Below are 144,179 nucleotides of genomic sequence, written 5' to 3'. Positions count from 1 at the left end.
TCCTTAACTGTGCTCCTTCTCTGTGCTCCTTCACTGTGCCCCTTCACTGTGCTCCTTCACAGTGCTCCTACACAGTGCACCTTCACAACATTCCTACACATTTCTTCTTCACTGCGCTCCTTCAGTGTGCTCCATCACTGTGCTCCTTCACTGCACTCCTTCACTGCACTCCTTCACTGTGCTCCTTCCCAGTGATCCTTCACAGTGCTCCTTCACTGTGCTCCTTCACAGTGCTTCTTCAAAGCGATCCTACACAGTGCACCTTCATTGCGCTCCTTCAAGGCGCTCCTTCTCAGTGCTCCTTCACTTTGCTCCTTCACTGTGCTCCTTCACTGTGCTCCGTCACTGTGTTCTTACACAGTACTCCTTCACTGCGCTCCTTCATCGTGCTCCATTAATGTGCTCCTTCACTGGGCTGCTTCACTGTGCTCCTTCACAGTGATCCTACACAGTGCACCTACACTGCACTCCTACACATCATTCCTTCACAGTGCTCCTTCACTGCTCTCCTTCACTGTGCTCCATCTCAGTGCTACTTCACAGTGCTCATTCACTGTGTTACTTCACTGTGCTCCTTCAGAGTGCTCCTTTACTGCGCTCCTTCACAGTGCTCCTACACTGCGCTCCTTCACTGCACTCTATCTCAGTGCTACTTCACAGTGCTCATTCACTGTGTTCCTTCGCAGTGCTCCAACACTGCGCTCCTTCACAGTGCTCCTTCACAGTGCTCCTTCACTGTGCTCCATCACTGTGTTCCTACAGAGTACTCCTTCACTGCGCTCCTTCACCGTGCTCCCACACTGTGCTCATTCACTGCGCTCCTTCAATGCGCTCCTTCACAGTGCTCTTCCACAGTGCTCATTCACTGTGTTCCTTCACTGTGCTGCTTCACAGTGCTCCTTCAGAGTGCTCCATCACTGTTTTCCTTCACTGCGCTCCTTCACTGCGCTCCTTCATAGTGCTCCTTCACAGTGCTCCTACACGATGCTCCTTCACTGTGCTCCTTCACAGTGCACCTTCAAAGCGATCCTACACAGTGCACATTCATAGCACTCCTGCACTGCGCTCCTTCACTGTTCTCCTTCACTGTGCTCCTTCACAGTGCTCCTTCACTGTGCTCCTTCAAAGTGCTCCTTAACTGTGCTCCTTCTCTGTGCTCCTTCACTGTGCCCCTTCACTGTGCTCCTTCACAGTGCTCCTACACAGTGCACCTTCACAACATTCCTACACATTTCTTCTTCACTGCGCTCCTTCAGTGTGCTCCATCACTGTGCTCCTTCACTGCACTCCTTCACTGCACTCCTTCACTGTGCTCCTTCCCAGTGATCCTTCACAGTGCTCCTTCACTGTGCTCCTTCACAGTGCTTCTTCAAAGCGATCCTACACAGTGCACCTTCATTGCGCTCCTTCAAGGCGCTCCTTCTCAGTGCTCCTTCACTTTGCTCCTTCACTGTGCTCCTTCACTGTGCTCCGTCACTGTGTTCTTACACAGTACTCCTTCACTGCGCTCCTTCACCGTGCTCCATTAATGTGCTCCTTCACTGGGCTGCTTCACTGTGCTCCTTCACAGTGATCCTACACAGTGCACCTACACTGCACTCCTACACATCATTCCTTCACAGTGCTCCTTCACTGCTCTCCTTCACTGTGCTCCATCTCAGTGCTACTTCACAGTGCTCATTCACTGTGTTACTTCACTGTGCTCCTTCAGAGTGCTCCTTTACTGCGCTCCTTCACAGTGCTCCTACACTGCGCTCCTTCACTGCACTCTATCTCAGTGCTACTTCACAGTGCTCATTCACTGTGTTCCTTCGCAGTGCTCCAACACTGCGCTCCTTCACAGTGCTCCTTCACAGTGCTCCTTCACTGTGCTCCATCACTGTGTTCCTACATAGTACTCCTTCACTGCGCTCCTTCACCGTGCTCCCACACTGTGCTCATTCACTGCGCTCCTTCAATGCGCTCCTTCACAGTGCTCTTCCACAGTGCTCATTCACTGTGTTCCTTCACTGTGCTGCTTCACAGTGCTCCTTCAGAGTGCTCCATCACTGTTTTCCTTCACTGCGCTCCTTCACTGCGCTCCTTCATAGTGCTCCTTCACAGTGCTCCTACACGATGCTCCTTCACTGTGCTCCTTCACAGTGCACCTTCAAAGCGATCCTACACAGTGCACATTCATAGCACTCCTGCACTGCGCTCCTTCACTGTTCTCCTTCACTGTGCTCCTTCACAGTGCTCCTTCACAGTGCTCATACACTGTGGTCCTTCACTGTGCTCCTTCAAAGTGCTCCTCAACTGTGCTCCTTCAATGTGCCCCTTCACTGTGCTCCTTCACAGTGCTCCTACACAGTGCACCTTCAAAACATTTCTACACAGTGCTTCTTCACTGCGCTCCTTCAGTGTGCTCCATCACTGTGCTTCTTCACTGCACTCCTTCACTGCACTCCTTCACTGCGCTCCTTCACTGTGTTCCTGCACAGTGATCCTTCACAGTGCTCCTACACTGCGCTCCTTCACTGTGCTCCATCTCAGTGCTACTTCACAGTGCTCATTCACTGTGTTACTTCACTGTGCTCCTTCAGAGTGCTCCTTTACTGCGCTCCTTCACAGTGCTCCTACACTGCGCTCCTTCACTGCACTCTATCTCAGTGCTACTTCACAGTGCTCATTCACTGTGTTCCTTCGCAGTGCTCCAACACTGCGCTCCTTCACAGTGCTCCTTCACAGTGCTCCTTCACTGTGCTCCATCACTGTGTTCCTACATAGTACTCCTTCACTGCGCTCCTTCACCGTGCTCCCACACTGTGCTCATTCACTGCGCTCCTTCAATGCGCTCCTTCACAGTGCTCTTCCACAGTGCTCATTCACTGTGTTCCTTCACTGTGCTGCTTCACAGTGCTCCTTCAGAGTGCTCCATCACTGTTTTCCTTCACTGCGCTCCTTCACTGCGCTCCTTCATAGTGCTCCTTCACAGTGCTCCTACACGGTGCTCCTTCACTGTGCTCCTTCACAGTGCACCTTCAAAGCGATCCTACACAGTGCACATTCATAGCACTCCTGCACTGCGCTCCTTCACTGTTCTCCTTCACTGCGCTCCTTCACAGTGCTCCTTCACAGTGCTCATACACTGTGCTCCTTCACTGTGCTCCTTCAAAGTGCTCCTCAACTGTGCTCCTTCACTGTGCCCCTTCACTGTGCTCCTTCACAGTGCTCCTACACAGTGCACCTTCACAACATTTCTACACAGTGCTTCTTCACTGCGCTCCTTCAGTGTGCTCCATCACTGTGCTTCTTCACTGCACTCCTTCACTGCACTCCTTCACTGCGCTCCTTCACTGTGTTCCTACACAGTGATCCTTCGCAGTGCTCCTTCACTGTGCTCCTTCAAAGTGCTCCTTAACTGTGCTCCTTCTCTGTGCTCCTTCACTGTGCCCCTTCACTGTGCTCCTTCACAGTGCTCCTACACAGTGCACCTTCACAACATTCCTACACATTTCTTCTTCACTGCGCTCCTTCAGTGTGCTCCATCACTGTGCTCCTTCAATGCACTCCTTCACTGCACTCCTTCACTGTGCTCCTTCACAGTGATCCTTCACAGTGCTCCTTCACTGTGCTCCTTCACAGTGCTTCTTCAAAGCGATCCTACACAGTGCACCTTCACCGCGCTCCTTCACGGCGCTCCTTCTCAGTGCTCCTTCACTTTGCTCCTTCACTGTGCTCCTTCACTGTGCTCCGTCACTGTGTTCTTACACAGTACTCCTTCACTGCGCTCCTTCACCGTGCTCCATTAATGTGCTCCTTCACTGGGCTGCTTCACTGTGCTCCTTCACAGTGATCCTACACAGTGCACCTACACTGCACTCCTACACATCATTCCTTCACAGTGCTCCTTCACTGCTCTCCTTCACAGAGCTCCTTCAATGCATTCCTTGACAGTGCTCCTACACTGCGCTCCTTCACTGTGCTCCATCTCAGTGCTACTTCACAGTGCTCATTCACTGTGTTACTTCACTGTGCTCCTTCAGAGTGCTCCTTCACAGTGCTCCTTCACTGTGCTCCATCACTGTGTTCCTAGAAAGTACTCCATCACTGCGCTCCTTCAAAATGCTCCTTCACAGTGCTCCCTCACTGTGCTCCGTCACTGTGTTCCTACACAATACTCCTTCACACCGCTCCTACAATGTGCTCTTTCGCAGTGCTCCTCGCTCTTCTCCTTAACTGTGCTCCTACACTGCACTCCTTCATTGCAGTCCTTCACTGTGCTCCTTCACTGTGCTCCTTCACAGTTCTCCTTCACTGCACTCCTTCACAGTACTCCTACACTGCGCTCCTTCACTGTGCTCCTTCACAGTGCTCCTTCACTGTGCTCCGTCACTGTGTTCCGACCCAGTAATTCTTCAGTGCTCTCCTTCACCGTGCTCCCTCACTGTGCGCCTTCACTACGCTCCTTTACTTTTCTCCTACAATGCGCTCCTTTACTGTGCTTCTTCACAGTGTTCCTACACAGTGCTCCTTCACTGCACTCCTTAACTGTGCTCCTTCACAGCGATCCTGCACAGTGCACCTACACTGCACTCCTACACTTCACAGTGTTCCTTCACTTCTCTCCTTCACAGAGCTCCTTCAATTCATTCCTTCACTGTGATCCATCACAATGTTCCTACACAGTGCTCCTTCACAGTGCTCCTTCACAGAACTCCTACACTGCAGTCCTTCACAGTTTTCCTACACTGTACACATTCACAGTGCCTCTTCAATGAGCTCCTTCAATGTTCTCCATCAAAGCATTCCCACGCAGTGCTCCTTCACACCACTCCTACAATGTGCTCCTTCACAGTGCTCCTTTACTGCGCTCCTTCACTGTGCTCCTTCACAGTGCTCCTTCACAATGCTCCTTCACAGTGCTCCTTCACAGTGCTCCTTCACTGCACTCCTTAACTGTGCTCCTTCACAGCGATCCTACACAGTGCGCCTACACTGCACTCCTACACTTCACAGTGTTCCTTCACTTCTTTCCTTCACAGAGCTCCTTCAATTCATTCCTTCACTGTGATCCTTCACAATGTTCGTACACAGTGCTCCTTCACTGTGCTCCTTCACAGAACTCCTACACTGCACTCCTTCACCGTACTCCTACACTGCACACATTCACAGTGCCTCTTCAATGAGCTCTTTCACTCTTCTCCTTCAAAGCGTTCCTACGCAGTGCTCCTTCACACCACTCCTACAATGTGCTCCTTCACAGTTCTCCTTCACTGCGCTCCTACACTGTGCTCCTTCACAGTGCTCCTGCACATCGCTCCTTCACAGTGCTCCTTCACAGTGCTCCTTCACAGTTCTCCTTCACTGCGCGCCTTCACAGTGCTGCTTCAATGTGCTCCATCACTTTGTTCCTACACAGTACTCCTTCACTGCGCTCCTTCACCGTGCTCCCTCAATGTGCGCCTTCACTACGCTCGTTTACTTTGCTCCTACAATGTGGTCCTTTACTGTACTCCTTCACAGTGTTCCTTCACAGTGCTGCTTCGCAGTGCTCCTTCACAATGCTTATTCACGGTGCTCCTTCACAGTGCTCCTTCACAATGCTCCTTCACAGTGCTCCTTAACTGTGCACCTTCACTTTGATCCTTCACAGCGTTCCTACACAGTGCTCCTTCAAAGCGTTCCTACACAGTGCTACTACAGTGCTCTCCTTCACTGTGCTCCATCACTGTGCTCCTACACTGCACTCCTTCATTGCGCTCCTTCACAGTGCATCTTCAGTGCTCTCCTTCACCGTGCTCCATCAATGTGCTCCTTCACTGCGCTGTTTCACTGTGCTCCTTCACAGTGATCCTACACAGTGCACCTACACTGCGGTCCTGCACTTCATTCCTTCACAGTGCTCCTTCACTGCTCTCCTTCAAAGAGCTCCTTCAATGCATTCCTTCACTGTGCTCCTTCACAACGTTCATACACAGTGCTCCTTCACAGTGTTCCTTCACAGAACTCCTACACTGCACTCCTTCACAGTATCTCTTCAATGAGCTCCTTCACTGTGCTCCTTCGCTTTTCTCCTTCACTGTGCTCCTACACTGCACCCCTTCATTGCGCTCCTTCAATGTGCTCCTTCACTGTGCTCCTTCACAGTGCTCCTTCACTGCGCTCCTTCACAGTGCTCCTACACGGCTCTCCTTCACTGCACTCCATCTCAGTGCTACTTCACAGTGCTCATTCACTGTGTTCCTTCACTGTGCTCCTTTACAGTGCTTCATCACAGTTCTCCTTCACTGTGCTGCGTCACTGTTTTCCTACACAGTACTCAGACACTGCGCTCCTTTACAGTGCTCCTTCACAGTGCTCCGTCACTGTGCTCCGTCACTGTGTTCCTACACAGTACTCCTTCACACCGCTTCTACAATGTGCTCTTTCACAGTACTCCTCGCTCTTCTCATTCACTGTGCTCCTGCACTGCACTCCTTCATTGCACTCCTTCACTGTGCTCCTTCACTGTGCTCCTTCACTGTGCTCCTTCACAGTGCTCCTTCACTGCGCTCCTTCACAGTGCTCCTACACTGCGCTCCTTCACAGTGCTCCTTCACAGTGCTCATTCACTGTGCTCCGTCACTGTGTTCCTACACAGTAATCCTTCAGTGCTCTCCTTCACCGTACTCCCTCACTGTGCGCCTTCACTACGCTCCTTTACTTTGCTCCTACAATGCGCTCCTTACTGTGCTTCTTCACAGTGTTCCTTCACAGCGCTGCTTCACAGTGCTCCTTCACAATGCTTATTCACTGTGCTCCTTCACAGTGTTCCTTCACAGCGCTGCTTCACAGTGCTCCTTCACAATGCTTATTCACTGTGCTCCTTCACAATGTTCCTTCACAGTGCTCCTTCACTGCACTCCTTAACTGTGCTCCTTCACAGCGATACTACACAGTGCACCTGCACTGCGCTCCTGCACTTCATTCCTTCACAGTGCTCCTTCACTGGTCTCCTTCACAGAGCTCCTTCAATGCATTCCTTCACTGTGCTCCTTCACAACGTTCATACACAGTGCTCCTTCACAGTGTTCCTTCACAGAACTCCTACACTGCACTCCTTCACAGTGCCTCTTCAATGAGCTCCTTCACTGTGCTCCATCACAGCGTTCCTATGCAGTGCTCCTTCACACAGCTCATACAATGTGCTCCTTCACTGTGCTCCTTCGCTTTTCTCCTTCACTGTGCTCCTACACTGCACCCCTTCATTGCGCTCCTTCAATGTGCTCCTTAACTGTGCTCCTTCACAGTGCTCCTTCACTGCGCTCCTTCACAGTGCTCCTACACATCGCTCCTTCTCTGCGCTCCATCTAAGTGCTACTTCACAGTGCTCATTCACTGTGTTCCTTCACAGTGCTCCTTTACAGTGCTTCATCACAGTTCTCCTTCACTGTGCTGCGTCACTGTTTTCCTACACAGTACTCAGATACTGCGCTCCTTCACAGTGCTCCTTCACAGTGCTCCTTCACTGCGCTCCTTCACTGTGTTCCTACACAGTACTCCTTCACACCGCTTCTACAATGTGCTCTTTCACAGTGCTCCTTGCTCTTCTCATTCACTGTGCTCCTGCACTGTGCTCCTTCACTGTGCTCCTTCACAGTGCTCCTTCACTGCGCTCCTTCACAGTGCTCCTACACTGCGCTCCTTCACAGTGCTCCTACACGGCTCTCCTTCACTGCACTCCATCTCAGTGCTACTTCACAGTGCTCATTCACTGTGTTCCTTCACTGTGCTCCTTTACAGTGCTTCATCACAGTTCTCCTTCACTGTGCTGCGTCACTGTTTTCCTACACAGTACTCAGACACTGCGCTCCTTTACAGTGCTCCTTCACAGTGCTCCGTCACTGTGCTCCGTCACTGTGTTCCTACACAGTACTCCTTCACACCGCTTCTACAATGTGCTCTTTCACAGTACTCCTCGCTCTTCTCATTCACTGTGCTCCTGCACTGCACTCCTTCATTGCACTCCTTCACTGTGCTCCTTCACTGTGCTCCTTCACTGTGCTCCTTCACAGTGCTCCTTCACTGCGCTCCTTCACAGTGCTCCTACACTGCGCTCCTTCACAGTGCTCCTTCACAGTGCTCATTCACTGTGCTCCGTCACTGTGTTCCTACACAGTAATCCTTCAGTGCTCTCCTTCACCGTACTCCCTCACTGTGCGCCTTCACTACGCTCCTTTACTTTGCTCCTACAATGCGCTCCTTACTGTGCTTCTTCACAGTGTTCCTTCACAGCGCTCCTTCACAGTGCTCCTTCACAATGCTTATTCACTGTGCTCCTTCACAATGTTCCTTCACAGTGCTCCTTCACTGCACTCCTTAACTGTGCTCCTTCACAGCGATACTACACAGTGCACCTGCACTGCGCTCCTGCACTTCATTCCTTCACAGTGCTCCTTCACTGGTCTCCTTCACAGAGCTCCTTCAATGCATTCCTTCACTGTGCTCCTTCACAACGTTCATACACAGTGCTCCTTCACAGTGTTCCTTCACAGAACTCCTACACTGCACTCCTTCACAGTGCCTCTTCAATGAGCTCCTTCACTGTGCTCCATCACAGCGTTCCTATGCAGTGCTCCTTCACACCGCTCATACAATGTGCTCCTTCACTGTGCTCCTTCGCTTTTCTCCTTCACTGTGCTCCTACACTGCACCCCTTCATTGCGCTCCTTCAATGTGCTCCTTCACTGTGCTCCTTCACAGTGCTCCTTCACTGCGCTCCTTCACAGTGCTCCTACACATCGCTCCTTCTCTGCGCTCCATCTAAGTGCTACTTCACAGTGCTCATTCACTGTGTTCCTTCACAGTGCTCCTTTACAGTGCTTCATCACAGTTCTCCTTCACTGTGCTGCGTCACTCTTTTCCTACACAGTACTCAGATACTGCGCTCCTTCACAGTGCTCATTCACAGTGCTCCTTCACTGCGCTCCTTCACTGTGTTCCTACACAGTACTCCTTCACACCGCTTCTACAATGTGCTCTTTCACAGTGCTCCTTGCTCTTCTCATTCACTGTGCTCCTACACTGTGCTCCTTCATTGTGCTCCTTCACAGTGCTCCTTCACTGCGCTCCTTCACAGTGCTCCTACACTGCGCTCCTTCACTGTGCTCCTTTTCAGTGCTCATTCACTGTGCTCCATCACTGTGTTCCTACACAGTAATCCTTCAGTGCTCTCCTTCACCGTACTCCCTCACTGTGCGCCTTCACTACGCTCCTTTACTTTGCTCCTACAATGCGCTCCTTACTGTGCTTCTTCACAGTGTTCCTTCACAACGCTCCTTCACAGTGCTCCTTCACAGTGCTCCTTCACAGTTCTCCTTCACTGCGCTCCTTCACAGTGCTCCTACACTGCTCTGCTTCACTGTGCTCCTTCACAGTGCTCCTTCAATGTGCTCCATCACTTTGTTCCAACACAGTACTCCTTCACTGGGCTCCTTCACCGTGCTCCCTCAATGTGCGCCTTCACTACGCTCGTTTACTTTGCTCCTACAATGCGGTCCTTTACTGTACTCCTTCACAGTGTTCCTTCACAGTGCTGCTTCGCAGTGCTCCTTCACAATGCTTATTCACGGTGCTCCTTCACAGTGCTCCTTCACAATGCTCCTTCACAGTGCTCCTTAACTGTGCACCTTCACTTTGATCCTTCACAGCGTTCCTACACAGTGCTCCTTCAAAGCGTTCCTACACAGTGCTACTACAGTGCTCTCCTTCACTGTGCTCCATCACTGTGCTCCTACACTGCACTCCTTCATTGCGCTCCTTCACAGTGCACCTTCACAGTGCTCCTTCAGAGTGCTGCTTCTTTGAGCTCCTTCACAATGCTCCTTCACAGTGCTCCTTCACTGTGCACCTTCACTGTGCTCCTTCACAGCCTTCCTACACCGTGCTTCTTCAGTGCTCTCCTTCACCGTGCTCCATCAATGTGCTCCTTCACTGCGCTGTTTCACTGTGCTCCTTCACAGTGATCCTACACAGTGCACCTACACTGCGGTCCTGCACTTCATTCCTTCACAGTGCTCCTTCACTGCACTCCTTCACAGAGCTCCATCAATGCATTCCTTCACTGTGCTCCTTCACAACGTTCATACACAGTGCTCCTTCACAGTGTTCCTTCACAGAACTCCTACACTGCACTCCTTCACAGTGCCTCTTCAATGAGCTCCTTCACTGTGATCCATCACAGCATTCCTACGCAGTGCTCCTTCACACCGCTCATACAATGTGCTCCTTCACTGTGCTCCTTCGCTTTTCTCCTTCACTGTGCTCCTACACTTAACCCCTTCATTGCTCTCCTTCAATGTGCTCCTTCACTGTGCTCCTTCACAGTGCTCCTTCACTGCGCTCCTTCACAGTGCTCCTACACATCGCTCCTTCACTGCGCTCCATCTAAGTGCTACTTCACAATGCTCATTCACTGTGTTCCTTCACCGTGCTCCTTCACAGTGCTTCATCACAGTTCTCCTTCACTGTGTTGCGTCACTGTTTTCCTACACAGTACTCAGACACTGCGCTCCTTCACAGTGCTCCTTCACAGTGCTCCTTCACTGCGCTCCTTCACTGTGTTCCTACACAGTACTCCTTCACACCGCTTCTACAATGTGCTCTTTCACAGTGCTCCTTGCTCTTCTCATTCACTGTGCTCCTGCACTGCACTCCTTCATTGCACTCCTTCACTGTGCTCCTTCACTGTGCTCCTTCACTGTGCTCCTTCACAGTGCTCCTTCACTGCGCTCCTTCACAGTGCTCCTACACTGCGCTCCTTCACTGTGCTCCTTTTCAGTGCTCATTCACTGTGCTCCATCACTGTGTTCCTACACAGTAATCCTTCAGTGCTCTCCTTCACCGTACTCCCTCACTGTGCGCCTTCACTACGATCCTTTACTTTGCTCCTACAATGCGCTCCTTACTGTGCTTCTTCACAGTGTTCCTTCACAGAGCTGCTTCACAGTGCTCCTTCACAATGCTTATTCACTGTGCTCCTTCACAATGTTCCTTCACAGTGCTCCTTCACTGCACTCCTTAACTGTGCTCCTTCACAGCGATGCTACACAGTGCACCTACACTGCGCTCCTGCACTTCATTCCTTCACAGTGCTCCTTCACTGCTCTCCTTCACTGAGCTCCTTCAATGCATTCCTTCACTGTGCTCCTTCACAACGTTCATACACCGTGCTCCTTCACAGTGTTCCTTCACAGAACTCCTACACTGCACTCCTTCACAGTGCCTCTTCAATGAGCTCCTTCACTGTGCTCCATCACAGCGTTCCTATGCAGTGCTCCTTCACACCGCTCATACAATCTGCTCCTTCACTGTGCTCCTTCGCTTTTCTCCTTCACTGTGCTCCTACACTGCACCCCTTCACTGCAGTCCTTCAATGTGCTCCTTCACTGTGCTCCTTCACAGTGCTCCTTCACTGCGCTCCTTCACAGTGCTCCTACACATCGCTCCTTCTCTGCGCTCCATCTCAGTGCTACTTCACAGTGCTCATTCACTGTATTCCTTCACTGTGCTCCTTTACAGTGTTTCATCACAGTTCTCCTTCACTGTGCCGCGTCACGGTTTTCCTACACAGTACTCAGACACTGCGCTCCTTCACAGTGCTCCTTCACAGTGCTCCTTCACTGCGCTCCTTCACCGTGCTCCCACACTGTGCTCATTCACTGCGCTCCTTCAATGCGCTCCTTCACAGTGCTCTTCCACAGTGCTCATTCACTGTGTTCCTTCACTGTGCTGCTTCACAGTGCTCCTTCAGAGTGCTCCATCACTGTTTTCCTTCACTGCGCTCCTTCATAGTGCTCCTTCACAGTGCTCCTACACGATGCTCCTTCACTGTGCTCCTTCACAGTGCACCTTCAAAGCGATCCTACACAGTGCACATTCATAGCACTCCTGCACTGCGCTCCTTCACTGTTCTCCTTCACTGTGCTCCTTCACAGTGCTCCTTCACAGTGCTCATACACTGTGGTCCTTCACTGTGCTCCTTCAAAGTGCTCCTCAACTGTGCTCCTTCAATGTGCCCCTTCACTGTGCTCCTTCACAGTGCTCCTACACAGTGCACCTTCAAAACATTTCTACACAGTGCTTCTTCACTGCGCTCCTTCAGTGTGCTCCATCACTGTGCTTCTTCACTGCACTCCTTCACTGCACTCCTTCACTGCGCTCCTTCACTGTGTTCCTGCACAGTGATCCTTCACAGTGCTCCTACACTGCGCTCCTTCACTGTGCTCCATCTCAGTGCTACTTCACAGTGCTCATTCACTGTGTTACTTCACTGTGCTCCTTCAGAGTGCTCCTTTACTGCGCTCCTTCACAGTGCTCCTACACTGCGCTCCTTCACTGCACTCTATCTCAGTGCTACTTCACAGTGCTCATTCACTGTGTTCCTTCGCAGTGCTCCAACACTGCGCTCCTTCACAGTGCTCCTTCACAGTGCTCCTTCACTGTGCTCCATCACTGTGTTCCTACATAGTACTCCTTCACTGCGCTCCTTCACCGTGCTCCCACACTGTGCTCATTCACTACGCTCCTTCAATGCGCTCCTTCACAGTGCTCTTCCACAGTGCTCATTCACTGTGTTCCTTCACTGTGCTGCTTCACAGTGCTCCTTCAGAGTGCTCCATCACTGTTTTCCTTCACTGCGCTCCTTCACTGCGCTCCTTCATAGTGCTCCTTCACAGTGCTCCTACACGGTGCTCCTTCACTGTGCTCCTTCACAGTGCACCTTCAAAGCGATCCTACACAGTGCACATTCATAGCACTCCTGCACTGCGCTCCTTCACTGTTCTCCTTCACTGCGCTCCTTCACAGTGCTCCTTCACAGTGCTCATACACTGTGCTCCTTCACTGTGCTCCTTCAAAGTGCTCCTCAACTGTGCTCCTTCACTGTGCCCCTTCACTGTGCTCCTTCACAGTGCTCCTACACAGTGCACCTTCACAACATTTCTACACAGTGCTTCTTCACTGCGCTCCTTCAGTGTGCTCCATCACTGTGCTTCTTCACTGCACTCCTTCACTGCACTCCTTCACTGCGCTCCTTCACTGTGTTCCTACACAGTGATCCTTCGCAGTGCTCCTTCACTGTGCTCCTTCAAAGTGCTCCTTAACTGTGCTCCTTCTCTGTGCTCCTTCACTGTGCCCCTTCACTGTGCTCCTTCACAGTGCTCCTACACAGTGCACCTTCACAACATTCCTACACATTTCTTCTTCACTGCGCTCCTTCAGTGTGCTCCATCACTGTGCTCCTTCAATGCACTCCTTCACTGCACTCCTTCACTGTGCTCCTTCACAGTGATCCTTCACAGTGCTCCTTCACTGTGCTCCTTCACAGTGCTTCTTCAAAGCGATCCTACACAGTGCACCTTCACTGCGCTCCTTCACGGCGCTCCTTCTCAGTGCTCCTTCACTTTGCTCCTTCACTGTGCTCCTTCACTGTGCTCCGTCACTGTGTTCTTACACAGTACTCCTTCACTGCGCTCCTTCACCGTGCTCCATTAATGTGCTCCTTCACTGGGCTGCTTCACTGTGCTCCTTCACAGTGATCCTACACAGTGCACCTACACTGCACTCCTACACATCATTCCTTCACAGTGCTCCTTCACTGCTCTCCTTCACAGAGCTCCTTCAATGCATTCCTTGACAGTGCTCCTACACTGCGCTCCTTCACTGTGCTCCATCTCAGTGCTACTTCACAGTGCTCATTCACTGTGTTACTTCACTGTGCTCCTTCAGAGTGCTCCTTCACAGTGCTCCTTCACTGTGCTCCATCACTGTGTTCCTAGAAAGTACTCCATCACTGCGCTCCTTCAAAATGCTCCTTCACAGTGCTCCCTCACTGTGCTCCGTCACTGTGTTCCTACACAATACTCCTTCACACCGCTCCTACAATGTGCTCTTTCGCAGTGCTCCTCGCTCTTCTCCTTAACTGTGCTCCTACACTGCACTCCTTCATTGCAGTCCTTCACTGTGCTCCTTCACTGTGCTCCTTCACAGTTCTCCTTCACTGCACTCCTTCACAGTACTCCTACACTGCGCTCCTTCACTGTGCTCCTTCACAGTGCTCCTTCACTGTGCTCCGTCACTGTGTTCCGACCCAGTAATTCTTCAGTGCTCTCCTTCACCGTGCTCCCTCACTGTGCGCCTTCACTACGCTCCTTTACTTTTCTCCTACAATGCGCTCCTTTACTGTGCTTCTTCACAGTGTTCCTACACAGTGCTCCTTCACTGCACTCCTTAACTGTGCTCCTTCACAGCGATCCTGCACAGTGCACCTACACTGCACTCCTACACTTCACAGTGTTCCTTCACTTCTCTCCTTCACAGAGCTCCTTCAATTCATTCCTTCACTGTGATCCATCACAATGTTCCTACACAGTGCTCCTTCACAGTGCTCCTTCACAGAACTCCTACACTGCAGTCCTTCACAGTTTTCCTACACTGTACACATTCACAGTGCCTCTTCAATGAGCTCCTTCAATGTTCTCCATCAAAGCATTCCCACGCAGTGCTCCTTCACACCACTCCTACAATGTGCTCCTTCACAGTGCTCCTTTACTGCGCTCCTTCACTGTGCTCCTTCACAGTGCTCCTTCACAATGCTCCTTCACAGTGCTCCTTCACAGTGCTCCTTCACTGCACTCCTTAACTGTGCTCCTTCACAGCGATCCTACACAGTGCGCCTACACTGCACTCCTACACTTCACAGTGTTCCTTCACTTCTTTCCTTCACAGAGCTCCTTCAATTCATTCCTTCACTGTGATCCTTCACAATGTTCGTACACAGTGCTCCTTCACTGTGCTCCTTCACAGAACTCCTACACTGCACTCCTTCACCGTACTCCTACACTGCACACATTCACAGTGCCTCTTCAATGAGCTCTTTCACTCTTCTCCTTCAAAGCGTTCCTACGCAGTGCTCCTTCACACCACTCCTACAATGTGCTCCTTCACAGTTCTCCTTCACTGCGCTCCTACACTGTGCTCCTTCACAGTGCTCCTGCACATCGCTCCTTCACAGTGCTCCTTCACAGTGCTCCTTCACAGTTCTCCTTCACTGCGCGCCTTCACAGTGCTGCTTCAATGTGCTCCATCACTTTGTTCCTACACAGTACTCCTTCACTGCGCTCCTTCACCGTGCTCCCTCAATGTGCGCCTTCACTACGCTCGTTTACTTTGCTCCTACAATGTGGTCCTTTACTGTACTCCTTCACAGTGTTCCTTCACAGTGCTGCTTCGCAGTGCTCCTTCACAATGCTTATTCACGGTGCTCCTTCACAGTGCTCCTTCACAATGCTCCTTCACAGTGCTCCTTAACTGTGCACCTTCACTTTGATCCTTCACAGCGTTCCTACACAGTGCTCCTTCAAAGCGTTCCTACACAGTGCTACTACAGTGCTCTCCTTCACTGTGCTCCATCACTGTGCTCCTACACTGCACTCCTTCATTGCGCTCCTTCACAGTGCATCTTCAGTGCTCTCCTTCACCGTGCTCCATCAATGTGCTCCTTCACTGCGCTGTTTCACTGTGCTCCTTCACAGTGATCCTACACAGTGCACCTACACTGCGGTCCTGCACTTCATTCCTTCACAGTGCTCCTTCACTGCTCTCCTTCAAAGAGCTCCTTCAATGCATTCCTTCACTGTGCTCCTTCACAACGTTCATACACAGTGCTCCTTCACAGTGTTCCTTCACAGAACTCCTACACTGCACTCCTTCACAGTATCTCTTCAATGAGCTCCTTCACTGTGCTCCTTCGCTTTTCTCCTTCACTGTGCTCCTACACTGCACCCCTTCATTGCGCTCCTTCAATGTGCTCCTTCACTGTGCTCCTTCACAGTGCTCCTTCACTGCGCTCCTTCACAGTGCTCCTACACGGCTCTCCTTCACTGCACTCCATCTCAGTGCTACTTCACAGTGCTCATTCACTGTGTTCCTTCACTGTGCTCCTTTACAGTGCTTCATCACAGTTCTCCTTCACTGTGCTGCGTCACTCTTTTCCTACACAGTACTCAGACACTGCGCTCCTTTACAGTGCTCCTTCACAGTGCTCCGTCACTGTGCTCCGTCACTGTGTTCCTACACAGTACTCCTTCACACCGCTTCTACAATGTGCTCTTTCACAGTACTCCTCGCTCTTCTCATTCACTGTGCTCCTGCACTGCACTCCTTCATTGCACTCCTTCACTGTGCTCCTTCACTGTGCTCCTTCACTGTGCTCCTTCACAGTGCTCCTTCACTGCGCTCCTTCACAGTGCTCCTACACTGCGCTCCTTCACAGTGCTCCTTCACAGTGCTCATTCACTGTGCTCCGTCACTGTGTTCCTACACAGTAATCCTTCAGTGCTCTCCTTCACCGTACTCCCTCACTGTGCGCCTTCACTACGCTCCTTTACTTTGCTCCTACAATGCGCTCCTTACTGTGCTTCTTCACAGTGTTCCTTCACAGCGCTGCTTCACAGTGCTCCTTCACAATGCTTATTCACTGTGCTCCTTCACAGTGTTCCTTCACAGCGCTGCTTCACAGTGCTCCTTCACAATGCTTATTCACTGTGCTCCTTCACAATGTTCCTTCACAGTGCTCCTTCACTGCACTCCTTAACTGTGCTCCTTCACAGCGATACTACACAGTGCACCTGCACTGCGCTCCTGCACTTCATTCCTTCACAGTGCTCCTTCACTGGTCTCCTTCACAGAGCTCCTTCAATGCATTCCTTCACTGTGCTCCTTCACAACGTTCATACACAGTGCTCCTTCACAGTGTTCCTTCACAGAACTCCTACACTGCACTCCTTCACAGTGCCTCTTCAATGAGCTCCTTCACTGTGCTCCATCACAGCGTTCCTATGCAGTGCTCCTTCACACAGCTCATACAATGTGCTCCTTCACTGTGCTCCTTCGCTTTTCTCCTTCACTGTGCTCCTACACTGCACCCCTTCATTGCGCTCCTTCAATGTGCTCCTTAACTGTGCTCCTTCACAGTGCTCCTTCACTGCGCTCCTTCACAGTGCTCCTACACATCGCTCCTTCTCTGCGCTCCATCTAAGTGCTACTTCACAGTGCTCATTCACTGTGTTCCTTCACAGTGCTCCTTTACAGTGCTTCATCACAGTTCTCCTTCACTGTGCTGCGTCACTGTTTTCCTACACAGTACTCAGATACTGCGCTCCTTCACAGTGCTCCTTCACAGTGCTCCTTCACTGCGCTCCTTCACTGTGTTCCTACACAGTACTCCTTCACACCGCTTCTACAATGTGCTCTTTCACAGTGCTCCTTGCTCTTCTCATTCACTGTGCTCCTGCACTGTGCTCCTTCACTGTGCTCCTTCACAGTGCTCCTTCACTGCGCTCCTTCACAGTGCTCCTACACTGCGCTCCTTCACAGTGCTCCTACACGGCTCTCCTTCACTGCACTCCATCTCAGTGCTACTTCACAGTGCTCATTCACTGTGTTCCTTCACTGTGCTCCTTTACAGTGCTTCATCACAGTTCTCCTTCACTGTGCTGCGTCACTGTTTTCCTACACAGTACTCAGACACTGCGCTCCTTTACAGTGCTCCTTCACAGTGCTCCGTCACTGTGCTCCGTCACTGTGTTCCTACACAGTACTCCTTCACACCGCTTCTACAATGTGCTCTTTCACAGTACTCCTCGCTCTTCTCATTCACTGTGCTCCTGCACTGCACTCCTTCATTGCACTCCTTCACTGTGCACCTTCACTGTGCTCCTTCACTGTGCTCCTTCACAGTGCTCCTTCACTGCGCTCCTTCACAGTGCTCCTACACTGCGCTCCTTCACAGTGCTCCTTCACAGTGCTCATTCACTGTGCTCCGTCACTGTGTTCCTACACAGTAATCCTTCAGTGCTCTCCTTCACCGTACTCCCTCACTGTGCGCCTTCACTACGCTCCTTTACTTTGCTCCTACAATGCGCTCCTTACTGTGCTTCTTCACAGTGTTCCTTCACAGCGCTCCTTCACAGTGCTCCTTCACAATGCTTATTCACTGTGCTCCTTCACAATGTTCCTTCACAGTGCTCCTTCACTGCACTCCTTAACTGTGCTCCTTCACAGCGATACTACACAGTGCACCTGCACTGCGCTCCTGCACTTCATTCCTTCACAGTGCTCCTTCACTGGTCTCCTTCACAGAGCTCCTTCAATGCATTCCTTCACTGTGCTCCTTCACAACGTTCATACACAGTGCTCCTTCACAGTGTTCCTTCACAGAACTCCTACACTGCACTCCTTCACAGTGCCTCTTCAATGAGCTCCTTCACTGTGCTCCATCACAGCGTTCCTATGCAGTGCTCCTTCACACCGCTCATACAATGTGCTCCTTCACTGTGCTCCTTCGCTTTTCTCCTTCACTGTGCTCCTACACTGCACCCCTTCATTGCGCTCCTTCAATGTGCTCCTTCACTGTGCTCCTTCACAGTGCTCCTTCACTGCGCTCCTTCACAGTGCTCCTACACATCGCTCCTTCTCTGCGCTCCATCTAAGTGCTACTTCACAGTGCTCATTCACTGTGTTCCTTCACAGTGCTCCTTTACAGTGCTTCATCACAGTTCTCCTTCACTGTGCTGCGTCACTCTTTTCCTACACAGTACTCAGATACTGCGCTCCTTCACAGTGCTCATTCACAGTGCTCCTTCACTGCGCTCCTTCACTGTGTTCCTACACAGTACTCCTTCACACCGCTTCTACAATGTGCTCTTTCACAGTGCTCCTTGCTCTTCTCATTCACTGTGCTCCTACACTGTGCTCCTTCATTGTGCTCCTTCACAGTGCTCCTTCACTGCGCTCCTTCACAGTGCTCCTACACTGCGCTCCTTCACTGTGCTCCTTTTCAGTGCTCATTCACTGTGCTCCATCACTGTGTTCCTACACAGTAATCCTTCAGTGCTCTCCTTCACCGTACTCCCTCACTGTGCGCCTTCACTACGCTCCTTTACTTTGCTCCTACAATGCGCTCCTTACTGTGCTTCTTCACAGTGTTCCTTCACAACGCTCCTTCACAGTGCTCCTTCACAGTGCTCCTTCACAGTTCTCCTTCACTGCGCTCCTTCACAGTGCTCCTACACTGCTCTGCTTCACTGTGCTCCTTCACAGTGCTCCTTCAATGTGCTCCATCACTTTGTTCCAACACAGTACTCCTTCACTGGGCTCCTTCACCGTGCTCCCTCAATGTGCGCCTTCACTACGCTCGTTTACTTTGCTCCTACAATGCGGTCCTTTACTGTACTCCTTCACAGTGTTCCTTCACAGTGCTGCTTCGCAGTGCTCCTTCACAATGCTTATTCACGGTGCTCCTTCACAGTGCTCCTTCACAATGCTCCTTCACAGTGCTCCTTAACTGTGCACCTTCACTTTGATCCTTCACAGCGTTCCTACACAGTGCTCCTTCAAAGCGTTCCTACACAGTGCTACTACAGTGCTCTCCTTCACTGTGCTCCATCACTGTGCTCCTACACTGCACTCCTTCATTGCGCTCCTTCACAGTGCACCTTCACAGTGCTCCTTCAGAGTGCTGCTTCTTTGAGCTCCTTCACAATGCTCCTTCACAGTGCTCCTTCACTGTGCACCTTCACTGTGCTCCTTCACAGCCTTCCTACACAGTGCTTCTTCAGTGCTCTCCTTCACCGTGCTCCATCAATGTGCTCCTTCACTGCGCTGTTTCACTGTGCTCCTTCACAGTGATCCTACACAGTGCACCTACACTGCGGTCCTGCACTTCATTCCTTCACAGTGCTCCTTCACTGCACTCCTTCACAGAGCTCCATCAATGCATTCCTTCACTGTGCTCCTTCACAACGTTCATACACAGTGCTCCTTCACAGTGTTCCTTCACAGAACTCCTACACTGCACTCCTTCACAGTGCCTCTTCAATGAGCTCCTTCACTGTGATCCATCACAGCATTCCTACGCAGTGCTCCTTCACACCGCTCATACAGTGTGCTCCTTCACTGTGCTCCTTCGCTTTTCTCCTTCACTGTGCTCCTACACTTAACCCCTTCATTGCTCTCCTTCAATGTGCTCCTTCACTGTGCTCCTTCACAGTGCTCCTTCACTGCGCTCCTTCACAGTGCTCCTACACATCGCTCCTTCACTGCGCTCCATCTAAGTGCTACTTCACAATGCTCATTCACTGTGTTCCTTCACCGTGCTCCTTCACAGTGCTTCATCACAGTTCTCCTTCACTGTGTTGCGTCACTGTTTTCCTACACAGTACTCAGACACTGCGCTCCTTCACAGTGCTCCTTCACAGTGCTCCTTCACTGCGCTCCTTCACTGTGTTCCTACACAGTACTCCTTCACACCGCTTCTACAATGTGCTCTTTCACAGTGCTCCTTGCTCTTCTCATTCACTGTGCTCCTGCACTGCACTCCTTCATTGCACTCCTTCACTGTGCTCCTTCACTGTGCTCCTTCACTGTGCTCCTTCACAGTGCTCCTTCACTGCGCTCCTTCACAGTGCTCCTACACTGCGCTCCTTCACTGTGCTCCTTTTCAGTGCTCATTCACTGTGCTCCATCACTGTGTTCCTACACAGTAATCCTTCAGTGCTCTCCTTCACCGTACTCCCTCACTGTGCGCCTTCACTACGATCCTTTACTTTGCTCCTACAATGCGCTCCTTACTGTGCTTCTTCACAGTGTTCCTTCACAGAGCTGCTTCACAGTGCTCCTTCACAATGCTTATTCACTGTGCTCCTTCACAATGTTCCTTCACAGTGCTCCTTCACTGCACTCCTTAACTGTGCTCCTTCACAGCGATGCTACACAGTGCACCTACACTGCGCTCCTGCACTTCATTCCTTCACAGTGCTCCTTCACTGCTCTCCTTCACTGAGCTCCTTCAATGCATTCCTTCACTGTGCTCCTTCACAACGTTCATACACCGTGCTCCTTCACAGTGTTCCTTCACAGAACTCCTACACTGCACTCCTTCACAGTGCCTCTTCAATGAGCTCCTTCACTGTGCTCCATCACAGCGTTCCTATGCAGTGCTCCTTCACACCGCTCATACAATCTGCTCCTTCACTGTGCTCCTTCGCTTTTCTCCTTCACTGTGCTCCTACACTGCACCCCTTCACTGCAGTCCTTCAATGTGCTCCTTCACTGTGCTCCTTCACAGTGCTCCTTCACTGCGCTCCTTCACAGTGCTCCTACACATCGCTCCTTCTCTGCGCTCCATCTCAGTGCTACTTCACAGTGCTCATTCACTGTATTCCTTCACTGTGCTCCTTTACAGTGTTTCATCACAGTTCTCCTTCACTGTGCCGCGTCACGGTTTTCCTACACAGTACTCAGACACTGCGCTCCTTCACAGTGCTCCTTCACAGTGCTCCTTCACTGCGCTCCTTCACCGTGCTCCCACACTGTGCTCATTCACTGCGCTCCTTCAATGCGCTCCTTCACAGTGCTCTTCCACAGTGCTCATTCACTGTGTTCCTTCACTGTGCTGCTTCACAGTGCTCCTTCAGAGTGCTCCATCACTGTTTTCCTTCACTGCGCTCCTTCACTGCGCTCCTTCATAGTGCTCCTTCACAGTGCTCCTACACGATGCTCCTTCACTGTGCTCCTTCACAGTGCACCTTCAAAGCGATCCTACACAGTGCACATTCATAGCACTCCTGCACTGCGCTCCTTCACTGTTCTCCTTCACTGTGCTCCTTCACAGTGCTCCTTCACAGTGCTCATACACTGTGGTCCTTCACTGTGCTCCTTCAAAGTGCTCCTCAACTGTGCTCCTTCAATGTGCCCCTTCACTGTGCTCCTTCACAGTGCTCCTACACAGTGCACCTTCAAAACATTTCTACACAGTGCTTCTTCACTGCGCTCCTTCAGTGTGCTCCATCACTGTGCTTCTTCACTGCACTCCTTCACTGCACTCCTTCACTGCGCTCCTTCACTGTGTTCCTGCACAGTGATCCTTCACAGTGCTCCTACACTGCGCTCCTTCACTGTGCTCCATCTCAGTGCTACTTCACAGTGCTCATTCACTGTGTTACTTCACTGTGCTCCTTCAGAGTGCTCCTTTACTGCGCTCCTTCACAGTGCTCCTACACTGCGCTCCTTCACTGCACTCTATCTCAGTGCTACTTCACAGTGCTCATTCACTGTGTTCCTTCGCAGTGCTCCAACACTGCGCTCCTTCACAGTGCTCCTTCACAGTGCTCCTTCACTGTGCTCCATCACTGTGTTCCTACATAGGACTCCTTCACTGCGCTCCTTCACCGTGCTCCCACACTGTGCTCATTCACTGCGCTCCTTCAATGCGCTCCTTCACAGTGCTCTTCCACAGTGCTCATTCACTGTGTTCCTTCACTGTGCTGCTTCACAGTGCTCCTTCAGAGTGCTCCATCACTGTTTCCTTCACTGCGCTCCTTCACTGCGCTCCTTCATAGTGCTCCTTCACAGTGCTCCTACACGGTGCTCCTTCACTGTGCTCCTTCACAGTGCACCTTCAAAGCGATCCTACACAGTGCACATTCATAGCACTCCTGCACTGCGCTCCTTCACTGTTCTCCTTCACTGCGCTCCTTCACAGTGCTCCTTCACAGTGCTCATACACTGTGCTCCTTCACTGTGCTCCTTCAAAGTGCTCCTCAACTGTGCTCCTTCACTGTGCCCCTTCACTGTGCTCCTTCACAGTGCTCCTACACAGTGCACCTTCACAACATTTCTACACAGTGCTTCTTCACTGCGCTCCTTCAGTGTGCTCCATCACTGTGCTTCTTCACTGCACTCCTTCACTGCACTCCTTCACTGCGCTCCTTCACTGTGTTCCTACACAGTGATCCTTCGCAGTGCTCCTTCACTGTGCTCCTTCAAAGTGCTCCTTAACTGTGCTCCTTCTCTGTGCTCCTTCACTGTGCCCCTTCACTGTGCTCCTTCACAGTGCTCCTACACAGTGCACCTTCACAACATTCCTACACATTTCTTCTTCACTGCGCTCCTTCAGTGTGCTCCATCACTGTGCTCCTTCAATGCACTCCTTCACTGCACTCCTTCACTGTGCTCCTTCACAGTGATCCTTCACAGTGCTCCTTCACTGTGCTCCTTCACAGTGCTTCTTCAAAGCGATCCTACACAGTGCACCTTCACTGCGCTCCTTCACGGCGCTCCTTCTCAGTGCTCCTTCACTTTGCTCCTTCACTGTGCTCCTTCACTGTGCTCCGTCACTGTGTTCTTACACAGTACTCCTTCACTGCGCTCCTTCACCGTGCTCCATTAATGTGCTCCTTCACTGGGCTGCTTCACTGTGCTCCTTCACAGTGATCCTACACAGTGCACCTACACTGCACTCCTACACATCATTCCTTCACAGTGCTCCTTCACTGCTCTCCTTCACAGAGCTCCTTCAATGCATTCCTTGACAGTGCTCCTACACTGCGCTCCTTCACTGTGCTCCATCTCAGTGCTACTTCACAGTGCTCATTCACTGTGTTACTTCACTGTGCTCCTTCAGAGTGCTCCTTCACAGTGCTCCTTCACTGTGCTCCATCACTGTGTTCCTAGAAAGTACTCCATCACTGCGCTCCTTCAAAATGCTCCTTCACAGTGCTCCCTCACTGTGCTCCGTCACTGTGTTCCTACACAATACTCCTTCACACCGCTCCTACAATGTGCTCTTTCGCAGTGCTCCTCGCTCTTCTCCTTAACTGTGCTCCTACACTGCACTCCTTCATTGCAGTCCTTCACTGTGCTCCTTCACTGTGCTCCTTCACAGTTCTCCTTCACTGCACTCCTTCACAGTACTCCTACACTGCGCTCCTTCACTGTGCTCCTTCACAGTGCTCCTTCACTGTGCTCCGTCACTGTGTTCCGACCCAGTAATTCTTCAGTGCTCTCCTTCACCGTGCTCCCTCACTGTGCGCCTTCACTACGCTCCTTTACTTTTCTCCTACAATGCGCTCCTTTACTGTGCTTCTTCACAGTGTTCCTACACAGTGCTCCTTCACTGCACTCCTTAACTGTGCTCCTTCACAGCGATCCTGCACAGTGCACCTACACTGCACTCCTACACTTCACAGTGTTCCTTCACTTCTCTCCTTCACAGAGCTCCTTCAATTCATTCCTTCACTGTGATCCATCACAATGTTCCTACACAGTGCTCCTTCACAGTGCTCCTTCACAGAACTCCTACACTGCAGTCCTTCACAGTTTTCCTACACTGTACACATTCACAGTGCCTCTTCAATGAGCTCCTTCAATGTTCTCCATCAAAGCATTCCCACGCAGTGCTCCTTCACACCACTCCTACAATGTGCTCCTTCACAGTGCTCCTTTACTGCGCTCCTTCACTGTGCTCCTTCACAGTGCTCCTTCACAATGCTCCTTCACAGTGCTCCTTCACAGTGCTCCTTCACTGCACTCCTTAACTGTGCTCCTTCACAGCGATCCTACACAGTGCGCCTACACTGCACTCCTACACTTCACAGTGTTCCTTCACTTCTTTCCTTCACAGAGCTCCTTCAATTCATTCCTTCACTGTGATCCTTCACAATGTTCGTACACAGTGCTCCTTCACTGTGCTCCTTCACAGAACTCCTACACTGCACTCCTTCACCGTACTCCTACACTGCACACATTCACAGTGCCTCTTCAATGAGCTCTTTCACTCTTCTCCTTCAAAGCGTTCCTACGCAGTGCTCCTTCACACCACTCCTACAATGTGCTCCTTCACAGTTCTCCTTCACTGCGCTCCTACACTGTGCTCCTTCACAGTGCTCCTGCACATCGCTCCTTCACAGTGCTCCTTCACAGTGCTCCTTCACAGTTCTCCTTCACTGCGCGCCTTCACAGTGCTGCTTCAATGTGCTCCATCACTTTGTTCCTACACAGTACTCCTTCACTGCGCTCCTTCACCGTGCTCCCTCAATGTGCGCCTTCACTACGCTCGTTTACTTTGCTCCTACAATGTGGTCCTTTACTGTACTCCTTCACAGTGTTCCTTCACAGTGCTGCTTCGCAGTGCTCCTTCACAATGCTTATTCACGGTGCTCCTTCACAGTGCTCCTTCACAATGCTCCTTCACAGTGCTCCTTAACTGTGCACCTTCACTTTGATCCTTCACAGCGTTCCTACACAGTGCTCCTTCAAAGCGTTCCTACACAGTGCTACTACAGTGCTCTCCTTCACTGTGCTCCATCACTGTGCTCCTACACTGCACTCCTTCATTGCGCTCCTTCACAGTGCATCTTCAGTGCTCTCCTTCACCGTGCTCCATCAATGTGCTCCTTCACTGCGCTGTTTCACTGTGCTCCTTCACAGTGATCCTACACAGTGCACCTACACTGCGGTCCTGCACTTCATTCCTTCACAGTGCTCCTTCACTGCTCTCCTTCAAAGAGCTCCTTCAATGCATTCCTTCACTGTGCTCCTTCACAACGTTCATACACAGTGCTCCTTCACAGTGTTCCTTCACAGAACTCCTACACTGCACTCCTTCACAGTATCTCTTCAATGAGCTCCTTCACTGTGCTCCTTCGCTTTTCTCCTTCACTGTGCTCCTACACTGCACCCCTTCATTGCGCTCCTTCAATGTGCTCCTTCACTGTGCTCCTTCACAGTGCTCCTTCACTGCGCTCCTTCACAGTGCTCCTACACGGCTCTCCTTCACTGCACTCCATCTCAGTGCTACTTCACAGTGCTCATTCACTGTGTTCCTTCACTGTGCTCCTTTACAGTGCTACATCACAGTTCTCCTTCACTGTGCTGCGTCACTGTTTTCCTACACAGTACTCAGACACTGCGCTCCTTAACAGTGCTCCTTCACAGTGCTCCGTCACTGTGCTCCGTCACTGTGTTCCTACACAGTACTCCTTCACACCGCTTCTACAATGTGCTCTTTCACAGTACTCCTCGCTCTTCTCATTCACTGTGCTCCTGCACTGCACTCCTTCATTGCACTCCTTCACTGTGCTCCTTCACTGTGCTCCTTCACTGTGCTCCTTCACAGTGCTCCTTCACTGCGCTCCTTCACAGTGCTCCTACACTGCGCTCCTTCACAGTGCTCCTTCACAGTGCTCATTCACTGTGCTCCGTCACTGTGTTCCTACACAGTAATCCTTCAGTGCTCTCCTTCACCGTACTCCCTCACTGTGCGCCTTCACTACGATCCTTTACTTTGCTCCTACAATGCGCTCCTTACTGTGCTTCTTCACAGTGTTCCTTCACAGAGCTGCTTCACAGTGCTCCTTCACAATGCTTATTCACTGTGCTCCTTCACAATGTTCCTTCACAGTGCTCCTTCACTGCACTCCTTAACTGTGCTCCTTCACAGCGATGCTACACAGTGCACCTACACTGCGCTCCTGCACTTCATTCCTTCACAGTGCTCCTTCACTGCTCTCCTTCACTGAGCTCCTTCAATGCATTCCTTCACTGTGCTCCTTCACAACGTTCATACACCGTGCTCCTTCACAGTGTTCCTTCACAGAACTCCTACACTGCACTCCTTCACAGTGCCTCTTCAATGAGCTCCTTCACTGTGCTCCATCACAGCGTTCCTATGCAGTGCTCCTTCACACCGCTCATACAATCTGCTCCTTCACTGTGCTCCTTCGCTTTTCTCCTTCACTGTGCTCCTACACTGCACCCCTTCACTGCAGTCCTTCAATGTGCTCCTTCACTGTGCTCCTTCACAGTGCTCCTTCACTGCGCTCCTTCACAGTGCTCCTACACATCGCTCCTTCTCTGCGCTCCATCTCAGTGCTACTTCACAGTGCTCATTCACTGTATTCCTTCACTGTGCTCCTTTACAGTGTTTCATCACAGTTCTCCTTCACTGTGCCGCGTCACGGTTTTCCTACACAGTACTCAGACACTGCGCTCCTTCACAGTGCTCCTTCACAGTGCTCCTTCACTGCGCTCCTTCACCGTGCTCCCACACTGTGCTCATTCACTGCGCTCCTTCAATGCGCTCCTTCACAGTGCTCTTCCACAGTGCTCATTCACTGTGTTCCTTCACTGTGCTGCTTCACAGTGCTCCTTCAGAGTGCTCCATCACTGTTTTCCTTCACTGCGCTCCTTCACTGCGCTCCTTCATAGTGCTCCTTCACAGTGCTCCTACACGATGCTCCTTCACTGTGCTCCTTCACAGTGCACCTTCAAAGCGATCCTACACAGTGCACATTCATAGCACTCCTGCACTGCGCTCCTTCACTGTTCTCCTTCACTGTGCTCCTTCACAGTGCTCCTTCACAGTGCTCATACACTGTGGTCCTTCACTGTGCTCCTTCAAAGTGCTCCTCAACTGTGCTCCTTCAATGTGCCCCTTCACTGTGCTCCTTCACAGTGCTCCTACACAGTGCACCTTCAAAACATTTCTACACAGTGCTTCTTCACTGCGCTCCTTCAGTGTGCTCCATCACTGTGCTTCTTCACTGCACTCCTTCACTGCACTCCTTCACTGCGCTCCTTCACTGTGTTCCTGCACAGTGATCCTTCACAGTGCTCCTACACTGCGCCCCTTCACTGTGCTCCTACACTGCGCTCCTTCACTGCACTCTATCTCAGTGCTACTTCACAGTGCTCATTCACTGTGTTCCTTCGCAGTGCTCCAACACTGCGCTCCTTCACAGTGCTCCTTCACAGTGCTCCTTCACTGTGCTCCATCACTGTGTTCCTACATAGTACTCCTTCACTGCGCTCCTTCACCGTGCTCCCACACTGTGCTCATTCACTGCGCTCCTTCAATGCGCTCCTTCACAGTGCTCTTCCACAGTGCTCATTCACTGTGTTCCTTCACTGTGCTGCTTCACAGTGCTCCTTCAGAGTGCTCCATCACTGTTTTCCTTCACTGCGCTCCTTCACTGCGCTCCTTCATAGTGCTCCTTCACAGTGCTCCTACACGGTGCTCCTTCACTGTGCTCCTTCACAGTGCACCTTCAAAGCGATCCTACACAGTGCACATTCATAGCACTCCTGCACTGCGCTCCTTCACTGTTCTCCTTCACTGCGCTCCTTCACAGTGCTCCTTCACAGTGCTCATACACTGTGCTCCTTCACTGTGCTCCTTCAAAGTGCTCCTCAACTGTGCTCCTTCACTGTGCCCCTTCACTGTGCTCCTTCACAGTGCTCCTACACAGTGCACCTTCACAACATTTCTACACAGTGCTTCTTCACTGCGCTCCTTCAGTGTGCTCCATCACTGTGCTTCTTCACTGCACTCCTTCACTGCACTCCTTCACTGCGCTCCTTCACTGTGTTCCTACACAGTGATCCTTCGCAGTGCTCCTTCACTGTGCTCCTTCAAAGTGCTCCTTAACTGTGCTCCTTCTCTGTGCTCCTTCACTGTGCCCCTTCACTGTGCTCCTTCACAGTGCTCCTACACAGTGCACCTTCACAACATTCCTACACATTTCTTCTTCACTGCGCTCCTTCAGTGTGCTCCATCACTGTGCTCCTTCAATGCACTCCTTCACTGCACTCCTTCACTGTGCTCCTTCACAGTGATCCTTCACAGTGCTCCTTCACTGTGCTCCTTCACAGTGCTTCTTCAAAGCGATCCTACACAGTGCACCTTCACTGCGCTCCTTCACGGCGCTCCTTCTCAGTGCTCCTTCACTTTGCTCCTTCACTGTGCTCCTTCACTGTGCTCCGTCACTGTGTTCTTACACAGTACTCCTTCAGTGCTCTCCTTCACTGTGCTCCATCAATGTGGTCCTTCACTGCGCTGCTTCACTGTGCTCCTTCACAGCGATCCTACACAGTGCACCTACACTGCACTCCTACACTTCATTCCTTCACATTGCTCCTTCACTGCTCTCCTTCACAGAGCTCCTTCAATGCATTCCTTCACTATGCTTCTTCACTGCTCTCCTTCACAGAGCTCCTTCAATGCATTCCTTCAAAGTGCTCCTTCACAACGTTCGTACACAGTGCTCCTTCACACTGTTCCTTCACAGAATTCCTACACTGCACTCCTTCACAGTGCCTCTTCAATGAGCTCCTTCACTGTTCTCCATCACAGTGTTCCTATGCAGTGGTCCTTCACACCGCTCCTACAATGTGCTCCTTCACTGTGCTCCTTCGCTGTTCTCCTTTACTGTGCTCCTACACTGCACTCCTTCATTGCCCTCCTTCACTGTGCTCCTTCACAGTGCTCCTTCACTGCTTTCCTTCACAGTGCTCCTACACTGCGCTCCTTCACTGCGTTCCATCACAGTGCTCCTTCACTGTGCTCCTTCATTGTGCTCCTTCACAGTGCTCGTTCCCAGTGCTTCTTCACATTGATCCTTCACTGTGCTCCATCACTGTGTTCCTACACAGTACTCCTTCACTGCGCTCCTTCACAGTGCTCCTTCACAGTGCTCCGTCACTGTGCTCCATCACTGGGTTCCTACACAGTACTCCTTCACACCGCTCCTACAATGTGTTCCTTCACAGTGCTCCTTGCTGTTCTCCTTCACTGCGCTCCTACACTGCACTCCTTCATTGCGCTCCTTCACAGTGCACCTTCACAGTGCTCCTTCACAGTCCTCCTTCACTGTGCTCATTCACAATGCTCCTTCACAGTGCTCCTTCACTGTGCTCCTTCACTGTGCTCCTTCAAAGCATTCCTACGCAGTGCTCCTTCACAGCGTTCCTACACAGTGCTTCTTCAGTGCTCTCCTACACTTTGCACCATCAATGTGCTCCTTCACTGCTCTGCTTCACTGTGCACCTTCAAAGCAATCCTACACATTGCTTCTACACTGCACTCCTACACTTCATTCCTTCACAGTGCTCCTTCATTGCTCTCCTTCACAGAGCTCCTTCAATGCATTCCTTCACTGTGCTCCTTCACTGCTCTCCTTCACAGAGCTCCTTCAATGCATTCCTTCACTGTTCTCCTTCACAACGTTCCTACACAGTGCTCCTTCACAGTGTTACTTCACAGAACTCCTACACTGCATTCCTTCACAGTGCCTCTTCAATGAGCTCCTTCACTGTGCTCCATCACAGCGTTCCTACGAAGTGCTCCTTGACACTGCTCCTACAATGTTCTCCTTCACTGTGCTCCTTCGCTGTTCACCTTCACTGTGCTCCTACACTGCACTCCTTCATTGTGCTCCTTCAATGTGCTCATTCACTGTGCTCCTTCACAGTGCTCCTACACTGCGCTCCTTCACTGCGCTCCATCTCAGTGCTACTTCACAGTGCTCATTAACTGTGTTCCTTCACAGTGGTCCTACACTGCGCTCCTTCACAGTGCTCCTTCACAGTGCTCCTTCACTGTGCTCCATCACTGTGTAGCTACATAGTACTCCTTCACTGCGCTCCTTCACAGTGCTCCTTCACAGTGCTCCGTCACTGTGCTCCATCACTGGGTTCCTACACAGTACTCCTTCACACCGCTCCTACAATGTGTTCCTTCACAGTGCTCCTTGCTGTTCTCCTTCACTGCGCTCCTACAGTGCACTCCGTCATTGCGCTCCTTCACAGTGCACCTTCACAGTGCTCCTTCACAGTCCTCCTTCACTGTGCTCATTCACAATGCTCCTTCACAGTGCTCCTTCACTGTGCACCTTCACTGTGCTCCTTCAAAGCATTCCTACGCAGTGCTCCTTCACAGCGTTCCTACACAGTGCTTCTTCAGTGCTCTCCTACACTTTGCACCATCAATGTGCTCCTTCACTGCTCTGCTTCACTGTGCACCTTCAAAGCAATCCTACACATTGCATCTACACTGCACTCCTACACTTCATTCCTTCACAGTGCTCCTTCATTGCTCTCCTTCACAGAGCTCCTTCAATGCATTCCTTCACTGTGTTCCTTCACTGCTCTCCTTCACAGAGCTCCTTCAATGCATTCCTTCACTGTGCTCCTTCACAACGTTCCTACACAGTGCTCCTTCACAGTGTTACTTCACAGAACTCCTACACTGCATTCCTTCACAGTGCCTCTTCAATGAGCTCCTTCACTGTGCTCCATCACAGCGTTCCTACGAAGTGCTCCTTGACACTGCTCCTACAATGTTCTCCTTCACTGTGCTCCTTCGCTGTTCACCTTCACTGTGCTCCTACACTGCACTCCTTCATTGTGCTCCTTCAATGTGCTCATTCACTGTGCTCCTTCACAGTGCTCCTACACTGCGCTCCTTCACTGCGCTCCATCTCAGTGCTACTTCACAGTGCTCATTCACTGTGTTCCTTCACAGTGGTCCTATACTGCGCTCCTTCACAGTGCTCCTTCACTGTGCTCCATCACTGTGTAGCTACATAGTACTCCTTCACTGCGCTCCTTCACCGTGCTCCCACACTGTGGTCATTCACTGCGCTCCTTCAATGCGCTCCTTCACAGTGCTCTTTCACAGTGCTCATTCACTGTGCTCCTTCACTGTGCACCTTCACAGTGCTCCTTCACAGTGCTCCATCACTGTGCACCTTCACTGTGCTCCTTCACAGTGCTCCTTCTCAGTGCTCCTACACGGCGCTCCTTCACTGCGCTCCTTCCCTGTTCTCCTTCACTGCGCTCCTTCACAGTGCTCCTTCACAGTGCTCATACACTGTGCTCCTTCACTGTGCTCCTTCAAAGTGCTCCTTAACTATGCTCCTTCACTGTGCTCCTTCACTGTGCCCCTGCACTGTGCTCCTTCACAGTGCTCCTACACAGTGCACCTTCACAACATTCCTACACAGTGCTTCTTCACTGCGCTCCTTCAGTGTGCTCCATCACTGTGCTCCTTCACTGCACTCCTTCACTGCGCTCCTTCACTGCGCTCCTTCACTGTGCTCCTTCACAGAGATCCTTCACTGTGCTCCTACACTGTGCTCATTCACAGTGCTCCTTCACAGTGATCCTTCAATGTGCACCATCACTCTGTTCCTACACAGTGCTTCTTCAGTGCTCTCCTTCACTGTGCTCCATCAATGTGGTCCTTCACTGCGCTGGTTCACTGTGCTCCTTCACAGCGATCCTACACAGTGCACCTACACTGCACTCCTACACTTCATTCCTTCACATTGCTCCTTCACTGCTCTCCTTCACAGAGCTCCTTCAATGCATTCCTTCACTGTGCTTCTTCACTGCTCTCCTTCACAGAGCTCCTTCAATGCATTCCTTCAAAGTGCTCCTTCACAACGTTCGTACACAGTGCTCCTACACACTGTTCCTTCACAGAATTCCTACACTGCACTCCTTCACAGTGCCTCTTCAATGAGCTCCTTCACTGTTCTCCATCACAGTGTTCCTACGCAGTGGTCCTTCACACCGCTCCTACAATGTGCTCCTTCACTGTGCTCCTTCGCTGTTCTCCTTTACTGTGCTCCTACACTGCACTCCTTCATTGCGCTCCTTCACTGTGCTCCTTCACAGTGCTCCTTCACTGCTTTCCTTCACAGTGCTCCTACACTGCGCTCCTTCACTGCGTTCCATCACAGTGCTCCTTCACTGTGCTCCTTCATTGTGCTCCTTCACAGTGCTCGTTCCCAGTGCTTCTTCACATTGATCCTTCACTGTGCTCCATCACTGTGTTCCTACACAGTACTCCTTCACTGCGCTCCTTCACAGTGCTCCTTCACAGTGCTCCGTCACTGTGCTCCATCACTGGGTTCCTACACAGTACACCTTCACACCGCTCCTACAATGTGTTCCTTCACAGTGCTCCTTGCTGTTCTCCTTCACTGCGCTCCTACACTGCACTCCTTCATTGCGCTCCTTCACAGTGCACCTTCACAGTGCTCCTTCACAGTCCTCCTTCACTGTGCTCATTCACAATGCTCCTTCACAGTGCTCCTTCACTGTGCTCCTTCACTGTGCTCCTTCAAAGAATTCCTACGCAGTGCTCCTTCACAGCGTTCCTACACAGTGCTTCTTCAGTGCTCTCCTACACTTTGCACCATCAATGTGCTCCTTCACTGCTCTGCTTCACTGTGCACCTTCAAAGCAATCCTACACATTGCATCTACACTGCACTCCTACACTTCATTCCTTCACAGTGCTCCTTCATTGCTCTCCTTCACAGAGCTCCTTCAATGCATTCCTTCACTGTGCTCCTTCACTGCTCTCCTTCACAGAGCTCCTTCAATGCATTCCTTCACTGTTCTCCTTCACAACGGTCCTACACAGTGCTCCTTCACAGTGTTACTTCACAGAACTCCTACACTGCATTCCTTCACAGTGCCTCTTCAATGAGCTCCTTCACAGTGCTCCATCACAGCGTTCCTACGAAGTGCTCCTTGACACTGCTCCTACAATGTTCTCCTTCACTGTGCTCCTTCGCTGTTCACCTTCACTGTGCTCCTACACTGCACTCCTTCATTGTGCTCCTTCAATGTGCTCATTCACTGTGCTCCTTCACAGTGCTCCTACACTGCGCTCCTTCACTGCGCTCCATCTCAGTGCTACTTCACAGTGCTCATTCACTGTGTTCCTTCACAGTGGTCCTACACTGCGCTCCTTCACAGTGCTCCTTCACAGTGCTCCTTCACTGTGCTCCATCACTGTGTAGCTACATAGTACTCCTTCACTGCGCTCCTTCACAGTGCTCCTTCACAGTGCTCCGTCACTGTGCTCCATCACTGGGTTCCTACACAGTACTCCTTCACACCGCTCCTACAATGTGTTCCTTCACAGTGCTCCTTGCTGTTCTCCTTCACTGCGCTCCTACAGTGCACTCCGTCATTGCGCTCCTTCACAGTGCACCTTCACAGTGCTCCTTCACAGTCCTCCTTCACTGTGCCCATTCACAATGCTCCTTCACAGTGCTCCTTCACTGTGCACCTTCACTGTGCTCCTTCAAAGCATTCCTACGCAGTGCTCCTTCACAGCGTTCCTACACAGTGCTTCTTCAGTGCTCTCCTACACTTTGCACCATCAATGTGCTCCTTCACTGCTCTGCTTCACTGTGCACCTTCAAAGCAATCCTACACATTGCATCTACTCTGCACTCCTACACTTCATTCCTTCACTGTGCTCCTTCATTGCTCTCCTTCACAGAGCTCCTTCAATGCATTCCTTCACTGTGCTCCTTCACTGCTCTCCTTCACAGAGCTCCTTCAATGCATTCCTTCACTGTGCTCCTTCACAACGTTCCTACACAGTGCTCCTTCACAGTGCTACTTCACAGAACTCCTACACTGCATTCCTTCACAGTGCCTCTTCAATGAGCTCCTTCACTGTGCTCCATCACAGCGTTCCTACGAAGTGCTCCTTGACACTGCTCCTACAATGTTCTCCTTCACTGTGCTCCTTCGCTGTTCACCTTCACTGTGCTCCTACACTTCACTCCTTCATTGTGCTCCTTCAATGTGCTCCTTCACAGTGCTCCTACACTGCGCTCCTTCACTGCGCTCCATCTCAGTGCTACTTCACAGTGCTCATTCACTGTGTTCCTTCACAGTGCTCCTACACTGCGCTCCTTCACAGTGCTCCTTCACAGTGCTCCTTCACTGTGCTCCATCACTGTGTAGCTACAAAGTACTCCTTCACTGCGCTCCTTCACCGTGCTCCCACACTGTGCTCATTCACTGCGCTCCTTCAATGCGCTCCTTCACAGTGCTCTTTCACAGTGCTTATTCACTGTGCTCCTTCACTGTGCACCTTCACAGTGCTCCTTCACAGTGCTGATACACAGTGCACCTTCACAGCATCCCTACACAGTGCTTCTACACTGTGCTCCTTCACTGTGCTCCATCACTGTTTTCCTTCACTTCGCTCCTTCACTGCGCTCCTTCACTGCGCTCCTTCACTGTGCTCCTTCACAGTGCTCCTTCTCAGTGCTCCTTCACTGTGCTCCATCACTGTGTAGCTACATAGTACTCCTTCACTGCGCTCCTTCACAGTGCTCCTTCACAGTGCTCCGTCACTGTGCTCCATCACTGTGTTCCTACACAGTACTCCTTCACACCGCTCCTACAATGTGTTCCTTCACAGTGCTCCTTGCTGTTCTCCTTCACTGCGCTCCTACAGTGCACTCCGTCATTGCGCTCCTTCACAGTGCACCTTCACAGTGCTCCTTCACAGTCCTCCTTCACTGTGCTCATTCACAATGCTCCTTCACAGTGCTCCTTCACTGTGCACCTTCACTGTGCTCCTTCAAAGCATTCCTACGCAGTGCTCCTTCACAGCGTTCCTACACAGTGCTTCTTCAGTGCTCTCCTACACTTTGCACCATCAATGTGCTCCTTCACTGCTCTGCTTCACTGTGCACCTTCAAAGCAATCCTACACAAAGCATCTACACTGCACTCCTACGCTTCATTCCTTCACAGTGCTCCTTCATTGCTCTCCTTCACAGAGCTCCTTCAATGCATTCCTTCACTGTGCTCCTTCACTGCTCTCCTTCACAGAGCTCCTTCAATGCATTCCTTCACACTGTGCTCCTTCACAACGTTCCTACTCAGTGCTCCTTCACAGTGTTACTTCACAGAACTCCTACACTGCATTCCTTCACAGTGCCTCTTCAATGAGCTCCTTCACTGTGCTCCATCACAGCGTTCCTACGAAGTGCTCCTTGACACTGCTCCTACAATGTTCTCCTTCACTGTGCTCCTTCGCTGTTCACCTTCACTGTGCTCCTTCACTGCGCTCCATCTCAGTGCTACTTCACAGTGCTCATTCACTGTGTTCCTTCACAGTGGTCCTATACTGCGCTCCTTCACAGTGCTCCTTCACTGTGCTCCATCACTGTGTAGCTACATAGTACTCCTTCACTGCGCTCCTTCACCGTGCTCCCACACTGTGGTCATTCACTGCGCTCCTTCAATGCGCTCCTTCACAGTGCTCTTTCACAGTGCTCATTCACTGTGCTCCTTCACTGTGCACCTTCACAGTGCTCCTTCACAGTGCTCCATCACTGTGCACCTTCACTGTGCTCCTTCACAGTGCTCCTTCTCAGTGCTCCTACACGGCGCTCCTTCACTGCGCTCCTTCCCTGTTCTCCTTCACTGCGCTCCTTCACAGTGCTCCTTCACAGTGCTCATACACTGTGCTCCTTCACTGTGCTCCTTCAAAGTGCTCCTTAACTATGCTCCTTCACTGTGCTCCTTCACTGTGCCCCTGCACTGTGCTCCTTCACAGTGCTCCTACACAGTGCACCTTCACAACATTCCTACACAGTGCTTCTTCACTGCGCTCCTTCAGTGTGCTCCATCACTGTGCTCCTTCACTGCACTCCTTCACTGCGCTCCTTCACTGCGCTCCTTCACTGTGCTCCTTCACAGAGATCCTTCACTGTGCTCCTACACTGTGCTCATTCACAGTGCTCCTTCACAGTGATCCTTCAATGTGCACCATCACTCTGTTCCTACACAGTGCTTCTTCAGTGCTCTCCTTCACTGTGCTCCATCAATGTGGTCCTTCACTGCGCTGGTTCACTGTGCTCCTTCACAGCGATCCTACACAGTGCACCTACACTGCACTCCTACACTTCATTCCTTCACATTGCTCCTTCACTGCTCTCCTTCACAGAGCTCCTTCAATGCATTCCTTCACTGTGCTTCTTCACTGCTCTCCTTCACAGAGCTCCTTCAATGCATTCCTTCAAAGTGCTCCTTCACAACGTTCGTACACAGTGCTCCTACACACTGTTCCTTCACAGAATTCCTACACTGCACTCCTTCACAGTGCCTCTTCAATGAGCTCCTTCACTGTTCTCCATCACAGTGTTCCTACGCAGTGGTCCTTCACACCGCTCCTACAATGTGCTCCTTCACTGTGCTCCTTCGCTGTTCTCCTTTACTGTGCTCCTACACTGCACTCCTTCATTGCGCTCCTTCACTGTGCTCCTTCACAGTGCTCCTTCACTGCTTTCCTTCACAGTGCTCCTACACTGCGCTCCTTCACTGCGTTCCATCACAGTGCTCCTTCACTGTGCTCCTTCATTGTGCTCCTTCACAGTGCTCGTTCCCAGTGCTTCTTCACATTGATCCTTCACTGTGCTCCATCACTGTGTTCCTACACAGTACTCCTTCACTGCGCTCCTTCACAGTGCTCCTTCACAGTGCTCCGTCACTGTGCTCCATCACTGGGTTCCTACACAGTACACCTTCACACCGCTCCTACAATGTGTTCCTTCACAGTGCTCCTTGCTGTTCTCCTTCACTGCGCTCCTACACTGCACTCCTTCATTGCGCTCCTTCACAGTGCACCTTCACAGTGCTCCTTCACAGTCCTCCTTCACTGTGCTCATTCACAATGCTCCTTCACAGTGCTTCTTCACTGTGCTCCTTCACTGTGCTCCTTCAAAGAATTCCTACGCAGTGCTCCTTCACAGCGTTCCTACACAGTGCTTCTTCAGTGCTCTCCTACACTTTGCACCATCAATGTGCTCCTTCACTGCTCTGCTTCACTGTGCACCTTCAAAGCAATCCTACACATTGCATCTACACTGCACTCCTACACTTCATTCCTTCACAGTGCTCCTTCATTGCTCTCCTTCACAGAGCTCCTTCAATGCATTCCTTCACTGTGCTCCTTCACTGCTCTCCTTCACAGAGCTCCTTCAATGCATTCCTTCACTGTTCTCCTTCACAACGGTCCTACACAGTGCTCCTTCACAGTGTTACTTCACAGAACTCCTACACTGCATTCCTTCACAGTGCCTCTTCAATGAGCTCCTTCACAGTGCTCCATCACAGCGTTCCTACGAAGTGCTCCTTGACACTGCTCCTACAATGTTCTCCTTCACTGTGCTCCTTCGCTGTTCACCTTCACTGTGCTCCTACACTGCACTCCTTCATTGTGCTCCTTCAATGTGCTCATTCACTGTGCTCCTTCACAGTGCTCCTACACTGCGCTCCTTCACTGCGCTCCATCTCAGTGCTACTTCACAGTGCTCATTCACTGTGTTCCTTCACAGTGGTCCTACACTGCGCTCCTTCACAGTGCTCCTTCACAGTGCTCCTTCACTGTGCTCCATCACTGTGTAGCTACATAGTACTCCTTCACTGCGCTCCTTCACAGTGCTCCTTCACAGTGCTCCGTCACTGTGCTCCATCACTGGGTTCCTACACAGTACTCCTTCACACCGCTCCTACAATGTGTTCCTTCACAGTGCTCCTTGCTGTTCTCCTTCACTGCGCTCCTACAGTGCACTCCGTCATTGCGCTCCTTCACAGTGCACCTTCACAGTGCTCCTTCACAGTCCTCCTTCACTGTGCCCATTCACAATGCTCCTTCACAGTGCTCCTTCACTGTGCACCTTCACTGTGCTCCTTCAAAGCATTCCTACGCAGTGCTCCTTCACAGCGTTCCTACACAGTGCTTCTTCAGTGCTCTCCTACACTTTGCACCATCAATGTGCTCCTTCACTGCTCTGCTTCACTGTGCACCTTCAAAGCAATCCTACACATTGCATCTACTCTGCACTCCTACACTTCATTCCTTCACTGTGCTCCTTCATTGCTCTCCTTCACAGAGCTCCTTCAATGCATTCCTTCACTGTGCTCCTTCACTGCTCTCCTTCACAGAGCTCCTTCAATGCATTCCTTCACTGTGCTCCTTCACAACGTTCCTACACAGTGCTCCTTCACAGTGCTACTTCACAGAACTCCTACACTGCATTCCTTCACAGTGCCTCTTCAATGAGCTCCTTCACTGTGCTCCATCACAGCGTTCCTACGAAGTGCTCCTTGACACTGCTCCTACAATGTTCTCCTTCACTGTGCTCCTTCGCTGTTCACCTTCACTGTGCTCCTACACTTCACTCCTTCATTGTGCTCCTTCAATGTGCTCCTTCACAGTGCTCCTACACTGCGCTCCTTCACTGCGCTCCATCTCAGTGCTACTTCACAGTGCTCATTCACTGTGTTCCTTCACAGTGCTCCTACACTGCGCTCCTTCACAGTGCTCCTTCACAGTGCTCCTTCACTGTGCTCCATCACTGTGTAGCTACAAAGTACTCCTTCACTGCGCTCCTTCACCGTGCTCCCACACTGTGCTCATTCACTGCGCTCCTTCAATGCGCTCCTTCACAGTGCTCTTTCACAGTGCTTATTCACTGTGCTCCTTCACTGTGCACCTTCACAGTGCTCCTTCACAGTGCTGATACACAGTGCACCTTCACAGCATCCCTACACAGTGCTTCTACACTGTGCTCCTTCACTGTGCTCCATCACTGTTTTCCTTCACTTCGCTCCTTCACTGCGCTCCTTCACTGCGCTCCTTCACTGTGCTCCTTCACAGTGCTCCTTCTCAGTGCTCCTTCACTGTGCTCCATCACTGTGTAGCTACATAGTACTCCTTCACTGCGCTCCTTCACAGTGCTCCTTCACAGTGCTCCGTCACTGTGCTCCATCACTGTGTTCCTACACAGTACTCCTTCACACCGCTCCTACAATGTGTTCCTTCACAGTGCTCCTTGCTGTTCTCCTTCACTGCGCTCCTACAGTGCACTCCGTCATTGCGCTCCTTCACAGTGCACCTTCACAGTGCTCCTTCACAGTCCTCCTTCACTGTGCTCATTCACAATGCTCCTTCACAGTGCTCCTTCACTGTGCACCTTCACTGTGCTCCTTCAAAGCATTCCTACGCAGTGCTCCTTCACAGCGTTCCTACACAGTGCTTCTTCAGTGCTCTCCTACACTTTGCACCATCAATGTGCTCCTTCACTGCTCTGCTTCACTGTGCACCTTCAAAGCAATCCTACACAAAGCATCTACACTGCACTCCTACGCTTCATTCCTTCACAGTGCTCCTTCATTGCTCTCCTTCACAGAGCTCCTTCAATGCATTCCTTCACTGTGCTCCTTCACTGCTCTCCTTCACAGAGCTCCTTCAATGCATTCCTTCACACTGTGCTCCTTCACAACGTTCCTACTCAGTGCTCCTTCACAGTGTTACTTCACAGAACTCCTACACTGCATTCCTTCACAGTGCCTCTTCAATGAGCTCCTTCACTGTGCTCCATCACAGCGTTCCTACGAAGTGCTCCTTGACACTGCTCCTACAATGTTCTCCTTCACTGTGCTCCTTCGCTGTTCACCTTCACTGTGCTCCTTCACTGCGCTCCATCTCAGTGCTACTTCACAGTGCTCATTCACTGTGTTCCTTCACAGTGGTCCTATACTGCGCTCCTTCACAGTGCTCCTTCACTGTGCTCCATCACTGTGTAGCTACATAGTACTCCTTCACTGCGCTCCTTCACCGTGCTCCCACACTGTGGTCATTCACTGCGCTCCTTCAATGCGCTCCTTCACAGTGCTCTTTCACAGTGCTCATTCACTGTGCTCCTTCACTGTGCACCTTCACAGTGCTCCTTCACAGTGCTCCATCACTGTGCACCTTCACTGTGCTCCTTCACAGTGCTGATACACAGTGCACCTTCACAGCATCCCTACACAGTGCTTCTACACTGTGCTCCTTCACTGTGCTCCATCACTGTTTTCCTTCACTGCGCTCCTTCACTGCGCTCCTTCACTGCGCTCCTTCACTGTGCTCCTTCACAGTGCTCCTTCTCAGTGCTCCTACACGGCGCTCCTTCACTGCGCTCCTTCCCTGTTCTCCTTCACTGCGCTCCTTCACAGTGCTCCTTCACAGTGCTCATACACTGTGCTCCTTCACTGTGCTCCTTCAAAGTGCTCCTTAACTATGCTCCTTCACTGTGCTCCTTCACTGTGCCCCTGCACTGTGCTCCTTCACAGTGCTCCTACACAGTGCACCTTCACAACATTCCTACACAGTGCTTCTTCACTGTGCTCCTTCAGTGTGCTCCATCACTGTGCTACTTCACTGCACTCCTTCACTGCGCTCCTTCACTGCGCTCCTTCACTGTGCTCCTTCACAGAGATCCTTCACAGTGCTCCTTCACTGTGCTCCTTCACAGTGCTCCTTCAAAGCGATCCTACACAGTGCACCTTCTTTGCGCTCCTTCACGGCGCTCCTTCTCAGTGCTCCTTCACGGTGCTCTTTCACTGTGCTCCTTCACTGTGCTCCTTCACTGTGCTCCTTCAAAGCATTCCTACGCAGTGCTCCTTCACAGCGTTCCTACACAGTGCTTCTTCAGTGCTCTCCTACACTTTGCACCATCAATGTGCTCCTTCACTGCTCTGCTTCACTGTGCACCTTCAAAGCAATCCTACACAAAGCATCTACACTGCACTCCTACGCTTCATTCCTTCACAGTGCTCCTTCATTGCTCTCCTTCACAGAGCTCCTTCAATGCATTCCTTCACTGTGCTCCTTCACTGCTCTCCTTCACAGAGCTCCTTCAATGCATTCCTTCACACTGTGCTCCTTCACAACGTTCCTACTCAGTGCTCCTTCACAGTGTTACTTCACAGAACTCCTACACTGCATTCCTTCACAGTGCCTCTTCAATGAGCTCCTTCACTGTGCTCCATCACAGCGTTCCTACGAAGTGCTCCTTGACACTGCTCCTACAATGTTCTCCTTCACTGTGCTCCTTCGCTGTTCACCTTCACTGTGCTCCTTCACTGCGCTCCATCTCAGTGCTACTTCACAGTGCTCATTCACTGTGTTCCTTCACAGTGGTCCTATACTGCGCTCCTTCACAGTGCTCCTTCACTGTGCTCCATCACTGTGTAGCTACATAGTACTCCTTCACTGCGCTCCTTCACCGTGCTCCCACACTGTGGTCATTCACTGCGCTCCTTCAATGCGCTCCTTCACAGTGCTCTTTCACAGTGCTCATTCACTGTGCTCCTTCACTGTGCACCTTCACAGTGCTCCTTCACAGTGCTCCATCACTGTGCACCTTCACTGTGCTCCTTCACAGTGCTGATACACAGTGCACCTTCACAGCATCCCTACACAGTGCTTCTACACTGTGCTCCTTCACTGTGCTCCATCACTGTTTTCCTTCACTGCGCTCCTTCACTGCGCTCCTTCACTGCGCTCCTTCACTGTGCTCCTTCACAGTGCTCCTTCTCAGTGCTCCTACACGGCGCTCCTTCACTGCGCTCCTTCCCTGTTCTCCTTCACTGCGCTCCTTCACAGTGCTCCTTCACAGTGCTCATACACTGTGCTCCTTCACTGTGCTCCTTCAAAGTGCTCCTTAACTATGCTCCTTCACTGTGCTCCTTCACTGTGCCCCTGCACTGTGCTCCTTCACAGTGCTCCTACACAGTGCACCTTCACAACATTCCTACACAGTGCTTCTTCACTGTGCTCCTTCAGTGTGCTCCATCACTGTGCTACTTCACTGCACTCCTTCACTGCGCTCCTTCACTGCGCTCCTTCACTGTGCTCCTTCACAGAGATCCTTCACAGTGCTCCTTCACTGTGCTCCTTCACAGTGCTCCTTCAAAGCGATCCTACACAGTGCACCTTCTTTGCGCTCCTTCACGGCGCTCCTTCTCAGTGCTCCTTCACGGTGCTCTTTCACTGTGCTCCTTCACTGTGCTCCTTCACTGTGCTCCTTCACTGTGCTCCGTCACTGTGTTCCTACACAGTACTCCTTCACTGCGCTCCTTCACCGTGCTCCATCAATGTGCTCCTTCACTGTGCTGCTTCATTGTGCTCCTTCACAGTGATTCTACACAGTGCTCCTACACTGCACTCCTACACTTCATTCCTTCACAGTGCTCCTTCACTGCTCTCCTTCACAAAGCTCCTTCAATGCATTCCTTCACTGTGCTCCTTCACAATGTTCGTACACATTGCTCCTTCACAGTGTTCCTTCACAGAAGTCCTACACTGCACTCCTTCACAGTGCCTCTTAAATGAGCTCCTTCACTGTTCTCCATCACAGCGTTCCTACGCAGTGCTCCTTCACAACGCTCCTACAATGTGCTCCTTCACTGTGCTCCTTCGCTGTTCTCCTCACTGTGCTCCTACACTGCACTCCTTCATTGCGCTCCTTCAGTGTGCTCCTTCACTGTGCTCCTTCACTGCGCTCCTTCACAGTGCTCCTACACTGCAGTCCTTCATTGCGCTCCTTCAATGTGCTCCTTCACTGTGCTCCTTCACAGTGCTCCTTCACTGCTTTCCTTCACAGTGCTCCTACACTGCGCTCCTTCACTGCGTTCCATCACAGTGCTCCTTCACTGTGCTCCTTCACAGAGCTCCTTCACAGTGCTTGTTTACAGTGCTCCGTCACTGTGCTCCATCACTGTGTTCCTACACAGTACTCCTTCACACCACTCCTACAATGTGCTCCTTCACAGTGCTCCTTGCTGTTCTCCTTCACTGCACTCCTACACTGCACTCCTTCATTACGCTACTTCACAGTGTACATTCACAGTGCTCCTTCACAGTGCTCCTTCACTGTGCTCATTCACAATGCTCCTTCACAGTGCTCCTTCACTGTGCACCTTCACTGTGCTCCTTCACAGCATTCCTACGCAGTGCTCCTTCACAGCGTTCCTACACAGTGCTTCTTCAGTGCTCTCCTTCACTTTGCTCCATCAATGTGCTCCTTCACTGTGCTCCTTCACAGTGCTCCTTTACAGTGCTCCGTCACTGTGCTCCATCACTGTGTTCCTACACAGTACTCCTTCACACCACTCCTACAATGTGCTCCTTCACAGTGCTCCTTGCTGTTCTCCTTCACTGCACTCCTGCACTGCACTCCTTCATTGCGCTACTTCACAGTGCACCTTCACAGTGCTCCTTCACAGTGCTCCATCACTGTGCTCATTCACCATGCTCCTTCACAGTGCTCCTTCACTGTGCACCTTCACTGTGCTCCTTCTCAGCATTCCTACGCAGTGCTCCTTCACAGCGTTCCTACACAGTGCTTCTTCAGTGCTCTCCTTCACTTTGCTCCATCAATGTGCTCCTTCACTACGCAGCTTCACTGTGCTCCTTCAAAGCGATCCTACACAGTGCACCTACACTGCACTCCTACAATTCATTCCTTCACAGCGCTCCTTCACTGGTCTCCTTCACAGAGCTCCTTCAATGCATTCCTTCACTGTGCTCCTTCGCAACGTTGGTACACAGTGCTCCTTCACAGTGTTCCATCATAGATTTGCTACACTGCACTCCTTCACAGTGCCTCTTCAATGAGCTCCTTCACTGTGCTCCATCACAGCTTTCCCACGCAGTGCTCGTTCACACCGCTCCTACAATGTGCTCCTTCACTGTGCTCCTTCGCTGTTCTCCTTCACTGTGCTCCTACACTGCACTCCTTCATTGCGCTCCTTCAATATGCTCCTTCACTGTGCTCCTTCACAGTGCTCCTTCACTGCATTCCTTCACAGTGCTCCTACACTGCACTCCTTCACTGCGCTCGATCATCAGTGCTACTTCACTGTGCTCATTCACTGTGTTAATTCACTGTGCTCCTTAACAGTGCTCCTTCACTGTGCTCCATCACTGTGTTCCTACACAGTACTCCTTCACACCGCTCCTACAATGTGCTCTTTCACAGTGCTCCTCGCTCTTCTCCTTCACTGTGTTCCTACACTGCACTCCTTCACACCGCTCCTTCACTGTGCTCCTTCACTGTGATCCTTCACTCTGCTCCTTCACGGTTCTCCTTCACTGCGCTACTTCACAGTGCTCCTACACTGCGCTCCTCTACTGTGCTCCTTCACAGTGCACCTTCACTGTGTTCCATCACTGTGTTCCTACAGAGTAATCCTTCAATGCTCTCCTTCACCGTGCTCCCTCACTGTGCGCCTTCACTACGCTCCTTTACTTTGCTCCTACAATGCGCTCCTTTACTGTGCTTCTTCACAGTGTTCCTTCACAGCGCTGCTTCACAGTGCTCCTTCACAATGCTTATTCACTGTGCTCCTTCACAGTGCTCCTTCACAGCGATCCTGCACAGTGCACCTAAACTGCACTCCTACACTTCATTCCTTCACAGTGCTCTTTCACTTCTCTCCTTCACAGAGCTCCTTCAATTCATTCCTTCACTGTGATCCTTCACAATGTTCGTACACAGTGCTCCTTCACAGTGCTCCTCCACAGAACTCCTACACTGTACTCCTTCACAATACTCCTTCACAGTACTCCTGCACTGCACTCATTCACAGTGCCTCTTCAATGAGCTCCTTCACTGTGCTCCATCAAAGCGTTCCTATGCAGTGCTCCTTCACACCACTCCTACAATGTGCTCCTTCACAGTGCTCCTTCACTGCGCTCCTTCACAGAGCTCCTACACTGCGCTCCTTCACAACGCTCCTTCACAGTGCTCCTTCACAGTGCTCATTCACTGTGCTCCTTCACTGTGCTCCTTCACAATGCTCCTTCACAGTGCTCCTTCACTGTGCTCAGTCACTGTGTTCCTATACATTATTCCTTCACACCGCTCCTACAACGTGCAACCTTCACAGTGCTCCTCACTGTTCTCCTTCACTGTGCTCCTACATTGCAATCCTTCATTGCGCTCCTTCACGGTGGTCCTTCACTGTGCTCCTTCATGGTGCTCCTTCACAGTACTCCTTCACTGAGCTCCTTCACAGTGCTCCTACACTGCGCTCCTTCACAGTGCTCCTTCACAGTTCTCCTTCACTGCGCTCCTTCACAGTGCTCCTACACTGCTCTGCTTCACTGTGCTCCTTCACAGTATTCCTTCAATGTGCTCCATCACTTTGTTCCTACACAGTACTCCTTCACTGCGCTACTTCACCGTGCCCCCTCAATGTGCGCCTTCACTACGCTTGTTTACTTTGCTTCAACAATGCGGTCCTTTACTGTACTCCTTCAAAGTGTTGCTTCACAGTGCTGCTTCACAGTGCTCCTTCACAATGCTTATTCATGGTGCTCCTTCACAGTGCTCCTTCACAATGCTCCTTCACAGTGCTCCTTAACTGTGCACCTTCACTTTGATCCTTCACAGCGTTCCTACACAGTGCCCCTTCACAGCGTTCCTACACAGTGCTACTACAGTGCTCTCCTTCATTGTGCTCCATCACTGTGCTCCTACACTGCAATCCTTCATTGCGCTCCTTCACAGTGCACCTTCACAGTGCTCCTTCACAGTGCTGCTTCTTTGTGCTCCTTCACAATGCTCCTTCACAGTGCTCCTTCACTGTGCTCCTTCACTGTGCTCCTTCACTGTGGTCCGTCACTGTGTTCCTACACAGTACTCCTTCACTGCGCTCCTTCACCGTGCTCCATCAATGTGCTCCATCACTGCGCTGCTTCACTGTGCTCCTTCACAGTGATCCTACACAGTGGACCTACACTGCACTCCTACACTTCATTCCTTCACAGTGCTCCTTCACTGCTCTCCTTCACAGAGCGCCTAAAATGCATTCCTTCACTGTGCTGCTTCACAACGTTCGTACACAGTGCTCCTTCACACTGTTCCTTCACAGAATTCCTACACTGCACTCCTTCACAGTGCCTCTTCAATGAGCTCCTTCACTGTTCTCCATCACAGTGTTCCTACGCAGTGGTCCTTCACACCGCTCCTACAATGTCCTCCTTCACTGTGCTCCTTCGCTGTTCTCCTTTACTGTGCTCCTACACTGCACTCCTTCATTGCGCTCCTTCACTGTGCTCCTTCACAGTGCTCCTTCACTGCTTTCCTTCACAGTGCTCCTACACTGCGCTCCTTCACTGCGTTCCATCACAGTGCTCCTTCACTGTGCTCCTTCACTGTGCTCGTTCCCAGTGCTTCTTCACATTGATCCTTCACTGTGCTCCATCACTGTGTTCCTACACAGTACTCCTTCACACCGCTCCTACAATGTGTTCCTTCACAGTGCTCCTCGCTGTTCTCCTTCACTGCGCTCCTACACTGCACTCCTTCATTGCGCTCCTTCACAGTGCACCTTCACAGTGCTCCTTCACAGTGCTCCTTCACTGTGCTCATTCACAATGCTCCTTCACAGTGCTCCTTCACTGTGCACCTTAACTGTGCTCCTTCAAAGCATTCCTACGCAGTGCTCCTTCACAGCGTTCCTACACAGTGCTTCTTCAGTGCTCTCCTACACTTTGCACCATCAATGTGCTCCTTCACTGCGCTGCTTCACTGTGCACCTTCAAAGCGATCCTACACATTGCATCTACACTGCACTCCTACACTTCATTCCTTCACAGTGCTCCTTCATTGCTCTCCTTCACAGAGCTCCTTCAATGCATTCCTTCACTGTGCTCCTTCACAACGTTCCTACACAGTGCTCCTTCACAGTGTTACTTCACAGAACTCCTACACTGCATTCCTTCACAGTGCCTCTTCAATGAGCTCCTTCACTGTGCTCCATCACAGCGTTCCTACGAAGTGCTCCTTGACACTGCTCCTACAATGTTCTCCTTCTCTGTGCTCCTTCGCTGTTCACCTTCACTGTGCTCCTAAACTGCACTCCTTCATTGTGCTCCTTCAATGTGCTCATTCACTGTGCTCCTTCACAGTGCTCCTACACTGCGCTCCTTCACTGCGCTCCATCTCAGTGGTACTTCACAGTGCTCATTCACTGTGTTCCTTCACAGTGCTCCTACACTGCGCTCCTTCACAGTGCTCCTTCACATTGCTCCTTCACTGTGCTCCATCACTGTGTTGCTACATAGTACTCCTTCACTGCACTCCTTCACCGTGCTCCCACACTTTGCTCATTCACTGCGCTCCTTCAATGCGCTCCTTCACAGTGCTCTTTCACAGTGCTCATTCACTGTGCTCCTTCACTGTGCACCTTCACAGTGCTCCTTCACAGTGCTCCATCACTGTGCACCTTCACTGTGCTCCTTCACAGTGCTGATACACAGTGCACCTTCACAGCATCCCTACACAGTGCTTCTACACTGTGCTCCTTCACTGTGCTCCATCACTGTTTTCCTTCACTGCGCTCCTTCACTGTGCTCCTTCACTGCGCTCCTTCACTGTGCTCCTTCACAGTGTTCCTTCACAGTGCTCCTACACGGTGCTCCTTCACTGTGCTCCTTCACAGTGCACCTTCAAAGCGATCCTACACAGTGCACATTCATTGCGCTCCTTCACTGCGCTCCTTCCCTGTTCTCCTTCACTGCGCTCCTTCACAGTGCTCCTTCACAGTGCTCATACACTGTGCTCCTTCACTGTGCTCCTTCAAAGTGCTCCTTAACTATGCTCCTTCACTGTGCTCCTTCACTGTGCCCCTGCACTGTGCTCCTTCACAGTGCTCCTACACAGTGCACCTTCACAACATTCCTACACAGTGCTTCTTCACTGCGCTCCTTCAGTGTGCTCCATCACTGTGCTCCTTCACTGCACTCCTTCCCTGCGCTCCTTCACAGCGCTCCTTCACTGCGCTCCTTCACAGTGCTCCTACACTGCACTCCTTCACTGTGCTCCTTCACTGTGCTCCTTCACAGTGCTCCTACACCGCACTCCTATACAGCCTTCCTACACAGTGCTCCTTCACAGTGCTCCTACTCAGTGCTCCTTCACTGTGCTCCTTCACTGTGCTCCTTCACTGTGCTCCTTCACTGCACTCCTTCACTGCGCTCCTTCGCAGTGCTCCTTCACAGTGCTCCTACACTGTGCTCCTTCACTGTGCTCCTTCACAGTGCTCCTACATAGCGCTCCTTCACAGTGCTCCTGCACAGCACTCCTTCACAGCGTTCCATCACAGCGCTCCTTCATAGTGCTCGTTCACAGAGCTCCTACACATTGCTCCTTCTCAATGCTCCTACAATGCATTCCTTCACTGCACTCCTTCATTGTGTTCCTTCACTGCATTCATTCACTGAGCTCATTCTCAGCACTTGTTTACATACTCCGACACTGTGCTCCTTCACACGCTCCTACACAGCACTCCTACATATCGCTTCCACAAAGTACTCCATGACAGTACTCTTTCACAGTGCTCATTCACTGCTTTCCCTCACTGCACTCATACCTGGTGGTCCTTCAAAGTGCTCCTACACTGCGTTAGTTCACAGCGTTCCTACACAGCATTCCTATACAGCGCTCCTTCACAGTGCTCCTACAGGGCGTTCCTTCACAGCGTCCCTATATTGTGCTCCTTCTCAGAGCCCCTTCACAGCGCTCCTTGACTGCGCATCTTCACAATGCTCCTTCGCAGTGCTCCTTCACAGCACTCCTTCACAGAGCTGCTTCAGAATGCTCTTACTCCGAGCTCCTGCACAGTTCTCCATCACAGAGCCCTACCACAGTGCTCCTTGACTGCACTCCTTCTCAGTGCTCCTTGACAGTGCTCCTTGACAGTACTCTGACACAGTGCTCCTTCTCAGTGCTCCTCCACAGAGCTGCTCCACATTGCTCCATCATAGCACTCCTTCACAGTGCACCTTCTCAGTGCACCTTCTCAGTGGTCCTTTACAGCACTCATTCACAGTCTTCCATCTCAGTGCTCCTTCACAGAAATTCTTCACATCGCTCCTACACAGTGCTCCGACACATCGCTCCTACACAATGCTCCTTCACTGCGCTCATTCACTGTGCTCCTTCACAGCATTCCTACACAATGCTCCTTCATTGCGCTCCTTTCAGTGCTCCTACACAGTGCTCCTTCACAGTGCACCTACCCTGTACTCATTCACTGTGCTCCTTCTTAATGTTCCTTCACTGCGCTCCTACAACAGCGCTCCTTCTCAGTGTTCCTTCTTAGTTATCCTTCTCAGCACTCCTTCTCAGTTATCCTTCTCAGTGCTCCTTCTCAGTACTTCTGCACATTATTTCTTCACATCACTCCTACACAGCACTCCTACACAATGCTCCTTCTCAGTGCTCTTAAACAGCGTTCCTTCACAATGCTCCAACACAGTGCTCCTTCACTGTGGTCCTTCACACTGCTGCTTCACAGCACTCCTTCACTGCACTCCTTCACTGCACTTCTTCACTGCGCACCTTCACAGTGCTCCTTCACAGTGCTCTTACACTGCACTCCTTCACTGCGCTCCTTCACAGTGCTCCTTCACTGCACTCATTCACAGTGTTCCTTCACTGTGCTCCTTCACAGTGCTCCTTCACTGTGGTACATCACTCTGCTCCTTAATTGCACTCCTTCACTGTGCTCCTTCACAGTGCTCCTTCACAGTGCTCCTTCACTGCAATCCTTCACAGTGCTCCTTCACAGCGCTCATTCACAGTGCTCCTTCACTGCGCTCCTTCACTGCACTCCTTCACAGTGCTCCTTCACAGTGCTCCTACACTGCACTCCTTCACTGCGCTCCTTCACTGTGTTCCTTCACAGCGCTCCTACACTGCACTCCTATACAGCGGTCCTACACAGTGCTCCTACATAGCGCTCCTACACAACGCTCCTTCTCTGTGCTCCATCACTGTGCTCCTTCACTGCACTCCTTCACTTCGCAACTTCACTGTGCTTCTTCACAGCACTCATTCACTGCTCTCATTCACTGTGCTCCTTCACTGCGCTACTTCACTGCACTCCTTCTCTCTGCTCCTATACAATGCTCCTACAAAGTGCTCCCACACAATGGACCTTCACTGTGCTCCTTCACTGCACTCATTCACAGTGCTCCTTTACAGTGCTCCTAGAAAGTGCTCCTACACAGAGGTCCTTCACTGTGATCCTTCACTGTGCTCCTTCACTGTGTGACTTCACTGCGCTCCTTCATTGTGCTCCTTCACAGTGCTCCTTCACTGTGTAACTTCACTGCGCTCCTTCATTGTGCTCCTTCACAGTGCTCCTTCACTGTGCTCCTTCACAGTGCTCCTTCACTGTGCTCCTTCACTGTGCTCCTACACTGCACTCGTTCGCTGCTCTCCTTCACTGTGCTCCTTCACAGCTATCCGACACAGTGCTCCTTCACTGCGCACCCTCATTGCGCGCCTTCTCAGTGCTCCTTCACAGTGCTCTTACACTGCACTACTTCACTGTGCTCCTTCACTGCGCTCCTTCACAGCGCTACTTCACTTTGCTCCTTCACTGCGCTCCTTCACAGTGCTCCTTCACTGTACTCCTTCACTGTGCTCCTTCAAGTTTTCCTTCAGTGCGCTCCTAAACAGAGCTCATTCTCAGTGCTCCTTCTTAGTTATCCTTCACAGTTTTTGTTCACAGTGCTCCTTCTCAGTGCTCCTAAACTGAGCTCCTACACAGTGCTCCTTCTCAGTGCTCCTTCTCAGTACTTCTGCACATTAATTCTTCACATCACTCCCACACAGGATTCCTTCACAATGCTCCTTCTCAGTGCTCTTACACAGTGCTCATTCACAATGCTCTTACACAGTGCTCCTTCACTGCACTCTTTCACTTGGCTCCTTCATTGTGCTCCTTCACTGCGCTCCTTCTCTGTTCTCCTTCACAATGCTCCTACACTGCATTCGTTCACTGCTCTCCTTCACTGCACTCCTTCACTGCGCTCCTTCACAGTGATCCGACACAGTGCTCCTTCACTGCGATCCTTCACAATGCTCTTCACAGCGCTCCTTCACTGCACTCCTTCACTTCACTCCTTCACAGTGCTCCTTCATAGTGCTCCTACACTGCACTCCTTCACTGCGATCCTTCACAGTGTTCCTACACTGCACTCCTATACAGCGCTCCTACACAGTGCTGCTACACAGCGCTCCTACACAACGGTCCTTCACTGTGCTCCATCACTGTGCTCCCTCACTGCGCTCCTTCACTGCGCTACTTCACTGTGCTTCTTCACAGCACCCATTCACTGCGCTCCTTCACTGTGCTCCTTCACTGCGCTCCCACACTACGCTCCTTCACTGCGCTCCTTCACTGCCCTCCTTCACTATAATCCGTTACAGTGCCCCTACACAGGGATCCTACACAGCGGTCCTTCACTGTGCTTCTTCACTGTGTTACTTCACTGCACTCCTTCACTGTGCTACATCACTGTGCTCCTTCAATGTGCTCCTTCACTGCGTTCCTTCATTTGGCACCTTCACTGCACTCCTACTCTGCGCTCCTTTACTGAGCTCCTTCTTTGTGCTCCTTTACTGCGCTCTTTCACTGCGCTCCTTCACTGCACTCCTTCTCAGTGCTCCTTCAATGTGCTCTTACACTGCACTACTTCACGGTCCTCTTTCACTGTGTTCCTTCACTGCGCTCCTTCACTTTGCTCCTTCACTGTGCACCTTCACAGTGCTCCTTTACTGTGCTCCTTCACTGCACTCCTTCACAGTGCTCCTTCACAGTGATCCTTCACTCTGCTCCTTCACTGTGATCCTTCACAGTGTTCTTCACAGCGCTCCTTCACTGCGCTCCTTCACAGTGTTCTTCATAGTGCTCCTTTACAGTGCTCCTTCACAGTGCTCCTTCACTGTGCTCCTTCACTGCACTCCTTCACTTCACTCCTTCACAGTGCTCCTTCATAGTGCTCCTACACTGCACTCCTTCACTGCGATCCTTCACAGTGCTCCTACACTGCACTCCTATACAGCAAACCTACACAGTGCTTCTACACTGCGCTCCTACACAACGCTCCTTCTCTGTGCTCCATCACTGTGCTCCCTCACTGCGCTCCTTCACTGCGCTACTTCACTGTGCTCCTTCACTGCACTTCTTCACTGCTCTCCTTCATTTTAATCCTTTACAGTGCTCCTACACATGGCTCCTACACAGCGGTCCTTCACTGTGCTCCTTCACTGTGCTCCTTCACTGCACTCATTCACTGCATTCCTTCACTATACAAGTTCACTACGCTCCTTCAATGTGCTCCTTCACTGCGCTCCTACACTACGCTCCTTCACTGCGCTCCTTCACTGCACTCCTTCACTATAAACCTTTACAGTGCTTCTACACAGTGCTCCTACACAGCGGTCCTTCACTGTGCTCCTTCACTGTGCTCCATCACTGCACTCCATCACTGTGCTACATCACTGCGCTCCTTCACTGTGCTCCTTCACTGCGCTCCTTCACTTTGCTCCTTCACTGTGCTCCTTCAAACTGCTCCTTCACAGTGCTCCTTCACTGCGCTCCTTCATTGTGCTCCTTCACAGTGATCCTTCACTGTGCTCCTTCACTGAGATCCTTCACAGTGTTCCTCACAGTGCTCCTTCACTGTGCTCCTTCACAGTGTTCTTCACAGCGCTCCTTCACTGTGCTCCTTTACAGTGCTAATTCACAGTGCTCCTTCACTGTGCTCCTTCACTGCACTCCTTCACTTCACTCCTTCACAGTGCTCCTTCACAGTGCTCCTACACTGCACTGCTATACAGCACTCCTACACAGTGCTTCTACACAGCGCTCCTACACAACGCTCCTTCTCGATGCTCCACCACTGTGCTCCCTCACTGCGCTCCTACAATGCGCTACTTCACTGTGCTTTTTCACAGCACTCATTCACTACATTCCTTCACTGTACTCCTTCACTGCTCTCCTGCACTACGCTTCTTCAATGTGCTCCTTCACTGCGCTGCTACACTACGCTCCTTCACTGCGCTCCTTCACTGCACTCCTTCACTATAATCCTTTACAGTGCTCCTACACAGCGCTCCTACACAGCGGTCCTTCACTGTGCTCCTTCACTGTGCTCCTTCACTGCACTCCTTCACTGTGCTACATCACTGCGCTCCTTCACTGTGCTCCTTCCCTGCGCTCCTACTCTGCGCTCCTTTACTGCGCTCCTTCAGGGTGCTCCTTTACTGTGTTCCTTCACTGCACTCCTTAACTGTGCTCCTTCACAGTGCTCCTTCACTGTGGTCCTTCACTCTGCTCCTTCATTGCATTCTTTCACTGTGCTCCTTCAAAGTGCTCATTCACTGTGCTCCTTCACTGCGATCCTTCACAATGCTCTTCACAGCGCTCCTTCACTGTTCTCCTTCACTGCGCTCGTACACAGTGCTCTTTCACTGCGCTCCTTCACTGCACTCCTTCACTATAATCCTTTAGGGTGCTCCTACACAGTGCTTCTGCACAGCGGTCCTTCACTGTGCTTCTTCACTGTGCTACTTCACTGCACTCATTCACTGTGCTACATCACTGTGCTCCTTCACTGTTCTCCTTCACTGCGGTCCTTCATTTGGTGCCTTCACTGCACTCCTACTCTGCGCTCCTTTACTGCGCTCCTTCATTGTGCTCCTTTACTGCGCTCTTTCACTGCGCTCCTTCACTGCACTCCTTCTCAGTGCTCCGTCACAGTGCTCTTACACAGCACAACTTCACTGTCCTCCATCACTGTGCTCCTTCACTGTGCTCCTTCAAATTGCTCCTTCACTGTGCTCCTTCAAAGTGCTCCTTCACTGTGCTCCTTCACTGCGCTCCTTCACAGTGCTCTTCACAGCGATCCTTCACTGCGCTCCTTTACAGTGCTCCTTCACAGTGCTCCTTCACTGTGCTCCTTCACTGCACTCCTTCACTTCACTCCTTCACAGTGCTCCTTCACAGTCCTCCTACACTACACTCCTTCACTGCAATCCTTCACAGCACTCCTACACTGCACTCCTATACAGCACTCCTACACAGTGCTTCTACACAGCGCTCCTACACAACGCTCTTTCTCAGTGCTCCATCACTGTTCTCCCTCACTGCGCTCCTACAATGCGCTACTTCACTATGCTTCTTCACAGCACTCATTCACTACATTCCTTCACTGTACTCCTTCACTGCACTCCTGCACTACGCTTCTTCAATGTGCTCCTTCACTGCGCTGCTACACTACGCTCCTTCACTGCGCTCCTTCACTGCACTCCTTCACTATAATCCTTTACAGTGCTCCTACACAGCGCTCCAACACAGCGGTCCTTCACTGTGCTCCTTCACTGTGCTCCTTCACTGCACTCCTTCACTGTGCTACATCACTGCGCTCCTTCACTGTGCTCCTTCCCTGCGCTCCTACTCTGCGCTCCTTTACAGCGCTCCTTCAGGGTGCTCCTTTACTGTGCTCCTTCACTGCACTCCTTAACTGTGCTCCTTCACAGTGCTCCTTCACTGTGGTCCTTCACTCTGCTCCTTCATTGCATTCCTTCACTGTGCTCCTTCAAAGTGCTCCTTCACTGTGCTCCTTCACTGCGATCCTTCACAATGCTCTTCACAGCGCTCCTTCACTGCGCTCCTTCACAGTGCTCCTTCACAGTGCTCCTTCACTGTGCTCCTTCACTGCACTCCTTCACTTCACTCCTTCACAGTGCTCCTTCACAGTGCTCCTACACTGCACTCCTTCACTGCGATCCTTCACAGTGCTCCTACACTGCACACCTACACAGCGCTCCTACACAGTGCTGCTACACAGCGCTCCTACACAACGCTCCTTCACTGTGCTCCATCACTGTGCTCCCTCACTGCGCTCCTTCACAATGCTCCTCACAGCACTCCTTCACTGCACTCCTTCACACTGCTCCTTCACTGTGCTCCTTCACTGCACTCCTTCACTTCACTCCTTCACCGTGCTCCTTCACTGTTCTCCTACACTGCACTCCTTCACTGTGATCCTTCACAGTGCTCCTACACTACACTCCTATACAGCGCTCCTACACAGTGCTGCTACACAGCGCTCCTACACAACGCTCCTTCACTGTGCTCCATCACTGTGCTCCCTCACTGCGCTCCTTCACTGCGCTACTTCACTAGGCTTCTTAACAGCACTCCTTCACTGTGCTACTTCACTGTGCTCCTTCACTGCAGTCCTTCACTGCACTCCTACACAGTGCTCCTTCACAGTGCTCCTACACTGCGCTCCTTCACTGTGTTCCTTCACAGTGCTCCTACACTGCACTCCTATACAGCGTTCCTACACTTTGCTGCTACAAAGCACTCCGACACAACAATCCATCTCTGTGCTCCATCACTGTGCTGCCTCACTGTGATCCTTCACTCTGCTACTTCACTATGCTTCTTCACAGCGCTCATTCATTGCGCTCCTTCACTGTGCTCCTTCACTGCGCTCCTACAATACGCTCCTTCACTGCGCTCCTTCACTGCACTCCTTCACTATAATCCTTTACAGTGCTCCTACACACTGCTCCTACAAGGCGGTCCTTCATTGTGCTCCTTCACTGTGCTCCTTCACTGCACTCATTCACTGTGCTACATCACTGCGCTCCATCACTGTGCTCCTTCACTGCGCTCCTTCACTGCACTCCTTCACTATAATCCTTTACAGTGCTCCTACACAGCGCTCCTACACAGTGGTCCTTCACTGTGCTCCTTCACTGTGCTCCTTCACTGCACTCCTTCACTGTGCTACATCACTGCGCTCCTTCACTGTGCTCCTTCCCTGCGCTCCTACTCTGCGCTCCTTTACTGCGCTCCTTCAGGGTGCTCCTTTACTGTGCTCCTTCACTGCACTCCTTAACTGTGCTCCTTCACAGTGCTCCTTCACTGTGGTCCTTCACTCTGCTCCTTCATTGCATTCCTTCACTGTGCTCCTTCAAAGTGCTCCTTCACTGTGCTCCTTCACTGTGCTCCTTCACAGTGCTCCTTCACTGTGGTCCTTCACTCTGCTCCTTCATTGCATTCCTTCACTGTGCTCCTTCAAAGTGCTCCTTCACTGTGCTCCTTCACTGCGATCCTTCACAATGCTCTTCACAGCGCTCCTTCACTGCGCTCCTTCACAGTGCTCCTTCACAGTGCTCCTTCACTGTGCTCCTTCACTGCACTCCTTCACTTCACTCCTTCACAGTGCTCCTTCACAGTGCTCCTACACTGCACTCCTTCACTGCGATCCTTTACAGTGATCTTCACAGCGCTCCTTCACTGCACTCCTTCACAGTGCTCCTTCACTGTGGTCCTTCACTGTGGTCCTTCACTCTGCTCCTTCATTGCATTCCTTCACTGTGCTCCTTCAAAGTGCTCCTTCACTGTGCTCCTTCACTGCGATCCTTCACAATGCTCTTCACAGCACTCCTTCACTGCGCTCATTCACAGTGCTCCATCACAGTGCTCCTTCACTGTGCTCCTTCACTGCACTCCTTCACTTCACTCCTTCACAGTGCTCCTTCACAGTGCTCCTACACTGCACTCCTTCACTGCGATCCTTCACAGTGCTCCCACACGGCACACCTATACAGCGCTCCTACACAGTGCTGCTACACAGCGCTCCTACACAATGCTCCTTCACTTTGCTCCATCACTGTGCTCCCTCAGTGGGCACCTTCACTGCGCTACTTCACTGTGCTGCTTCACAGCACTCATTCACTGCGCTCCTTCACTGGGCTCCTTCATTGCATTCTTTCACTGTGCTCCTTCAAAGTGCTCCTTCACTGTGCTCCTTCACTGCGATCCTTCACAATGCTCTTCACAGCGCTCCTTCACTGCGCTCCTTCACTGTGCTCCTTCAATGCACTCCTTCACTTCACTCCTTCACAGTGTTCCTTCACAGTGCTCCTACACTGCACTCCTTCACTGCGATCCTACACAGTGCTCCTACACTGCACTCCTATACAGCGCTACTACACAGTGCTGCTACACAGCGCTCCTACACAACGCTCCTTCACTGTGCTCCATCACTGTTCTCCCTCACTGCGCTCCTTCACTGCGCTACTTCACTGGGCTTCTTAACAGCACTCCTTCACTGTGCTACTTCACTGTGCTCCTTCACTGCAGTCCTTCACTGCACTCCTACACAGTGCTCCTTCACAGTGCTCCTATACTGCGCTCCTTCACTGTGTTATTTCACAGTGCTCCTACACTGCACTCCTATACAGCGTTCCTACACTTTGCTGTTACAAAGCGCTCCGACACAACAATCCTTCACTGTGCTCCATCACTGTGCTCCCTCACTGCGCTCCTTCACAATGCTCCTCACAGCACTCCTTCACTGCACTCCTTCACACTGCTCCTTCACTGTGCTCCTTCACTGCACTCCTTCACTTCACTCCTTCACAGTGCTCCTTCACTGTTCTCCTACACTGCACTCATTCACTGGGATCCTTCACAGTGCTCCTACACTGCACTCCTATACAGCGCTCCTACACAGTGCTGCTACACAGCGTTCCTACACAATGCTCCTTCACTGTGCTCCATCACTGTGCTCCCTCACTGCGCTCCTTCACTGCGCTACTTCACTGGGCTTCTTAACAGCACTCCTTCACTGTGCTACTTCACTGTGCTCCTTCACTGCAGTCCTTCACTGCACTCCTACACAGTGCTCCTTCACAGTGCTCCTACACTTCGCTCCTTCACTGTGTTCCTTCAGAGTGCTCCTACACTGCACTCCTATACAGCGTTCCTACACTTTGCTGCTACAAAGCACTCCGACACAACAATCCATCTCTGTGCTCCATCACTGTGCTGCCTCACTGCGATCCTTCACTCTGCTACTTCACTATGCTTCTTCACAGCGCTCATTCATTGCGCTCCTTCACTGTGCTCCTTCACTGCGCTCCTACACTACGCTCCTTCACTGCGCTCCTTCACTGCACTCCTTCACTATAATCCTTTACAGTGCTCCTACACACTGCTCCTACAAGGCGGTCCTTCATTGTGCTCCTTCACTGTGCTCCTTCACTGCACTCATTCACTGTGCTACATCACTGCGCTCCATCACTGTGCTCCTTCACTGCGCTCCTTCACTGCACTCCTTCACTATAATCCTTTACAGTGCTCCTACACAGCGCTCCTACACAGCGGTCCTTCACTGTGCTCCTTCACTGTGCTCCTTCACTGCACTCCTTCACTGTGCTACATCACTGCGCTCCTTCACTGTGCTCCTTCCCTGCGCTCCTACTCTGCGCTCCTTTACTGCGCTCCTTCAGGGTGCTCCTTTACTGTGCTCCTTCACTGCACTCCTTCACTGTGCTCCTTCACAGTGCTCCTTCACTGTGGTCCTTCACTCTGCTCCTTCATTGCATTCCTTCACTGTGCTCCTTCAAAGTGCTCCTTCACTGTGCTCCTTCACTGCGATCCTTCACAATGCTCTTCACAGCGCTCCTTCACTGCGCTCCTTCACAGTGCTCCTTCACAGTGCTCCTTCACTGTGCTCCTTCACTGCACTCCTTCACTTCACTCCTTCACAGTGCTCCTTCACAGTGCTCCTACACTGCACTCCTTCACTGCGATCCTTCACAGTGATCTTCACAGCGCTCCTTCACTGCACTCCTTCACAGTGCTCCTTCACTGTGGTCCTTCACTGTGGTCCTTCACTCTGCTCCTTCATTGCATTCCTTCACTGTGCTCCTTCAAAGTGCTCCTTCACTGTGCTCCTTCACTGCGATCCTTCACAATGCTCTTCACAGCACTCCTTCACTGCGCTCCTTCACAGTGCTCCTTCACAGTGCTCCTTCACTCTGCTCCTTCACTGCACTCCTTCACTTCACTCCTTCACAGTGCTCCTTCACAGTGCTCCTACACTGCACTCCTTCACTGCGATCCTTCACAGTGCTCCTACACTGCACACCTATACAGCGCTCCTACACAGTGCTGCTACACAGCGCTCCTATACAACGCTCCTTCACTTTGCTCCATCACTGTGCTCCCTCAGTGGGCACCTTCACTGCGCTACTTCACTGTGCTGCTTCACAGCACTCATTCACTGCGCTCCTTCACTGGGCTCCTTCATGCATTCTTTCACTGTGCTCCTTCAAAGTGCTCCTTCACTGTGCTCCTTCACTGCGATCCTTCACAATGCTCTTCACAGCGCTCCTTCACTGCGCTCCTTCACTGTGCTCCTTCACTGCACTCCTTCACTTCACTCCTTCACATTGTTCCTTCACAGTGCTCCTACACTGCACTCCTTCACTGCGATCCTTCACAGTGCTCCTACACTGCACTCCTATACAGCGCTCCTACACAGTGCTGCTACACAGCGCTCCTACACAACGCTCCTTCACTGTGCTCCATCACTGTGCTCCCTCACTGCGCTCCTTCACTGCGCTACTTCACTGGGCTTCTTAACAGCACTCCTTCACTGTGCTACTTCACTGTGCTCCTTCACTGCAGTCCTTCACTGCACTCCTACACAGTGCTCCTTCACAGTGCTCCTATACTGCGCTCCTTCACTGTGTTATTTCACAGTGCTCCTACACTGCATTCCTATACAGCGTTCCTACACTTTGCTGCTACAAAGCGCTCCGACACAACAATCCTTCTCTGTGCTCCATCACTGTGCTGCCTCACTGCGATCCTTCACTGTGCTACTTCACTATGCTTCTTCACAGCACTCATTCATTGCGCTCCTTCACTGTGCTCCTTCACTGCGCTCCTACACTACGCTCCTTCACTGCGCTCCTTCACTGCACTCCTTCACTATAATCCTTTACAGTGCTCCTACACAGTGCTCCTACAAAGCAGTCCTTCATTGTGCTCCTTCACTGTGCTCCTTCACTGCACTCATTCACTGTGCTACATCACTGCGCTCCTTCACTGTGCTCCTTCACTGCGCTACTTCACTGCACTCCTTCACTATGCTCCTTTACAATGCTCCTACACAGTGCTCCAACACAGTGCTCCTAAACAATGGAACTTCACTGTGCTCCTTCACTGCACTCATTCACAGTGCTCCTTTACAGTGCTCCTACACAGTGCTCCTACACAGCGGTCCTTCACTGTGATCTTTCACTGTGCTCCTTCACTGTACTCGTTCACTGTGCTACTTCACTGCGCTGCTTCACTGTGCTCCTTCACTGAGCTCCTTCACAGTGCTCCTTCACTGCGCTCCTTCACTGTGCTCCTTCACAATGCTCCTACACTGCATTCGTTCACTGCTCTCCTTCACTGCACTCCTTCACTGCGCTCCTTCACAGCGATCCGACACAGTGCTCCTTCACTGAGATCCTTCACAATGCTCTTCACAGCGCTCCTTCACTGCGCTCCTTCACAGTGCTCCTTCACTGTGCTCCTACACTGCACTCCTTCACTGCGATCCTTCACAGTGTTCCTACACTGCACTCCTATACAGCGCTCCTACACAGTGCTGCTACACAGCGCTCCTACACAACGCTCCTTCACTGTGCTCCATCACTGTGCTCCCTCACTGCGCTCCTTAACAATGCTCCTCACAGCGCTCCTTCACTGCACTCCTTCACACTGCTCCTTCACTGTGCTCCTTCACTGCACTCCTTCACTTCACTCCTTCACAGTGCTCCTTCACTGTTCTCCTACACTGCACTCCTTCACTGCGATCCTTCACAGTGCTCCTACACTGCACTCCTATACAGCGCTCCTACACAGTGCTGCTACACAGCGCTCCTACTCAATGCTCCTTCACTGTGCTCCATCACTGTGATCCCTCACTGCGCTCCTCCACTGCGCTACTTCACTGTGCTTCTTCACAGCACCCATTCATTGCGCTCCTTCACTGTGCTCCTTCACTGCGCTCCTACACTACGCTCCTTCACTGCGCTCCTTCACTGACCTCCTTCACTATAATCCATTACAGTGCCCCTACACAGGGCTCCTACACAGCGGACCTTCACTGTGCTTCTTCACTGTGCTACTTCACTGCACTCCTTCACTGTGCTACATCACTGTGCTCCTTCGCTGCGCTCCTTCATTGTGCTCCTTCACTGCGCTCCTACTCTGCGCTCCTTTACTGCGCTCCTTCAGTGTGCTCCTTTTCTGTGCTCCTTCACTGCACTCCTTCACTGTGCTCCTTCACAGTGCTCCTTCACTGTGTTCCTTCACTCTGCTCCTTCATTGCATTCCTTCACTGTGCTCCTTCAAAGTGCTCCTTCACTGTGCTCCTTCACTGCACTCCTTCACTTCACTCCTTCACAGTGCTCCTTCACAGTGCTCCTACACTGCACTCCTTCACTGCGATCCTTCACAGTGATCTTCACAGCGCTCCTTCACTGCACTCCTTCACAGTGCTCCTTCACTGTGGTCCTTCACTGTGGTCCTTCACTCTGCTCCTTCATTGCATTCCTTCACTGTGCTCCTTGAAAGGGCTCCTTCACTGTGCTCCTTCACTGTGATCCTTCACAATGCTCTTCACAGCACTCCTTCACTGCGCTCCTTCACAGTGCTCCTTCACAGTGCTCCTTCACTCTGCTCCTTCACTGCACTCCTTCACTTCACTCCTTCACAGTGCTCCTTCACAGTGCTCCTACACTGCACTCCTTCACTGCGATCCTTCACAGTGCTCCTACACTGCACACCTATACAGCGCTCCTACACAGTGCTGCTACACAGCGCTCCTACACAACGCTCCTTCACTTTGCTCCATCACTGTGCTCCCTCAGTGGGCACCTTCACTGCGCTACTTCACTGTGCTGCTTCACAGCACTCATTCACTGCGCTCCTTCACTGGGCTCCTTCATTGCATTCTTTCATTGTGCTCCTTCAAAGTGCTCCTTCACTGTGCTCCTTCACTGCGATCCTTCACAATGCTCTTCACAGCGCTCCTTCACTGCGCTCATTCACTGTGCTCCTTCATTGTGCTCCTTCACTTCACTCCTTCACAGTGTTCCTTCACAGTGCTCCTACACTGCACTCCTTCACTGCGATCCTTCACAGTGCTCCTACACTACACTCCTATACAGCGCTCCTACACAGTGCTGCTACACAGCGCTCCTACACAACGCTCCTTCACTGTGCTCCAACACTGTGCTCCCTCACTGCGCTCCTTCACTGCGCTACTTCACTGGGCTTCTTAACAGCACTGCTTCACTGTGCTACTTCACTGTGCTCCTTCACTGCAGTCCTTCACTGCACTCCTACACAGTGCTCCTTCACAGTGCTCCTACACTGCGCTCCTTCACTGTGTTCCTTCACAGTGCTCCTACACTGCACTCCTATACAGCGTTCCTACACTTTGCTGCTACAAAGCGCTCCTACACAACGCTCCTTCTCTGTGCTCCATCACTGTGCTGCCTCACTGCGATCCTTCACTGTTCTACTTCACTATGCTTCTTCACAGCGCTAATTCATTGCGCTCCTTCACTGTGCTCCTTCACTGCGCTCCTACACTACGCTCCTTCACTGCGCTCCTTCACTGCATTCCTTCACTATAATCCTTTACAGTGCTCCTACACAGTGCTCCTACAAGGCGGTCCTTCATTGTGCTCCCTCACTGTGCTCCTTCACTGCACTCATTCACTGTGCTACATCACTGCGCTCCTTCACTGTGCTCCTTCACTGCGCTACTTCACTGCACTCCTTCACTATGCTCCTTTACAATGCTCATACACAGTGCTCCAACACAGTGCTCCTAAACAATGGAACTGCACTGTGCTCCTTCAATGCACTCATTCACAGTGCTCCTTTACAGTGCTCCTACACAGTGCTCCTACACAGCGGTCCTTCACTGTGATCTTTCACTGTGCTCCTTCACTGCACTCGTTCACTGTGCTACTTCACTGCGCTGCTTCACTGTGCTACTTCACTGAGCTCCTTCACAGTGATCCTTCACTGCGCTCCTTCACTGTGCTCCTTCACAATGCTCCTACACTGCATTCGTTCACTGCTCTCCTTCAATGCACTCCTTCACTGCGCTCCTTCACAGCGATCCGACACAGTGCTCCTTCACTGCGATCCTTCACAATGCTCTTCACAGCGCTCCTTCACTGCGCTCCTTCACAGTGCTCCTTCACTGCGCTCCTACACTGCACTCCTTCACTGCGATCCTTCACAGTGTTCCTACACTGCACTCCTATACAGCGCTCCTACACAGTGCTGCTACACAGCGCTCCTACACAACGCTCCTTCACTGTGCTCCATCACTGTGCTCCCTCACTGCGCTCCTTAACAATGCTCCTCACAGCGCTCCTTCACTGCACTCCTTCACACTGCTCCTTCACTGTGCTCCTTCACTGCACTCCTTCACTTCACTCCTTCACAGTGCTCCTTCACTGTTCTCCTACACTGCACTCCTTCACTGTGCTCCTTCACTGTGCTCCTTCACTGCACTCATTCACTGTGCTACATCACTGAGCTCCTTCACTGTGCTCCTTCACTGCGCTACTTCACTGCACTCCTTCACTATGCTCCTTTACAATGCTCATACACAGTGCTCCAACACAGTGCTCCTAAACAATGGAACTGCACTGTGCTCCTTCAATGCACTCATTCACAGTGCTCCTTTACAGTGCTCCTACACAGTGCTCCTACACAGCGGTCCTTCACTGTGATCTTTCACTGTGCTCCTTCACTGCACTCGTTCACTGTGCTACTTCACTGCGCTGCTTCACTGTGCTACTTCACTGAGCTCCTTCACAGTGCTCCTTCACTGCGCTCCTTCACTGTGCTCCTTCACAATGCTCCTACACTGCATTCGTTCACTGCTCTCATTCAATGCACTCCTTCACTGCGCTCCTTCACAGCGATCCGACACAGTGCTCCTTCACTGCGATCCTTCACAATGCTCTTCACAGCGCTCCTTCACTGCGCTCCTTCACAGTGCTCCTTCACTGCGCTCCTACACTGCACTCCTTCACTGCGATCCTTCACAGTGTTCCTACACTGCACTCCTATACAGCGCTCCTACACAGTGCTGCTACACAGCGCTCCTACACAACGCTCCTTCACTGTGCTCCATCACTGTGCTCCCTCACTGCGCTCCTTAACAATGCTCCTCACAGCGCTCCTTCACTGCACTCCTTCACACTGCTCCTTCACTGTGCTCCTTCACTGCACTCCTTCACTTCACTCCTTCACAGTGCTCCTTCACTGTTCTCCTACACTGCACTCCTTCACTGTGTTCCTTCACAGTGCTCCTACACTGCACTCCTATACAGCGCTCCTACACAGTGCTGCTACACAGCGCTCCTACTCAACACTCCTTCACTGTGCTCCATCACTGTGATCCCTCACAGCGCTCCTCCACTGCGCTACTTCACTGTGCTTCTTCACAGCACCCATTCACTGCGCTCCTTCACTGAGCTCCTTCACTGCGATCCTACACTACGCTCCTTCACTGCGCTCCTTCACTGACCTCCTTCACTATAATCCATTACAGTGCCCCTACACAGGGCTCCTACACAGCGGTCCTTCACTGTGCTTCTTCACTGTGCTACTTCACTGCACTCCTTCACTGTGCTACATCACTGTGCTCCTTCACTGCGCTCCTTCATTGTGCTCCTTCACTGCGCTCCTACTCTGCGCTCCTTTACTGCGCTCCTTCAGTGTGCTCCTTTTCTGTGCTCCTTCACTGCACTCCTTCACTGTGCTCCTTCACAGTGCTCCTTCACAGTGTTCCTTCACTCTGCTCCTTCATTGCATTCCTTCACTGTGCTCCTTCAAAGTGCTCCTTCACTGTGCTCCTTCACTGCGATCCTTCACAATGCTCTTCACAGCGCTCCTTCACTGCGCTCCTTCACAGTGTTCCTTCACAGTGCTCCTTCACTGTGCTCCTTCACTGCACTCCTTCACTTCACTCCTTCACAGTACTCCTTCACAGTGCTCCTACACTGCACTCCTTCACTGCGATCCTTCACAGTGATCTTCACAGCGCTCCTTCACTGCACTCCTTCACAGTGCTCCTTCACTGTGGTCCTTCACTGTGGTCCTTCACTCTGCTCCTTCATTGCATTCCTTCACTGTGCTCCTTCAAAGTGCTCCTTCACTGTGCTCCTTCACTGCGATCCTTCACAATGCTCTTCACAGCACTCCTTCACTTCGCTCCTTCACAGTGCTCCTTCACAATGCTCCTTCACTGTGCTCCTTCACTGCACTCCTTCACTTCACTCCTTCACAGTGCTCCTTCACAGTGCTCCTACACTGCACTCCTTCACTGCAATCCTTCACAGTGCTCCTACACTGCACACCTATACAGCGCTCCTACACAGTGCTGCTACACAGCGCTCCTACACAACGCTCCTTCACTTTGCTCCATCACTGTGCACCCTCAGTGGGCACCTTCACTGCGCTACTTCACTGTGCTGCTTCACAGCACTCATTCACTGCTCTCCTTCACTGGGCTCCTTCATTGCATTCTTTCACAGTGCTCCTTCAAAGTGCTCCTTCACTGTGCTCCTTCACTGCGATCCTTCACAATGCTCTTCACAGCGATCCTTCACTGCGCTCCTTCACTGTGCTCCTTCACTGCACTCCTTCACTTCACTCCTTCACAGTGTTCCTTCACAGTGCTCCTACACTGCACTCCTTCACTGCGATCCTTGACAGTGCTCCTACACTGCACACCTATACAGCGCTCCTACACAGTGCTGCTACACAGCGCTCCTACACAACGCTCCTTCACTTTGCTCCATCACTGTGCTCCCTCAGTGGGCACCTTCACTGCGCTACTTCACTGTGCTGCTTCACAGCACTCATTCACTGCGCTCCTTCACTGGGCTCATTCATTGCACTCCTTCACTTCACTCCTTCAAAGTGCTCCTTCACTGTGCTCTTCACTGCGATCCTTCGCAATGCTCTTCACAGCACTCCTTCACTGCGAAACCTTCACAGTGCTCCTTCACAGTGCTCCTTCACTGTGCTCCTTCACTGCACTCCTTCACTTCACTCCTTCACAGTGCTCCTTCACAGTGCTCCTACACTGCACTCCTTCACTGCGATCCTTCACAGTGCTGCTACACTGCACACCTATACAGCGCTCCTACACAGTGCTGCTACACAGCGCTCCTACACAACGCTCCTTCACTTTGCTCCATCACTGTGCTCCCTCAGTGGGCACCTTCACTGTGCTACTTCACTGCGCTGCTTCACTGTGCTCCTTCACTGAGCTCCTTCACAGTTCTCCTTCACTGCGCTCCTTCACTGTGCTCCTTCACAATGCTCCTACACTGCATTCGTTCACTGCTCTCCTTCACTGCACTCCTTCACTGCGCTCCTTCACAGCGATCCGACACAGTGCTCCTTCACTGCGATCCTTCACAATGCTCTTCACAGCGCTCCTTCACTGCGCTCCTTCACAGTGCTCCTTCACTGTGCTCCTACACTGCACTCCTTCACTGCGATCCTTCACAGTGTTCCTACACTGCACTCCTATACAGCGCTCCTACACAGTGCTGCTACACAGCGCTCCTACACAACGCTCCTTCACTGTGCTCCATCACTGTGCTCCCTCACTGCGCTCCTTAACAATGCTCCTCACAGCACTCCTTCACTGCACTCCTTCACACTGCTCCTTCACTGTGCTCCTTCACTGCACTCCTTCACTTCACTCCTTCACAGTGCTCCTTCACTGTTCTCCTACACTGCACTCCTTCACTGTGTTCCTTCACAGTGCTCCTACACTGCACTCCTATACAGCGCTCCTACACAGTGCTGCTACACAGCGCTCCTACTCAACACTCCTTCACTGTTCTCCATCACTGTGATCCCTCACTGCGCTCCTCCACTTCGCTACTTCAATGTGCTTCTTCACAGCACCCATTCACTGCGCTCCTTCACTGAGCTCCTTCATTTTGCTCCTTCACTGCGCTCCTACTATGCGCTCCTTTACTGCGCTCCTTCAGTGTGCTCCTTTTCTGTGCTCCTTCACTGCACTCCTTCACTGTGCTCCTTCACAGTGCTCCTTCACTGTGTTCCTTCACTCTGCTCCTTCATTGCATTCCTTCACTGTGCTCCTTCAAAGTGCTCCTTCACTGTGCTCCTTCACTGCGATCCTTCACAATGCTCTTCACAGCGCTCCTTCACTGCGCTCCTTCACAGTGCTCCTTCACAGTGCTCCTTCACTGTGCTCCTTCACTGCACTCCTTCACTTCACTCCTTCACAGTGCTCCTTCACAGTGCTCCTACACTGCACTCCTTCACTGCGATCCTTCACAGTGATCTTCACAGCGCTCCTTCACTGCACTCCTTCACAGTGCTCCTTCACTGTGGTCCTTCACTGTGGTCCTTCACTCTGCTCCTTCATTGCATTCCTTCACTGTGCTCCTTCAAAGTGCTCCTTCACTGTGCTCCTTCACTGCGATCCTTCACAATGCTCTTCACAGCACTCCTTCACTTCGCTCCTTCACAGTGCTCCTTCACAATGCTCCTTCACTGTGCTCCTTCACTGCACTCCTTCACTTCACTCCTTCACAGTGCTCCTTCACAGTGCTCCTACACTGCACTCCTTCACTGCGATCCTTCACAGTGCTCTTACACTGCACACCTATACAGCGCTCCTACACAGTGCTGCTACACAGCGCTCCTACACAACACTCCTTCACTTTGCTCCATCACTGTGCACCCTCAGTGGGCACCTTCACTGCGCTACTTCACTGTGCTGCTTCACAGCACTCGTTCACTGCGCTACTTCACTGGGCTCCTTCATTGCATTCTTTCACTGTGCTCCTTCAAAGTGCTCCTTCACTGTGCTCCTTCACTGCGATCCTTCACAATGCTCTTCACAGCGCTCCTTCACTGCGCTCCTTCTCTGTGCTCCTTCAGTGCACTCCTTCACTTCACTCCTTCACAGTGTTCCTTCACAGTGCTCCTACACTGCACTCCTTCACTGCGATCCTTGACAGTGCTCCTACACTGCACACCTATACAGCGCTCCTACACAGTGCTGCTACACAGCGCTCCTACACAACGCTCCTTCACTTTGCTCCATCACTGTGCTCCCTCAGTGGGCACCTTCACTGCTTTACTTCACTGTGCTGCTTCACAGCACTCATTCACTGCGCTCCTTCACTGGGCTCATTCATTGCATTCTTTCACTGTGCTCCTTCAAAGTGCTCCTTCACTGTGCTCCTTCACTGCGATCCTTCGCAATGCTCTTCACAGCACTCCTTCACTGCGCTCCTTCACAGTGCTCCTTCACAGTGCTCCTTCACTGTGCTCCTTCACTGCACTCCTTCACTTCACTCCTTCACAGTGCTCCTTCACAGTGCTCCTACACTGCACTCCTTCACTGCGATCCTTCACAGTGCTGCTACACTGCACACCTATACAGCGCTCCTACACAGTGCTGCTACACAGCGCTCCTACACAACGCTCCTTCACTTTGCTCCATCACTGTGCTCCCTCAGTGGGCACCTTCACTGCGCTACTTCACTGTGCTGCTTCACAGCACTCATTCACTGCGCTCCTTCACTGGGCTCCTTCATTGCATTCTTTCACTGTGCTCCTTCAAAGTGCTCCTTCACTGTGCTCCTTCACTATGATCCTTCACAATGCTCTTCACAGCGCTCCTTCACTGCGCTCCTTCACTGTGCTACTTCACTGCACTCCTTCACTTCACTCCTTCACAGTGTTCCTTCACAGTGCTCCTACACTGCACTCCTTCACTGCGATCCTTCACAGTGCTCCTACACTGCACTCCTATACAGCGCTCCTACACAGTGCTGCTACACAGCGCTCCTACACAACGCTCCTTCACTGTGCTCAATCACTGTGCTCCCTCACTGCGCTCCTTCACTGCGCTACTTCACTGGGCTTCTTAACAGCACTCCTTCACTGTGCTACTTCACTGTGCTCCTTCACTGCAGTCCTTCACTGCACTCCTACACAGTGCTCCTTTACAGTGCTCCTACACTGCGCTCCTTCACCGTGTTCCTTCACAGTGCTCCTACACTGCACTCCTATACAGCATTCCTATACTTTGCTGCTACAAAGCGCTCCGACACAACAATCCTTCTCTGTGCTCCATCACTGTGCTGCCTCACTGCGATCCTTCACTGTGCTACTTCACTATGCTTCTTCACAGCGCTCATTCATTGCGCTCCTTCACTGTGTTCCTTCACTGCGCTCCTACACTACGCTCCTTCACTGTGCTCCTTCACTGCGCTCCTACACTACGCTCCGTCACTGCGCTGCTTCACTGAACTCCTTCACTATAATCCTTTACAGTGCTCCTACACACTGCTCCTACAAGGCGGTCCTTCATTGTGCTCCTTCACTGTGCTCCTTCACTGCACTCATTCACTGTGCTACATCACTGCGCTCCATAACTGTGCTCCTTCACTGCGCTCCTTCACTGCACTCCTTCACTATAATCCTTTACAGTGCTCCTACACAGCGCTCCTACACAGCGGTCCTTCACTGTGCTCCTTCACTGTGCTCCTTCACTGCACTCCTTCACTGTGCTACATCACTGCGCTCCTTCACTGTGCTCCTTCCCTGCGCTCCTACTCTGCGCTCCTTTACTGCGCTCCTTCAGGGTGCTCCTTTACTGTGCTCCTTCACTGCACTCCTTAACTGTGCTCCTTCACAGTGCTCCTTCACTGTGGTCCTTCACTCTGCTCCTTCATTGCATTCCTTCACTGTGCTCCTTCAAAGTGCTCCTTCACTGTGCTCCTTCACTGCGATCCTTCACAATGCTCTTCACAGCGCTCCTTCACTGCGCTCCTTCACAGTGCTCCTTCACAGTGCTCCTTCACTGTGCTCCTTCACTGCACTCCTTCAAATTGCTCCTTCACTGTGCTCCTTCAAAGTGCTCCTTCACTGTGCTCCTTCACTGTGCTCCTTCACAGTGCTCCTTCACCGTGATCCTTCACTGAGCTCCTTCACAGAGTTCCTCACAGTGCTCATTCACTGCGCTCCTTCACAGTGTTCTTCACAGCGCTCCTTCACTGCGCTCCTTTACATTGCTCCTTCACAGTGCTCCTTCAATGTGCTCCTTCATTGCACTCCTTCACTTCACTCCTTCACAGTGCTCCTTCACAGTCCTCCTACACTACACTCCTTCACTGTAATCCTTCACAGCTCTCCTACACTGCACTCCTATACAGCACTCCTACACAGTGCTTCTACACAGCGCTCCTACACAACGCTCCTTCTCGGTGCTCCATCACTGTGCTCCCTCACTGCGCTCCTACAATGCGCTACTTCACTGTGCTTCTTCACAGCACTCATTCACTACATTCCTTCACTGTACTCCTTCACTGCACTGCTGCACTACGCTTCTTCAATGTGCTACATCACTGCGCTGCTACACTACGCTCCTTCACTGCGCTCCTTCACTGCACTCCATCACTATAATCCTTTACAGTGCTCCTACACAGCGCTCCTACACAGCGGTCCTTCACTGTGCTCCTTCACTGTACTCCTTCACTGCACTCCTTCACTGTGCTACATCACTGCGCTCCTTCACTGTGCTCCTTCCCTGCGCTCCTACTCTGCGCTCCTTTACTGCGCTCCTTCAGGGTGCTCCTTTACTGTGCTCCTTCACTGCACTCCTTAACTGTGCTCCTTCACAGTGCTCCTTCACTGTGGTCCTTCAATCTGCTCCTTCATTGCATTCCTTCACTGTGCTCCTTCAAAGTGCTCCTTCACTGTGCTCCTTCACTGCGATCCTTCACAATGCTCTTCACAGCGCTCCTTCACTGCGCTCCTTCACTTCACTCCTTCACAGTGCTCCTTCACAGTGCTCCTACACTGCACTCCTTCACTGCGATCCTTGACAGTGCTCCTACACGGCACACCTATACAGCGCTCCTACACAGTACTGCTACACAGCGCTCTGACACAACGCTCCTTCAATTTTCTCCATCACTGTGCTCCCTCAGTGGGCATCTTCACTGCGCTACTTCACTGTGCTGCTTCACAGCACTCATTCACTGCGCTCCTTCACTGGGCTCCTTCATTGCATTCTTTCACTGTGCTCCTTCAAAGTGCTCCTTCACTGTGCTCCTTCACTGCGATCCTTCACAATGCTCTTCACAGCGCTCCTTCACTGCGCTCCTTCACTGTGCTCCTTCATTGTGCTCCTTCACTTCACTCCTTCACAGTGTTCCTTCACAGTGATCCTACACTGCACTCCTTCACTGCGATCCTTCACAGTGCTCCTACACTACACTCCTATACAGCGCTCCTACACAGTGCTGCTACACAGCGCTCCTACACAACGCTCCTTCACTGTGCTCCATCACTGTGCTCCCTCACTGCGCTCCTTCACTGCGCTACTTCACTGTGCTTCTTAACAGCACTCCTTCACTGTGCTACTTCACTGTGCTCCTTCACTGCAGTCCTTCACTGCACTCCTACACAGTGCTCCTTCACAGTGCTCCTACACTGCGCTCCTTCACTGTGTTCCTTCACAGTGCTCCTACACTGCACTCCTATACAGCGTTCCTACACTTTGCTGCTACAAAGCGCTCCTACACAACGCTCCTTCTCTGTGCTCCATCACTGTGCTGCCTCACTGCGATCCTTCACTGTGCTACTTCACTATGCTTCTTCACAGCGCTCATTCATTGCGCTCCTTCACTGTGTTCCTTCACTGAACTCCTTCACTATAATCCTTTACAGTGCTCCTACACAGTGCTCCTACAAGGCGGTCCTTCATTGTGCTCCTTCACTGTGCTCCTTCACTGCACTCATTCACTGTGCTACATCACTGCGCTCCTTCACTGTGCTCCTTCACTGCGCTACTTCACTGCACTCCTTCACTATGCTCCTTTACAATGCTCCTACACAGTGCTCCTACACAGTGCTCCTAAACAATGGAACTTCACTGTGCTCATTCACTGCACTCATTCACAGTGCTCCTTTACAGTGCTCCTACACAGTGCTCCTACACAGCGGTCCTTCACTGTGATCTTTCACTGTGCTCCTTCACTGCACTTGTTCACTGTGCTACTTCACTCCGCTGCTTCACTGTGCTACTTCACTGAGCTCCTTCACAGTTCTCCTTCACTGCGCTCCTTCACTGTTCTCCTTCACAATGCTCCTACACTGCATTCGTTCACTGCTCTCCTTCACTGCACTCCTTCACTGCGCTCCTTCACAGCGATCCGACACAGTGCTCCTTCACTGCGATCCTTCACAATGCTCTTCACAGCGCTCTTTCACTGCGCTCCTTCACAGTACTCCTTCAATGTGCTCCTACACTGCACTCCTTCACTGCGATCCTTCACAGTGTTCCTACACTGCACTCCTATACAGCGCTCCTACACAGTGCTGCTACACAGCGCTCCTACACAACGCTCCTTCACTGTGCTCCATCACTGTGCTCCCTCACTGCGCTCCTTAACAATGCTCCTCACAGCGCTCCTTCACTGCACTCCTTCACACTGCTCCTTCACTGTGCTCCTTCACTGCACTCCTTCACTTCACTCCTTCACAGTGCTCCTTCACTGTTCTCCTACACTGCACTCCTTCACTGTGTTCCTTCACAGTGCTCCTACACTGCACTCCTATACAGCGCTCCTACACAGTGCTGCTACACAGCGCTCCTACTCAACACTCCTTCACTGTGCTCCATCACTGTGATCCCTCACTGCGCTCCTCCACTGCGCTACTTCACTGTGCTTCTTCACAGCACCCATTCACTGCGCTCCTTCACTGCGCTCCTTCATTGTGCTCCTTCACTGCACTCCTACTCTGCGCTCCTTTACTGCGCTCCTTCAGTGTGCTCCTTTTCTGTGCTCCTTCACTGCACTCCTTCACTGTGCTCCTTCACAGCGCTCCTTCACTGTGTTCCTTCACTCTGCTCCTTCATTGCATTCCTTCACTGTGCTCCTTCAAAGTGCTCCTTCACTGTGCTCCTTCACTGCGATCCTTCACAATGCTCTTCACAGCGCTCCTTCACTGCGCTCCTTCACAGTGCTCCTTCACAGTGCTCCTTCACTGTGCTCCTTCACTGCACTCCTTCACTTCACTCCTTCACAGTGCTCCTTCACAATGCTCCTACACTGCACTCCTTCACTGCGATCCTTCACAGTGATCTTCACAGCGCTCCTTCACTGCACTCCTTCACAGTGCCTCTTCACTGTGGTCCTTCACTGTGGTCCTTCACTCTGCTCCTTCATTGCATTCCTTCACTGTGCTCCTTCAAAGTGCTCCTTCACTGTGCTCCTTCACTGCGATCCTTCACAATGCTCTTCACAGCACTCCTTCACTGCGCTCCTTCACAGTGCTCCTTCACAATGCTCCTTCACTGTGCTCCTTCACTGCACTCCTTCACTTCACTCCTTCACAGTGCTCCTTCACAGTGCTCCTACAATGCACTCCTTCACTGCGATCCTTCACAGTGCTCCTACACTGAACACCTATACAGCGCTCCTACACAGTGCTGCTACACAGCACTCCTACACAACACTCCTTCACTTTGCTCCATCACTGTGCTCCCTCAGTGGGCACCTTCACTGCGCTACTTCACTGTGCTGCTTCACAGCACTCATTCACTGCGCTCCTTCACTGGGCTCCTTCATTGCATTATTTCACTGTGCTCCTTCAAAGTGCTCCTTCACTGTGCTCCTTCACTGCGATCCTTCACAATGCTCTTCACAGCGCTCCTTCACTGCGCTCCTTCACTGTGCTCCTTCACTGCACTCTTTCACTTCACTCCTTCACAGTGTTCCTTCACAGTGCTCCTACACTGCACTCCTTCACTGCGATCCTTCACAGTGCTCATACACTGCACTCCTATACAGCGTTCCTACACTTTGCTGCTACAAAGCGCTCCTACACAGCGCTCCTTCTCTGTGCTCCATCACTGTGCTCCCTCACTGCGATCCTTCACTGTGCTACTTCACTATGCTTCTTCACAGCGCTCATTCATTGCGCTCCTTCACTGTGCTCCTTCACTGCGCTCCTACACTACGCTCCTTCACTGCGCTCCTTCACTGCTCTCCTTCACTATAATCCTTTACAGTGCTCCTACACAATGCTCCTACAAGGCGGTCCTTCACTGTGCTCCTTCACTGTGCTCCTTCACTGCACTCATTCACTTTGCTACATCACTGCGTTCCTTCACTGTGCTCCTTCACTGCGCTACTTCACTGCACTCCTTCACTATGCTCCTTTACAATGCTCCTACACAGTGCTCCTACACAGTGCTCCTAAACAATGGAACTTCACTGTGCTCCTTCACTGCACTCAGTCACAGTGCTCCTTTACAGTGCTCCTACACAGTGCTCCTACACAGCGGTCCTTCACTGTGATCTTTCACTGTGCTCCTTCACTGCACTCTTTCACTGTGCTACTTCACTGAGCTCCTTCACAGTGCTCCTTCACTGCGCTCTTTCATTGTGCTCCTTCACTGTGCTCCTACTCTGCACTCCTTTACTGCGCTCCTTCACTGTGCTCCTTCACTGTGCTCCTTCACTGCGCTCCTTCATTGTGCTCCTTCACAATGCTCCTACACTGCATTCGTTCACTGCTCTCCTTCAATGCACTCCTTTACTGTGCTCCTTCACAGCGATCCGACACAGTGCCCCTTCACTGCGATCCTTCACAATGCTCTTCACAGCGCTCCTTCACTGCACTCCTTCACTTCACTCCTTCAGAGTGCTCCTTCATAGTGCTCCTACACTGCACTCCTTCACTGCGATCCTTCACAGTGTTCCTACACTGCACTCCTATACAGCGCTCCTACACAGTGCTGCTACACAGCGCTCCTACACAACGCTCCTTCACTGTGCTCCATCACTGTGCTCCCTCACTGCGCTCCTTCACAATGCTCCTCACAGCACTCCTTCACTGCACTCCTTCACACTGCTCCTTCACTGTGCTCCTTCACTGCACTCCTTCACTTCACTCCTTCACAGTGCTCCTTCACTGTTCTACACTGCACTCCTTCACTGTGATCCTTCACAGTGCTCCTACACTGCACTCCTATACAGCGCTCCTACACAGTGCTGCTACACAGCGCTCCTACACAACGCTCCTTCACTGTGCTCCATCACTGTGCTCCCTCACTGCGCTCCTTCACTGCGCTACTTCACTGTGCTTCTTCACAGCACCCATTCACTGCGCTCCTTCACTGTGCTCCTTCACTGCGCTCCTACACTACGCTCCTTCACTGCGCTCCTTCACTGCCCTCCTTCACTATAATCCATTACAGTGCCCCTACACAGGGATCCTACACAGCGGTCCTTCACTGTGCTTCTTCACTGTGCTACTTCACTGCACTCCTTCACTGTGCTACATCACTGTGCTCCTTCAATGTGCTCAATCACTGCGCTCCTTCATTTGGCACCTTCACTGCACTCCTACTCTGCGCTCCTTTACTGAGCTCCTTCAGTGTGCTCCTTTACAGCGCTCTTTCACTGCGCTCCTTCACTGCACTCCTTCGCAGTGCTCCTTCAATGTGCTCTTACACTGCACTACTTCACGGTCCTCTTTCACCTTGTTCCTTCACTGCGCTCCTTCACTTTGCTCCTTCACTGGGCACCTTCACAGTGCTCCTTTACTGTGCTCCTTCACTGCACTCCTTCACAGTGCTCCTTCACAGTGATCCTTCACTGTGCTCCTTCACTGAGATCCTTCACAGTGTTCTTCACAGCGCTCCTTCACTGCGCTCCTTCACAGTGTTCTTCATAACGCTCCTTTACAGTGCTCCTTCACAGTGCTCCTTCACTGTGCTCCTTCACTGCACTCCTTCACTTCACTCCTTCACAGTGCTCCTTCATAGTGCTCCTACACTGCACTCCTTCACTGCGATCCTTCACAGTGCTCCTACACTGCACTCCTATACAGCACTCCTACACAGTGCTTCTACACTGCGCTCCTACACAACGCTCCTTCTCTGTGCTCCATCACTGTGCTCCTTCACTGCACTTCTTCACTGCACTCCTTCATTTTAATCCTTTACAGTGCTCCTACACATGGCTCCTACACAGCGGTCCTTCACTGTGCTCCTTCCCTGTGCTCCTTCACTGCACTCATTCACTGCATTCCTTCACTATACTAGTTCACTACGCTCCTTCAATGTGCTCCTTCACTGCGCTCCTACACTACACTCCTTCACTGCGCTCCTTCACTGCACTCCTTCACTATAATCCTTTACATTGCCTCTACACACTGCTCCTACACAGCGGTCCTTCACTGTGCTCCTTCACTGTGCTCCATCACTGCACTCCTTCACTGTGCTACATCACAGCGCTCCTTCACTGTGCTCCTTCACTGCGCTCCTTCACATTGCTCCTTCACTGTGCTCCTTCAAAGTGCTCCTTCACTGTGCTCCTTCACTGCGCTCCTTCACTGTGCTCCTTCACAGTGATCCTTCACTGTGCTCCTTCACTGAGATCCTTCACAGTGTTCCTCACAGTGCTCCTTCACTGCGCTCCTTCACAGTGTTCTTCACAGCGCTCCTTCACTGTGCTCCTTTACAGTGCTAATTCACAGTGCTCCTTCACTGTGCTCCTTCACTGCACTCCTTCACTTCACTCCTTCACAGTGCTCCTTCACAGTGCTCCTACACTGCACTCCTTCACTGCAATCCTTCACAGCGCTCCTACACTGCACTGCTATACAGCACTCCTACACAGTGCTTCTACACAGCGCTCCTACACAACGCTCCTTCTCGGTGCTCCATCACTGTGCTCCCTCACTGCGCTCCTACAATGCGCTACTTCACTGTGCTTCTTCACAGCACTCATTCACTACATTCCTTCACTGTACACCTTCACTGCACTCCTGCACTACGCTTCTTCAATGTGCTCCTTCACTGCGCTGCTACACTACGCTCCTTCACTGCGCTCCTTCACTGCACTCCTTCACTATAATCCTTTACAGTGCTCCTACACAGCACTCCTACACAGCGGTCCTTCACTGTGCTCCTTCACTGTGCTCCTTCACTGCACTTCTTCACTGTGCTACATCACTGCGCTCCTTCACTGTGCTCCTTCCCTGCGCTCCTACTCTGCGCTCCTTAACTGCACTCCTTCAGGGTGCTCCTTTACTGTGCTCCTTCACTGCACTCCTTAACTGTGCTCCTTCACAGTGCTCCTTCACTGTGGTCCTTCACTCTGCTCCGTCATTGAATTCCTTCACTGTGCTCCTTCAAAGTGCTTCTTCACTGTGCTCCTTCACTGCGATCCTTCACAATGTTCTTCACAGCGCTCCTTCACTGCGCTCCTTCACAGTGCTCCTTCACAGTGCTCCTTCACTGTGCTCCTTCACTGCGATCCTTCACTTCACTCCTTCACAGTGCTCCTTCACAGTGCTCCTACACTGCACTCCTTCACTGCGATCCTTCACAGTGCTCCTACACTGCACACCTATACAGCGCTCCTACACAGTGCTACTACACAGCGCTCCTACACAACGCTCCTTCACTTTGCTCCATCACTGTGCTCCCTCAGTGGGCACCTTCACTGCGCTACTTCACTGTGCTGCTTCACAGCACTCATTCACTGCGCTCCTTCACTGGGCTCCTTCATTGCATTCTTTCACTGTGCTCCTTCAAAGTGCTCCTTCACTGTGCTCCTTCACTGCGATCCTTCACAATGCTCTTTACAGCGCTCCTTCACTGCGCTCCTTCACTGTGCTCCTTCACTGCACTCCTTCACTTCACTCCTTCACAGTGTTCCTTCACAGTGCTCCTACACTGCACTCCTTCACTGCGATCCTTCACAGTGCTCCTACACTGCGCTCCTATACAGCGCTCCTACACAGTGCTGCTACACAGCGCTCCTACGCAACGCTCCTTCACTGCACTCCTATACAGCGTTCCAACACTTTGCTGCTACACAGCGCTCCTACACAACGCTCCTTCACTGTGCTCCATCACTGTGCTCCCTCACTGCGCTCCTTCACTGCGCTACTTCACTGTGCTTGTTAACAGCACTCCTTCACTGTGCTCCTTCACTGTGCTCCTTCACTGCACTCCTTCACTGCACTCCTACACAGTGCTCCTTCACAGTGCTCCTACACTGCGCTCCTTCACTGTGTTCCTTCACAGAGCTCCTACACTGCACTCCTATACAGCGTTCCTACACTTTGCTGCTAAAAAGCGCTCCTACACAACGCTCCTTCTCTGTGCTCCATCACTGTGCTGCCTCACTGCGATCCTTCACTGTGCTACTTCACTATGCTTCTTCACAGCGCTCATTCATTGCGCTCCTTCACTGTGCTCCTTCACTGCGCTCCTACACTTCGCTCCTTCACTGCGCTCCTTCACTGCACTCCTTCACTATAGTCGTTTACAGTTCTCCTTCACAGTGCTCCTACACTGCACTCCTTCACTGCGATCCTTCACAGTGCTCTTACACTGCACACCTATACAGCGCTCCTACACAGTGCTGCTACACAGCGCTTCTACACAACGCTCCTTCACTTTGCTCCATCACTGTGCTCCCTCAGTGGGCACCTTCACTGCGCTACTTCACTGTGCTGCTTCACAGCACTCATTCACTGCGCTCCTTCACTGGGCTCCTTCATTGCATTCTTTCACTGTGCTCCTTCAAAGTGCTCCTTCACTGTGCTCCTTCACTGCGATCCTTCACAATGCTCTTCACAGCGCTCCTTCACTGCGCTCATTCACTGTGCTCCTTCACTGCACTCCTTCACTTCACTCCTTCACTGTGTTCCTTCACAGTGCTCCTACACTGCACTCATTCACTGCGATCCTTCACAGTGCTCCTACACTGCTCTCCTATACAGCGCTCCTACACAGTGCTGCTACACAGCGCTCCTACACAGCGCTCCTTCACTGTGCTCCATCACTGTGCTCCCTCACTGCGCTCCTTCACTGCGCTACTTCACTGTGCTTCTTAACAGCACTCCTTCACTGTGCTCCTTCACTGTGCTCCTTCACTGCAGTCCTTCACTGCACTCCTACACTGTGCTCCTTCACAGTGCTCCTACACTGCGCTCCTTCACTGTTTTCCTTCACAGTGCTCCTATATTGCACTCCTATACAGCGTTCCTACACTTTGCTGCTACAAAGCGCTCCTACACAACGCTCCTTCTCTGTGCTCCAAAACTGTGCTGCCTCACTGCGATCCTTCACACTGCTACTTCACTATGCTTCTTCACAGCGCTCATTCATTGCGCTCCTTCACTGTGCTCCTTCACTGCGCTCCTAAACTACGCTCCTTCACTGCGCTCCTTCACTGCACTCCTTCACTATAGTCCTTTACAGTGCTCCTACACAGTGCTCCTACAAGGCGGTCCTTCACTGTGCTCCTTCACTGTGCTCCTTCACTGCACTCATTCACTGTGCTACATCACTGCGCTCCTTCACTGTGCTCCTTCAATGCGCTACTTCACTGCACTTCTTCACTATGCTCCTTTACATTGCTCCTACACAGTGCTCCTACACAGTGCTCCTAAACAATGGAACTTCACTGTGCTCCTTCACTGCACTCATTCACAGTGCTCCTTTACAGTGCTCCTACACAGTGCTCCTACACAGCGGTCCTTCACTCTGATCTTTCACTGTGCTCCTTCACTGCTCTCCTTCACTGTGCTACTTCACTGCGCTCCTTCACTGTGCTCCTTCACTGAGCTACTTCACAATGCTCCTACACTGCATTCGTTCACTGCTCTCCTTCACTGCACTCCTTTACTGCGCTCCTTCACAGCGATCCGACACAGTGCTCCTTCACTGCCCTCCTTCACAATGCTCTTCACAGCGCTCCTTCACTGCGCTCCTTCACAGTGCTCCTTCACTGTGCTCCTACACTGCACTCCTTCACTGCGATCCTTCACAGTATTCCTACACTGCACTCCTATACAGCGCTCCTACACAGTGCTGCTACACAGCGCTCCTACACAACGCTCCTTCACTGTGCTCCATCACTGTGCTCCCTCACTGCGCTCCTTCACAATGCTCCTCACAGCGCTCCTTCACTGCACTCCTTCACAGTGCTCCTTCACTGTGCTCCTTCACTGCACTCCTTCACTTCACTCCTTCACAGTGCTCCTTCACTGTTCTCCTACACTGCACTCCTTCACTGCGATCCTTCACAATGCTCCTTCACTGTGCTCCATCACTGTGCTCCCTCACTGCGCTCCTTTGCTGCGCTACTTCACTGTGCTTCTTCACAGCACCCATTCACTGCGCTCCTTCACTGTGCTCCTTCACTGCGCTCCTACACTACGCTCCTTCACGGCGCTCCTTCACTGCCCTCCTTCACTATAATCCATTACACTGCCCCTACACAGGGCTCCTACTCAGCGGTCCTTCACTGTGCTTCTTCACTGTGCTAGTTTACTGCACCCCTTCACTGTGCTACATCACTGTGCTCCTTCACTGTGCTCCTTCCCTGCGCTCCTATACAGTGCTTCTTCATTGCGCTCCTTCATTGTGCTCCTTCACTGCGCTCCTTTTCTGCGCTCCTTTACTGCGCTCCTTCACTGCACTCCTTCTCAGTGCTCCTTCACTGCAATCCTTCACTGTGCTCCTTCACAGTGCTCCTTCACTGTGGTCCTTCACTTTGCTCCTTCATTGCATTCCTTCACTGTGCTCCTTCAAAGTGCTCCTTCACTGTGCTCCTTCACTGCGATCCTTCAAAATGCTCTTCACAGTGCTCCTTCACAGCGCTCCTTCACAGTGCTCCTTCACAGTGCTCCTTCACTGTGCTCCTTCACTGCACTCCTTCACTTCACTCCTTCACAGTGCTCCTTCACAGTGCTCCTACACTGCACTCCTTCACTGCGATCCTTCACAGTGCTCCTACACTGCACACCTATACAGCGCTCCTACACATTGCTGCTACACAGCGCTTCTACACAACGCTCCTTCACTTTGCTCCATCACTGTGCTCCCTCAGTGGGCACCTTCAATGCGCTACTTCACTGTGCTGCTTTACAGCACTCATTCACTGCGCTCCTTCACTGGGTTCCTTCATTGCATTCTTTCACTGTGCTCCTTCAAAGTGCTCCTTCACTGTGCTCCTTCACTGCGATCCTTCACAATGCTCTTCACAGCGCTCCTTCACTGCGCTCCTTCACTGTGCTCCTTCACTGCTCTCCTTCACTTCACTCCTTCACTATGCTCCTTTACAATGCTCCTACACAGTGCTCCTACACAGTGCTCCTAAACAATGGAACTTCACTGTGCTCCTTCACTGCACTCATTCACAGTGCTCCTTTACAGTGCTCCTACACAATGCTCCAACACAGCGGTCCTTCACTCTGATCTTTCACTGTGCTCCTTCACTGCGCTCCTTCACTGTGCTCCTTCACTGAGCTCCTTCACAGTTCTCCTTCACTGCGCTCCTTCACTGTGCTCCTTCACTGCACTCCTTCACTGCGCTCCTTCACAGCGATCCGACACAGTGCTCCTTCACTGCCCTCCTTCACAATGCTCTTCACAGCGCTCCTTCACTGCGCTCCTTCACAGTGCTCCTTCACTGTGCTCCTACACTGCACTCCTTCACTGCGATCCTTCACAGTGTTCCTACACTGCACTCCTATACAGCGCTCCTACACAGTGCTGCTACACAGAGCTCCTACACAACGCTCCTTCACTGTGCTCCATCACTGTGCTCCCTCACTGCGCTCCTTCACAATGCTCCTCACAGCGCTCCTTCACTGCACTCCTTCACAGTGCTCCTTCACTGTGCTCCTTCACTGCACTCCTTCACTTCACTCCTTCACAGTGCTCCTTCACTGTTCTCCTACACTGCACTCCTTCACTGCGATCCTTCACAGTGCTCCTACACTGCACTCCTATAGAGCGCTCCTACACAGTGCTGCTACACAGCGCTCCTACACAACGCTCCTTCACTGTGCTCCATCACTGTGCTCCCTCACTGCGCTCCTTCACTGCGCTCCTTCACTGCGCTACTTCACTGTGCTTCTTCACAGCACCCATTCACTGCGCTCCTTCACTGTGCTCCTTCACTGCGCTCCTACACTACGCTCCTTCACGGCGCTCCTTCACTGCCCTCCTTCACTATAATCCATTACACTGCCCCTACACAGGGCTCCTACTCAGCGGTCCTTCACTGTGCTTCTTCTCTGTGCTACTTTACTGCACTCCTTCACTGTGCTACATCACTGTGCTCCTTCACTGTGCTCCTTCCCTGCGCTCCTATACAGTGCTCCTTCATTGCGCTCCTACATTGTGCTCCTTCACCGCGCTCCTTTTCTGCGCTCCTTTACTGCGCTCCTTCACTGCACTCCTTCTCAGTGCTCCTTCACTGCACTCCTTCACTGTGCTCCTTCACAGTGCTCCTTCACTGTGGTCCTTCACTTTGGTCCTTCATTGCATTCCTTCACTGTGCTCCTTCAAAGTTCTCCTTCAGTGTGCTCCTTCACTGCGATCCTTCACAATGCTCTTCACAGCGCTCCTTCACTGCGCTCCTTCACAGTGCTCCTTCACAGTGCTCCTTCACTGTGCTACTTCACTGCACTCCTTCACTTCACTCCTTCACAGTGCTCCTTCACAGTGCTCCTACACTGCACTCCTTCACTGCGATCCTTCACAGTGCTCCTTCACTGCGCTACTTCACTGCACTCCTTCACTATGCTCCTTTACAATGCTCCTACACAGTGCTCCTACACAGTGCTCCTAAACAATGGAACTTCACTGTGCTCCTTCACTGCACTCATTCACAGTGCTCCTTTACAGTGCTCCTACACAGTGCTCCTACACAGCGGTCCTTCACTCTGATCTTTCACTGTGCTCCTTCACTGCACTCCTTCACTGTGCTACTTCACTGAGCTCCTTCACAGTGCTCCTTCACTGTGCTCCTACTCTGCACTCCTTCACTGCGATCCTTCACTGTGCTCCTTCACTGTGCTCCTTCACTGCGCTCCTTCACTGTGCTCCTTCACTTTGCTCCTTCACTGTGCTCCTTCACTGCGCTCCTTCACAGTGCACCTTCACAGTGCTCCTTCACAGTGCTCCTTCACTGTGCTACTTCACTGCACTCCTTCACTTCACTCCTTCACAGTGCTCCTTCACAGTGCTCCTACACTGCACTCCTTCACTGCGATCCTTCACAGTGCTCCTACACTGCACACCTATACAGCACTCCTACACAGTGCTGCTACACAGCGCTCCTACACAACGCTCCTTCACTTTGCTCCATCACTGTGCACCCTCAGTGGGCACCTTCACTGCGCTACTTCACTGTGCTGCTTCACAGCACTCATTCACTGCGCTCCTTCACTGGGCTCCTTCATTGCATTCTTTCACTGTGCTCCTTCAAAGTGCTCCTTCACTGTGCTCCTTCACTGCGATCCTTCACAATGCTCTTCACAGCGCTCCTTCACTGCTCTCCTTCACTGTGCTCCTTCACTGCACTCCTTCACTTCACTCCTTCACTGCGATCCTTCACAGTGCTCCTACACTGCACTCCTATACAGCGCTCCTACACAGTGCTGCTACACAGCGCTCCTACACAGCGCTCCTTCACTGTGCTCCATCACTGTGCTTCCTCACTGCGCTCCTTCACTGCGCTACTTCACTGTGCTTCTTAACAGCACTCCTTCACTGTGCTACTTCACTGTGCTCCTTCACTGCAGTCCTTCACTGCACTCCTACACAGTGCTCCTTCACAGTGCTCCTACACTGCGCTCCTTCACTGTGTTCCTTCACAGTGCTCCTACACTGCACTCCTATACAGCGTTCCTACACTTTGCTGCTACAAAGCGCTCCTACACTACGCTCCTTCTCTGTGCTCCATCACTGTGCTGCCTCACTGCGATCCTTCACTCTGCTACTTCACTATGCTTCTTCACAGTGCTCATTCATTGCGCTCCTTCACTGTGCTCCTTCACTGCGCTCCTACACTACGCTCCTTCACTGCGCTCCTTCACTGCAATCCTTCACTATAGTCCTTTACAGTGCTCCTACACAGTGCTCCTACAAGGCGGTCCTTCACTGTGCTCCTTCACTGTGCTCCTTCACTGCACTCATTCACTGTGCTACATCACTGCGCTCCTTCACTGTGCTCCTTCAATGCGCTACTTCACTGCACTCCTTCACTATACTCCTTTACAATGCTCCTACACAGTGCTCCTACACAGTGCTCCTAAACAATGGAACTTCACAGTGCTCCTTCACTGCACTCATTCACAGTGCTCCTTTACATTGCTCCTACACAGTGCTCCTACACAGTGGTCCTTCACTGTGATCTTTCACTGTGCTCCTTCACTGCTCTCCTTCACTGTGCTACTTCACTGCGCTCCTTCACTGTGCTCCTTCACTGAGCTCCTTCACAGTGCTCCTTCACTGCGCTCCTTCACTGTGCTCCTTCACTGTGCTCCTTCACTGCGCTCCTTCAATGTGCTCCTTCACAATGCTCCTAAACACTGCATTCGTTCACTGCTCTCCTTCACTATAATCCTTCACTGCGCTCCTTCACAGCGATCCGACACAGTGCTCCTTCACTGCGATACTTCACAATGCTCTTCACAGCGCTCCTTCACTGCGCTCCTTCACAGTGCTCCTTCACTGTGCTCCTACACTGCACTCTTTCACTGCGATCCTTCACAGTTTTCCTACATTGCACTCCTATACAGCGCTCCTACACAGTGCTGCTACACAGCGCTCCTACACAACGCTCATTCACTGTGCTCCATCACTGTGCTCCCTCACTGCGCTCCTTCACAATGCTCCTCACAGTGCTCCTTCACTGTGCTCCTTCACTGCACTCCTTCAACTTCACTCCTTCACAGTGCTCCTTCAATGTTCTCCTACACTGCAATCCTTCACTGCGATCCTTCACAGTGCTCCTACACTGCACTCCTATACAGCGCTCCTACACAGTGCTTCTACACAGCGCTCCTACACAACGCTCCTTCACTGTGCTCCATCATTGTGCTCCCTCACTGCGCTCCTTCACTGCGCTACTTCACTGTGCTTCTTCACAGCACCCATTCACTGAGCTCCTTCACTGTGCTCCTTCACTGCGCTCCTACACTACGCTCCTTCACTGCGCTCCATCACTGCCCTGCTTCACTATAATCCATTACAGTGCCCCTACACAGGGCTCCTACTCAGCGGTCCTTCAATGTGCTTCTTCACTGTGCTACTTTACTGCACTCCTTCAAGGTGCTACATCACTGTGCTCCTTCACTGTGCTCCTTCCCTGCGCTCGTATACAGTGCTCCTTCATTGCGCTCCGTCATTGTGCTCCTTCACTGCGCTCCTTTTCTGCTTCCTTTACTGCGCTCCTTCACTGCACTCCTTCTCAGTGCTCCTTCAATGCACTCCTTCACTTTGCTCCTTCACATTTCTCCTTCACTGTGCTCCTTCACTTTGCTCCTTCATTGCATTCCTTCACTGTGCTCCTTCAAAGTGCTCCTTCACTGTGCTCCTTCACTGCGATCCTTCACAATGCTCTTCACAGCGCTCCTTCACTGCGCTCCTTCACAGTGCTCCTTCACAGTGCTCCTTCACTGTGCTCCTTCACTGCACTCCTTCACTTCACTCCTTCACAAGTCTCCTTCACAGTGCTCCTACACTGCACTCCTTCACTGCGATCCTTGACAGTGCTCCTACACTGCACACCTATACAGCGCTCCTACACAGTGCTGCTACACAGCGCTCCTACACAATGCTCCTTCAATTTGCTCCATCACTGTGCTCCCTCAGTGGGCACCTTCACTGCACTACTGCACTGTGCTGCTTCACAGCACGCATTCACTGCGCTCCTTCACTGGGCTCCTTCATTGCATTCTTTCACTGTGCTCCTTCAAAGTGCTCCTTCACTGTGCTCCTTCACTGCGATCCTTCACAATGCTCTTCACGGCGCTCCTTCACTGCGCTCCTTCACTGTGCTCCTTCACTGCACTCCTTCACTTCACTCCTTCACAGTGTTCCTTCACAGTGCTCCTAAACTGCACTCCTTCACTGCGATCCTTCCCTGTGCTCCTACACTGCACTCCTATAAAGCGCTCCTACACAGTGCTGCTACACAGCGCTCCTACACAACGCTCCTTCACTGTGCTCCATCACTGTGCTCCCTCACTGCGCTCCTTCACTGCGCTACTTCACTGTGCTTCTTAACAGCAATCCTTCACTGTGCTACATCACTGTTTTCCTTCACTGCAGTCCTTCACTGCACTCCTACACAGTGCTCCTTCACAGTGCTCCTACACTGCGCTCCTTCACTGTGTTCCTTCACAGTGCTCCTACACTGCACTCCTATACAGCGTTCCTACACTTTGCTGCTACAAAGCGCTCCTACACAACACTCCTCCTCTGTGCTCCATCACTGTGCTCCCTCACTGCGTTCCTTCACTTTGCTATTTCACTATGCTTCTTCACAGCGCTCATTCATTGCGCTCCTTCACTGTGTTCCTTCACTGCGCTCCTAAACTACGCTCCTTCACTGCACTCCTTCACTGCTCTCCTTCACTATAATCCTTTACAGTGCTCCTACACAGTGCTCCTACAAGGCGGTCCTTCACTGTGCTCCTTCACTGTGCTCCTTCACTGCACTCATTCACTGTGCTACATCACTGCGCTCCTTCACTGTGCTCCTTCACTGCGCTACTTCACTGCACTCCTTCACTATGCTCCTTTACAATGCTCCTACACAGTGCTCCTACACAGTGCTCCTAAACAATGGAACTTCACTGTGCTCCTTCACTGCACTCATTCACAGTGCTCCTTTACAGTGCTCCTACACAGTGCTCCTACACAGCGGTCCTTCACTCTGATCTTTCACTGTGCTCCTTCACTGCACTCCTTCACTGTGCTACTTCACTGAGCTCCTTCACAGTGCTCCTTCACTGTGCTCCTACTCTGCACTCCTTCACTGCGATCCTTCACTGTGCTCCTTCACTGTGCTCCTTCACTGCGCTCCTTCACTGTGCTCCTTCACTTTGCTCCTTCACTGTGCTCCTTCACTGCGCTCCTTCACAGTGCACCTTCACAGTGCTCCTTCACAGTGCTCCTTCACTGTGCTACTTCACTGCACTCCTTCACTTCACTCCTTCACAGTGCTCCTTCACAGTGCTCCTACACTGCACTCCTTCACTGCGATCCTTCACAGTGCTCCTACACTGCACACCTATACAGCACTCCTACACAGTGCTGCTACACAGCGCTCCTACACAACGCTCCTTCACTTTGCTCCATCACTGTGCACCCTCAGTGGGCACCTTCACTGCGCTACTTCACTGGGCTCCTTCATTGCATTCTTTCACTGTGCTCCTTCAAAGTGCTCCTTCACTGTGCTCCTTCACTGCGATCCTTCACAATGCTCTTCACAGCGCTCCTTCACTGCTCTCCTTCACTGTGCTCCTTCACTGCACTCCTTCACTTCACTCCTTCACAGTGTTCCTTCACAGTGCTCCTACACTGCACTCCTTCACTGCGATCCTTCACAGTGCTCCTACACTGCACTCCTATACAGCGCTCCTACACAGTGCTGCTACACAGCGCTCCTACACAGCGCTCCTTCACTGTGCTCCATCACTGTGCTTCCTCACTGCGCTCCTTCACTGCGCTACTTCACTGTGCTTCTTAACAGCACTCCTTCACTGTGCTACTTCACTGTGCTCCTTCACTGCAGTCCTTCACTGCACTCCTACACAGTGCTCCTTCACTGTGCTCCTTCACTGCACTCATTCACTGTGCTACATCACTGCGCTCCTTCACTGTGCTCCTTCACTGCGCTACTTCACTGCACTCCTTCACTATGCTCCTTTACAATGCTCCTACACAGTGCTCCTACACAGTGCTCCTAAACAATGGAACTTCACTGTGCTCCTTCACTGCACTCATTCACAGTGCTCCTTTACAGTGCTCCTACACAGTGCTCCTACACAGCGGTCCTTCACTCTGATCTTTCACTGTGCTCCTTCACTGCACTCCTTCACTGTGCTACTTCACTGAGCTCCTTCACAGTGCTCCTTCACTGTGCTCCTACTCTGCACTCCTTCACTGCGATCCTTCACTGTGCTCCTTCACTGTGCTCCTTCACTGCGCTCCTTCACTGTGCTCCTTCACTTTGCTCCTTCACTGTGCTCCTTCACTGCGCTCCTTCACAGTGCACCTTCACAGTGCTCCTTCACAGTGCTCCTTCACTGCGATCCTTCACAATGCTCTTCACAGCGCTCCTTCACTGCGCTCCTTCACAGTGCTCCTTCACAGTGCTCCTTCACTGTGCTCCTTCACTGTGCTCCTTCACTTCACTCCTTCACAATGCTCCTTCACTGTTCTCCTACACTGCACTCCTTCACTGCGATCCTTCACAGTGCTCCTACACTGCACTCCTATACAGCGCTCCTACACAGTGCTGCTACACAGCGCTCCTACACAACGCTCCTTCACTGTGCTCCATCACTGTGCTCCCTCACTGCGCTCCTTCACTGCGCTACTTCACTGTGCTTCTTCACAGCACCCATTCACTGCGCTCCTTCACTGTGCTCCTTCACTGCACTCCTACACTACGCTCCTTCACTGTGCTCCTTCACTGCCCTCCTTCACTATAATCCATTACAGTGCCCCTACACAGGGATCCTACACAGCGGTCCTTCACTGTGCTTCTTCACTGTGCTACTTCACTGCACTCCTTCACTGTGCTACATCACTGTGCTCCTTCAATGCGCTCCTTCACTGCGCTCCTTCATTTGGCACCGTCACTGCACTCCTACTCTGCGCTCCTTTACTGAGCTCCTTCAGTGTGCTCCTTTACTGTGCCCTTTCACTGCGCTCCTTCACGGCACTCCTTCTCAGTGCTCCTTCATACTGTTCTTACACTGCACTACTTCACGGTCCTCTTTCACTGTGTTCCTTCACTGCGCTCCTTCACTTTGCTCCTTCACTGTGCACATTCACAGTGCTCCTTTACTGTGCTCCTTCACTGCACTCCTTCACAGTGCTCCTTCACAGTGATCCTTCACTGTGCTCCTTCACTGAGATCCTTCACAGTGTTCTTCACAGCGCTCCTTCACTGCGCTCCTTCACAGTGTTCTTCACAGCGCTCCTTCACTGTGCTCCTTCACTGCACTCCTTCACTTCACTCCTTCACAGTGCTCCTTCATAGTGCTCCTACACTGCACTCCTTCACTGCGATCCTTCACAGTGCTCCTACACTGCACTCCTATACAGCACTCCTACACAGTTCTTCTACACTGCGCTCCTACACAACGCTCCTTCTCTGTGCTCCATCACTGTGCTCCCTCACTGCACTCCTTCACTGCGCTACTTCACTGTGCTCCTTCACTGCACTTCTTCACTGCACTCCTTCATTTTAATCCTTTACAGTGCTCCTACACAGGGCTCCTACACAGCGGTCCTTCACTGTGCTCCTTCACTGTTACCCTTCACTGCACTCATTCACTGCACTCCTTCACTATACTCGTTCACTACGCTCCTTCAATGTGCTCCTTCACTGCGCTCCTACACTACCCTCCTTCACTGCGCTCCTTCACTGCACTCCTTCACTATAATCCTTTGCAGAGCTTCTACACAGTGCTCCTACACAGCGGTCCATCACTGTGCTCCTTCACTGTGCTCCTTCACTGCACTCATTCACTGTGCTACATCACTGCGCTCCTTCACTGTGCTCCTTCACTGTGCTCCTGCTCAGTGCTCTATAACAGCGCTCCTTCATTGTGCTCCTTCACTGCGCTCCTTCTCGGCACTCCATTAATGCGCTCCTTCAGTGTGCTCCTTTACAGCGCTCCTTCAATGCGCTCATTCACTGCGCTCCTTCTCAGTACTCCTTCACAGTGCTCTTCCACTGCACTCCTTCAATGTGATCCTTCACTGCGCTCCTTCACTGCGCTCCTTCACTTTGCTCCTTCACTGCACTCCTTCACAGTGCTCCTTCACTCTACTCCATCACTCTGCTCCTTCACCGTGTTCCTTCACTGCACTCCTGCACAGCGCTCATTCTCAGTGCTCCTTCTTAGTTATCCTTCTCAGCACTCCTTCTCAATTATCCTTCACAGTGCTCCTTCTCAGTGCTCCTAAACTGCGCTCCTACACAGTGCTCCTTCTCAGGGCTCCTTCTCAGTACTTCTGCACATTAATTCTTCACATCACTCCTACACAGAACTCCTTCACAATTCTCCTTCTCGGTGCTCTTACACAGTGCTCATTCACCATGCTCCTACACAGTGCTCCTTCACTGCACGCCTTCACTGTGCTCCTTCATTGTGCTCCTTCACTGTGCTCCTTCACTGTGCTCCTTCACTGTGCTCCTTCACTGTGCTCCTTCACAGTGCTCCTTCACATTGCTCCTACAATGCCCTCCTTCACAGCGCTCCTACACAGTGCTCCTTCACTGCGCTCCATCACCGTGCTCCTTCACTGTGCTCCTTCACGGTGCTCCTTCACTGCACTCTTTCACTGCGCTCCTTCACTGTGGTCCTTCACTGTGGTCCTTCACTCTGCTTCTTCATTGCATTCCTTCACTTTGCTCCTTCAAAGTGCTCCTTCACAGTGTTCCTTCACTGCGCTCCACAACAGTGCTCCTTCACTGTGCTCCTTCACTGTGCTCCTTCACTGCACTCCTTCACTGCGCTCCTTCACAGTGCTCCTTCACAGTGCTCCTACACTGCACTCCTTCACTGCAATCCTTCACAGCGCTCCTACACTGCACTCCTATACAGCGCTCCTAAACAGTGCTGCTACACAGCGCTCCTACACAACGCTCCTTCTCTGTGCTCCATCAGTGTGCTCCTTCACTGCACTCCTTCACTGCGCAACTTCACTGTGCTCCTTCACTGCACTACTTCACTGCACTCCTTCTCTCTGCTCCATTACAATGCTCCTACACAGTGCTCCTACATAGCGGTCCTTCACTGTGATCCTTCACTGTGCTCCTTCACGGTGCTCCTTCACTGCACTCCTTCACTGCGCTCCTTGACAATATTCCTTCACTGTGGTCCTTCACTCTGCTCCTTCATTGCATTCCTTCACTGTGCTCCTTCAAAGTGCGCCTTCACAGTGTTCCTTCACTGCACTCCATGACTGTGCTCCTTCACTGTGCTCCTTCACTGTGCTCCTACACAGTGTTCCTTCACTGCTCTCCTTCCTTGTGCTACTTCACTGCGCTGCTACTCTGCGCTCCTTCACTGCGCTCCTTCACTGTGCTCCTTCAATGCGCATCTTCACTGTGCTCCTTCACAATGCTCCTACACAGTGCTCGTTCACTGCGCTCCATCACCGTGCTCCTTCACTGTGCTCCTTCACGGTGCTCCTTCACTGCACTCCTTCACTGCGCTCCTTGACAATGCTCCTTCACTGTGGTCCTTCACTCTGCTCCTTCATTGCATTCCTTCACTGTGCTTCTTCAAAGTGCTCCTTCACAGTGTTCCTTCACTGCACACCATGACAGTGCTCCTTCACTGTGCTCCTTCACTGTGCTCCTTCACTGTGCTCCTTCACTGTGCTCCTTCACTGCGCTCCTTCACAGTGCTCCTTCACTGTGGCCCTTCACTCTGCTCCTTCATTGCATTCCTTCACTGTGCTCCTTCACTGCACCCCTTCACTTCACTCCTTCACAGTGCTCCTTCACAGAGCTCCTTCACTGCACTCCTTCACTGCGCTCCTTGTCAATGCTCCTTCACTGTGGTCCTTCACTCTGCTCCTTCATTGCATTCCTTCACTGTGCTCCTTCAAAGTGCTCCTTCACTGTGTTCCTTCACTGCACTCCATGACAGTGCTCCTTCACTGTGCTCCTTCACTGTGCTCCTTCACTGCGCTCCTTCACAATGCTCCTTCACTGTGGCCCTTCACTCAGCTCCTTCATTGCATTCCTTCACTGTGCTCCTTCACTGCACTCCTTCACTTCACTCCTTCACAGTGCTTATTCACAGCGCTCCTGCACTGCACTCCTATACAGCGCTCCTAAACAGTGCTGCTACACAGTGCTCCTACACAACGCTCCTTCTCTGTGCTCCATCACTTTGCTCCCTCACTGCGCTCCTTCACTGCGCTACATCACTGTGCTTCTTCACATCACTCATTCACTGCGCTCCTTCACTGTGCGCCTTCACTGCACTCCTACACTACGCTCCTTCACGGCACTCCTTCACTGCACTCCTTCACTATAATCCTTTGCAGTGCTCCTACTTCGTGCTCCTACACAGCGGTCCTTCACTGTGCTCCTTCACTTGCTACATCACTGCGTTCCTTCAATGTGCTCCTTCACTGCGCTCCTAGACAGTGCTCCTTCACTGCGCTCCTTCATTTTGCTCCTTCACTGCACTCCTACTCTGCGCTCCTTTACTGCGCTCCTTCATTGTGCTCCATTACTGCGCTCCTTCACTGCGCTCCTTCACTGTGTTCCTTCTCATTGCTCCTTCACAGTGCTCTTACACTGCACTACTTCGCTGTGCTACTTCACTGCGCTCCTTCTCTGCACTCCATTAATGCGCTCCTTCAGTGTGCTTCTTTACTGCGCTCCTTCACTGCGCTCATTCACTGCGCTCCTTCTCAGTACTCCTTCACAGTGCTCTTCCACTGCACTCCTTCAGTGTGATCCTTCACTGCGCTCCTTCACTGCGCTCCTTCACTTTGCTCCTTCACTGCACTCCTTCACAGTGCTCCTTCACTCTACTCCTTCACTGTGCTCCTTCACAGTGTTCCTTCACTGTGCTCCTGCACAGCGCTCATTCTCAGTGCTCCTTCTTAGTTATCCTTCTCAGCACTCCTTCTCAATTATCCTTCACAGTGCTCCTTCTCAGTGCTCCTAAACTGCGCTCCTACACAGTGCTCCTTCTCAGTGCTCCTTCTCAGTACTTCTGCACATTAATTCTTCACATCACTCCTACACAGAACTCCTTCACAATGCTCCTTCTCGGTGCTCTTACACAGTGCTCATTCACCATGCGCCTACACAGTCCTCCTTCACTGCACTCCTTCACTGTGCTCCTTCATTGCGCTCCTTCACTATGCTCCTTCACTGTGCTCCTTCACTGTGCTCCTTCACAGTGCTCCTTCACATTGCTCCTACAATGCCCTCCTTCACAGCACTCCTACACAGTGCTCCTTCACTGCGCTCCATCACCGTGCTCCTTCACTGTGCTCCTTCACGGTGCTCCTTCATTGCACTCCTTCACTGCGCTCCTTCACTGTGGTCCTTCACTGTGGTCCTTCACTCTGCTCCTTCATTGCATTCCTTCACTGTGCTCCTTCAAAGTGCTCCTTCACAGTGTTCCTTCACTGCACTCCCTGACAGTGCTCCTTCACTGTGCTCCTTCACTGTGCTCCTTCACTGCACTCCATCACTGCGCTCCTTCACAGTGCTCCTTCACTGTGGCCCTTCACTCTGCTCCTTCATTGCATTCCTTCACTGTGCTCCTTCACTGCACTCCTTCACTTCACTCCTTCACAGTGCTCCTTCACAGTGCTCCTACACTGCACTCCTTCACTGCAATCCTTCACAGTGCTCCTACACTGCACTCCTATACAGCGCTCCTAAACAGTGCTGCTACACAGCGCACCTACACAACGATCCTTCTCTGTGCTCCATCACTGTGCTCCTTCACTGCACTCCTTCACTGCGCTACTTCACTGTGCTCCTTCACTGCACTACTTCACTGCACTCCTTCTCTCTGCTCCGTTACAATGCTCCTACACAGTGCTCCTACACAATGGACCTTCACTGTGCTCCTTCACTGCACTCATTCACAGTGCTCCTTTACAGTGCTCCTACATAGCGGTCCTTCACTGTGATCCTTCACTGTGCTCCTTCACTGCGCTACTTCATTGCGCTCCTTCACTGTGCTCCTTCACTGCGCTCCTACTCTGCGCTCCTTCACTGCGCTCCTTCACTGTGCTCCTTCACTGCGCATCTTCACTGTGCTCCTTCACAATGCTTCTACACAGTGCTCCTTCACTGCGCTCCATCACCATGCTCCTTCACTGTGCTCCTTCACGGTGCTCCTTCACTGCACTCCTTCACTGCGCTCCTTGACAATGCTCCTTCACTGTGGTCCTTCACTCTGCTCCTTCATTGCATTCCTTCACTGTGCTCCTTCAAAGTGCTCCTTCACAGTGTTCCTTCACTGCACTCCCTGACAGTGCTCCTTCACTGTGCTCCTTCACTGTGCTCCTTCACTGCACTCCATCACTGCACTCCTTCACAGTGCTCCTTCACTGTGGCCCTTCACTCAGCTCCTTCATTGCATTCCTTCACTGTGCTCCTTCACTGCACTCCTTCACTTCACTCCTTCACAGTGCTCCTTCACAGTGCTCCTACACTGCACTCCTTCACTGCAATCCTTCACAGCGCTCCTACACTGCACTCCTATACAGCGCTCCTAAACAGTGCTGCTACACAGTGCTCCTACACAACGCTCCTTCTCTGTGCTCCATCACTGTGCTCCCTCACTGCGCTCCTTCACTGCGCTACATCACTGTTCTTCTTCACATCACTCATTCACTGCGCTCCTTCACTGTGCTCCTTCACTGTGCTCCTTCAATGTGCTCCTTCACTGCGCTCCTAGACAGTGCTCCTTCACTGTGCTCCTTCATTTTTCTCCTTCACTGCACTCCTACTCTGCGCTCCTTTACTGCGCTACTTGATTGTGCTCCATTACTGCGCTCCTTCACAGTGCTCCTACACTGCGCTCCTTCACTGCAATCCTTCACAGTGCTCCTACACTGCACTCCTATACAGCGTTCCTACACTTTGCTGCTACAAAGCGCTCCTACACAACGCTCCTTCTCTGTGCTCCATCACTGTGCTCCCTCACTGCGATCCTTCACTGTGCTACTTCACTATGCTTCTTCACAGCGCTCATTCATTGCGCTCCTTCACTGTGCTCCTTCACTGCGCTCCTACAATACGCTCCTTCACTGCGCTCCTTCACTGCTCTCCTTCACTATAATCCTTTACAGAGCTTCTACACAGTGCTCCTACACAGCGGTCCTTCACTGTGCTCCTTCACTGTGCTCCTTCACTGCACTCATTCACTGTGCTACATCTCTGCGCTCCTTCACTGTGCTCCTTCACTGTGCTCCTGCGCAGTGCTCTATAACAGCGCTCCTTCATTGTGCTCCTTCACTGCGCTCCTTCTCTGCACTCCATTAATGCGCTCCTTCAGTGTGCTCCTTTACTGCGCTCCTTCAATGCGCTCATTCACAGCGCTCCTTCTCAGTACTCCTTCACAGTGCTCTTCCACTGCACTCCTTCAATGTGATCCTTCACTGTGCTCCTTCACTGCACTCCTTCACTTCACTCCTTCACAGTGCTCCTTCACTGTTCTCCTACACTGCATTCCTTCACTGCGATCCTTCACAGTGCTCCTACACTGCACTCCTATACAGCGCTCCTACACAGTGCTGCTACACAGCGCTCCTACACAACGCTCCTTCACTGTGCTCCATCACTGTGCTCCCTCACTGCGCTCCTTCACTGCGCTACTTCACTGTGCTTCTTCACAGCACCCATTCACTGCGCTCCTTCACTGTGCTCCTTCACTGCACTCCTACACTACGCTCCTTCACTGCGCTCCTTCACTGCCCTCCTTCACTATAATCCATTACAGTGCCCCTACACAGGGATCCTACACAGCGGTCCTTCACTGTGCTTCTTCACTGTGCTACTTCACTGCACTCCTTCACTGTGCTACATCACTGTGCTCCTTCAATGCGCTCCTTCACTGCGCTCCTTCATTTGGCACCGTCACTGCACTCCTACTCTGCGCTCCTTTACTGAGCTCCTTCAGTGTGCTCCTTTACTGTGCCCTTTCACTGCGCTCCTTCACTGCACTCCTTCTCAGTGCTCCTTCATACTGTTCTTACACTGCACTACTTCACGGTCCTCTTTCACTGTGTTCCTTCACTGCGCTCCTTCACTTTGCTCCTTCACTGTGCACATTCACAGTGCTCCTTTACTGTGCTCCTTCACTGCACTCCTTCACAGTGCTCCTTCACAGTGATCCTTCACTGTGCTCCTTCACTGAGATCCTTCACAGTGTTCTTCACAGCGCTCCTTCACTGCGCTCCTTCACAGTGTTCTTCACAGCGCTCCTTCACTGTGCTCCTTCACTGCACTCCTTCACTTCACTCCTTCACAGTGCTCCTTCATAGTGCTCCTACACTGCACTCCTTCACTGCGATCCTTCACAGTGCTCCTACACTGCACTCCTATACAGCACTCCTACACAGTTCTTCTACACTGCGCTCCTACACAACGCTCCTTCCCTGTGCTCCATCACTGTGCTCCCTCACTGCACTCCTTCACTGCGCTACTTCACTGTGCTCCTTCACTGCACTTCTTCACTGCACTCCTTCATTTTAATCCTTTACAGTGCTCCTACACAGGGCTCCTACACAGCGGTCCTTCACTGTGCTCCTTCACTGTGCTCCTTCACTGCACTCATTCACTGCACTCCTTCACTATACTCGTTCACTACGCTCCTTCAATGTGCTCCTTCACTGCGCTCCTACACTACCCTCCTTCACTGCGCTCCTTCACTGCACTCCTTCACTATAATCCTTTACAGAGCTTCTACACAGTGCTCCTACACAGCGGTCCATCACTGTGCTCCTTCACTGTGCTCCTTCACTGCACTCATTCACTGTGCTACATCACTGCGCTCCTTCACTGTGCTCCTTCACTGTGCTCCTGCGCAGTGCTCTATAACAGCGCTCCTTCATTGTGCTCCTTCACTGCGCTCCTTCTCTGCACTCCATTAATGCGCTCCTTCAGTGTGCTCCTTTACTGCGCTCCTTCAATGCGCTCATTCACTGCGCTCCTTCTCAGTACTCCTTCACAGTGCTCTTCCACTGCACTCCTTCAATGTGATCCTTCACTGCGCTCCTTCACTGCGCTCCTTCACTTTGCTCCTTCACTGCACTCCTTCACAGTGCTCCTTCACTCTACTCCTTCACTCTGCTCCTTCACCGTGTTCCTTCACTGCGCTCCTGCACAGCGCTCATTCTCAGTGCTCCTTCTTAGTTATCCTTCTCAGCACTCCTTCTCAATTATCCTTCACAGTGCTCCTTCTCAGTGCTCCTAAACTGCGCTCCTACACAGTGCTCCTTCTCAGGGCTCCTTCTCAGTACTTCTGCACATTAATTCTTCACATCACTCCTACACAGAACTCCTTCACAATTCTCCTTCTCGGTGCTCTTACACAGTGCTCATTCACCATGCTCCTACACAGTGCTCCTTCACTGCACTCCTTCACTGTGCTCCTTCATTGTGCTCCTTCACTGTGCTCCTTCACTGTGCTCCTTCACTGTGCTCCTTCACTGTGCTCCTTCACAGTGCTCCTTCACATTGCTCCTACAATGCCCTCCTTCACAGCGCTCCTACACAGTGCTCCTTCACTGCGCTCCATCACCGTGCTCCTTCACTGTGCTCCTTCACGTTGCTCCTTCACTGCACTCCTTCACTGCGCTCCTTCACTGTGGTCCTTCACTGTGGTCCTTCACTCTGCTTCTTCATTGCATTCCTTCACTTTGCTCCTTCAAAGTGCTCCTTCACAGTGTTCCTTCACTGCGCTCCACAACAGTGCTCCTTCACTGTGCTCCTTCACAGTGCTCCTACACTGCACTCCTTCACTGCAATCCTTCACAGCGCTCCTACACTGCACTCCTATACAGCGCTCCTAAACAGTGCTGCTACACAGCGCTCCTACACAACACTCCTTCTCTGTGCTCCATCAGTGTGCTCCTTCACTGCACTCCTTCACTGCGCAACTTCACTGTGCTCCTTCACTGCACTACTTCACTGCACTCCTTCTCTCTGCTCCATTACAATGCTCCTACACAGTGCTCCTACATAGCGGTCCTTCACTGTGATCCTTCACTGTGCTCCTTCACGGTGCTCCTTCACTGCACTCCTTCACTGCGCTCCTTGACAATATTCCTTCACTGTGGTCCTTCACTCTGCTCCTTCATTGCATTCCTTCACTGTGCTCCTTCAAAGTGCTCCTTCACAGTGTTCCTTCACTGCACTCCATGACTGTGCTCCTTCACTGTGCTCCTTCACTGTGCTCCTACACAGTGTTCCTTCACTGCTCTCCTTCCTTGTGCTACTTCACTGCGCTCCTACTCTGCGCTCCTTCACTGCGCTCCTTCACTGTGCTCCTTCACTGCGCATCTTCACTGTGCTCCTTCACAATGCTCCTACACAGTGCTCGTTCACTGCGCTCCATCACCGTGCTCCTTCACTGTGCTCCTTCACGGTGCTCCTTCACTGCACTCCTTCACTGCGCTCCTTGACAATGCTCCTTCACTGTGGTCCTTCACTCTGCTCCTTCATTGCATTCCTTCACTGTGCTTCTTCAAAGTGCTCCTTCACAGTGTTCCTTCACTGCACACCATGACAGTGCTCCTTCACTGTGCTCCTTCACTGTGCTCCTTCACTGTGCTCCTTCACTGCGCTCCTTCACAGTGCTCCTTCACTGTGGCCCTTCACTCTGCTCCTTCATTGCATTCCTTCACTGTGCTCCTTCACTGCACCCCTTCACTTCACTCCTTCACAGTGCTCCTTCACAGAGCTCCTTCACTGCACTCCTTCACTGCGCTCCTTGACAATGCTCCTTCACTGTGGTCCTTCACTCTGCTCCTTCATTGCATTCCTTCACTGTGCTCCTTCAAAGTGCTCCTTCACAGTGTTCCTTCACTGCACTCCATGACAGTGCTCCTTCACTGTGCTCCTTCACTGTGCTCCTTCACTGCGCTCCTTCACAATGCTCCTTCACTGTGGCCCTTCACTCAGCTCCTTCATTGCATTCCTTCACTGTGCTCCTTCACTGCACTCCTTCACTTCACTCCTTCACAGTGCTTCTTCACAGCGCTCCTGCACTGCACTCCTATACAGCGCTCCTAAACAGTGCTGCTACACAGTGCTCCTACACAACGCTCCTTCTCTGTGCTCCATCACTTTGCTCCCTCACTGCGCTCCTTCACTGCGCTACATCACTGTGCTTCTTCACATCACTCATTCACTGCGCTCCTTCACTGTGCGCCTTCACTGCACTCCTACACTACGCTCCTTCACGGCACTCCTTCACTGCACTCCTTCACTATAATCCTTTGCAGTGCTCCTACTTCGTGCTCCTACACAGCGGTCCTTCACTGTGCTCCTTCACTTGCTACATCACTGCGTTCCTTCAATGTGCTCCTTCACTGCGCTCCTAGACAGTGCTCCTTCACTGCGCTCCTTCATTTTGCTCCTTCACTGCACTCCTACTCTGCGCTCCTTTACTGCGCTCCTTCATTGTGCTCCATTACTGCGCTCCTTCACTGCGCTCCTTCACTGTGTTCCTTCTCATTGCTCCTTCACAGTGCTCTTACACTGCACTACTTCGCTGTGCTACTTCACTGCGCTCCTTCTCTGCACTCCATTAATGCGCTCCTTCAGTGTGCTTCTTTACTGCGCTCCTTCACTGCGATCCTTCACTGCGCTCCTTCTCAGTACTCCTTCACAGTGCTCTTCCACTGCACTCCTTCAGTGTGATCCTTCACTGCGCTCCTTCACTGCGCTCCTTCACTTTGCTCCTTCACTGCACTCCTTCACAGTGCTCCTTCACTCTACTCCTTCACTGTGCTCCTTCACAGTGTTCCTTCACTGCGCTCCTGCACAGCGCTCATTCTCAGTGCTCCTTCTTAGTTATCCTTCTCAGCACTCCTTCTCAATTATCCTTCACAGTGCTCCTTCTCAGTGCTCCTAAACTGCGCTCCTACACAGTGCTCCTTCTCAGTGCTCCTTCTCAGTACTTCTGCACATTAATTCTTCACATCACTCCTACACAGAACTCCTTCACAATGCTCCTTCTCGGTGCTCTTACACAGTGCTCATTCACCATGCTCCTACACAGTGCTCCTTCACTGCACTCCTTCACTGTGCTCCTTCATTGCGCTCCTTCACTATGCTCCTTCACTGTGCTCCTTCACTGTGCTCCTTCACAGTGCTCCTTCACATTGCTCCTACAATGCCCTCCTTCACAGCGCTCCTACACAGTGCTCCTTCACTGCGCTCCATCACCGTGCTCCTTCACTGTGCTCCTTCACGGTGCTCCTTCATTGCACTCCTTCACTGCGCTCCTTCACTGTGGTCCTTCACTGTGGTCCTTCACTCTGCTCCTTCATTGCATTCCTTCACTGTGCTCCTTCAAAGTGCTCCTTCACAGTGTTCCTTCACTGCGCTCCATGACAGTGCTCCTTCACTGTGCTCCTTCACTGTGCTCCTTCACTGCACTCCTTCACTGCGCTCCTTCACATTGCTCCTTCACTGTGGCCCTTCACTCTGCTCCTTCATTGCATTCCTTCACTGTGCTCCTTCACTGCACTCCTTCACTTCACTCCTTCACAGTGCTCCTTCACAGTGCTCCTACACTGCACTCCTTCACTGCAATCCTTCACAGTGCTCCTACACTGCACTCCTATACAGCGCTCCTAAACAGTGCTGCTACACAGCGCACCTACAGAACGCTCCTTCTCTGTGCTCCATCACTGTGCTCCTTCACTGCACTCCTTCACTGCGCTACTTCACTGTGCTCCTTCACTGCACTACTTCACTGCACTCCTTCTCTCTGCTCCGTTACAATGCTCCTACACAGTGCTCCTACATAGCGGTCCTTCACTGTGATCCTTCACTGTGCTCCTTCACTGCGCTACTTCATTGCGCTCCTTCACTGTGCTCCTTCAATGCGCTCCTACGCAGTGTTCCTTCACTGCTCTCCTTCCTTGTGCTCCTTCACTGCGCTCCTACTCTGCGCTCCTTCACTGCGCTCCTTCACTGTGCTCCTTCACTGCGCATCTTCACTGTGCTCCTTCACAATGCTTCTACACAGTGCTCCTTCACTGCGCTCCATCACCATGCTCCTTCACTGTGCTCCTTCACGGTGCTCCTTCACTGCACTCCTTCACTGCGCTCCTTGACAATGCTCCTTCACTGTGGTCCTTCACTCTGCTCCTTCATTGCATTCCTTCACTGTGCTCCTTCAAAGTGCTCCTTCACAGTGTTCCTTCACTGCACTCCCTGACAGTGCTCCTTCACTGTGCTCCTTCACTGTGCTCCTTCACTGCACTCCATCACTGCGCTCCTTCACAGTGCTCCTTCACTGTGGCCCTTCACTCAGCTCCTTCATTGCATTCCTTCACTGTGCTCCTTCACTGCACTCCTTCACTTCACTCCTTCACAGTGCTCCTTCACAGTGCTCCTACACTGCACTCCTTCACTGCAATCCTTCACAGCGCTCCTACACTGCACTCCTATACAGCGCTCCTAAACAGTGCTGCTACACCGTGCTCCTACACAACGCTCCTTCTCTGTGCTCCATCACTGTGCTCCCTCACTGCGCTCCTTCACTGCGCTACATCACTGTGCTTCTTCACATCACTCATTCACTGCGCTCCTTCACTGTGCTCCTTCACTGTGCTCCTTCAATGTGCTCCTTCACTGCGCTCCTAGACAGTGCTCCTTCACTGTGCTCCTTCATTTTTCTCCTTCACTGCACTCCTACTCTGCGCTCCTTTACTGCGCTATTTGATTGTGCTCCATTACTGCGCTCCTTCACAGTGCTCCTACACTGCGCTCCTTCACTGCAATCCTTCACAGTGCTCCTACACTGCACTCCTATACAGCGTTCCTACACTTTGCTGCTACAAAGCGCTCCTACACAACGCTCCTTCTCTGTGCTCCATCACTGTGCTCCCTCACTGCGATCCTTCACTGTGCTACTTCACTATGCTTCTTCACAGCGCTCATTCATTGCGCTCCTTCACTGTGCTCCTTCACTGCGCTCCTACAATACGCTCCTTCACTGCGCTCCTTCACTGCTCTCCTTCACTATAATCCTTTACAGTGCTCCTAAACAGTGCTCCTACAAGGTGGTCCTTCACTGTGCTCCTTCACTGTGCTCCTTCACTGCCATCATTCACTGTGCTACATCACTGCGCTCCTTCACTGTGCTCCTTCACTGCGCTCCTACACTACGCTCCTTCACTGCGCTCCTTCACTGCTCTCCTTCACTATAATCCTTTACAGTGCTCCTACACAGTGCTCCTACAAGGCGGTCCTTCACTGTGCTCCTTCACTGTGCTCCTTCACTGCACTCATTCACTGTGCTACATCACTGCGCTCCTTCACTGTGCTCCTTCACTGCGCTACTTCACTGCACTCCTTCACTATGCTCCTTTACAATGCTCCTACACAGTGCTCCTACACAGTGCTCCTAAACAATGGAACTTCACTGTGCTCCTTCACTGCACTCATTCACAGTGCTCCTTTACAGTGCTCCTACACAGTGCTCCTACACAGCGGTCCTTCACTGTGATCTTTCACTGTGCTCCTTCACTGCACTCCTTCACTGTGCTACTTCATTGAGCTCCTTCACAGTGCTCCTTCACTGCGCTCCTTCATTGTGCTCCTTCACTGTGCTCCTACTCTGCACTCCTTCACTGCGCTCCTTCACTGTGCTCCTTCACTGTGCTCCTTCACTGCGCTCCTTCACTGTGTTCCTTCACAATGCTCCTACACTGCAATCGTTCACTGCTCTCCTTCACTGCACTCTATCACTGCGCTCCTTCACAGCGATCCGACACAGTGCTCCTTCACTGCGATCCTTCACAATGCTCTTCACAGCGCTCCTTCACTGCACTCCTTCACTTCACTCCTTCACAGTGCTCCTTCATAGTGCTCCTACACTGCACTCCTTCACTGCGATCCTTCACAGTGTTCCTACACTGCACTCCTATACAGCGCTCCTACACAGTGCTGCTACACAGCGCTCCTACACAATGCTCCTTCAATGTGCTCCATCACTGTGCTCCCTCACTGCGCTCCTTCACAATGCTCCACACAGCACTCCTTCACTGCACTCCTTCACACTGCTCCTTCACTGTGCTACTTCACTGCACTCCTTCACTTCACTCCTTCACAGTGTTCCTTCACAGTGCTCCTACACTGCACTCCTTCACTGCGATCCTTCACAGTGCCCCTACACTGCACTCCTATACAGCGCTCCTACACAGTGCTGCTACACAGCGCTCCTACACAACGCTCCTTCACTGTGCTCCCTCACTGCGCTCCTTCACTGCGCTACTTCACTGTGCTTCTTCACAGCACCCATTCACTGCGCTCCTTCACTGTGCTCCTTCACTGCGCTCCTACACTACACTCCTTCACTGCGCTCCTTCACTGCCCTCCTTCACTATAATCCATTACAGTGCCCCTACACAGGGATCCTACACAGGGGTCCTTCACTGAGCTTCTTCACTGTGCTACTTCACTGCACTCCTTCACTGTGCTACATCACTGTGCTCCTTCAATGTGCTCCTTCACTGCGCTCCTTCATTTGGCACCTTCACTGCACTCCTACTCTGCGCTCCTTTACTGAGCTCCTTCAGTGTGCTCCTTTACTGCGCTCCTTCACTGCACTCCTTCTCAGTGCTCCTTCATAGTGCTCTTACACTGCACTAATTCACTGTCCTCTTTCACTGTGTTCCTTCACTTTGCTCCTTCACTTTGCTCCTTCACACTGCTCCTTCACAGTGATCCTTCACTGTGCTCCTTCACTGAGATCCTTCACAGTGTTCTTCACAGTGCTCCTTCACTGTGCTCCTTCACTGCATTCCTTCACTTCACTCCTTCACAGTGCTCCTTCATAGTGCTCCTACACTGCACTCCTTCACTGCTATCCTTCACAGTGCTCCTACACTGCACTCCTATACAGCACTCCTACACAGTGCTTCTACACTGCGCTCCTACACAACGCCCCTTCTCTGTGCTCCATCACTGCGCTCCCTCACTGCGCTCCTTCACTGCGCTACTTCACTGTGCTCCTTCACTGCACTTCTTCACTGCACTCCTTCATTTTAATCCTTTACAGTGCTCCTACACAGGGCTCCTACACAGCGGTCCTTCACTGTGCTCCTTAACTGTGCTCCTTCACTGCACTCATTCACTGCATTCCTTCACTATACTAGTTCACTACGCTCCTTCAATGTGCTCCTTCACTGCGCTCCTACACTACGCTCCTTCACTGCACTCCTTCACTGCACTCCTTCACTATAATCCTTTACAGTGCTTCTACACAGTGCTCCTACACAGCGGTCCTTCACTGTGCTCCTTCATTGTGCTCCTTCACTGCACTCCTTCACTGTGCTACATCACTGCGCTCCTTCACTGTGCTCCTTAACTGTGCTCCTGCACAGTGCTCTTTAACAGCGCTCCTTCATTGTGCTCCTTCACTGCGCTTCTTCTCTGCACTCCATTAATGCGCTCCTTAAGTGTGCTCCTTTACTGCGCTCCTTCACTGCGCTCATTCACTGCGCTCCTTCTCAGTACTCCTTCACAGTGCTCTTCCACTGCACTCCTTCACTGTGATCCTTCACTGCGCTCCTTCACTGCGCTCCTTCACTTTCCTCCTTCACTGCACTCCTTCACAGTGCTCCTTAACTCTACTCCTTCACTGTGCTCATTCACAGTGTTCCTTCACTGCGCTCCTGCACAGCGCTCTTTCTCAGTGCTCATTCTTAGTTATCCTTCTCAGCACTCCTTCTCAATTATCCTTCACAGTGCTCCTTCACTGCGCTCCTTCACAGTGCTCCTTCACTGTGCTCCTTCACAGTGCTCCTTCACTGTACTCATTCACTGTGCTCCTTCACAGTGTTACTTCACTGCGCTCCTGCACAGCGCTCATTCTCAGTGCTCCTTCTTAGTTATCCTTCTCAGCACTCCTTCTCAATTATCCTTCACAGTGCTCCTTCTCAGTGCTCCTAAACTGCGCTCCTACACAGTGCTCCTTCTCAGTGCTCCTTCTCAGTACTTCTGCACATTAATTCTTCACATCACTCCTACACAGAACTCCTTCACAATGCTCCTTCTCGGTGCTCTTACACAGTGCTCATTCACCATGCTCCTACACAGTGCTCCTTCACTGCACTCCTTCACTGTGCTCCTTCATTGTGCTCCTTCACTGTGCTCCTTCACTGTGCTCCTTCACTGTGCTCCTTCACAGTGCTCCTTCACAGTGCTCCTTCACATTGCTCCTACAATGCCCTCCTTCACAGCGCTCCTACACAGTGCTCCTTCACTGCGCTCCATCACCGTGCTCCTTCACTGTGCTCCTTCACGGTGCTCCTTCACTGCACTCCTTCACTGCGCTCCTTCACTGTGGTCCTTCACTGTGGTCCTTCACTCTGCTCCTTCATTGCATTCCTTCACTGTGCTCCTTCAAAGTGCTCCTTCACAGTGTTCCTTCACTGTGCTCCATGACAGTGCTCCTTCACTGTGCTCCTTCACTGTGCTCCTTCACTGCACTCCTTCACTGCGCTCCTTCACAGTGCTCCTTCACTGTGGCCCTTCACTCTGCTCCTTCATTGCATTCCTTCACTGTGCTCCTTCACTGCACTCCTTCACTTCACTCCTTCACAGTGCTCCTTCACAGTGCTCCTACACTGCACTCCTTCACGGCAATCCTTCACAGTGCTCCTACACTACACTCCTATACAGCGCTCCTAAACAGTGCTGCTACACAGCGCTCCTACACAACGCTCCTTCTCTGTGCTCCATCACTGTGCTCCTTCACTGCACTCCTTCACTGCGCTACTTCACTGTGCTCCTTCACTGCACTACTTCACTGCACTCCTTCACTCTGCTCCATTACAATGCTCCTACACAGTGCTCCAACACAATGGACCTTCACTGTGCTCCTTCACTGCACTCATTCACAGTGCTCCTTTACAGTGCTCCTACACACTGCTCCTACATAGCGGTCCTTCACTGTGATCCTTCACTGTGCACCTTCACTGCGCTACTTCATTGCGCTCCTTCACTGTGCTCCTTCAATGCGCTCCTACACAGTGTTCCTTCACTGCTCTCCTTCCTTGTGCTCCTTCACTGCGCTCCTACTCTGCGCTCCTTCACTGCGCTCCTTCACTGTGCTCCTTCACTGCACATCTTCACTGTGCTCCTTCACAATGCTCCTACACAGTGCTCCTTCACTGCGCTTCATCACCGTGCTCCTTCACTGTGCTCCTTCACGGTGCTCCTTCACTGCACTCCTTCACTGCGCTCCTTGACAATGCTCCTTCACTGTTGTCCTTCACTCTGCTTCTTCATTGCATTCCTTCACTGTGCTCCTTCAAAGTGCTTCTTCACAGTGCTCCTTCACTGCACTCCATGACAGTGCTCCTTCACTGTGCTCCTTCACTGTGCTCCTTCACTGCACTCCTTCACTGCGCTCCTTCACAGTGGTCCTTCACTGTGGCCCTTCACTCTGCTCCTTATTTGCATTTTTTCACTGTGCTCCTTCACTGCACTCCTTCACAGTGCTCCTTCACTCTACTCCTTCACTGTGCTCCTTCACAGTGTTCCTTCACTGCGCTCCTGCACAGCGCTGATTCTCAGTGCTCCTTCTTAGTTATCCTTCTCAGCACTCATTCTCAATTATCCTTCACAGTGCTCCTTCTCAGTGCTCCTAAACTGCGCTCCTACACAGTGCTCCTTCTCAGTGCTCCTTCTCAGTACTTCTGCACATTAATTCTTCACATCACTCCTACACAGAACTCCTTCACAATGCTCCTTCTCGGTGCTCTTACACAGTGCTCATTCACCATGCTCCTACACAGTGCTCCTTCACTGCACTCCTTCACTGTGCTCCTTCATTGTGCTCCTTCACTGTGCTCCTTCACTGTGCTCCTTCACTGTGCTCCTTCACAGTGCTCCTTCACATTGCTCCTACAATGCCCTCCTTCACAGCGCTCCTACACAGTGATCCTTCACTGTGCTCCATCATTGTGCTCCTTCACTGTGCTCCTTCACTGTGCTCCTTCACGGTGCTCCTTCATTGCACTCCTTCACTACGCTCCTTCACTCTGGTCCTTCACTGTGGTCCTTCACTCTGCTCCTTCATTGCATTCCTTCACTGTGCTCCTTCAAAGTGCTCCTTCACAGTGTTCCTTCACTGTGCTCCATGACAGTGCTCCTTCACTGTGCTCCTTCACTGTGCTCCTTCACTGCACTCCTTCACTGCGCTCCTTCACAGTGCTCCTTCACTGTGGCCCTTCACTCTGCTCCTTCATTGCATTCCTTCACTGTGCTCCTTCACTGCACTCCTTCACTTCACTCCTTCACAGTGCTCCTTCACAGTGCTCCTACACTGCACGCCTTCACGGCAATCCTTCACAGTGCTCCTACACTACACTCCTATACAGCGCTCCTAAACAGTGCTGCTACACAGCGCTCCTACACAACGCTCCTTCTCTGTGCTCCATCACTGTGCTCCTTCACTGCACTCCTTCACTGCGCTACTTCACTGTGCTCCTTCACTGCACTACTTCACTGCACTCCTTCACTCTGCTCCATTACAATGCTCCTACACAGTGCTCCAACACAATGGACCTTCACTGTGCTCCTTCACTGCACTCATTCACAGTGCTCCTTTACAGTGCTCCTACACACTGCTCCTACATAGCGGTCCTTCACTGTGATCCTTCACTGTGCTCCTTCACTGCGCTACTTCATTGCGCTCCTTCACTGTGCTCCTTCAATGCGCTCCTACACAGTGTTCCTTCACTGCTCTCCTTCCTTGTGCTCCTTCACTGCGCTCCTACTCTGCGCTCCTTCACTGCGCTCCTTCACTGTGCTCCTTCACTGCACATCTTCACTGTGCTCCTTCACAATGCTCCTACACAGTGCTCCTTCACTGCGCTTCATCACCGTGCTCCTTCACTGTGCTCCTTCACGGTGCTCCTTCACTGCACTCCTTCACTGCGCTCCTTGACAATGCTCCTTCACTGTTGTCCTTCACTCTGCTTCTTCATTGCATTCCTTCACTGTGCTCCTTCAAAGTGCTCCTTCACAGTGTTCCTTCACTGCACTCCATGACAGTGCTCCTTCACTGTGCTCCTTCACTGTGCTCCTTCACTGCACTCCTTCACTGCGCTCCTTCACAGTGCTCCTTCACTGTGGCCCTTCACTCTGCTCCTTATTTGCATTTTTTCACTGTGCTCCTTCACTGCACTCCTTCACTTCACTCCTTCACAGTGCTCCTTCACAGTGCTCCTACACTGCACTCCTTCACTGCAATCCTTCACAGCGCTCCTACACTGCACTCCTATACAGCGCACCTAAACAGTGCTGCTAAACAGTGCTCCTACACAACGCTAATTCTCTGTGCTCCATCAATGTGCTCCCTCACTGCGCTCCTTCACTGCGCTACATCACTGTGCTTCTTCACATCACTCATTCACTGCGCTCCTTCACTGTGCGCCTTCACTGCACTCCTACACTACGCTCCTTCACTGCACTCCTTCACCGCACTCCTTCACTATAATCCTTTGCAGTGCTCCTACTTTCTGCTCCTACACAGCGGTCCTTCACTGTGCTCCTTCACTGTGCTACATCACTGCGTTCCTTCAATGTGCTCCTTCACTGCGCTCCTATACAGTGCTCCTTCACTGCGCTCCTTCATTTTGCTCCTTCACTGCACTCCTACTCTGCGCTCCATTACTGCGCTCCTTCATTGTGCTCCATTACTGCGCTCCTTCACTGCGCTCCTAAACTGTGTTCCTTCTCATTGCTCCTTCACAGTGTTCTTACAATGCAATACTTCGCTGTGCTCCTTCACTGCGCTCCTTCACTGTGCTCCTTCACTTTGCTCCTTCACTGTGCTCCTTCACAGTGCTCCTTCACTGTGCTCCTTCACTGCGCTCCTTCACAGTGCACCTTCACAGTGCTCCTTCACTGTGCTCCTTCACTGTGCTCCTTCACTGTGCTCCTTCACTCCACTCCTTCACAGTGCTCCTTCACAGTGCTCCTACACTGCACTCCTTCACTGGTCTCCTTCACTGTTTTCCTTCACAGCGCTCCTACAATGCACTCCTATACAGCACTGCTACACAGTGCTCCTACACAGCGCTCCTACACAACGCTCCTTCTCTGTGCTCCATCACTGTGCTCCTTCAGTGCACTCCTTCACTGCGCTACTTCACTGTGCTTCTTCACAGCACTCATTCACTGCTCTCCTTCACTGTGCTCCTTCACTGCACTACTTCACTGCACTCCTTCTCTCTGCTCCATTACAATGCTCCTACACAGTGCTCCTACACAATGGACCTTCACTGTGCTCCTTCACTGCACTCATTCACAGTGCTCCTTTACAGTGCTCCTACACAGTGCTCCTACACAGTGTTCCTTCACTGCTCTCCTTCCTTGTGCTCCTTCACTGCGCTCCTACTCTGCGCCCTTTCACTGCGCTCCTTCCCTGTGCTCCTTCACAGCGCATCTTCACTGTGCTCCTTAACAATGCTCCTACACAGTGCTCCTTCACTGCGCTCCTTCATTGTGCTCCTTCACTGTGCTCCTACTCTGCGCCCTTTCACTGCGCTCCTTCCCTGTGCTCCTTCAATGCGCTCCTTCACTGTGCTACTTCACTGCATTCCTTCACTGTGCTCCTTCACAATGTTCATACACTGCACTCGTTCATTGCTCCCCTTCACTGCACTCCTTCACTGTGCTCTTTCACAGCTATCCGACACAGTGCTCCTTCACTGTGCTCCCTCATTGCGTGCCTTCTCAGTGCTCCTTCACAGTGCTCTTACACTGCACAACTTCACTGTGCTGCTTCACTGCGCTCCTTCACTGCGCTCCTTCACGTTGCTCCTTCACTGCGCTCCCTCACAGTGCTCCTTCACTGTACTCCTTCACTGTGCTCCTTCACATTGTTCCTTCACTGCGCTCCTACACAGGGCTCATTCTCAGTGCTCCGTCTTAGTTATCCTTCTCAGCACTCATTCTCAGTTATCCTTCACAGTGCTCCTTCTAGTGCGCCTAAACTGTGCTCCTATACAGTGCTCCTTCTCAGTGCTCCTTCTCATTACTTCTGCACATTAATTCTTCACATCACTCCTACACAGAACTCCTTCACAATGCTCCTTCTCAGTGCTCTTACACAGTGCTCATTCACAATGCTCCTACACAGTGCTCCTTCACTGTGCTCCTTCACTGTGCTACTTCACTGTGCTCCTTCATTGTGCTCCTTCACTGTGCTCCTTCACTGTGCTCCTTCACTGTGCTCCTTCACTGCTCTACTTCACTGCGCTCCTTCACAGTGCTCCTTCACAGTGCTCCAACAATGCCCTCCTTCACAGCGCTCCTTCACAGTGTCCCTTCACTGTGCTCCATCACAGTGCTCCTTCACTGTGCTCCTTCACTGTGCTCCTTCACTGTGGTCCTTCACTCTGCTCCTTCATTGCATTCCTTCACTGTGCTCCTTCAAAGTGCTCCTTCACGGTGCTCCTTCACAGCGATCCTTCACAGTGTTCCTTCAATGCGCTCCTTCATTTTGCTCCTTCACTGCACTCCTACTCTGCGCTCCTTTACTGCGCTCCTTCAATGTGCTCCTTTACTTCGCTCCTTCACTGCACTCCTTCACTGCACTCCTTCTCAGTGCTACTTCACAGTGCTCTCAAACTGCTCTACTTCACTGTGCTCCTTCACTGCGCTCCTTCACTGCGCTCCTTCACTTTGCTCATTCACTGTGCTCCTCCACATTGCTCATTCACAGTGCTCCTTCACTGTGCTCCTTCACTGCACTCCTTCACTGCACTCCTTCACTGTGTTCCTTCACAGCACTCCTACACTACACTCCTATACAGCGCTCCTACACAGTGCTCCTACACAGCTCTCCTACACAACGCTCCTTCTCTGTGCTCCATCACTGTGCTCCTTCACTGCACTCCTTCACTGCGCTACTTCATTGTGCTTCTTCACAGCACTCATTCACTGCTCTCCTTCACTGTGCTCCTTCACTGCGCTACTTCACTGCACTCCTTCTCTCTGCTCCTTTACAATGCTCCTACACAGTGCTCCTACACAATGGACCTTCACTGTGCTCCTTCAGTGCACTCGTTCACAATGCTCCTTGACAGTGCTCCTACACAGAGCTCCTACACAGCGGTCCTTCACTGTGAGCTTTCACTGTGCTCCTTCGCTGTGCTTCTTCACTGCGCCCCTTCACTGTGCTCCATCACTGCGCTCCTACACAGTGCTCCTTCACTGCGCTCCTTCCTTGTGCTCCTTCACTTTGCTCCTTCACTGCACTTCTTCACTGCGCTCCTTCACCGTGCTCCATCACTGTGGTCCATCACTGCTCCTTCATTGCATTCCATCACTGTGCTCCTTCAAAGTGCTCCTTCACAGTGCTCCTTCACTGCGAGCCTTCACAGCGTTCTTCACAGCGCTCCTTCACTGCGCTCCTTCACAGTGCACCCTCACTGTGCTCTTTCACTGTGCTCCTTCACTGCAGTCCTTCACTGCACTCCTTCACAGTGCTCCTTCACAGTGCTCCTACACTGCAGTCCTTCACTGCGCTCCTTCACTGTGTTCCTTCACAGCGCTCCTACACTGCACTCCTATACAGAGTTCCTACACAGTGCTGCTACACAGCGCTCCTACACAATGCTCCTTCTCTGTGCTCCATCACTGTGCTCCCTCACTGCGATCCTTCAATGTGCTACTTCGCTGTGCTCCTTCAATGCACTCCTTCACTATAATCCTTTATAGTGCTCCTACACAGTGCTCCTACACAGTGGTCCTTCACTGTGCTCCTTCACTGCGCTCCTTCACTGCGCTCCTTCACTGCATTCCTTCTCAGTGCTCCTTCACAGTGCTCTTACACTGCACTACTTCACTGTGCTCCTTCACTGCACTAATTCACTGCGCTCCTTCACTGCGCTCCTTTACTGTGCTCCTTCACAGTGCTCCTTCACTGTGCTCCTTCACTGCGCTCCTTCACAGTGCTCCTTCACAGTGCACCCTCACTGTGCACCTTCACTGTGCTCCTTCACTGCGCTCCTTCACTGCGCTCCTTCACACGGCTCCTTGACAGTGCTCCTACACTGCAGTCCTTCACTGCGCTCCTTCACTGTGTTCCTTCACAGGGCTCCTACTCTGCATTCCTTCACAGTGCTCCTTCACAGTGCTCCTACACTGCAGTCCTGCACTGCGCTCCTTCACTGTGTTCCTTCACAGCGCTCCTACACAGTGCTCCTACACAATGCTCCTTCTCTGTGCTCCATCACTGTGCTCCTTCACTGCACTCCTTCACTGTGCTACTTCACTGTGCTTCTTCACAGCACTCATTCACTGCTCTCCTTCACTGTGCTCCTACACTACGCTACGTCACTGCACTCCTTCTCGCTGCTCGTTTACAATGCTCCTACACAGTGCTCCTAAAAAATGGACCTTCACTGTGCTCCTTCAGGGCACTCATTCACAGTACTCCTTTACAGTGATCCTACACAGTGCTCCAACACAGCGGTCCTTCACTGTGATCCTTCACTGTGCTCCTTCACTGTGCTACTTCACTGCGCTCCTTCACTGTGCTCCATCACTGTGCTCCTGCACAGTGCTCCTTCACTGCGCTCCTTCCTTGTGCTCCTTCACTGTGCTCCTACTCTGCGCTCCTTCACTGTGCTCCTTCACTGTGCTCCTTCACTGTGCTCCTTCACAGCGAAACATTCACTGTGCTCCTTCACAATGCTCCTACACAGTGCTCCTTCGCTGCGCTCCTTCATTGTGCTCCTTCACTGTGCTCCTACTCTGCGCTCCTTCACTGCGCTCCTTCACTGTGCTCCTTCACAGCGCATCTTCACTGTGCTCCTTAACAATGCTCCTACACAGTGCCTCTTCACTGCGCTCCTTCATTGTGCTCCTTCACTGTGCTCCTACTCTGCGCCCTTTCACTGCGCTCCTTCCCTGTGCTCCTTCAATGCGCTCCTTCACTGTGCTACTTCACTGCACTCCTTCACTGTGCTCCTTCACAATGTTCATACGCTGCACTCGTTCATTGCTCCCCTTCACTGCACTCCTTCACTGTGCTCCTTCACAGCTATCCGACACAGTGCTCCTTCACTGTGCTCCCTCATTGCGTGCCTTCTCAGTGCTCCTTCACAGTGCTCTTACACTGCACAACTTCACTGTGCTGCTTCACTGCGCTTCTTCACTGCGCTCCTTCACTTTGCTCCTTCACTGCGCTCCCTCACAGTGCTCCTTCACTGTACTCCTTCACTGTGCTCCTTCACATTGTTCCTTCACTGCGCTCCTACACAGGGCTCATTCTCAGTGCTCCTTCTTAGTTATCCTTCTCAGCACTCATTCTCAGTTATCCTTCACAGTGCTCCTTCTAGTGCGCCTAAACTGTGCTCCTATACAGTGCTCCTTCTCAGTGCTCCTTCTCATTACTTCTGCACATTAATTCTTCACATCACTCCTACACAGAACTCCTTCACAATGCTCATTCTCAGTGCTCTTACACAGTGCTCATTCACAATGCTCCTACACAGTGCACCATCACTGCACTCCTTCACTGTGCTCCTTCATTGTGCTCCTTCTCTGTGCTCCTTCACTGTGCTCCTTCACTGTGCTCCTTCACTGCTCTCCTTCACTGCGCTCCTTCACAGTGCTCCTTCACAGTGCGCCAACAATGCCCTCCTTCACAGCGCTCCTTCACAGTGTTCCTTCATTGTGCTCCATCACAGTGCTCCTTCACAGTGCTCCTTCACTGTGCTCCTTCACTGTTCTCCTTCACTGCACTCCTTCAATGCGCTCCTTCTCAGTGCTCCTTCACTGTGGTCCTTCACTCTGCTCCTTCATTGCATTCCTTCACTGTGCTCCTTCAAAGTGCTCCTTCACGGTGATCCTTCACAGCGATCCTTCACAATGTTCCTTCAATGCGCTACTTCATTTTGCTCCTTCACTGCACGCCTACTCTGCACTCCTTTACTGCGCTCCTTCAGTGTGCTCCTTTACATCGCTCCTTCACTGCTCTCCTTCACTGCGCTCCTTCTCAGTGCTCCTTCACAGTGCTCTCAAACTGCTCTACTTCACTGTGCTCCTTCACTGCGCTCCTTCACTGCGCTCCTTCACTTTGCTCATTCACTGTGCTCCTTCACAGTGCTCCTTCACTGTGCTCCTTCACTGCGCTCCTTCACATTGCTCCTTCACAGTGCTCCTTCACTGTGCTCCTTCACTGCGCTCCTTCACTGCACTCCTTCACAGTGCTCCTTCACAGTGCTCCTACACTGCACTCCTTCACTGCGCTCCTTCACTGTGTTCCTTCACAGCACTCCTACACACACTCCTATACAGCGCTCCTACACAGTGCTCCTACACAGCGCTCCTACACAACGCTCCATCTCTGTGCTCCATCACTGTGCTCCTTCACTGCACTCCTTCACTGCGCTACTTCATTGTGCTTCTTCACAGCACTCATTCACTGCTCTCCTTCACTGTGCTCCTTCACTGCGCTACTTCACTGCACTCCTTCTCTCTGCTCCTTTACAATGCTCCTACACAGTGCTCCTACACAATGGACCTTCACTGTGCTCCTTCAGTGCACTCATTCACAATGCTCCTTTACAGTGCTCCTACACAGAGCTCCTACACAGCGGTCCTTCACTGTGAGCTTTCAAAGTGCTCCTTCACTGTGCTACTTCACTGTGCCCCTTCACTGTGCTCCATCACTGCGCTCCTACACAGTGCTCCTTCACTGCGCTCCTTCCTTGTGCTCCTTCACTATGCTCCTACTCTGCGCTCCTTCACTGCGCTCCTTCACTGTGCTTCTTCAAAGTGCAGCTTCACTGTGCTCCTTCACAATGCTCCTACACAGTGCTCCTTCACTGCGCTCCTTCATTGTGCTCCTTCACTGTGCTCCTACTCTGCGCCCCTTCACAATGCTCCTACACTGCACTCGTTCACTGCTCTCATTCACTGCACTCCTTCCCTGTGCTCCTTCAATGCACTCCTTCACTGTGTTCCTTCAATGTTCTCCTTCACTGTGCTCCTTCACAATGCTCCTACATTGCACTCATTCACTGCTCTCCTTCACTGCGCTCCTTCACAGCTATCCAACACAGTGCTCCTTCACTGCACTCCCTCATTGGGTGCCATCTCAGTGCTCCTTCACAGTGCTCTTACACTGCACTACTTCACTGTGCTCCTTCACAGCACTCCTTCACTGCGCTCCTACACTTTGCTACTTCGCTGCGCTCCTTCACAGTGCTCCTTCACTGTACTCCTTCACTGTGCTCCTTCACATTGTTCCTTCACTGCGCTCCTACACAGAGCTCATTCTCTGTGCTCCTTCTTATTTATCCTTCACAGCACTCCTTCTCAGTTATCCTTCACAGTGCTCCTTCTCAGTGCTCCTAAACTGCGCTCCTGCACAGTGCGCCTTCTCAGTGCTCCTTCTCAGTACTTCTGCAATTAATTCTTCACATCACTCCTACACAGGACACCTTCACAATGCTCCTTCTCAGTACTCTTACACAGTGCTCATTCACATTGCTCCTACACAGTGCTCCTTCACTGCACTCTTTCACTGTGCTCCTTCATTGTGCTCCTTCACTGTGCTCCTTCAGTGCTCCTTCACTGTGCTCCTTCACCGCACTCCTTCACTGCGCTCCTTCACAGTGCTCCTTCAAAGTGCTCCTACAATGCCCTCCTTCACAGTGCTCCTTCACAGTGTTCCTTCACTGTGCTCCAACACAGTGCTCCTTCACTGTGCTCCTACTCTGCGCCCCTTCACAATGCTCCTACACTGCACTCGTTCACTGCTCTCCTTCACTGCACTCCTTCCTTGTGCTCCTTCAATGCACTCCTTCAGTGTGTTCCTTCAATGTTCTCCTTCACTGTGCTCCTTCACAATGCTCCTACATTGCACTCGTTCACTGCTCTCCTTCACTGCACTCCTTCACTGCGCTCCTTCACTGCGCTCCTTCACAGCTATCCGACACAGTGCTCCTTCACTGCGCTCCCTCATTGGGTGCCTTCTCAGTGCTCCTTCACTGTGCTCTTACACTGCACTACTTCACTGTGCTCCTTCACAGCACTCCTTCACTGCGCTCCTTCACTTTGCTCCTTCGCTGCGCTTCTTCACAGTGCTCCTTCACTGTACTCCTTCACTGTGCTCCTTCACTGTGCTCCTACACAGAGCTCATTCTCAGTGCTCCTTCTTAGTTATCCTTCTCAGCACTCCTTCTCAGTTATCCTTCACAGTGCTCCTTCTCAGTGCTCCTAAACTGCGCTCCTGCACAGTGCTCCTTCTCAGTGCTCCTTCTCAGTACTTCTGCACATTAATTCTTCACATCACTCCTACACAGGACACCTTCACAATGCTCCTTCTCAGTGCTCTTACACAGTGCTCATTCACATTGCTCCTACACAGTGCTCCTTCACTGCACTCTTTCACTGTGCTCCTTCAGTGCTCCTTCACTGTGCTCATTCACTGCACTCCTTCACTGCGCTCCTTCACAGTGCTCCTTCACAGTGCTCCTACAATGCCCTCCTTCACAGTGCTCCTTCACAGTGTTCCTTCACTGTGCTCCAACACAGTGCTCCTTCACTGTGCTCCTTCACTTTGCTCCTTCACTGCACTTCTTCACTGCGCTCCTTCACCGTGCTCCATCACTGTGGTCCATCACTGCTCCTTCATTGCATTCCATCACTGTGCTCCTTCAAAGTGCTCCTTCACAGTGCTCCTTCACTGCGAGCCTTCACAGCGTTCTTCACAGCGCTCCTTCACTGCGCTCCTTCACAGTGCACCCTCACTGTGCTCTTTCACTGTGCTCCTTCACTGCAGTCCTTCACTGCACTCCTTCACAGTGCTCCTTCACAGTGCTCCTACACTGCAGTCCTTCACTGCGCTCCTTCACTGTGTTCCTTCACAGCGCTCCCTACACTGCACTCCTAACAGAGTTCCTACACAGTGCTGCTACACAGCGCTCCTACACAATGCTCCTTCTCTGTGCTCCATCACTGTGCTCCCCTCATGCGATCTTCAATGTGCACTTCGTCTGTGCTCTTCAATGCACTCCTTCACTATAATCACTTTACAGTGCTCTACTCAGTGCTCCTACACCAGTGGGGTCCTCACCTGTGCTCTTCACTGCGCTCTTCACTGCGACTTCCTTCACTGATTCCTTCTCAGTGCTCCTTCACAGTGCTCTTACACTGCACTACTTCACTGTTCCTTCTCAGTGCTCCTTCACAGTGCTCTTACACTGCACTACTTCACTGTGCTCCTTCACTGCACTAATTCACTGCGCTCCTTCACTGCGCTCCTTCACTGTGCTCCTTCACTGTGCTCCTTCATTGTGCTCCTTCTCTGTGCTCCTTCACTGTGCTCCTTCACTGTGCTCCTTCACTGCTCTCCTTCACTGCGCTCCTTCACAGTGCTCCTTCACAGTGCGCCAACAATGCCCTCCTTCACAGCGCTCCTTCACAGTGTTCCTTCACTGTGCTCCATCACAGTGCTCCTTCACAGTGCTCCTTCACTGTGCTCCTTCACTGTTCTCCTTCACTGCACTCCTTCAATGCGCTCCTTCTCAGTGCTCCTTCACTGTGGTCCTTCACTCTGCTCCTTCATTGCATTCCTTCACTGTGCTCCTTCAAAGTGCTCCTTCACGGTGATCCTTCACAGCGATCCTTCACAATGTTCCTTCAATGCGCTACTTCATTTTGCTCCTTCACTGCACGCCTACTCTGCACTCCTTTACTGCGCTCCTTCAGTGTGCTCCTTTACATCGCTCCTTCACTGCTCTCCTTCACTGCGCTCCTTCTCAGTGCTCCTTCACAGTGCTCTCAAACTGCTCTACTTCACTGTGCTCCTTCACTGCGCTCCTTCACTGCGCTCCTTCACTTTGCTCATTCACTGTGCTCCTTCACAGTGCTCCTTCACTGTGCTCCTTCACTGCGCTCCTTCACATTGCTCCTTCACAGTGCTCCTTCACTGTGCTCCTTCACTGCGCTCCTTCACTGCACTCCTTCACAGTGCTCCTTCACAGTGCTCCTACACTGCACTCCTTCACTGCGCTCCTTCACTGTGTTCCTTCACAGCACTCCTACACACACTCCTATACAGCGCTCCTACACAGTGCTCCTACACAGCGCTCCTACACAACGCTCCATCTCTGTGCTCCATCACTGTGCTCCTTCACTGCACTCCTTCACTGCGCTACTTCATTGTGCTTCTTCACAGCACTCATTCACTGCTCTCCTTCACTGTGCTCCTTCACTGCGCTACTTCACTGCACTCCTTCTCTCTGCTCCTTTACAATGCTCCTACACAGTGCTCCTACACAATGGACCTTCACTGTGCTCCTTCAGTGCACTCATTCACAATGCTCCTTTACAGTGCTCCTACACAGAGCTCCTACACAGCGGTCCTTCACTGTGAGCTTTCAAAGTGCTCCTTCACTGTGCTACTTCACTGTGCCCCTTCACTGTGCTCCATCACTGCGCTCCTACACAGTGCTCCTTCACTGCGCTCCTTCCTTGTGCTCCTTCACTATGCTCCTACTCTGCGCTCCTTCACTGCGCTCCTTCACTGTGCTTCTTCAAAGTGCAGCTTCACTGTGCTCCTTCACAATGCTCCTACACAGTGCTCCTTCACTGCGCTCCTTCATTGTGCTCCTTCACTGTGCTCCTACTCTGCGCCCCTTCACAATGCTCCTACACTGCACTCGTTCACTGCTCTCCTTCACTGCACTCCTTCCCTGTGCTCCTTCAATGCACTCCTTCACTGTGTTCCTTCAATGTTCTCCTTCACTGTGCTCCTTCACAATGCTCCTACATTGCACTCGTTCACTGCTCTCCTTCACTGCGCTCCTTCACAGCTATCCAACACAGTGCTCCTTCACTGCACTCCCTCATTGGGTGCCATCTCAGTGCTCCTTCACAGTGCTCTTACACTGCACTACTTCACTGTGCTCCTTCACAGCACTCCTTCACTGCGCTCCTACACTTTGCTACTTCGCTGCGCTCCTTCACAGTGCTCCTTCACTGTACTCCTTCACTGTGCTCCTTCACATTGTTCCTTCACTGCGCTCCTACACAGAGCTCATTCTCTGTGCTCCTTCTTATTTATCCTTCACAGCACTCCTTCTCAGTTATCCTTCACAGTGCTCCTTCTCAGTGCTCCTAAACTGCGCTCCTGCACAGTGCGCCTTCTCAGTGCTCCTTCTCAGTACTTCTGCAATTAATTCTTCACATCACTCCTACACAGGACACCTTCACAATGCTCCTTCTCAGTACTCTTACACAGTGCTCATTCACATTGCTCCTACACAGTGCTCCTTCACTGCACTCTTTCACTGTGCTCCTTCATTGTGCTCCTTCACTGTGCTCCTTCAGTGCTCCTTCACTGTGCTCCTTCACCGCACTCCTTCACTGCGCTCCTTCACAGTGCTCCTTCAAAGTGCTCCTACAATGCCCTCCTTCACAGTGCTCCTTCACAGTGTTCCTTCACTGTGCTCCAACACAGTGCTCCTTCACTGTGCTCCTTCACTTTGCTCCTTCACTGCACTCCTTCACTGTGCTCCTTCACCGTGCTCCTTCACTGTGGTCCATCACTCTGCTCCTTCATTGCATTCCATCACTGTGCTCTTCAAAGTGCTCCTTCACAGTGCTCCTTCACTGCGATCCTTCACAGCGTTCTTCACAGCTCTCCTTCACTGCGCTCCTTCACAGTGCACCTTCACTGTGCTCTTTCACTGTGCTCCTTCACTGCAGTCCTTCACTGCACTCCTTCACAGTGCTCCTTCACAGTGCTCCTACACTGCAGTCCTTCACTGCGCTCCTTCACTGTGTTCCTTCACAGCGCTCCTACACTGCACTCCTATACAGCGTTCCTACACAGTGCTGCTACACAGCGCTCCTACACAATGCTCCTTCTCTGTGCTCCATCACTGTGCTCCCTCACTGCGATCCTTCAATGTGCTCCTTCACTGCGCTCCTAGACAGTGCTCCTTCACTGCGCTCCTTCATTTTGCTCCTTCACTGCACTCCTACTCTGCGCTCCATTACTGCGCTCCTTCATTGTGCTCCATTACTGCGCTCCTTCACTGCGCTCCTAAACTGTGTTCCTTCTCATTGCTCCTTCACAGTGTTCTTACAATGCAATACTTCACTGTGCTCCTTCACTGCGCTCCTTCACTGTGCTCCTTCACTTTGCTCCTTCACTGTGCTCCTTCACTGCACTCCTTCACAGTGCTCCTTCACAGTGCTCCTACACTGCACTCCTTCACTGGTCTCCTTCACTGTTTTCCTTCACAGCGCTCCTACAATGCACTCCTATACAGCACTGCTACACAGTGCTCCTACACAGCGCTCCTACACAACGCTCCTTCTCTGTGCTCCATCACTGTGCTCCTTCACTGCACTCCTTCACTGCGCTACTTCACTGTGCTTCTTCACAGCACTCATTCACTGCTCTCCTTCACTGTGCTCCTTCACTGCACTACTTCACTGCACTCCTTCTCTCTGCTCCATTACAATGCTCCTACACAGTGCTCCTACACAATGGACCTTCACTGTGCTCCTTCACTGCACTCATTCACAATGCTCCTTTACAGTGCTCCTACACAGTGCTCCTACACAGTGTTCCTTCACTGTGATCCTTCACTGTGCTCCTTCACTGTGCTCCTTCACTGCACTCATTCACAGTGCTCCTTTACAGTGCTCCTACACAGTGCTCCTACACAGTGTTCCTTCACTGCTCTCCTTCCTTGTGCTCCTTCACTGCGCTCCTACTCTGCGCTCCTTCACTGCGCTCCTTCACTGTGCCCCTTCACAGCGCATCTTCACTGTGCTCCTTAACAATGCTCCTACACTGTGCTCCTTCACTGCGCTCCTTCATTGTGCTCCTTCACTGTGCTCCTACTCTGCGCCCTTTCACTGCGCTCCTTCCCTGTGCTCCTTCACAGCGCATCTTCACTGTGCTCCTTAACAATGCTCCTACACAGTGCTCCTTCACTGCGCTCCTTCATTGTGCTCCTTCACTGTGCTCCTACTCTGCGCCCTTTCACTGCGCTCCTTCCCTGTGCTCCTTCAATGCGCTCCTTCACTGTGCTACTTCACTGCATTCCTTCACTGTGCTCCTTCACAATGTTCATACACTGCACTCGTTCATTGCTCCCCTTCACTGCACTCCTTCACTGTGCTCTTTCACAGCTATCCGACACAGTGCTCCTTCACTGTGCTCCCTCATTGCGTGCCTTCTCAGTGCTCCTTCACAGTGCTCTTACACTGCACAACTTCACTGTGCTGCTTCACTGCGCTCCTTCACTGCGCTCCTTCACGTTGCTCCTTCACTGCGCTCCCTCACAGTGCTCCTTCACTGTACTCCTTCACTGTGCTCCTTCACATTGTTCCTTCACTGCGCTCCTACACAGGGCTCATTCTCAGTGCTCCGTCTTAGTTATCCTTCTCAGCACTCATTCTCAGTTATCCTTCACAGTGCTCCTTCTAGTGCGCCTAAACTGTGCTCCTATACAGTGCTCCTTCTCAGTGCTCCTTCTCATTACTTCTGCACATTAATTCTTCACATCACTCCTACACAGAACTCCTTCACAATGCTCCTTCTCAGTGCTCTTACACAGTGCTCATTCACAATGCTCCTACACAGTGCTCGTTCACTGTGCTCCTTCACTGTGCTCCTTCACTGTGCTCCTTCACTGTGCTCCTTCACTGTGCTCCTTCACTGCTCTCCTTCACTGCACTCCTTCCCTGTGCTCCTTCAATGCACTCCTTCACTGTGTTCCTTCAATGTTCTCCTTCACTGTGCTCCTTCACAATGCTCCTACATTGCACTCGTTCACTGCTCTCCTTCACTGCGCTCCTTCACAGCTATCCAACACAGTGCTCCTTCACTGCACTCCCTCATTGGGTGCCATCTCAGTGCTCCTTCACAGTGCTCTTACACTGCACTACTTCACTGTGCTCCTTCACAGCACTCCTTCACTGCGCTCCTACACTTTGCTACTTCGCTGCGCTCCTTCACAGTGCTCCTTCACTGTACTCCTTCACTGTGCTCCTTCACATTGTTCCTTCACTGCGCTCCTACACAGAGCTCATTCTCAGTGCTCCTTCTTATTTATTCTTCACAGCACTCCTTCTCAGTTATCCTTCACAGTGCTCCTTCTCAGTGCTCCTAAACTGCGCTCCTGCACAGTGCGCCTTCTCAGTGCTCCTTCTCAGTACTTCTGCAATTAATTCTTCACATCACTCCTACACAGGACACCTTCACAATGCTCCTTCTCAGTACTCTTACACAGTGCTCATTCACATTGCTCCTACACAGTGCTCCTTCACTGCACTCTTTCACTGTGCTCCTTCATTGTGCTCCTTCACTGTGCTCCTTCAGTGCTCCTTCACTGTGCTCCTTCACTGCACTCCTTCACTGCGCTCCTTCACAGTGCTCCTTCAAAGTGCTCCTACAATGCCCTCCTTCACAGTGCTCCTTCACAGTGTTCCTTCACTGTGCTCCAACACAGTGCTCCTTCACTGTGCTCCTTCACTTTGCTCCTTCACTGCACTCCTTCACTGTGCTCCTTCACCGTGCTCCTTCACTGTGGTCCATCACTCTGCTCCTTCATTGCATTCCATCACTGTGCTCTTCAAAGTGCTCCTTCACAGTGCTCCTTCACTGCGATCCTTCACAGCGTTCTTCACAGCTCTCCTTCACTGCGCTCCTTCACAGTGCACCTTCACTGTGCTCTTTCACTGTGCTCCTTCACTGCAGTCCTTCACTGCACTCCTTCACAGTGCTCCTTCACAGTGCTCCTACACTGCAGTCCTTCACTGCGCTCCTTCACTGTGTTCCTTCACAGCGCTCCTACACTGCACTCCTATACAGCGTTCCTACACAGTGCTGCTACACAGCGCTCCTACACAATGCTCCTTCTCTGTGCTCCATCACTGTGCTCCCTCACTGCGATCCTTCAATGTGCTCCTTCACTGCGCTCCTAGACAGTGCTCCTTCACTGCGCTCCTTCATTTTGCTCCTTCACTGCACTCCTACTCTGCGCTCCATTACTGCGCTCCTTCATTGTGCTCCATTACTGCGCTCCTTCACTGCGCTCCTAAACTGTGTTCCTTCTCATTGCTCCTTCACAGTGTTCTTACAATGCAATACTTCACTGTGCTCCTTCACTGCGCTCCTTCACTGTGCTCCTTCACTTTGCTCCTTCACTGTGCTCCTTCACTGCGCTCCTTCACAGTGCACCTTCACAGTGCTCCTTCACTGTGCTCCTTCACTGTGCTCCTTCACTGCACTCCTTCACAGTGCTCCTTCACAGTGCTCCTACACTGCACTCCTTCACTGGTCTCCTTCACTGTTTTCCTTCACAGCGCTCCTACAATGCACTCCTATACAGCACTGCTACACAGTGCTCCTACACAGCGCTCCTACACAACGCTCCTTCTCTGTGCTCCATCACTGTGCTCCTTCACTGCACTCCTTCACTGCGCTACTTCACTGTGCTTCTTCACAGCACTCATTCACTGCTCTCCTTCACTGTGCTCCTTCACTGCACTACTTCACTGCACTCCTTCTCTCTGCTCCATTACAATGCTCCTACACAGTGCTCCTACACAATGGACCTTCACTGTGCTCCTTCACTGCACTCATTCACAGTGCTCCTTTACAGTGCTCCTACACAGTGCTCCTACACAGTGTTCCTTCACTGCTCTCCTTCCTTGTGCTCCTTCACTGCGCTCCTACTCTGCGCTCCTTCACTGCGCTCCTTCACTGTGCCCCTTCACAGCGCATCTTCACTGTGCTCCTTAACAATGCTCCTACACTGTGCTCCTTCACTGCGCTCCTTCATTGTGCTCCTTCACTGTGCTCCTACTCTGCGCCCTTTCACTGCGCTCCTTCCCTGTGCTCCTTCACAGCGCATCTTCACTGTGCTCCTTAACAATGCTCCTACACAGTGCTCCTTCACTGCGCTCCTTCATTGTGCTCCTTCACTGTGCTCCTACTCTGCGCCCTTTCACTGCGCTCCTTCCCTGTGCTCCTTCAATGCGCTCCTTCACTGTGCTACTTCACTGCATTCCTTCACTGTGCTCCTTCACAATGTTCATACACTGCACTCGTTCATTGCTCCCCTTCACTGCACTCCTTCACTGTGCTCTTTCACAGCTATCTGACACAGTGCTCCTTCACTGTGCTCCCTCATTGCGTGCCTTCTCAGTGCTCCTTCACAGTGCTCTTACACTGCACAACTTCACTGTGCTGCTTCACTGCGCTCCTTCACTGCGCTCCTTCACGTTGCTCCTTCACTGCGCTCCCTCACAGTGCTCCTTCACTGTACTCCTTCAATGTGCTCCTTCACATTGTTCCTTCACTGCGCTCCTACACAGGGCTCATTCTCAGTGCTCCGTCTTAGTTATCCTTCTCAGCACTCATTCTCAGTTATCCTTCACAGTGCTCCTTCTAGTGCGCCTAAACTGTGCTCCTATACAGTGCTCCTTCTCAGTGCTCCTTCTCATTACTTCTGCACATTAATTCTTCACATCACTCCTACACAGAACTCCTTCACAATGCTCCTTCTCAGTGCTCTTACACAGTGCTCATTCACAATGCTCCTACACAGTGCTCATTCACTGTGCTCCTTCACTGTGCTCCTTCACTGTGCTCCTTCACTGTGCTCCTTCACTGTGCTCCTTCACTGCTCTCCTTCACTGCACTCCTTCCCTGTGCTCCTTCAATGCACTCCTTCACTGTGTTCCTTCAATGTTCTCCTTCACTGTGCTCCTTCACAATGCTCCTACATTGCACTCGTTCACTGCTCTCCTTCACTGCGCTCCTTCACAGCTATCCAACACAGTGCTCCTTCACTGCACTCCCTCATTGGGTGCCATCTCAGTGCTCCTTCACAGTGCTCTTACACTGCACTACTTCACTGTGCTCCTTCACAGCACTCCTTCACTGCGCTCCTACACTTTGCTACTTCGCTGCGCTCCTTCACAGTGCTCCTTCACTGTACTCCTTCACTGTGCTCCTTCACATTGTTCCTTCACTGCGCTCCTACACAGAGCTCATTCTCAGTGCTCCTTCTTATTTATCCTTCACAGCACTCCTTCTCAGTTATCCTTCACAGTGCTCCTTCTCAGTGCTCCTAAACTGCGCTCCTGCACAGTGCGCCTTCTCAGTGCTCCTTCTCAGTACTTCTGCAATTAATTCTTCACATCACTCCTACACAGGACACCTTCACAATGCTCCTTCTCAGTACTCTTACACAGTGCTCATTCACATTGCTCCTACACAGTGCTCCTTCACTGCACTCTTTCACTGTGCTCCTTCATTGTGCTCCTTCACTGTGCTCCTTCAGTGCTCCTTCACTGTGCTCCTTCACTGCACTCCTTCACTGCGCTCCTTCACAGTGCTCCTTCAAAGTGCTCCTACAATGCCCTCCTTCACAGTGCTCCTTCACAGTGTTCCTTCACTGTGCTCCAACACAGTGCTCCTTCACTGTGCTCCTTCACTTTGCTCCTTCACTGCACTCCTTCACTGTGCTCCTTCACCGTGCTCCTTCACTGTGGTCCATCACTCTGCTCCTTCATTGCATTCCATCACTGTGCTCTTCAAAGTGCTCCTTCACAGTGCTCCTTCACTGCGATCCTTCACAGCGTTCTTCACAGCTTTCCTTCACTGCGCTCCTTCACAGTGCACCTTCACTGTGCTCTTTCACTGTGCTCCTTCACTGCAGTCCTTCACTGCACTCCTTCACAGTGCTCCTTCACAGTGCTCCTACACTGCAGTCCTTCACTGCGCTCCTTCACTGTGTTCCTTCACAGCGCTCCTACACTGCACTCCTATACAGCGTTCCTACACAGTGCTGCTACACAGCGCTCCTACACAATGCTCCTTCTCTGTGCTCCATCACTGTGCTCCCTCACTGCGATCCTTCAATGTGCTCCTTCACTGCGCTCCTAGACAGTGCTCCTTCACTGCGCTCCTTCATTTTGCTCCTTCACTGCACTCCTACTCTGCGCTCCATTACTGCGCTCCTTCATTGTGCTCCATTACTGCGCTCCTTCACTGCGCTCCTAAACTGTGTTCCTTCTCATTGCTCCTTCACAGTGTTCTTACAATGCAATACTTCACTGTGCTCCTTCACTGCGCTCCTTCACTGTGCTCCTTCACTTTGCTCCTTCACTGTGCTCCTTCACTGCGCTCCTTCACAGTGCACCTTCACAGTGCACCTTCACAGTGCTCCTTCACTGTGCTCCTTCACTGTGCTCCTTCACTGCACTCCTTCACAGTGCTCCTTCACAGTGCTCCTACACTGCACTCCTTCACTGGTCTCCTTCACTGTTTTCCTTCACAGCGCTCCTACAATGCACTCCTATACAGCACTGCTACACAGTGCTCCTACACAGCGCTCCTACACAACGCTCCTTCTCTGTGCTCCATCACTGTGCTCCTTCACTGCACTCCTTCACTGCGCTACTTCACTGTGCTTCTTCACAGCACTCATTCACTGCTCTCCTTCACTGTGCTCCTTCACTGCACTACTTCACTGCACTCCTTCTCTCTGCTCCATTACAATGCTCCTACACAGTGCTCCTACACAATGGACCTTCACTGTGCTCCTTCACTGCACTCATTCACAGTGCTCCTTTACAGTGCTCCTACACAGTGCTCCTACACAGTGTTCCTTCACTGCTCTCCTTCCTTGTGCTCCTTCACTGCGCTCCCACTCTGCGCTCCTTCACTGCGCTCCTTCACTGTGCCCCTTCACAGCGCATCTTCACTGTGCTCCTTAACAATGCTCCTACACTGTGCTCCTTCACTGCGCTCCTTCATTGTGCTCCTTCACTGTGCTCCTACTCTGCGCCCTTTCACTGCGCTCCTTCCCTGTGCTCCTTCACAGCGCATCTTCACTGTGCTCCTTAACAATGCTCCTACACAGTGCTCCTTCACTGCGCTCCTTCATTGTGCTCCTTCACTGTGCTCCTACTCTGCGCCCTTTCACTGCGCTCCTTCCCTGTGCTCCTTCAATGCGCTCCTTCACTGTGCTACTTCACTGCATTCCTTCACTGTGCTCCTTCACAATGTTCATACACTGCACTCGTTCATTGCTCCCCTTCACTGCACTCCTTCACTGTGCTCTTTCACAGCTATCCGACACAGTGCTCCTTCACTGTGCTCCCTCATTGCGTGCCTTCTCAGTGCTCCTTCACAGTGCTCTTACACTGCACAACTTCACTGTGCTGCTTCACTGCGCTCCTTCACTGCGCTCCTTCATGTTGCTCCTTCACTGCGCTCCCTCACAGTGCTCCTTCACTGTACTCCTTCACTGTGCTCCTTCACATTGTTCCTTCACTGCGCTCCTACACAGGGCTCATTCTCAGTGCTCCGTCTTAGTTATCCTTCTCAGCACTCATTCTCAGTTATCCTTCACAGTGCTCCTTCTAGTGCGCCTAAACTGTGCTCCTATACAGTGCTCCTTCTCAGTGCTCCTTCTCATTACTTCTGCACATTAATTCTTCACATCACTCCTACACAGAACTCCTTCACAATGCTCCTTCTCAGTGCTCTTACACAGTGCTCATTCACAATGCTCCTACACCGTGCTCCTTCACTGTGCTCCTTCACTGTGCTACTTCACTGTGCTCCTTCATTGTGCTCCTTCACTGTGCTCCTTCACTGTGCTCCTTCACTGTGCTCCTTCACTGCTCTACTTCACTGCGCTCCTTCACAGTGCTCCTTCACAGTGCTCCAACAATGCCCTCCTTCACAGCGCTCCTTCACAGTGTCCCTTCACTGTGCTCCATCACAGTGCTCCTTCACTGTGCTCCTTCACTGTGCTCCTTCACTGCTCTCCTTCAATGCGCTCCTTCCCAGTGCTCCTTCACTGTGGTCCTTCACTCTGCTCCTTCATTGCATTCCTTCACTGTGCTCCTTCAAAGTGCTCCTTCACGGTGCTCCTTCACAGCGATCCTTCACAGTGTTCCTTCAATGCGCTCCTTCATTTTGCTCCTTCACTGCACTCCTACTCTGCGCTCCTTTACTGCGCTCCTTCAATGTGCTCCTTTACTTCGCTCCTTCACTGCACTCCTTCACTGCACTCCTTCTCAGTGCTACTTCACAGTGCTCTCAAACTGCTCTACTTCACTGTGCTCCTTCACTGCGCTCCTTCACTGCGCTCCTTCACTTTGCTCATTCACTGTGCTCCTCCACATTGCTCATTCACAGTGCTCCTTCACTGTGCTCCTTCACTGCACTCCTTCACTGCACTCCTTCACTGTGTTCCTTCACAGCACTCCTACACTACACTCCTATACAGCTCTCCTACACAGTGCTCCTACACAGCTCTCCTACACAACGCTCCTTCTCTGTGCTCCATCACTGTGCTCCTTCACTGCACTCCTTCACTGCGCTACTTCATTGTGCTTCTTCACAGCACTCATTCACTGCTCTCCTTCACTGTGCTCCTTCACTGCGCTACTTCACTGCACTCCTTCTCTCTGCTCCTTTACAATGCTCCTACACAGTGCTCCTACACAATGGACCTTCACTGTGCTCCTTCAGTGCACTCGTTCACAATGCTCCTTGACAGTGCTCCTACACAGAGCTCCTACACAGCGGTCCTTCACTGTGAGCTTTCACTGTGCTCCTTCGCTGTGCTTCTTCACTGCGCCCCTTCACTGTGCTCCATCACTGCGCTCCTACACAGTGCTCCTTCACTGCGCTCCTTCCTTGTGCTCCTTCACTATGCTCCTACTCTGCACTCCTTCACTGCGCTCCTTCACTGTGCTTCTTCACAGCGCACCTTCACTGTGCTCCTTCACAATGCTCCTACACAGTGCTCCTTCACTGCGCTCCTGCATTGTGCTCCTTCACTGTGCTCCTACTCTGCGCCCCTTCACAATGCTCCTACACTGCACTCATTCACTGCTCTCCTTCACTGCACTCCTTCCTTGTGCTCCTTCAATGCACTCCTTCAGTGTGTTCCTTCAATGTTCTCCTTCACTGTGCTCCTTCACAATGCTCCTACATTGCACTCGTTCACTGCTCTCCTTCACTGCACTCCTTCACTGCGCTCCTTCACTGCGCTCCTTCACAGCTATCCGACACAGTGCTCCTTCACTGCGCTCCCTCATTGGGTGCCTTCTCAGTGCTCCTTCACTGTGCTCTTACACTGCACTACTTCACTGTGCTCCTTCACAGCACTCCTTCACTGCGCTCCTTCACTTTGCTCCTTCGCTGCGCTTCTTCACAGTGCTCCTTCACTGTACTCCTTCACTGTGCTCCTTCACTGCGCTCCTACACAGAGCTCATTCTCAGTGCTCCTTCTTAGTTATCCTTCTCAGCACTCCTTCTCAGTTATCCTTCACAGTGCTCCTTCTCAGTGCTCCTAAACTGCGCTCCTGCACAGTGCTCCTTCTCAGTGCTCCTTCTCAGTACTTCTGCACATTAATTCTTCACATCACTCCTACACAGGACACCTTCACAATGCTCCTTCTCAGTGCTCTTACACAGTGCTCATTCACATTGCTCCTACACAGTGCTCCTTCACTGCACTCTTTCACTGTGCTCCTTCAGTGCTCCTTCACTGTGCTCCTTCACTGCACTCCTTCACTGCGCTCCTTCACAGTGCTCCTTCACAGTGCTCCTACAATGCCCTCCTTCACAGTGCTCCTTCACAGTGTTCCTTCACTGTGCTCCAACACAGTGCTCCTTCACTGTGCTCCTTCACTTTGCTCCTTCACTGCACTCCTTCACTGCGCTCCTTCACCGTGCTCCATCACTGTGGTCCATCACTGCTCCTTCATTGCATTCCATCACTGTGCTCCTTCAAAGTGCTCCTTCACAGTGCTCCTTCACTGCGAGCCTTCACAGCGTTCTTCACAGCGCTCCTTCACTGCGCTCCTTCACAGTGCACCCTCACTGTGCTCTTTCACTGTGCTCCTTCACTGCAGTCCTTCACTGCACTCCTTCACAGTGCTCCTTCACAGTGCTCCTACACTGCAGTCCTTCACTGCGCTCCTTCACTGTGTTCCTTCACAGCGCTCCTACACTGCACTCCTATACAGAGTTCCTACACAGTGCTGCTACACAGCGCTCCTACACAATGCTCCTTCTCTGTGCTCCATCACTGTGCTCCCTCACTGCGATCCTTCAATGTGCTACTTCGCTGTGCTCCTTCAATGCACTGCTTCACTATAATCCTTTACAGTGCTCCTACACAGTGCTCCTACACAGCGGTCCTTCACTGTGCTCCTTCACTGCGCTCCTTCACTGCGCTCCTTCACTGCATTCCTTCTCAGTGCTCCTTCACAGTGCTCTTACACTGCACTACTTCACTGTGCTCCTTCACTGCACTCCTTCACTGCGCTCCTTCACTGCGCTCCTTTACTGTGCTCCTTCACAGTGCTCCTTCACTGTGCTCCTTCACTGCGCTCCTTCACAGTGCTCCTTCACAGTGCACCTTCACTGTGCACCTTCACTGTGCTCCTTCACTGCGCTCCTTCACTGCGCTCCTTCACACGGATCCTTGACAGTGCTCCTACACTGCAGTCCTTCACTGCGCTCCTTCACTGTGTTCCTTCACAGCGCTCCTACTCTGCATTCCTTCACAGTGCTCCTTCACAGTGCTCCGACACTGCAGTCCTGCACTGTGCTCCTTCACTGCGCTACTTCACAGTGCTCCTTCACAGTGCACCTTTACTGTGCACCTTCACTGTGCTCCTTCACTGCGCTCCTTCACTGCGCTCCTTCACTGTGTTCCTTCACAGCGCTCCTACTCTGCATTCCTTCACAGTGCTCCTTCACAGTGCTCCTACACTGCAGTCCTGCACTGTGCTCCTTCACTGTGTTCCTTCACAGCGCTCCTACACAGTGCTCCTACACAATGCTCCTTCTCTGTGCTCCATCACTGTGCTCCTTCACTGCACTCCTTCACTGTGCTACTTCACTGTGCTTCTTCACAGCACTCATTCACTGCTCTCCTTCACTGTGCTCCTACACTACGCTACGTCACTGCACTCCTTCTCGCTGCTCGTTTACAATGCTCCTACACAGTGCTCCTAAAAAATGGACCTTCACTGTGCTCCTTCAGGGCACTCATTCACAGTGCTCCTTTACAGTGATCCTACACAGTGCTCCAACACAGCGGTCCTTCACTGTGATCCTTCACTGTGCTCCTTCACTGTGCTACTTCACTGCGCTCCTTCACTGTGCTCCATCACTGTGCTCCTGCACAGTGCTCCTTCACTGCGCTCCTTCCTTGTGCTCCTTCACTGTGCTCCTACTCTGCGCTCCTTCACTGTGCTCCTTCACTGTGCTCCTTCACTGTGCTCCTTCACAGCGAAACCTTCACTGTGCTCCTTCACAATGCTCCTACACAGTGCTCCTTCGCTGCGCTCCTTCATTGTGCTCCTTCACTGTGCTCCTACTCTGCGCTCCTTCACTGCGCTCCTTCACTGTGCTCCTTCACAGCGCATCTTCACTGTGCTCCTTAACAATGCTCCTACACAGTGCCCCTTCACTGCGCTCCTTCATTGTGCTCCTTCACTGTGCTCCTACTCTGCGCCCTTTCACTGCGCTCCTTCCCTGTGCTCCTTCAATGCGCTCCTTCACTGTGCTACTTCACTGCACTCCTTCACTGTACTCCTTCACAATGTTCATACGCTGCACTCGTTCATTGCTCCCCTTCACTGCACTCCTTCACTGTGCTCCTTCACTGTGCTCCCTCATTGCGTGCCTTCTCAGTGCTCCTTCACAGTGCTCTTACACTGCACAACTTCACTGTGCTGCTTCACTGCGCTTCTTCACTGCGCTCCTTCACTTTGCTCCTTCACTGCGCTCCCTCACAGTGCTCCTTCACTGTACTCCTTCACTGTGCTCCTTCACATTGTTCCTTCACTGCGCTCCTACACAGGGCTCATTCTCAGTGCTCCTTCTTAGTTATCCTTCTCAGCACTCATTCTCAGTTATCCTTCACAGTGCTCCTTCTAGTGCGCCTAAACTGTGCTCCTATACAGTGCTCCTTCTCAGTGCTCCTTCTCATTACTTCTGCACATTAATTCTTCACATCACTCCTACACAGAACTCCTTCACAATGCTCATTCTCAGTGCTCTTACACAGTGCTCATTCACAATGCTCCTACACAGTGCACCATCACTGCACTCCTTCACTGTGCTCCTTCATTGTGCTCCTTCTCTGTGCTCCTTCACTGTGCTCCTTCACTGTGCTCCTTCACTGCTCTCCTTCACTGCGCTCCTTCACAGTGCTCCTTCACAGTGCGCCAACAATGCCCTCCTTCACAGCGCTCCTTCACAGTGTTCCTTCACTGTGCTCCATCACAGTGCTCCTTCACAGTGCTCCTTCACTGTGCTCCTTCACTGTGCTCCTTCACTGCACTCCTTCAATGCGCTCCTTCTCAGTGCTCCTTCACTGTGGTCCTTCACTCTGCTCCTTCATTGCATTCCTTCACTGTGCTCCTTCAAAGTGCTCCTTCACGGTGATCCTTCACAGCGATCCTTCACAATGTTCCTTCAATGCGCTACTTCATTTTGCTCCTTCACTGCACGCCTACTCTGCGCTCCTTTACTGTGCTCCTTCAGTGTGCTCCTTTACATCGCTCCTTCACTGCTCTCCTTCACTGCGCTCCTTCTCAGTGCTCCTTCACAGTGCTCTCAAACTGCTCTACTTCACTGTGCTCCTTCACTGCGCTCCTTCACTGCGCTCCTTCACTTTGCTCATTCACTGTGCTCCTTCACAGTGCTCCTTCACTGTGCTCCTTCACTGCGCTCCTTCACATTGCTCCTTCACAGTGCTCCTTCACTGTGCTCCTTCACTGCGCTCCTTCACTGCACTCCTTCACAGTGCTCCTTCACAGTGCTCCTACACTGCACTCCTTCACTGCGCTCCTTCACTGTGTTCCTTCACAGCACTCCTACACACACTCCTATACAGCGCTCCTACACTGTGCTCCTACACAGCGCTCCTACACATCGCTCCATCTCTGTGCTCCATCACTGTGCTCCTTCACTGCACTCCTTCACTGCGCTACTTCATTGTGCTTCTTCACAGCACTCATTCACTGCTCTCCTTCACTGTGCTCCTTCACTGCGCTACTTCACTGCACTCCTTCTCTCTGCTCCTTTACAATGCTCCTACACAGTGCTCCTACACAATGGACCTTCACTGTGCTCCTTCAGTGCACTCATTCACAATGCTCCTTTACAGTGCTCCTACACAGAGCTCCTACACAGCGGTCCTTCACTGTGAGCTTTCAAAGTGCTCCTTCACTGTGCTACTTCACTGTGCCCCTTCACTGTGCTCCATCACTGCGCTCCTACACAGTGCTCCTTCACTGCGCTCCTTCCTTGTGCTCCTTCACTATGCTCCTACTCTGCGCTCCTTCACTGCGCTCCTTCACTGTGCTTCTTCAAAGTGCAGCTTCACTGTGCTCCTTCACAATGCTCCTACACAGTGCTCCTTCACTGCGCTCCTTCATTGTGCTCCTTCACTGTGCTCCTACTCTGCGCCCCTTCACAATGCTCCTACACTGCACTCGTTCACTGCTCTCCTTCACTGCACTCCTTCCCTGTGCTCCTTCAATGCACTCCTTCACTGTGTTCCTTCAATGTTCTCCTTCACTGTGCTCCTTCACAATGCTCCTACATTGCACTCGTTCACTGCTCTCCTTCACTGCGCTCCTTCACAGCTATCCAACACAGTGCTCCTTCACTGCACTCCCTCATTGGGTGCCATCTCAGTGCTCCTTCACAGTGCTCTTACACTGCACTACTTCACTGTGCTCCTTCACAGCACTCCTTCACTGCGCTCCTACACTTTGCTACTTCGCTGCGCTCCTTCACAGTGCTCCTTCACTGTACTCCTTCACTGTGCTCCTTCACATTGTTCCTTCACTGCGCTCCTACACAGAGCTCATTCTCTGTGCTCCTTCTTATTTATCCTTCACAGCACTCCTTCTCAGTTATCCTTCACAGTGCTCCTTCTCAGTGCTCCTAAACTGCGCTCCTGCACAGTGCGCCTTCTCAGTGCTCCTTCTCAGTACTTCTGCAATTAATTCTTCACATCACTCCTACACAGGACACCTTCACAATGCTCCTTCTCAGTGCTCTTACACAGTGCTCATTCACAATGCTCCTACACAGTGCTCCTTCACTGTGCTCCTTCACTGTGCTACTTCACTGTGCTCCTTCATTGTGCTCCTTCACTGTGCTCCTTCACTGTGCTCCTTCACTGTGCTCCTTCACTGCTCTACTTCACTGCGCTCCTTCACAGTGCTCCTTCACAGTGCTCCAACAATGCCCTCCTTCACAGCGCTCCTTCACAGTGTCCCTTCACTGTGCTCCATCACAGTGCTCCTTCACTGTGCTCCTTCACTGTGCTCCTTCACTGTGGTCCTTCACTCTGCTCCTTCATTGCATTCCTTCACTGTGCTCCTTCAAAGTGCTCCTTCACGGTGCTCCTTCACAGCGATCCTTCACAGTGTTCCTTCAATGCGCTCCTTCATTTTGCTCCTTCACTGCACTCCTACTCTGCGCTCCTTTACTGCGCTCCTTCAATGTGCTCCTTTACTTCGCTCCTTCACTGCACTCCTTCACTGCACTCCTTCTCAGTGCTACTTCACAGTGCTCTCAAACTGCTCTACTTCACTGTGCTCCTTCACTGCGCTCCTTCACTGCGCTCCTTCACTTTGCTCATTCACTGTGCTCCTCCACATTGCTCATTCACAGTGCTCCTTCACTGTGCTCCTTCACTGCACTCCTTCACTGCACTCCTTCACTGTGTTCCTTCACAGCACTCCTACACTACACTCCTATACAGCGCTCCTACACAGTGCTCCTACACAGCTCTCCTACACAACGCTCCTTCTCTGTGCTCCATCACTGTGCTCCTTCACTGCACTCCTTCACTGCGCTACTTCATTGTGCTTCTTCACAGCACTCATTCACTGCTCTCCTTCACTGTGCTCCTTCACTGCGCTACTTCACTGCACTCCTTCTCTCTGCTCCTTTACAATGCTCCTACACAGTGCTCCTACACAATGGACCTTCACTGTGCTCCTTCAGTGCACTCGTTCACAATGCTCCTTGACAGTGCTCCTACACAGAGCTACTACACAGCGGTCCTTCACTGTGAGCTTTCACTGTGCTCCTTCGCTGTGCTTCTTCACTGCGCCCCTTCACTGTGCTCCATCACTGCGCTCCTACACAGTGCTCCTTCACTGCGCTCCTTCCTTGTGCTCCTTCACTATGCTCCTACTCTGCACTCCTTCACTGCGCTCCTTCACTGTGCTTCTTCACAGCGCACCTTCACTGTGCTCCTTCACAATGCTCCTACACAGTGCTCCTTCACTGCGCTCCTTCATTGTGCTCCTTCACTGTGCTCCTACTCTGCGCCCCTTCACAATGCTCCTACACTGCACTCGTTCACTGCTCTCCTTCACTGCACTCCTTCCTTGTGCTCCTTCAATGCACTCCTTCAGTGTGTTCCTTCAATGTTCTCCTTCACTGTGCTCCTTCACAATGCTCCTACATTGCACTCGTTCACTGCTCTCCTTCACTGCACTCCTTCACTGCGCTCCTTCACTGCGCTCCTTCACAGCTATCCGACACAGTGCTCCTTCACTGCGCTCCCTCATTGGGTGCCTTCTCAGTGCTCCTTCACTGTGCTCTTACACTGCACTACTTCACTGTGCTCCTTCACAGCACTCCTTCACTGCGCTCCTTCACTTTGCTCCTTCGCTGCGCTTCTTCACAGTGCTCCTTCACTGTACTCCTTCACTGTGCTCCTTCACTGTGCTCCTACACAGAGCTCATTCTCAGTGCTCCTTCTTAGTTATCCTTCTCAGCACTCCTTCTCAGTTATCCTTCACAGTGCTCCTTCTCAGTGCTCCTAAACTGCGCTCCTGCACAGTGCTCCTTCTCAGTGCTCCTTCTCAGTACTTCTGCACATTAATTCTTCACATCACTCCTACACAGGACACCTTCACAATGCTCCTTCTCAGAGCTCTTACACAGTGCTCATTCACATTGCTCCTACACAGTGCTCCTTCACTGCACTCTTTCACTGTGCTCCTTCAGTGCTCCTTCACTGTGCTCATTCACTGCACTCCTTCACTGCGCTCCTTCACAGTGCTCCTTCACAGTGCTCCTACAATGCCCTCCTTCACAGTGCTCCTTCACAGTGTTCCTTCACTGTGCTCCAACACAGTGCTCCTTCACTGTGCTCCTTCACTTTGCTCCTTCACTGCACTTCTTCACTGCGCTCCTTCACCGTGCTCCATCACTGTGGTCCATCACTGCTCCTTCATTGCATTCCATCACTGTGCTCCTTCAAAGTGCTCCTTCACAGTGCTCCTTCACTGCGAGCCTTCACAGCGTACTTCACAGCGCTCCTTCACTGCGCTCCTTCACAGTGCACCCTCACTGTGCTCTTTCACTGTGCTCCTTCACTGCAGTCCTTCACTGCACTCCTTCACAGTGCTCCTTCACAGTGCTCCTACACTGCAGTCCTTCACTGCGCTCCTTCACTGTGTTCCTTCACAGCGCTCCTACACTGCACTCCTATACAGAGTTCCTACACAGTGCTGCTACACAGCGCTCCTACACAATGCTCCTTCTCTGTGCTCCATCACTGTGCTCCCTCACTGCGATCCTTCAATGTGCTACTTCGCTGTGCTCCTTCAATGCACTCCTTCACTATAATCCTTTATAGTGCTCCTACACAGTGCTCCTACACAGTGGTCCTTCACTGTGCTCCTTCACTGCGCTCCTTCACTGCGCTCCTTCACTGCATTCCTTCTCAGTGCTCCTTCACAGTGCTCTTACACTGCACTACTTCACTGTGCTCCTTCACTGCACTAATTCACTGCGCTCCTTCACTGCGCTCCTTTACTGTGCTCCTTCACAGTGCTCCTTCACTGTGCTCCTTCACTGCGCTCCTTCACAGTGCTCCTTCACAGTGCACCTTCACTGTGCACCTTCACTGTGCTCCTTCACTGCGCTCCTTCACTGCGCTCCTTCACACGGCTCCTTGACAGTGCTCCTACACTGCAGTCCTTCACTGCGCTCCTTCACTGTGTTCCTTCACAGGGCTCCTACTCTGCATTCCTTCACAGTGCTCCTTCACAGTGCTCCTACACTGCAGTCCTGCACTGCGCTCCTTCACTGTGTTCCTTCACAGCGCTCCTACACAGTGCTCCTACACAATGCTCCTTCTCTGTGCTCCATCACTGTGCTCCTTCACTGCACTCCTTCACTGTGCTACTTCACTGTGCTTCTTCACAGCACTCATTCACTGCTCTCCTTCACTGTGCTCCTACACTACGCTACGTCACTGCACTCCTTCTCGCTGCTCGTTTACAATGCTCCTACACAGTGCTCCTAAAAAATGGACCTTCACTGTGCTCCTTCAGGGCACTCATTCACAGTGCTCCTTTACAGTGATCCTACACAGTGCTCCAACACAGCGGTCCTTCACTGTGATCCTTCACTGTGCTCCTTCACTGTGCTACTTCACTGCGCTCCTTCACTGTGCTCCATCACTGTGCTCCTGCACAGTGCTCCTTCACTGCGCTCCTTCCTTGTGCTCCTTCACTGTGCTCCTACTCTGCGCTCCTTCACTGTGCTCCTTCACTGTGCTCCTTCACTGTGCTCCTTCACAGCGAAACATTCACTGTGCTCCTTCACAATGCTCCTACACAGTGCTCCTTCGCTGCGCTCCTTCATTGTGCTCCTTCACTGTGCTCCTACTCTGCGCTCCTTCACTGCGCTCCTTCACTGTGCTCCTTCACAGCGCATCTTCACTGTGCTCCTTAACAATGCTCCTACACAGTGCCTCTTCACTGCGCTCCTTCATTGTGCTCCTTCACTGTGCTCCTACTCTGCGCCCTTTCACTGCGCTCCTTCCCTGTGCTCCTTCAATGCGCTCCTTCACTGTGCTACTTCACTGCACTCCTTCACTGTGCTCCTTCACAATGTTCATACGCTGCACTCGTTCATTGCTCCCCTTCACTGCACTCCTTCACTGTGCTCCTTCACAGCTATCCGACACAGTGCTCCTTCACTGTGCTCCCTCATTGCGTGCCTTCTCAGTGCTCCTTCACAGTGCTCTTACACTGCACAACTTCACTGTGCTGCTTCACTGCGCTTCTTCACTGCGCTCCTTCACTTTGCTCCTTCACTGCGCTCCCTCACAGTGCTCCTTCACTGTACTCCTTCACTGTGCTCCTTCACAGTGATCCTTCACTGCGCTCCTACACAGGGCTCATTCTCAGTGCTCCTTCTTAGTTATCCTTCTCAGCACTCATTCTCAGTTATCCTTCACAGTGCTCCTTCTAGTGCGCCTAAACTGTGCTCCTATACAGTGCTCCTTCTCAGTGCTCCTTCTCATTACTTCTGCACATTAATTCTTCACATCACTCCTACACAGAACTCCTTCACAATGCTCATTCTCAGTGCTCTTACACAGTGCTCATTCACAATGCTCCTACACAGTGCACCATCACTGCACTCCTTCACTGTGCTCCTTCATTGTGCTCCTTCTCTGTGCTCCTTCACTGTGCTCCTTCACTGTGCTCCTTCACTGCTCTCCTTCACTGCGCTCCTTCACAGTGCTCCTTCACAGTGCGCCAACAATGCCCTCCTTCACAGCGCTCCTTCACAGTGTTCCTTCACTGTGCTCCATCACAGTGCTCCTTCACAGTGCTCCTTCACTGTGCTCCTTCACTGTTCTCCTTCACTGCACTCCTTCAATGCGCTCCTTCTCAGTGCTCCTTCACTGTGGTCCTTCACTCTGCTCCTTCATTGCATTCCTTCACTGTGCTCCTTCAAAGTGCTCCTTCACGGTGATCCTTCACAGCGATCCTTCACAATGTTCCTTCAATGCGCTACTTCATTTTGCTCCTTCACTGCACGCCTACTCTGCACTCCTTTACTGCGCTCCTTCAGTGTGCTCCTTTACATCGCTCCTTCACTGCTCTCCTTCACTGCGCTCCTTCTCAGTGCTCCTTCACAGTGCTCTCAAACTGCTCTACTTCACTGTGCTCCTTCACTGCGCTCCTTCACTGCGCTCCTTCACTTTGCTCATTCACTGTGCTCCTTCACAGTGCTCCTTCACTGTGCTCCTTCACTGCGCTCCTTCACATTGCTCCTTCACAGTGCTCCTTCACTGTGCTCCTTCACTGCGCTCCTTCACTGCACTCCTTCACAGTGCTCCTTCACAGTGCTCCTACACTGCACTCCTTCACTGCGCTCCTTCACTGTGTTCCTTCACAGCACTCCTACACACACTCCTATACAGCGCTCCTACACAGTGCTCCTACACAGCGCTCCTACACAACGCTCCATCTCTGTGCTCCATCACTGTGCTCCTTCACTGCACTCCTTCACTGCGCTACTTCATTGTGCTTCTTCACAGCACTCATTCACTGCTCTCCTTCACTGTGCTCCTTCACTGCGCTACTTCACTGCACTCCTTCTCTCTGCTCCTTTACAATGCTCCTACACAGTGCTCCTACACAATGGACCTTCACTGTGCTCCTTCAGTGCACTCATTCACAATGCTCCTTTACAGTGCTCCTACACAGAGCTCCTACACAGCGGTCCTTCACTGTGAGCTTTCAAAGTGCTCCTTCACTGTGCTACTTCACTGTGCCCCTTCACTGTGCTCCATCACTGCGCTCCTACACAGTGCTCCTTCACTGCGCTCCTTCCTTGTGCTCCTTCACTATGCTCCTACTCTGCGCTCCTTCACTGCGCTCCTTCACTGTGCTTCTTCAAAGTGCAGCTTCACTGTGCTCCTTCACAATGCTCCTACACAGTGCTCCTTCACTGCGCTCCTTCATTGTGCTCCTTCACTGTGCTCCTACTCTGCGCCCCTTCACAATGCTCCTACACTGCACTCGTTCACTGCTCTCCTTCACTGCACTCCTTCCCTGTGCTCCTTCAATGCACTCCTTCACTGTGTTCCTTCAATGTTCTCCTTCACTGTGCTCCTTCACAATGCTCCTACATTGCACTCGTTCACTGCTCTCCTTCACTGCGCTCCTTCACAGCTATCCAACACAGTGCTCCTTCACTGCACTCCCTCATTGGGTGCCATCTCAGTGCTCCTTCACAGTGCTCTTACACTGCACTACTTCACTGTGCTCCTTCACAGCACTCCTTCACTGCGCTCCTACACTTTGCTACTTCGCTGCGCTCCTTCACAGTGCTCCTTCACTGTACTCCTTCACTGTGCTCCTTCACATTGTTCCTTCACTGCGCTCCTACACAGAGCTCATTCTCAGTGCTCCTTCTTATTTATCCTTCACAGCACTCCTTCTCAGTTATCCTTCACAGTGCTCCTTCTCAGTGCTCCTAAACTGCGCTCCTGCACAGTGCGCCTTCTCAGTGCTCCTTCTCAGTACTTCTGCAATTAATTCTTCACATCACTCCTACACAGGACACCTTCACAATGCTCCTTCTCAGTACTCTTACACAGTGCTCATTCACATTGCTCCTACACAGTGCTCCTTCACTGCACTCTTTCACTGTGCTCCTTCATTGTGCTCCTTCACTGTGCTCCTTCAGTGCTCCTTCACTGTGCTCCTTCACTGCACTCCTTCACTGCGCTCCTTCACAGTGCTCCTTCAAAGTGCTCCTACAATGCCCTCCTTCACAGTGCTCCTTCACAGTGTTCCTTCACTGTGCTCCAACACAGTGCTCCTTCACTGTGCTCCTTCACTTTGCTCCTTCACTGCACTCCTTCACTGTGCTCCTTCACCGTGCTCCTTCACTGTGGTCCATCACTCTGCTCCTTCATTGCATTCCATCACTGTGCTCTTCAAAGTGCTCCTTCACAGTGCTCCTTCACTGCGATCCTTCACAGCGTTCTTCACAGCTCTCCTTCACTGCGCTCCTTCACAGTGCACCTTCACTGTGCTCTTTCACTGTGCTCCTTCACTGCAGTCCTTCACTGCACTCCTTCACAGTGCTCCTTCACAGTGCTCCTACACTGCAGTCCTTCACTGCGCTCCTTCACTGTGTTCCTTCACAGCGCTCCTACACTGCACTCCTATACAGCGTTCCTACACAGTGCTGCTACACAGCGCTCCTACACAATGCTCCTTCTCTGTGCTCCATCACTGTGCTCCCTCACTGCGATCATTCAATGTGCTACTTCACTGTGCTCCTTCAATGCACTCCTTCACTATAATCCTTTACAGTGCTCCTACACAGTGCTCCTACATAGCGGTCCTTCACTGTGATCCTTTCTGCGCTCCTACACTAAGCTCCTTCACTGCACTCCTTCACTGCACTCCTTCACTATAATCCTTTACAGTGCTCCTGCACAGTGCTCCTACACAGCGGTCCTTCACTGCGCTCCTTCACTGCGTTCCTTCACTGCACTCCTTCACTGTGCTACATCACTGCGCTCCTTCACTGTTTGCCTACACTACGCTACTTCACTGCACTCCTTCACTATGCTCCTTTACAATGCTCCTACACAGTGCTCCTACACAATGGACCTTCACTTTGCTCCTTCACTGCATTCATTCACAGTGCTCCTTTACAGTACTCCTACACAGTGCTCCTACACAGCAGTCGTTCACTGTGATCTTTCACTGTGCTCCTTCACAGCACTCCTTCACTGTGCTACTTCACTGCGCTCCTTCACTGTGCTCCTTCACTGCGCTCCTACATAGTGCTCCTTCACAGCGCTCCTTCATTGTGCTCCTTCACTCTGCTCCTACTCTGCGCTCCTTCACTGCGCTCCTTCACAGCGCTCCTACACTGCACTCCTTCACAGAGCTCCTTCACAGTGCTCCTACACTGCAGTCCTGCACTGCGCTCCTTCACTGTGTTCCTTCACAGCGCTCCTACACAGTGCTCCTACACAATGCTCCTTCTCTGTGCTCCATCACTGTGCTCCTTCACTGCACTCCTTCACTGCGCTACTTCACTGTGCTTCTTCACAGCACTCATTCACTTCTCTCCTTCACTGTGATCCTACACTGCGCTACGTCACTGCACTCCTTCTCGCTGCTCGTTTACAATGCTCCTACACAGTGCTCCTAAAAAATGGACCTTCACTGTGCTCCTTCAGTGCACTCATTCACAGTGCTCCTTTACAGTGCTCCTACACAGTGCTCCTACACAGCGGTCCTTCACTGTTATCCTTCACTGTGCTCCTTCACTGTGCTACTTCACTGCGCTCCTTCACTGTGCTCCATCACTGTGCTCCTGCACAATGCTCCTTCACTGCGCTCCTTCCTTGTGCTCCTTCACTGTGCTCCTACTCTGCGCTCCTTCACTGTGCTCCTTCACTGTGCTCCTTCACAGCGAAACCTTCACTGTGCTCCTTCACAATGCTCCTACAAAGTGCTACTTCACTGCGCTCCTTCACTGTGCTCCTTCACTGCGCTCCTACATAGTGCTCCTTCACAGCGCTCCTTCATTGTGCTCCTTCACTCTGCTCCTACTCTGCGCTCCTTCACTGCGCTCCTTCACAGCGCTCCTACACTGCACTCCTTCACAGAGCTCCTTCACAGTGCTCCTACACTGCAGTCCTGCACTGCGCTCCTTCACTGTGTTCCTTCACAGCGCTCCTACACAGTGCTCCTACACAATGCTCCTTCTCTGTGCTCCATCACTGTGCTCCTTCACTGCACTCCTTCACTGCGCTACTTCACTGTGCTTCTTCACAGCACTCATTCACTTCTCTCCTTCACTGTGATCCTACACTGCGCTACGTCACTGCACTCCTTCTCGCTGCTCGTTTACAATGCTCCTACACAGTGCTCCTAAAAAATGGACCTTCACTGTGCTCCTTCAGTGCACTCATTCACAGTGCTCCTTTACAGTGCTCCTACACAGTGCTCCTACACAGCGGTCCTTCACTGTTATCCTTCACTGTGCTCCTTCACTGTGCTACTTCACTGCGCTCCTTCACTGTGCTCCATCACTGTGCTCCTGCACAATGCTCCTTCACTGCGCTCCTTCCTTGTGCTCCTTCACTGTGCTCCTACTCTGCGCTCCTTCACTGTGCTCCTTCACTGTGCTCCTTCACAGCGAAACCTTCACTGTGCTCCTTCACAATGCTCCTACAAAGTGCTCCTTCGCTGCGCTCCTTCATTGTGCTCCTTCACTGTGCTCCTAATCTGCTCCCCTTCACTGCGCTTCTTCCCTGTGCTCCTTCAATGCGCTCCTTCACTGTGCTCCTTCACTGTGCTCCTTCACTGTGCTCCTTCACAATACTCCTACACTGCACTCATTCACTGCTCTCCTTCACTGCACTCCTTCACTGTGCTCCTTCACAGCTATCCGACACAGTGCTCCTTCACTGCACTCCCTCATTGCGTGCCTTTCCAGTGCTCCTTCACAGTGCTCTTACACTGCACTATTTCACTGTGCACCTTCACTGCGCTCCTTCACTGCGCTCCTTCACTTTGCTCCTTCACTGCGCTCCTTCACAGTGCTCCTTCACTGTACTCCTTCACTGTGCTCCTTCACATTGTTCCTTCACTGCGCTCCTACACAGAGCTCATTCTCAGTGCTCCTTCTTAGTTATCCTTCTCAGCACTCCTTCTCAGTTATCCTTCACAGTGCTCCTTCTCAGTGCTCCTAAACTGCGCTGCTACACAGTGCTCCTTCTCAGTGCTCCTTCTCAATACTTCTGCACATTAATTCTTCACATCACTCCTACACAGGACTCCTTCACAAAGCTCCTTCTCAGTGCTCTTACACAGTGCTCATTCACAATGCTCCTACACAGTGCTCCTTCACTGCACTCTTTCACTGTGCTCCTTCATTGTGCTCCTTCACTGTGCTCCTTCACTGTTTCCCTTCAATGCACTCCTTCACTGCGCTCCTATACAGTGCTCCTTCACAGTGCTCCTACAATGCCCTCCTTCACAGCGCTCCTTCACAGTGTTCCTTCACTGCGCTCTTACACTGTGCTCCTTCACTGTGCTCCTTCACTGTGCTCCTTCACTGTGCTCTTTATCTGCACATCTACACTGCGCTCCAACACAGTGCTCCTTCACTGTGGTCCTTCACTCTGCTCCTTCATTGCATTCCTTCAGTGTGCTCCTTCAAAGTGCTCCTTCACTGTGCTCCTTCACTGCGCTCCTTCACAGTGTTCTTCACAGCGCTCCTTCACTGCGCTCCTTCACTGCGCTCCTTCACTGTGCTCCTTCACAGTGCTCCTTCACTGCGCTCCCTCATTGCGCTCCTTCTCAGTGCTCCTTCACAGTGCTCTTCCACTGCACTACTTCATGGTGATCCTTTACTGCGCTCCTTCACTGCGCTCCTTCACTTTGCTCCTTCACTGCGCTCCTTCACAGTGCTCCTTCACTGTACTCCTACACTTTGCTCCTTC

This window comes from Carcharodon carcharias, chromosome 14 (assembly GCF_017639515.1).
Source record: "Carcharodon carcharias isolate sCarCar2 chromosome 14, sCarCar2.pri, whole genome shotgun sequence".
In the NCBI taxonomy this organism is placed as follows: Eukaryota; Metazoa; Chordata; class Chondrichthyes; order Lamniformes; family Lamnidae; genus Carcharodon; species Carcharodon carcharias.
The sequence above is the reverse complement of the archived record's forward strand: the minus strand, read 5'-3'. Positions refer to the sequence as shown.